Source organism: Artemia sp. Qi Xiang Cuo, chromosome 1 (assembly GCF_049724085.1).
Source record: "Artemia sp. Qi Xiang Cuo chromosome 1, ASM4972408v1, whole genome shotgun sequence".
NCBI lineage: Eukaryota > Metazoa > Arthropoda > Branchiopoda > Anostraca > Artemiidae > Artemia > Artemia sp. Qi Xiang Cuo.
Window position 1 is genome coordinate 47,830,966 of NC_142794.1, and position 144,179 is coordinate 47,975,144.

The following is a 144,179-nucleotide window of genomic DNA, read 5'->3' on the forward strand; positions in this document are numbered from 1 at the left end:
CGTGATAACGAACTGTAAGTAAGGAGCGACTCGGCTCAGTAGTAACCGAAACTCTGAGAAACAGAACTTTGATATCGATAGATACAGATACATCGAAAGAATTGGATTTTTATGCTGATTCCAAATATATTAAATAAAAAAAAAATTGTTCTGATTAAACAAACATAGTTTTTCAAGAGTCGTTCTTAAAGAATTGGGACAAAATTCAAACTTTAGCGTAAAGAGCGAGGTGTTGACGAGGACTACGTAATAATTTATGTTCGTTTTAAGTTTTAATGTTGCTCTTTACTTTCAATTGGAAAAAACTAGTTTATTTATTTCTGATCGTTTTTCTAAATAACGCCAGTAAATCTGGCTCCACCTCCATACAATCTGACCCCACCGTCTTTGAAAAATGTATGCAAATCCTTTAACAAATCTGTGGTTCTAAATGCTAGGTTCAAATGATTATGGTAAAGATATGTAGGAAAAGGGTGAACAACCCGCTTTCCATGAATATTGAAATAAGTAGTTCAAATTGGGGAATGAAATTCCAAGGATTTTAGAAATCTTGATTCACCTAAGTTGCATTCACGTGACTAATAATTTCTTTATAATATTAAAGAAAATTTGTTTAAAAAGCGATATTCAACTATTTGTTTTAAAGCGATATGATAAATGACCCATCAAAGTGTTAGGGGACATGTATAATCAAAAACTAAAATAAGGAGTAAACATTTTATTCAGTGCCACTAACTGAACATAGAAAATACAACAAGATATACAATAACATTACCAAGCATATTAAGAACACTTTTTGGCACTGTACAACCCTTCACGTATTTGCCCTTAAAATAACCAATGGGTAATACAGGACGTATATCACAGCTAATTTTTGCCTTTTTACATATAGCAATTCGAATAAATAGACAAAAACAAATGAAAAATAAAAAACAGATTTCTTAAAATAAAAGAAACTTTATCACGCAATAATGTACATACCTATTCCTAACTTATACAGAAATACATGACGAAGGATATATAGTAAATTGTTGTAAAAAAAAGTCGGTACACTGTGATGACTCGAAACATTGCCTCAAGACTGTACCTAAGAGGGAGCAAGTGTTCAAATGGGCTTGTGATGCACATTCTTTGAAATAAATATTTTATCTAAATGCCTCCCTCACCAGGCTATGGAAAACCTTACCTTAATCACAATACTGCCTCGTTTTTTTCTGCATGGAGAGCAGCCAAGGAGGTATTTTAAAGCTCGTCTCTAAAACTTTCTTCCACACACTCTTTCCCGAATTATCCCATCCCACAAAGATATCCAATGCAGCCCCATGTTGAAAAGTTATTAGCTTCATAAAGCTATTTGGTCATTAAGTTATTGGCTAATTTAGCCTATTAAGCTATTAGCTTATTAGGTAGTAAAGTTGCTGTGACCTGAGACTCTAAAATAATCAGTTCAATAGACAGCGCAACACGCTAAAATAGTACAAATAAAACTTGCTTTAAAATTTGCTTTTTACAGAATTAGATACTCTTATTCATGTAAAAACGACACTACAGCTTAGGATGTTAAACCCATCCAGGAAATTCTGAAAGATCCAAGTTTTATAAATATTTTAATAAATACTTTTTAAATCAAGACCTGGTTATAGTTCAAAAAGCTATATGTTTACGAGTGCAGCCACGAGAGGTCTCACAACATCATCACACGTAAAATTATGTAATCAGGTCTTTGGAGTTAGAAAAGACACTGGATTATTTTGTACTCAATTATGGCTGATCTTCCTTCTTTAATGGATTGACTGAAGAGCCAATAGGACAAAACCAACTAGAAGACTCATTGGAGCACATTAACTTCTAGTAGAAACAACGTCTCGCACCCTTTGCCTAAGAGAACTACGGTATCGAAACGTATTTTTTCCGTTTAACTTTTTTATATTTAATGACATTAATGCATTTAAGATAGCAATAGAGGTTCGAATTGAATAAAAACGAGACAAATGTGAAGCGTAACGGATTAGCAGTAAGTACACTAGCAAAAAAGATTAAACAAAAAAAAATCGAATGCAAGAAACACAAATGTAGAACAAAACAAATATACCGTGTCTTACATACAAAAAAGTAATATCATTCAACGTACTATGAACAAGTTAGGAACAAGAGGAGGAGCAAATAAAGATCCAGTTATCAACTTACCACATATCTCTGTTCAATATTTAAAATACCAAATGTACCAGATATGATGCAAAATATTATAAAAATCCAGAATATTATAACTATCTTAGGGTTCATCATAAGCGCATGAATGAACTGGTCGGTGAATAAAATTTCATAGAATTACATTTAAAAGAAACTAAAGGGGTATCACAATTAAACTAGTAAATATACAATAACAGCAAAGTTCTGTCATGTATGAGTTGTAGTTGTCGTCTGTAATATTGTCTTAATTTATTTTTTACCAAACGGCAATTGATTGTTAAATAAACAGAATTAAGCCATTGAATGTGTATATTTCTCGAAGGGCCTAATTGATAACTTATCGTCTTTTCTTCTTTTTTTAAGTTTAAAGTCACGGTACTTAAATTTTCATTCAGTAGAAAGCTTTGCATGGATACTGTATAGAATTTGTTCGAAATTCCCATTTATTAATCAACCAGACCCTTTCGCTATTCTGTGGATATTGTGCTTTTTTTGTCAAGCCATCGGGCACGTACAAAGGGTTTTGTCTCGGGAGAAGGAGGCATAAGTTTGTAGGCACACAAGAAAAAACTATCCAACAGACAATCTAGACCATAAATATTAGTATATAGAAATAATCCAGACACACCGTTATGGGAGGAGGGGCAGGGATACTGCTAAAATTTCTTACTGATTTTTTTTTCAGATTTAAAGGGACACGTGACTGAAAAAACTGTGATCCTTCCTCCCCCCCCCCTCCCAAGTAAAAAAGAAACAAAGGTTGTTAACCAATTACTAGAGGAAACAATTTTTTGCCGTTTTTTTCACTTTTCATAACTAGTACAAGATTTTTTTTTAATTTAATATTTTTCATCCCATATCCATAGTTCATGATGACAGAGATAGGTGCCCAGTTGATAATCATATTTTAAATATAGTCCTCTACCACCTTTTCCATAAAATCACTGTCACATCATTGGCTTAATGATCAACAACAATAAATAAAAAAAACACCTGATTCTACTTTCTTTTGAGTCAGAGGGATTAGAAGTGACTAACTAAAACCGTCAATTAAAAGAGACATCTATAGGTAATTTCCAACTGCCTTAAAAACTAGTTGAATGCTAGCATTTCAAAGCTCTATCTAGAGATAGAAGGAGCTGTTTTCATTTATTTACTTTTTTATTTTATTTTTTTATATTTTATTGCCAGGATACACCATACGGTCTCCACCAATTTGCTTCAGAAATACAGATCAGTACGAACCTGACCAAATTCTATTGTTGAATTCAAACGATTCTATCATTTGTAAAGATTTAGCTAATTCTTTACAAAAACGACATTTGTAGGGTTAAGTTAGTCTAAGCCCAAAACTATGTTAAATTGTCCTAAAATTGAAACAAACAGATACTTGTGTATTCAATACACACTCGAGAAGTTTGCTGAATGGTTCGGTTAAGTATTTGGACAGTGTGAAATTAGAAAACAGTTGTTACTTCATACTATGCAGAATAATTGTAGCTGACATATTTTGCAAGCAGACCCACTATAGCTCCAGTATAACTGTTCTTTTTTAATTTTGGAACTTCATATTTTCACTTAATACCTAACAAGAGGCCGATTTTAAGACAATTGAAAATATACAGAAATTCGGATAGTTGAGAAACATATTTATGGGCAAAATCTGTCAACCTAAGAAAATCAATCCAGTTATTATGTTAGTACTGAATAATATGGTCAACAATTGGGCCGTTTTTTTTAACTAATCAATGTGCTAAGATCTTACATCTTTTGTCAGAAAAAGCTTAAAAGTGAAATCTTTGAACTAAGATCTTACATCTTTTGTGGTTTTTATGCAAATGCCTTTCATCATTCTGCTCTGATCAGCGGTCTGAGAACAATGATGATTATATCATCAAAGTTCTCTCATCATTGTTCTATATGGCAGAAAGATGGCGTCTTTCACACTTTTTGCTAACATCAGTGAGCTGTAATATTTTAGAACAAAGAAGAGTTGAAAAAACGATAATCTTAGCATAAAGATGAAAGATCTTAGATGTAATATCTTAGTGCTAAAAACGGCCCTAATATTTGCGATATCAGTTTAAAATTAAAGGTTTTCTCACGTACAAATTCATGGACAATTACTTTTTGTATAGGATGCAATAACGTACTACACTTTAGGACAAACATTTTGCTTTATTCTTGATACAAACCAACTGGCTGTTATGTCAAAAGGGCGTTTTGATAAGTCGTCAGCCCAAGGATCGTAGGTACACTGAAATACAGACAATAAAACAAGAATTCAGAAGCATCGGCCTACAGTATTGGCAATAATAGTTCTAGCTTGAAATACCATTTTAAACCTGACTTTAAAAAGAAAAAGAGCTACTATGAATATATTAGGATCACTATACGGTTAAAGTTTGTTTGGGTAGACTCTTAATATTGGAAGAGAGGAGGTTTCGTTTGACAATTTGGGTTAAGGAAAATATTAGTTTCAATATTTTTGGAAGACTTTCCTCAATATAAGCAGGCTAAAAACTTCACACTTTTGTATGTGGATAAATTTCAAGAAATCTCAAATCCCATCACATCAAGCTGCTGCATGAGTTTGAATTCAGCTGACTTATTAATCACAACTAAATCTTTGCACTCAACCATTTTAATTTCATGAAGTAAATTGTGGTGCTACCGAAGTGTCCTATAGTATCTATAAACGATATAGCCCAAGACACATTGAAACACATATAGCCCATAATCACAATTTAAATCTTTGCACTCAATCACTTTAATTTCATGAAGTGAACTGTGGTGCTACCGAGGTGTCCTATAGTATCTTAAAACGATATAGCCCAAGACCCGAAATATGAGCAAGAACAAAACTAAAATGGCAGTGTTTACTTCCAACGGCCAAATGGGATTACCTGAAGCTTCTATGATAAGATGAGATGGGATGGTTCCATTTTCTTTTTGATTACAAGATGAAAATCTGGAGTTTTCAGAAGCACATCTAGACAAGACATCAATATAGTTAATATATGATATACTAATACAATAAAAATTCACAATGAAAGAAAGCAAAAAATGGAAAAGATTTTGAAAATACGCTTTTTTTCTTTATTATTTCCTAACGCAATTCACAAAAATCATTCACATGCTAATGTAAATTAATAGAAAAAAAGAGGCTTCTGACATTACCAATATTCTATATATTACCCTTAGTGCTACCGCTTTTCTGATTTTCTTCTATGTTTTATCATGCAATCTGGATGTCACTAATGTGATGCAACTCTGTTGATTTAGGTTTTAATATATATATATATATATATATATATATATATATATATATATATATATATATATATATATATATATATATATATATATATATATATATATATATATATATATATATATATATATATATATATATATATATATATATATATATATATATATATATATATATATATATATATATATATATATATATATATATTTTTTTTTTTTTTTTTTTTTTTTATATATATATATATATATATAACAGAACGTATTATTTCTTTTTCTTGTTTATAAACAGTACAAGTCACTATAAACAACCAAAATGAATAACCGAACATATTAATGCAAACCAACATAACTCGGTATAAGACAAACATCTACTTCGTTTAAATGTTTTTTCAATAATCCAGAATTCTGACCAAATATTTTACGCTTTTCTTATCCTAAAAAAATTCAAATTTTGTCTTTATGGCTTGTAGCTCCAATTAAAACCACTTCTGGCAGCATAGCTGTATGTTTGCTTCATTACTCAGCTTTAACCATAGGTTTTGAGCTTGATAAGAACAAGTGAGAGAGAAAAAAAAATCTAAATCAGGAGAAACACGAACAAAGTTAGTGAACAAAGTAATGATGAGAGAAATATGTAAGGATTATTCTTAGAAAGATCAACATTTCACTAAATCGCAATCCAGTTGCCCTACCTTGATGAAATTTTAAGGAATAGACCTATGAGAAATTTGTACTAGAAGAAAAATTCAAGCTCCAATCTCCACTTTTCCCCATTCCAAAGTAGTGGCCTTGTGATCTCACAAAATTTCCGATATATGAATGAAAATTTTAAGAATAGTTCTACAGGCAATGAAACAAGTCTCAGTAAGTCCATGCTTGTAAGATACGACAGATTCCGTGAAAATAAGCCTATGATTGGTTTAACTTTAACATTCTTTTAAAGCCAGGACTGATAATATAGACCTAAGTTTGGCTTAGAATCTAGCCCAAGCCCTGGTGGCTACTATACCAAGACCTACGGTTCAAGAGAAGTAGACTCCGTGGACTTTTCTTCTTTTTATTTTTTATTGGCAAAGTTAAGAGAGGGATCGTTAACCTGTGTCAAAATTCTTGAAAGCTTTTGTTAAGAGGGCAAACTGCCACTAGATATAATCTTATTGTGAAGTGACTTTTAATCAGATCATTGGCCAAGACATTCAAATTCTTAAAGACATAAAACAGTTTCATTAAGATTAGAAGCAAATGTGTACTTTTCAGGTTGTTTTTTCGACTCAATAATGATTAAAGAAGGACATAGGAAAAGGAACATCGAGAATAAGAATAAAAAACCTTTTTTTTTTTTTTTGCAAACACAACTGCAGAGCAGATAAATACCCAGAAAAACTTTCATATGACCGAGTATAGTGCTTTAGAAATCCAAAAGACTTTCGGAAGCGATTCAGATTGTTTTTAATTTTGAAGGTATCATCATTAACTTGAATTGGATCATTCGGTACAGACAACACCATTTTTATAAAATTTAACGTAAACAAAGAGCAAAAACATTTTACAGATCCTGATACTTAAGAAAATTGAGAAGGCAACCGACACTTTCAAACCATTCATATTTTGGGCAAAGAATGAACTGGGGGTGGGGGGGGGGGCAGCTGCCCACTTCAGTTTTCCTGACAACTAACACTAAATTCTTTTTATTTTATATTTTTACACCCCTACGGTATACCTTGTCCCTCCAGATTTTGAGGCCTAAAACTGCTACTGCTCTTTACTTTCATTTGATTTTTTATCTAATGCTAGTATAAAAATTACATTTATGAAAAGAAATTTAACTACAGAGTCAAAATAGGACTTTACAACCCTAATTCAGCATTTACAATCGTTAAAAAACTGACCTTATTGGTGGGCCACCACTAAATTCAACCATCTGCATGGATTGGAAAGCATAATGAATCATAGACAATGACCGTACCCATTGAAGCCAGGGTGGAACTTTAGTTGCAAGAAAACCACCAAATAGTTGCATAGCAAGGGTATATAAAGCACTGACGGTGGTTGATGCTTGGAAGTCCATACATAATGCACCAATAAATAAACCAGCACTCTAAAAAAAAACAAAAAAAAAACTGATTCGTTTACAGTTGACACAGTAAGAAACGAGTGGAGGATGTCACTGCTGCAGCTAAGCACCGAGATGTCGGGTGAGAATTCGTAGACACCCTATGCGCCATTCCTGGCTCTGGAGGATGTAATGTCAATGCTGAGGTCTCCCGCAGTAATATTTAGGAAATCTTACTGTACCTTACGGCACTGTACGTAGTATGCAGTAGTTAAATAATATTTACGTTTAAGATTAGAAAAGAAGCAATATTTTACACATAAATATATTTATCTGTAACAAAAGAAGCAGGATAAAATCCATTAATTGAAATTGTCATTGGAACAAAACCAGATGGCCCCAGTAGATAATATCCACCAAGAGTCCTAATTTTGAAAATTTGATGCGTGGAGGGAATGGTTCTAGGTAAATAAGAGGATTGAAATCGCCAACTTTGTATAAAATAGCCTTTAATAAATGCTTTCTTGACCCTTTCCCATTAGGTGACCCCTGCGTAGTCACGAATGGATTGCTATTAAAGAATCTCCAGACTATTTAAACGATCTTCAATAAATTTAAGGGTATATGGAGTTGCTGTTATCATGAAGTAGCATCCATCATGCAATAGCCTTTTGAATAACTAAAGACAAAAATAGAATTTTTTTCAAACTAAGGTAAAGAACGGCATTAAAAATTAAAACGACAGAAATTATTCCCCGAATGCCCCCTCCCTAACCCTCCACTCTTTACACTGGAGTTCTTAAGTGCTATGCTTAAAGCATCTATAAGTGCAATAAATACGCAAACGATTGCCTTTAAAACACCTAAACTGAAATTGGTATTTTTTGAAGCAAATGAATGAAATTTTGTGAAAACTACTTTGTGTGACACCTCCGTCGTTTTGCTCTGGAGCAGTGGAGCTTGAAGCGTTAGGGATAAAATTAAAACTTCAGTCGTAAAGATAGGGGGGTTGAGGAGATGCAGTCACGGAATAATTTCTGTTTGTTCTACGTTGTAATGTTGATCTTTACTTTCATCTGAAAAGAAATCTTTTTTTTTATTATTTCTGTTCATTTTTAAAGTCATACCCAGGTTTACCCTAAATATGACGAGAACAACTGCCCCCTCAAACCCGACTCTTTAAACTAATTAAGTTCTGTATGCTAATCAGTAATCAGAGTTTTCTCGATGACATTTTGGTGCACTTCAGATCACGATTGAAATGTGGGAGTTTCCTTTGGCGTGAACTATTTTATAACTTGAAAACACTATATCTTCAATTGTTCATTTGAATGAACCTTTCAATAATCTAGTACTACTGACTAAGGAGGGTCGCTAGTATCCCTTTTTGGGGGAGTCCATGCCTATTTTGAAAATTAGGCGAATTTTCATGTTCAGACAGCTTTTGACAAACAACTTTAAAACCAATACATTTTATATGTTTAGAATCTGCATAATAATTTAATTTATTATTGCATATCTTAATCAAATGTCATTTTTTTAGATCTTCAGTTGCTATTGACCAGGGAGACTCAAGTTCGCTTACAGTTTAATACTACGAGCTGTTTTAAGTTTCTTATATCGAATGGAGTCTACTAGTCCCTCCTTCAATCCCCATTTCTTACATTCAAGTTCAATATTTTTGATAATAGTGCTTTAAGAATGATAATCAATCCTAAAAAAGTGGACTCTTCCAAATATTTGTTTGGGGGGGGGGTGGGTGTATAAAAGGTCAAACGGATTATAAGGCCATAATTTCCACGGTTGTCAAGGTGAGCTCCTCAAGTAGATCTTTTTTTATTGGGAAGGTCTCCTCTGGACACTCAAAGGAAAGCAGAGGGGTCAATGCCCCCTGCAAAACAAGAAGGCGTTACAATGTATTTAAACAGAAAACGCGAAACATTTCTATTTAAATTTCGATAAAAACAAAGCTCCTTGTAGTACTTGAAAACTTTATTGTCGCACTCATGACCTCCCTCCCCCCTGTATCCCCATTTCGAACCGGTAATAACACGAATGTAACCTTTTGTTACACACGTAAAAATATTTCTTCAGTAAAAAGGGAGCTATCACCCCGCAGGACCCTTATTAGAGGATTAGTCCAAAATATTCCTTGGAATGAAGGGGGACTTTAGAATAATTACTACCACATCCTCTCCCACTCCAAAAATCCATCTATATTTATCGGAAGACTTAGTTAGACAGTTTATGCATAAGACACTTTTTGAGGCTTCAGGCACATTACCCTTCCCCCAACTACACAAAGATCGACCGAGCATCCTCCATGCAAGCATACATCATTGTACATAATTTTATCGAGTCTCAAATAAACCACCTTAGCTAAATGAAGCTCCTAAATCAACGTCTATATTAACTGTTTATTTTGTTTGAACTACGTTCCACTTTAGGAAAAAATGCTCCACCCTGTGGCATAACTGCCTCTTTTGGGGAGCTCAATATAGAATTTTCAGTAACCTAAAATCGATTGCGCAACTTAGAATTTTTGGTTGGATGAATTTTTTTTTCCCTTCTTTGGGTAAAATTGTTATTCAGTACCGCGAAACGGCAGAAAACGCCACTTTGCTCTGCACAATCATTTTTATTATTAAATTAAAAAAACAAAAGTTTCTTCAAATGAAAGTAAGGAGCAACAATAAAACTTAAAACGAACAGAAATTATTCCGTATATGAAAATGGCTGCCCCTCCTTAATACCCCGCTCTTTACGCTAAAGTTTGACTTTTTGTCACAACTCTTTAAGAATGACTCCTGAAACATATGGGCCATTGAATTAGAATAAGAAGCTTTTCAAAGTAGTAACAAACTTTATTAATAAACAATTACAAAATTCCGTATATTTTTTTAATATATAAAAAAAAGTATTAATATTTATATAAATATTTTTCGAATAGGTTTTTCGAGAAAAAAAACTTTCATAGGAATGTCATATGTCGTCTCTCTCCTTCTTGTGTAGGTAAGCATATGAATGCTCCCTTATACGTTATACTTAACATATTTCGGTAATAGAATAGGCGCTATCACCCAGCGGTATCCATATTACACACTTAGCCCATCATACTCTTCACAATGAAGAGAGATTAGGAGTTAAATCCCACCTTTATTTAGGAATTTTCATTGAAAAATACCGTTTATTTTGGTATGTTCATTGAAAAAAAGATCACGTTTTCACAAGTGAATTAACGATCCTGGGTATTCAAGTAATTGGAATATGTACTTGAGAAATATATTGTTTATATTGAGGAATATTTATTCTAACTAAAATAGGACCTTTAAATTTTCTTTTGACTATTCTCTTTATTTCATTTTTTTCTCATTTTTACTTTCTCTTTAGTTAGTGGTTTTCGCTTCCTCACTTGTATTGAAACTTCTCTCTTGTGTTTCAGAATCTTCTAAGAACTGGAAATAAGATTTGTTTTCCATAAATAAAGTTCCTTCGGTGGCTTTTTGATTATAGAATAACTTACCGGTACGCCCGATACCGGCACCGTAATTGCGTAATTTACATTCCTTTCCCAGGGACTATGTTTTTTAGAGTTTCGATTACTATTGACCAGCGACGCTCCTAACTACAGTTCGTTACCATGCACTGTTTGACTTAAAAAGGGAACTAGAACTCTCAATTTCAGTTCGGAGGTGTCTCCTCCCGACTTACTAGGACCATTGGCTCGATAAGATCACCACGGGGAAAAAATTACAAAAAAAGACAACGGACGAATAAACTCGCATCCGTGATCGTTCTTCTCGGAAAAATACAAAATCCTGCCTTTTGTATACAGGGGTTTAAATCGTTTCCGGTGGACAAGGCCATATCCAGGGGCTGGGGAGTTTGAGCCCCCCCCCCCCAAAATATTTTTCCAGCTCGTAAAAAGGTAACAAAAATGAATATAAAAAATTATTGATGAATATTTTAAAGTTTTTACCCCCCGACCCCAAAAAAAATGAATTTGAGGCTGTAATTTTCATCAGGATTAATCGTTCTTTTGTGGATGTTTTCCCCTTTTGAGGAGCTTTAAATTTAATGAATGCTACACATTTAGAATCAAACAGTTCGTGGTAACGAACTGTAAGTAAGGAGCGAGCCGGCTCAACAGTAACCGAAACTCTAAAAAACGGAATTGTGATATCAACAGATACATCAAAAGAATCAGATTTTTATGCTAATTTCAAATATATAAGTTTCGTGAAGTTTAGTTTTACCCATCAAAAGTTAAGCGCCTGGGAAAATTTGCCTTATTTTCAAAAAAGGGGGAAACACCCTCTAAAAGTCATAGAACTTTGATTAAAATCAAGCCATCAGATTAAGCGTATCAGAGAACCCTCCTATAGAAGTTTCAAGCTCCTATCTTAAAAAATGTGGAATTTTGTTTTTTTTGCCAGAAGAAAGATCACGGATGCGTGTTTTTTTTTTTTTTTTTTTTTTTTTTTTTTTTTTTCAGGGGTGATTGTATCAACCCAATGGTCCTAGAATATCGCGGGAGGGCTCATTCTAACGGAAATTAAAAGTTCTAGTGCCCTTTTCAAGTGACCAAAAAAATGGAGGGCAAGCAGACCCCTCCCACGCTCATTTTTTTCCTAAAGTCACCCGATCAAAATTTTGAGATAGCTATTTTGTTCAGCATGGTCGAAAAATACAAAAACTATGTCTTTGAGGATGACTTAATCCCCCACAATCCCCGGGGGAAGGTCTGCAAGTTATGAATTTTGCCCAATGTTTACATATAGTATTTGTTATTGGGAAGTATACAAAAGTTTTCAGGGGGAGCTTTTTTTGGTAGTTTGGGGGGGGGGGAAGGTGGGGGGTTGCGTGGGAGGATATTTCCATGGAGGAAGTTTTCATGGGGGAAGAGACATTCCTATGAATGGGGCCTCGAATTTCCCAGCATTATCTAAAAAAAATGATCAGAAAGTAAATAAAAAAAAAAACTTTTTCAACTGAAAGTAAGGAGCAACATCAAAACTTAAAATGAACAGAAATTATTACATATTTGATTGGGTTCACCCCTAGTGATTAACTCGCTCTTTACTCTAAAGTTCTTTTTTGTACTTTCATCAGAGGTGTTTATTCTAATTAGTGGCCTTTGTTATTAAGAGGTCATTGGTAAAGAATAGGAGCAAAATTTGAATTTTAGCGTAAAGAGCGAGGTATTGACTAGGGGGCAAACTCCCTAATATACGTAATAAAAATATACGAATACAGAAGTTCGATACGTAAGTTACGTCAGAACAAAATTTCGAGAAAGCCATTTAGCCAAAACAAAAGTAAAATTAATATGCCAATTTCTTTTTAATTACTTATCCACGGTGAGCCAAAATCAAAGCTGCATTAATACAAAAACGTTCAGAAATTAAATAAAAAAAACAAGTTTTTTTTAACTGAAAGTAAAGAGCGACATTAAAACTTAAAACGAACGGAAATTATTCCGTATATGAAAGGGGCTTTCCCCTCCTCAACGCTTCGCTCTTTACGCTAAAGTTTTTTTTTATTTTAAAAAATAAAGTTGTGAGACAGAGCCTAACTTTAGCATAAAGAGCTAGGCGTTGAGGAGGGGACAGCCCCTTTCATATACGGAATAATTTCTGTTCGTTTTAAGTTTTAATGTCGCTCCTTACTTTCAGTTAAAAAAAACTTTTTTTTATTTAATCATAACAAAAGGACAATCCTTTCGATGTATTTATTGTTATAATCAAAACGCCTATTTTAGAGTTTTGATTGCCATTAGTACGAGTCGCTCCTTACTTACGATTCGTTACCACGAACTATTTGACTAGTATTATCGATTAATCAAAATCAGGATCAATAATGAAATTGAGTTAATTAAGTGGAATCAAGATCGAAATTGGAAGACGATTTTGAAGCCCCATCACAAAGATTATAAACAAAATTATTAAAGAACGAAACAAAACGTACCTGTGCAACAATGGAATTGAGTAACAAATAGCATAATAGATGCAAAAAAGTTGACACATTATAGAAGCCCATCATAGGATACGAAATAAAATAATATAGAGCTGGCATGGTCATCACAAGTGGCAGTTCTCCGACCATTTTCGCAGAATAATATGCTGAAAGTCGATAAGCTCCAGATATCCGCTCCTTATTTACCACCTCTTGCTCTCCAGGAACTAGAAATAAATCAGGCACTTATAAAAAATTCTGCGAAAATTCAAAGCTTCAAAGGGTAGTATACTAATTAATGAGAAGGGTATTCATTAGATAAAGTTAATTAGTGGACTGAAATAGCAGAAGGTGATTTGAGTGAGCTCGGCAAACATTAAACAATCTAAAAAAAATCGAGGAGGGATGGCGTGTAAGAAATAAGTGCATTTTTAGGCAACCATCATGACTTGAGAAAAAACTGATCCGTTAGAATAGTCTTGGAGTTTTTTCTGGTGTAAATTGAATAACACATGGCATGTCATAGAAGCACATTGTTTTGTTTTGTTTTTTCACCCATCTACTACTTATAAACTATGAATACGCCAGAATACCCAAAAATAACATAATATCACGAAAAACCCCAATTCAACAAATATTTATCAAATCAGATTGCATAATTTTTTGTTACCCAATTTCGTAACATCAAGAACTTGTTATAGTGCAAGAGAGTTTTACAAAAAATAACCTTGAAATAAACGTACAATCCAGTGTGTGTAAACGCTTTTCACTCGCACTGAAAAGTAGGCTCAACAAATCAAGGTAGAATTATAAAAAACTTCGTAACATAATTTTGGGACAGCGAGAATGTGCACACACTATAAAAAAAAAAACTGTAAACGTAAAAAGAAAAAAACCAACTATGACTCACATGAAGCAAGGGCTCCAAATAAAGCAAAAAGCATCCAATAAGTAGTGGAAAAGAACATCCACCCTTGTACATCAGATATGGTTTCTTCTTTTCGTTCTAACTGGAGCCACAGAAAACCTGCCATTAAGCCCAGTCCAATCGTCTGAATCCAGTTAAGCTTGCTTAGCATTCTGGGTTTTGCCTCTAAAAAATTTCGACGTGTCAGCACCTACAAGAAGGACGTTGAATCTAACTGTATGCTTCACCAATAATTGTTTGCACATAAATTATACAGAACTTGCTTTATTTGTGTTTGAATGTAAGAGTGAAAATTTTAAAGAATCTATCGCCCCATCTATACAAAAAAGGACATGTGACGAAAAGTAGAAAATCCTGTACATAGTTTTTCAATTAATTACATCTAATGGCGGTAAGTTCAACATTTCTTATATTAAGTTCGCAGAGAAAAAAAAAGTATGATTCACAAAACTATAACTCGATAGAAAGTATTAGTAAACTGCATTAATGAACAATTTTAGTTCTGGACACTGGCTTAGTCCTATTTATTTTATATCCAATAAAAAGAAAGCCTTTGAAAATAAAAAAGCCTGTCAAAACTCACAAAAATTCAGATCGAGTCCAAATAAACGAAGACATTTAACTGAAAACCAGATCTTTGTAAATCAAGATTTAAAGCTGTTCTGTATTTTTCTAGTACAGTATGTAGCACTGCTCTAGCACCAGAAGTTTTAATAAACTTAAAACCCAAGTTAAAGTACCAAAGATCACTTCCTGGTGAGTTTCTTGTACCTTTTGATTTAGTTCATAGCACAACTATGATCACAAAATATTCATACTCATTTTGTCATTACTTTTTTTTAAATATACTGGAACCTCATTTTCCAAAGACAGTATGATTGGACCTAAAATTAGGCTAAACACAGAAGGGGCTGCAACACACCTTAAATTGAGTCCAAAATGAAGTTGGCCATTTATTATCATAGGAAGTAAGTAGACTAGATTGACTGTGGCAGTGGCTTGAATTGTCACCATGGCTTTGGCTGTCGGACCACGAGGATCGACCAGAGTCACCTTCTTCTGAGCACTCTGTTCATAAGAAAAAATTAAATTAAATAAATATATCGAAAAAAGGACAAAGTCAAAAAGAGACTAAAAGCACAAATCATATTATTCACCAAAGTTAACAATAAAAATTTGAAAGAGAAAATTAAAACTTCGGAATACGTGTAGAGGCTCGTAACTTTGAACTTTATTCTACTACATAAACATTAAGTCATTCTTGCCATACCCGATACATCGTTGTGACAAAGACTAAAGGGCATGACACCTTTTTTTTCTCCTTTTTTCTTTCAAAAAGAAGCGGTATGTTCATATAGTCTCCGCTAACTAGTTACATATGTTAGGGGCATATGAAAGGTAGAAAAAACCAGAATTGATTAAGAAAAAGTTCCAAAGACATAAAGATATAATTTAATAAGCCAAAATGTGCCTAAATTATCAAACGTTTCAAAGTACTTTTAAAATTCACTTGTATCCATCCAATTTGGGCATGGAATTATTACAACAATACTTTCCCATGTATTTTGCCTAAGTAAGTATTAATTCTTTTTGTGGCTAGGTACAGTCAATAATGTATACGTTAAAAAAGGAACAAATAAATAAAATGAGAATGTGTTAAAAAATACACTTGGCCATACATAGTCTTTGCCAGAATAGAATATAATTTCTATTACAGAAATAACGGTGATCAATTTGACTGGTGAAATGCTTAAATAATTGATGCTAAATCAGGTTTGTAATACTCACACTCCATGAGCGAGTATTAATCTTTGCATTATCGATTTATCATGACGAAACTATTCAACTTCAGAGTTTAGCCAATACAGTCAGAGTTCATGGAGTGAAAATCTGCCTTTTCGAGAAACATGTTATTGCAGGCATGAAACTAAGTTTTTAGGTTGTGTCAGCATGAAGAAATTCTTGAATTTTTTGGAGAAGAAGTTGTAGATAAAAACATTCTGAATAATAGTAATAACAAAAAGAAATAGCCGCTCATAGAAGAATTTTAAATGATTTTAATACACAGGGTGGTACACGGCAGGACAAAGCACTGCACATCTGACAAGCGTGACTGAGCCCAAAATATATTATATATACAATTATGCTTATCGTTATCACATCAATAATGCAAATTTACTCTGAAACATCGACGACCCTTTAGCATATAACCTGCTGCATAGAATTCGCTTCGTTGCACAATGCCAGTAATATAAAATTCTTTATGCAGTGTATATTAATTATACAAGTTGTTTCGATAGTATTTATTGTTTGATTATTACGTAATGTGTTTTAAGTGTCTTGCCCAGTAGCTAAACACAGCGGCAAAGTTTCCAATCGCAAAATTTAGCGCTATTTTTGCCAATAGCATTTAAAAGACTTGAAATGGTAGGGAAATGGTTTGTATTTGATTTGCTTAACAAATGAGGGTTGAAATATAATAAACAAGTATTTTTGAAATGTTATTAGGCCTACTCTTGAACAATTTATTTATTAACTGGTGAAATGTTTTTAATCCCTTTTTAAAAAATTATCCAGTGTCGATAACATAGTTGTATGGTTACAATTTAGGGCATGTATCTGCACATTAAGAGGGTGGGGTGGCTAAATCAGAATGTCCAATAGAGGCGATTATTAAATTCGCAAAGAGCATTAAAAAAAAGTATCAAGTGGTATGTTCACTTTATTCCTAAGTCAATAATATGAACTGCCAAAAAATTACCGATAATACCTTAATGACTCAGTTCATTTTAATTCTAAAAAATATTATACAGAACATAGATATTTCCCGAAATTACTAGCGAAAAAGACATATCTTGAGTGTGCACGGTAGATAGTTCTGAAATGTACAGATAGTAGAAATGTACATTAGCAAATGCAAAGGTTTCTTGAAATACATGTCAGGCTTAGGAGTACAATCCAGCAGTCAATCTTTGATTCCTTAAAAAGCCATACTTCACACTGGATGGCTTTATTGAAATGCCGACAAGTCAGACAACAGACTATTTTGGCGTGTCTTTTACGTTATTCAGAGCAGCTTAGGAAAAAAAATTGCTCAATTCTTGCTACCATTTCAGAGAGCAAATTTAAACTGTTATTTCACTAGTTTAAGCAGATTTAAATTAATTTAATTAGACGTGTTATTCATGTAGTTGACCTTCTTTATAATTGTAAGTCAATTTCCTGTCTAATACAATTTTTGAGCCCCTGTGAAATTTAGAATTTGTACTATAGAACCGTTAGCTACGGCACCATCGATGTAAATTCCTACGAATTTAAATCAGCATTAAACATTCTTATGTACAGTAGCGCAGCCACTCAGCTGACAAATTCTGACACAGAGACTTGGCTACCTAAATTAACTTCTTTGGGTCATCCTTACTGCTTTGAGAGACGGATCCAGCATTTGGATTTTTTCAAAGAAAGAATCAAGATTAATTAAAGCAAAAATCAGACTATGAAATTAACGATTTAATACAAGAAAATACTTCATTTTCTCAATTTGTCTTATGCCGAAAGCTTTTTTTCGGGACTGGATAGATTTAGACAAAACCTTCTGCAAAAAAAAATCTTTGCTTTTTCTCAATTTTTCAATGCAATTGTTCCGATTTTCATTCAGTTTTCAATCCAATATTTCAGCCGACCGATTTAGGACCGATAGATATAGCATCTTCGATGTGAATTCCTGCGACTTTAGACCTTCCTATGTTCAATTTATTCGCTCTTTCCGTTCAGGTTCATTGTTTATTATTCCAACGCTATAGATTCGAATAATATATTGAGTTTATATAATGAGGCGTACCACCACTACTAATCTCGAAGGGGGAATCCCCCTTCTCTACTTATTCAGGTATAATTCTTTTAAACGAATAAAGGCAATACAATCATAATAAGAAGACAATTTTCTGTTCAGAGTCCTTGTCCTAAACGAATGTTGCGCAATAGGCAACCTACTTTAGCGTTGGAAGGAAATCCTATAAAATACAATTTACTTTACAAAGCTAAAAAGATGGTGCGCATTTTATATATATTTATATTCTTTTGCTTAAGCGCCTACTAAGTTTTACAATTGTATGTATTTGATATTTTCCATTGGCGTTATTTATAATATTAGCATGTTTTATTACAACGTTTTTATGGTTTCTTGTAAGTTCATATTGCTTTGATCATCTTGGAAATCTGGCCCTGTTTGATATTTATTTGAATCATTTACAAGATTCAATCAAATGAATGCATGTCATTCAAAGCAACATTTCAGATTAAACAGAGAGTACAATAAATTTTCGAAGATCAATTCAGAGGCATAGTTTTGGAATATTCCATGTAAGTCAGTATATTAGTAACATCCTTTAGGGGATGATTTGTCTCACTGATTATAAGTACCGTTATCTCAATGTCTGTTTCCAACATAGCAGGATTGAATCAGTTCCAATTTGTATAATAAGCCGTACTCTTGGAGAACAGTTGAGGGTCAATGAAACTTGGTGATAATGAGTTTTAAAACTTCAGCTATTATGCTTATCTAGAAACAATAACATAAAAAACTATACAAATTACAAGTAAGTCAATTTCAACTCTCCTTAATCATGATGTCTTCAGCTATACATAACCTTGATGTTTTCCAATACATTCGAACAGCAAAAAAAAAAAATTCTTTAATTTTAATCATGTCCCAGACCACCATTAAAATACCAGGTGCACTGGTGCACCTGGTGCACTACAAGACTGTACCAGTTTCAGCAATTTCAAAAAGGTTCAATGGAAAAGTCAAAATCAGAAGGAAGCTAGAGCAGTGGCTGACTTGAATTTTATTCAATTTCAAATACTTAACCAAGTTTAATTAATCTTTTTTGCAAAGCGTTATTAAATAAACCAAATTTAAATAAAAATCATCAAAATCACTATATATAAGGTACTTAGATCTTGTGTTTTTTTTTGCTAATTTCTGCATAACGTCATTCAATTGCTCCATCCTGATTTTCAGAGCTTACCCTAAGAATTGCGTCACAAACTAACTTTCACCCTGTATAAAGTATCGTTCTGTAAAATCCAAGTTTCAAATGTGTTTCCTTAGCTACTCTATAGTCTGCTTATTATACAGCCGTCGAATACCAATTTCACGAATAAAAATCGTTTTTTTTCTTTTAGGAAAACAAAAAAAATCAAACAAAGAATCGGTGCGTGAGAGCGAAGTCAACAATTAAAACCTTTTCTAAGGAAATTTGCGAAATTGGTTTATCAGAGCACCATCTACTAAAGAACTTAGTCATTAATTCTATCTGTGGATTGAATCATATCAACAATGGCTGCTTTTCAAACCAGAATTACCAGATGGGGTAAATTTGCACAATTACGCCTTTGGTGTATTTTCGGTCAGAAAAAGATGTTTTTGGTCTATTCCTTTTATGGCCGGGCGGCATATGGGTTGCTATATTCTACTTCAATAAGTCTCTCATTCCGACCAACTCTCGTCAATGGAAGAGTAGACCAGAGTTAACTCGCTTTAAACATGAAACACAGCCCGTGTTTTTGCAGCTGAATTATTTATGAATGTTTGTTAGATACCTTACAAAGCCAGCAAATGTTATCCAAAATCAGGCATATTTTTTTATAATCCGGATTCTGTGTCGTTTTTACAAATTTATGCATCCATCTCAATGCCCTGAATGAAATTTTTTTTTCTAAACATTTTTTTTAAGTAAAAAATATAGGCTCTAACCTACTATGTATTGGAGTTTAGATGTTTGAAAAAACTGGTTATCTTTGGAAAAAAAATCAGCTCCTCGTTTTTTTTGCAGTTCTAGGTTCCAAATTAAAAAATGAATATAAACTTAATTACATTCTTTAGGTTGTGTAGAAACGTTTTGGGAGCGACTCTGAAATTATGTATTTTCTTTTCCAAGGGGGAGATCCTTTTTACTATTAAAAAACTTTTTTTAATGAAACTTTGAAACATTAGCCCTGATAATCAAGCCTTCCCTAAAACAGGAGAGTTCAAACATTCATGTTTTATTGTTTCCAAAACAAACGGGAAATCACCTAGGCATCATAATTTTTCAATAAAGCCTACTTTTTTATTCTGAGGCGCAAACGTGCGAAAATCATTTTTAATTTCTAAAATCAAACAAAGTCATTAATATAGAACTGAAACTAGATTTTGCTTTAAAATACTGAGATACTTAAGGAGTAATAGGAAACGTCAAGGTAGGGCACCAGCTAAGGACCAAAGTGGAATCCAGATGCCTAACAAACGCGATATTAAAAATATTATCAAGGAGCTCGCAGTCAACACTATATTTGATGTCGATTAAAGACTCTGAAGAGGTGAGGAGTTGATGGTCAATAATTTAAATGCATCAGAGCCCTTTTAGGACAAGAGAATTTGATAGTATTATCAATTGTACAAAATAAAATAAAAACACTAGGGCAGACACGGTAATAAATGAAAATATTAAATTCGCTGGAAGATACTTTAAATCCATGCTAGAAGAGGAAATAAGTAAAATTCTTGACATCAGTAAAAGTAATTACAGAAGATTTTCAGGAAATATTGATAATACTTTTGCATAAGAAAGGCAACAGTGGCCTCATTTCAAAATTCTAAGAGTAAGTTTAGTCTTCAACAGTAGCAAACTACTCGGCAAGTTAATTTTTCCTCCAGAAATAGCGAAACAGAGTGGATGATGTGGCATTCTTGCATGATGTGGGATAGATAATTATTTAGATTCACACATACCCTTTGTGTTTTGATACAGCGGAAAATAACTAACTGGTAGATACGACTTTAACAGGATAAAGATCCTCCAGAGTCGTTACTGGCGCACAGGGCGCCAAATCAACGTTTCAGTTGCTGGGTCTGTTTTATAGGAACAAGAAACAAGCTTACCACCCAAACTTGTTGTGGTGGTATCAGACCCTGAGCCTGTATTGGCAAGCAGACCATCAGTTCACTGTGGTACAACAGGGCTGATATGAGTTTAGCAGATTGCTTCAAGTGGAGTCCATCCCATATTTTCATAACAATAATTGTGCCCTTTTGCGATTTCGTTGAGTCGGGCTGAAAGATTTACTTTTCCTTCTTGTTGCGTAAGAACGTAAAGAAGACTAGTGAACCATGATTACGATGACAAGGTGAGATAATATTCAGATTTTATTATGCAGTCAATCTTATATTCCTTAGGAATAGCGTAAAAGACTGTAATATTATTTATGATAGTTTTAATAAAGAAGGTGTAAACCTAGGTTTTAAAATATACATATAACAAAAAAAAAATCATTTTGGAGCAGTGTATATTACCCAAGGTTATGAAACCGTTGAAGAAAGTAGATGATTTTTTGCCTTTTTTATTATTTTCTTATTATTTTTCTGGTAGAAAGTATAATAGCAAAATTATACGGATACGGTGTTTCCACTCAACTTAAGAGCGTATAGGAGAACCAAAATGACCTTGTAAGAGCTAAGCTTGGGGTGTTTGAGGAATGAGTGTAGCTCAGTCAAAACAAAAACATGAAAATTAGAAGGAAAAGGGAAAATTGGAAGGAGTTTCTAACCGAAATTTTGAGGAAGAATTGAATTATACATATAACCGAGCACAAATATTGCTGAAGAGGTATGCAACGCAACAACACCTGCTCTGTATCCTCTGGTTACAGTTGCCGATCCCAAGCCTAGATAAATTGAGGAGGGTTGGGCGACAGGCTTGCATCCTGTCCCCTGGACTTGCTTCGGCAAGGAAAGTTGTTTGGCAACAAATAGCATCAATCAAGCCTCAGATACATCTTGCCAATTACGATGCCGACCCCAGCAGGCCCCCGGATATCCTGACGACGGTGGCCGAACCAGCCGAAGATTGAACATCCTTGAAAAGAGTGGTATGAAAATTGCCACCAGGAATATTCTGACTCTGTATTTTGCAGGTGCTAAACTACTTCTAGCAAATGAGCTCGAGCAGTATTCTGTTGTTATTTCTGGCGTTGCAGAAACACATTTGCCAGGCAAAGGTGATAATTTCATCAGCTGCCACTATAGTCTTACTTGGTCGGGTACTGGCAACACAAGGAGAGCTGGTGTTGGGCTGGTTCTCCAGGGGAGAGCTAGAAAGGCGCTTATATCTCATAACACCATATCAGGGTGATTCTTTTCAGCCCGCCTGCAACACCGTTATTGAAGACTCTGAAGTTGTGTGCTATTCACCGACAAATGAGACTGAAACCGATGCTAATGACCAGTTATACACAGACCTCGGGCAACTTATATCTTCTGCCTCTCTCCACGATATACTACTTCTTCTTTGAGAATTTGACGCTACTGTTAGTGATCCCACGGGCATATGGAAAGTAGTAATAGGACGTATTGTCACAGACGTAACTAACGACAATTAAAACTATTTGCTCCAGCTTTACACCGCTCGCCAGCTTGTTATCTTCAATATTATTTTCGAAAGACCTCGAATTCACCAGTATACCTCGTATAGTACAAACGGCTTCATGAAGAATGATTGATTATTTCATAATCTCTCGGCAGTAAAGATCTGTTTCTAATTACCTCTTCAATCTTGGTGCTGACCTGAGTGACACTGACCATTGACTTGTAGTTGCGAGAATTCTTCTGAATTTGGAGTTCCACAAGGCTGAATACCGGGTTGCGATGCTAAGTCTCTGCAGTCTTGATATTCCTGCGATTACAGAGCTATGCGCAGTCAAGATAATGAACTGTTTTGAAAACCTGTCCCAGCTTTGGATATTAAAGTCCTGCGGCAATCGGTTTAAACTGAAGTTACCGATTCAGCTACGATAACGCTTGGCTTGCAAGTTTAGGTTTAAAAGCTGCGGCTATCACAGGAGGCTGTGGACGTCATCACATTCTGAAGGCAGGCTAGACTGTGGGTGGACATGAAGACCTATCGACAACTCAACGGTTTCATAAAACAAACTGATACATAGAGATGTCAAGTCAATCGTTGATGCCAAAGCAGATGAACTACAAGAAGCAGCCATGAGAAAGGGCGTTGGAACAGTTATTTGCTCAACCAATAGAAAACTTATTATCTGCAGACGGGGTACTCCTGGAAGACATTGTATCCAACCTTTCAAGGTGGAGGAAATATTTTTCGTCTTAGTTGGACGCGGACACTCTCTCTCCATCTGCAACGAACCCTGTCATTCCTCAATCTGTGAATCATAATGACCTAGTTAATGCAGAAATTCGAAATGCAGCGAAGAAAATAAAAAACCGCAAAGCTCCTGGCATCTGTTGGATCACCGCGTAGCTGCTCAAGAGTGGCGGAGCACTATGCTGCTATGGCTCCAGATGCTATTCACTGCAATAAAGGACTCGGAAATTTTCCCGAAAAAATAGCGTACAGGATTGATCCTACCAATATGGAAGGGAAAAGGTTCCAAGAAGGAGTGCTCCAACTTTAGAGGAATATCATTCCTAAAAGATCTAAAGCCGAACTGGCCAACCATGATAAAATAAAGAAATAAATCTGGAAATGACAAAGAGGTCTTTGGCCAGTATGAAGGAAAAGTGAACAACAATCAAAGGAATATTTCACCCATATACAACAAGACGTCTTCAGCGTAGAGAAAACAACAACCAAAATTTAAAACTAAAATACTATGAACAAATACATCTCGTTTGATTGTTGTTCTCTTCTTTTCCTTCATACTGGCCATAGATCCGTTTGTCGTTTCCAGATTTATTTCTATGTTTGAGAACACTTCCTTCAGCACCAGGCAAGCTCTTTTCCATGGTGCTGTTGCAGCGATGTTTTGCACACCTCTGAAGAAAACGGAGAAAAGAGCAGGCTGGTTTTATGCCAAGCCGATCGATCGGTGAAGCCGATATTCACCGTAAGGCAAATCATTGAAAAGGCAAATGAATTCCTCTGTTGATCGAGATTCCCTATGTAATATCCATTTAAATACTGTCCTCCCGTCAAAATGTATCCACTTACTCAGGGCCATGCCTCTAGAGACTAAGGACTGTGTGCAAGTAAAAGGTAGACGTAGCACGCTCTTTCTAATAAGAACAGGAGCCAGGCAACGTTACTCAGTTGCTCCCGAGTCATTCAATTGTATTATAGACCATGTTATGACATCCAAGATCCGGAAGCTTATCTTTGGACTAAAGTGCGGGGATAGGGTTGTCACCTATTGTGACTTTGCAGATGACATGGCGCTGGTCGCCATCTCCAAGTCACAGCTTCTCATGGCTCTGGACACGCTTCAGGAAGAAGTTGCCAGGACAGGACTATCCGTTAGCTGAAGAAGAAAAAAGTCACGGCAGTGCAGGTGAAGGCCTGCGACTTGCAGCTGTCCAGCCCCGTCTCAATACTCTTCAGTCTAAGTGGCTACGGAGAATTGAGAAAACCCGATAGACAGACCTTTATCAGCAATGACTGCCTGCGAGGCATGACTTACAAGTCACTCTTTTCAAACAGGCTGCCCAGCAGACACTTCGCTGGTTTGGACATCTTCTGCCGTTGCCTGCCGACACTCCGGCTCAGATGCTTTTATGAGTCTGACCCAATCAGTAGCGGTTGAAAACGTCCAAGAGGAAGGTCCAAATTCCGGTGGAATGCCAGTCTCGGGAAATTCCTTGCACAGTGTGGGATTCCGCTGTCACATACAGAGGCCCTGGCTGCTGACCGCCCCGCGCGGAGAAGGTCCCCGCGCCCTGTACGACGCTCTCACAGCCACCCCAGCAAGGGAGCAGTTTTTGTGGGTTTGGTATGTCCTCCTGATTAATGAAGACCGCATTTCTATTGCTATACTAAATAACCTGCAAAATATGAGTGAAAGGCAGGATACATAGAACCTGTCAGGGATAGTGTCATTAAAATGTATTAAAATATGTGGGGACTTTCTCGGCAGGAGACCAAAACAGAAGCCTTGATGATGGTGCTACGGATGCGGACCGATAATTTGTGTGACAGCTAAGTACTGCGATAATTTTGTAGTGGTAACAGTAAAAGTAGTGCATTGCTTCTTAGAATTTAGTCGTCAAATCAGAATTGAATCATCAGGTCTATCTCTTGTGTTTTAATCGATAAAAAGGTTAAAACCTCTTTAAATAGAAATTTAGACCATCAGCTGAGGTTATTGACACATACTTTCCTATTCGGTTAGAAACTTTTTGGCAAAAGACCTAGAAGAACTTAATTAAGGTCAGGTCAGTAACGATTCTTTTAAATAAGTCTAAAGGGTTGCCAATTTCAAATGTGACTCATGTGACTCATAAGAACATGAAAGCAAAAATTATTTTAAAAACATACTATCTTCTTTGGAATACTTTAGCTGTTTCAAACTTTTCATTTTAAGCCTTATAACACAAATGTCTAATTAAATTCTAGGCTAGCAGAACTCAATGATAAAATCTAAGAAACATTTTTTTTACGAGATATTTCAGAATAAATTTTTTAGCTTTAGCTAAGCAAGTGAATTTACTTTCTCTCTCAAATATTGAGACACACGGGGACCCTCTTTCATTAGCCACTAGGTATACAATTTGCGAAGGTGGCACGCAACATAAACATTTTCGGAACAATAAAACATGTGCCTGATATGGATGCATAGTCATATTCAAGATGTTAGAAATAAAGTCTGATCAACAGTATGATTTCGAAATTCAGCACACCTTATTGCGTCTTTAAAAATACAAAAAAGCGCGACCTCGACAAAAAATATGGGTTCTAGGAAGGTAATATATTCATTTATTTCGAAGCCCTTTATTCAAAAATATATTTTATACCAAATTCGTTTGTCTAGGGTTGCTTTCTCGTTCAGAAAAGCGAGAGCCTCAATTCTTTATATTTAAGGACATTATTTCATTAAGGAGGAGTGACATTATTCATTTGTTTTGCTTCTATTTTTGACACATTGGCGTACTCCACAATATCCAAGAAAAGAACGATAAAGCGTTTTTATTTAGACGTTAACGAGTGCTTTTTCGGGTATAACTTTCCCAATTTTTCTTTTAAATCCGAGTAGACAACTTAGTTTCTAATCATGATAATCTTGTCGATGTAGTTGGACGGGCCACTGAGAAAAAAAGTTCTATGATGCAAAAATCCAGCGACATTAAACAATCTATATTTAGAGCATAAATAAAAATTCTGACCAATAAAGGTCATAACGAGCATAATAATTGCAAAATAGAAAATATCTTTATACAAAATACAATTCAGTTTAAAAAAAAAATATGGAGTGGTAATGAAATTAATGAATTTCCTAGCTTGCAACTTATTCCGTAATAGTAATAATAAAAGGCTTACTGATAGGAAGAGTTTCCGATTCAACTAAAACGTTAATTTCAGTTTGTTGTATGTTATCACAGAAACATGTTGAATTGCCCGAGCACCAAAGGCTAGGCTTTTCAGGTGTTTGTAAAGGTGTGACGAAACTCCACGTTTCGCTCGTCTGTGTCGACAAAAGAGGGATACGTGCTGAAAAAAAAAAAGTTTTATAATCTTGTATAAAATGTGCCAGGGACAGATCAGCTTATTCAACACAAAGCAGACTCTTACGAGGGATCGGAATTGTTTTTCTTCGGGGGAGGGCTGACAAAAGTGTTTCATACCCTAATATCCAAATAATCATATGTTAAACATAATTCTTCTGACGGGGATACCTCCGAAAAATCTTCATTGCTGGGAAGTGCCTTTCCTTGTCCCTCCAGTTAGGGAATGATGTATACTCACTGAACGCTCTGTTAGCTTCCCGTGACAAGGAAGACACTTAAGCACTACAGGGAAATCGCTAAAAGCTCTCCCAATTCTTAGCCATGTTCCCAAGATTTACCGACCTTCAGCCTCTCAACCTGCATTATTCTATGATCCAAATGCCGAATAAAAGCACTAGACCCATAATATTTTTTGAAGCTTTGTATTTTGGCTACGTTAAATATGTTCCTTTATATTTGTGCTAATTATTATTTAGTTATTGCAAATATTTCCTTTTCTCTTGCAAAAAAAAACAACAAAAAACTGCGCCAATTATTCACTCAAAGTAAAAAACGATCTTGCCAGAGTGAATAAAGCTGTTTTGCTATAAGAGACACTTCTGTCCTATTTGGCAAAAGTAACAATATATAAATGCCAAGAAAAGGTTTAGGAGCGTTGCATGATTTAATGCCATTTCATCAAGTTAGTGTTCTTTTTTTTATAATTTCTCCAAGAGCTTGAAATAAATTTGGCTGGTGACTCGGTACTTTTAAGACTTAAACTTTGAGTATTGTGTCTATACTTTGACGTAAGCAAAGAAATAGAAATGTGTAAGGTAATTGGACATACGCAGCTAGACTCGATATAAACTACTACGCCACATATTACAAAACAATAGTTACAATCTGAAGATACCGGAAGTCATTGGCAGATCCAGGGCGTGGGGGAGGGGGCCCTAACGTAGTCTAAAGTAGTGTAATTTACTTAATTAACGCAATTTTGCATTAATTAAACTTGCTCCTAACGCAAGTTTATCAGATCAACCTATTTTGCGCCCCCCTCCCCCTAAAAAAAAGTCCTGGATCCGCCCTTGCCGGTAGTAATACATAACTGGGAAGGGTTTTGGGAGGCAAATTAAGTGGATTCGACACCTTAAAATCGTTTTACAAGTCTCGGCGTCAGCTGACCGTCTCAGAGACAAAGGACGGTCTCAGAGACAAGGAATTGCAAATGTCCTTGAGAATTTGTGGTTTAACTATAAAATTTGATTGAAAGGCAATGAAATTTTACGTCACCTATGTCGGCAAGGTTATCCATCAAAGTGGTAGCACTACAGGGAACTCTCAAAGCTGTCAAATTGCTTAAATTATATTTCCTTTGAGCTGATTTTTAGCGTTTTCCTAGCTGGTATACTAGAAATTTTTTGGTACTACCCTTTAATGAACTTTAGAAAGAACATTCTGCTCCGTTTAATAAAAAAATTAAAAAATTTCAAACTTTCTAATGATGTAATTCCCATTAAAACTGAATATATCTATCTCTGGCGCAAAAAAAGAATGTGTTAGATAGTCTTTCTAGGATTTGCGGGAAAGTAGGTGTCGAATTTTCGGTTTCTGTCATTTATTCGGACCTCTTAACCAAGGTCTACAAGTTATGTCATGATCGCCCAATCAATTCTAAACAGTTTGGCCATACAAACTAAAAAAAGTTTACAATGGACGAGACGGGGTGATCCTTTAAGGTATCGAATCCCCTTAAAAGATGCACAAACATTTACTTTTTAGGCGGATAATAATTGTATCATCCTTAGTTTCTTTATAGGACCCTTTCCTAATTATTTTGATTGATTGAAAAATTCTACGAAAAATTCTGATTTACTTAAGTTAACGGTAGCCATATGTCGGTGTTGGTAAAATCTCATTGCAGATACGGTATAAATGAACTGGAATCCTTCAAAATTGTGTTTATGTTAATTTTGGAGTTTTTTGTGTTTATGTTAATTGTGTTTATTGGAGGTAAAACTAAGATCTTTAAACCGACTATTTTAATGTCAATTTTTGTTGAATTTTTCATTATATATTTTTGTTTTGTTATTTTTGCACAAGAGCATTGATACACTAGAATAGAGAATTGGAGCCCCACCAGTACTTTTAAAGGATGAGATGGACACTACAACCTGACGCCAAGAACAATAATAAGGTTTCCTAGCCCACTTACAGAATTACCACACAGTTCCAGAATGTTCATAGGTAGTGGCTCAACTTGGTTCTTTGGCTTGAAAGAAAAAAAAACAAAGTAGAACATAAATCGCAAATAAATATTTATTATTCGTTGATAAAGATTAGCAAGCCATGTCCAATCAAAGCACGAGGATTGGCAAAAATAAAACTATTTGAATTCCATTATATCGTATTGAATTCCTAATAGTGTAAACATTTTTTATTCAAGAACGTGTTCATTCATTAGGAAGACTAAATCTTAAAATTATTTGAAACTCAGCAATTCATTTGGTACTTTGATAATTTAGTGAAATTCCTGCAAAAGTGTATTTTAAGCTTATTTAGCAGCTACTAGTAAGAGCTTAAGAAAACGAACACTACAAAACAATATTTTGCTATTTTCTGTTAAATACTGTTATGGAAATTTGCCGTTGCAAATTCAGAGCTTTTTTGTACCGCAAGCTCAATTTCTTGACAAGAAAAATAAAATAACAAACAACAAATGTTCAACCTTGAAAATTGATTAAAAAGATTAAAAAAACATGTAGAAAGAATATGACCCCCTGCTTTGAGCCTAAAATAGTCCACATTTCTTCCACATAGTGGTTAAAAAAACCTCAAAAACGGAAGGGTTGAGAAGTATAGGCTTGAACCAAAAAAAATTCCCTACCTAATGTGGTTACTAGGTCCACTTCTGAAAACTTTATTTACCAAGCACAATGACTTTCAAAGCTAGAAAAAGGTCCGGAATCTCTATTTGCCCCTATTTACGATGTTGCTGTTACTGATGCTTAATTTACGTTTAACTTCTAGCTTCATGGATGGCTATTACTATTGGATCAATATTGCCATGACACGGAGTTGACAAGGTATGTGACAAGGCCATGGGAGGGGGGATTGTTCAAACCCCGTACCCCCTCCCACCCCCATGGATACGGTCTTGATTCAGATACGGTCTTGGTTTCCCCAAACACATCCAATCAAAATTTTGAGATAGCCATTTTGTTCAGCGTAGTTGATTTCCAGATAGAAATTATATTTTTGAGGAGGACACTCCCCCACAACCCTCAGGACAAGGGTTTTAAGTTATGCCCTGGGGGCATATAAAGTTTTTATAGAAGGCCTTGTCATAGAAATTTCAAAAAAGGCTCTTTCGATTGGAAATCTAAGGGTTAGTTCCCTTTTTAATAGTCAAAAGTGATTAGAGTGCAACAAACCCCCCGCCCAACCCCATAATTTCCCCAAACACATCAAATCAACATTTTGAGAAAGTTGAAAGTTTGAGTAGTTGATTTCCAGATAGAAAATATGTTTTTGAGGAGGACACTCCCCCACAACCTTCAGGGCAAGGGTTTTAAGATATGACCTGGGGGAATATAAGGTTTTTATAGAAGGCGTTGTCGTAGAAACTTCAAAAAAGGCTCATTCGATTGGAAATTCAAAGGGATAGTGCCCTTTTTAATAGTCGAAAGTGATTGGAGGGCAACTAGCCCCCCCCCACGCCCATCATTCCCCCAAAGGCATACAATCAAAATTTTGAGATAGCTATTTCGTTCAGCATAGTTGATTTCCAGATAGAAAATATATTTTTGAGGAGGACAATCCCCCACAACCCTCAGGGCAAGGGTTTTAAGTTAGGCCCTGGGGGGATATAAAGTTTTTATAGAAGGCGGTGTCGTAAAAACTTCAAAAAAGGCTCATTCGATTGGAAATTCTAAGGGCTAGTGCCCTTTTTAATAGTCAAAAGTGATTTGAGGGCAACTAACCCCCCTCTCACGCCCACCTTTCCCCAAACACATTCAATCAAATTTTGAGACAGCTATTTTATTAAACGTAGTTTTAAGTGTTGGAAATTAGGTCTTTGAGGATGACAACTCCCCCACAGCCCTCAGGGCCGGGGCTGTAATTTAAGGATTCTCTGAATCCGTCCCATTATTTCTTATGGAAGGGATGCTTGTAATGACTTCGGAGAGGTCTCATTTGACTAAAAATGGAAAGCTTTCATTCACTTTTTACGATTCAAACGACAGTGGAGGGTGAAAAGCCCCCCCCCCTCCACCAGGCCCGACGGACCTCATAGAAAAACTTTGATATAGCTCTTTTGTTAAAATTGTTCAAAGTTCTGATAACAAAAAACTTCGGTGTCGAAACAGCCCACCCGGGCCCAGCGGTAGGCGTTGTAAGTTATGCCCTGGGGTATAACTTATCAAGGGGGTTTTATTACTTATGGGACGGGGTTTCGTATGGGAAGAATACATAGGAAATCTATTATAATTATTCAATTATAAGGTTAAAATTCATACACTGAGATAGATGTAAAACTGCTTTGGAACACAAAATCCTATTAAGGTCAGTTCCAAACAGTCGTGATCCCTTTGTGTCAGCAAGTGAAATGGTCTAAACCCCCTTATTGGAGCTATTTTTTCAATCCATTCATTGTTGTCAATCGCTGTCCACAAGTTTATGCAAGCTGTCTATTGTTCATATATAAGGTTTTTATCAAAGAGGTAATCGTATAGACTTTTAAAAAAGCCTAATTCGATTTAAATTGAAATTTCTAGATCCGTTTTTTAAATTCAAGAATAATCGGACAGTAAGCACCCCCCCCTCCCATTACATAAAAACTTGAAATTTTTTGCAATAAACAATGAACAAAAATTAATTAAAAAAAACTTTCCTAAAAATAAGTTCTTAACAGAAAAGAAAAGGAAATTTTTAACTTAAGATCTTGAGATACAAATAGCTGTGAAAATTCAAAATCAACACGAACAGAAATTACTATTAAAGAATACATGAAACCAAAAACGAACAGAAATTAAATAAACTATAATAGCAAAAAACACTCAAAAAGTAATAATATAAATGAATAATAGATGTTAAAGCGAGTAGTACCTAGATTGAATATGAAAATCAAGCTTAAAACGAAAACAAATATTTTGCTATTAAAGTATAAATGAAACTTAAAACGAACAGAAATTGAATAACAATCAATGCGAACAAACATACAATATATATTAATGTAAATGAATAAATAAATCTTAAAACGAGTGAAACTTAAATTGAATATGCAAATCAAGTTTGAATCGAATAAAAATAACTACAAACAAGAGTTTGGGTATCGCCTCACTGCAGAAACCTAAAACCTACTGCGTCATTGGCGTCATTGGATCTATTTATTCATTTATATTATTACTTTTTGTATGTTTTTTGCTATGATTGTTTATTTAATTTCTGTTCGTTTTGAGTTTCATTTATTCTTTGATAGTAATTTCTGTTCGTTCTAAGCTTAAATTTTAACAGGTATTTATATCTCCTGAGCTTAAGCTTAATTTGGCCTTCACTTTTCTTTGAAAAACTTATTTTTCGGAATGTTTTTTTTAATTAATTCTTAAAAAAGTCAACTGAATACTCAAAATGGTACACTCGAAAATATGATGAAAGAAAACGTCTTAATTTTGTGTTTCAAAATCTTAACCTCAAACAAGTTTACTGTTACTCCGATAGATGTAAAGGATCAAAGGATGAACAAAGAAAGAAAGAAACAAAAGATGTGACAATACATCTGGAGGTAGATTTTCCATCTGAAATCCTGTAATTGCCAGAAATTTCGTAAGTCATCCAAGAAAACATATCTTCAAAGAATAAAATTATACTATAATGAGCTCTATATTCCACATTAGCCTCTTTCTAATCTTCCACCTTTTCCGAACCTCGTGTTAGAAGGCAATTGTTAAACTTTCAAAAAACTAAGTTAGAAACATTTATTTTATAAAAAAAATCAATATAGCAAAATTATATAGTGAATGAGTTTTTGTATGTAACGTTTATAATTATATTTCAAGGGCTTAAAATACTTGGAATTTCTTCTATTGGGAGAACTTTCAATGCAGATGTACTGTTCTTTTGCCCATTAGCAGCGATTTCTAGTATTCCGGTTTTGTTACGAGCTCGACTTAAAAAAAAACAAAAACGAAAAAAAACTTTTACAGGATAAGTTAGAGAAATAACCTGGATCGGTGGAGTCAAATTTAAACTCCTTTTCCTTGGATTCTCCAACACATCTTGATGATTTCCAATATCTTAGTAACCGTTCAGATGCTTCAGAAGATCCTTTGAGGTAATCCACTAGAAAATAAAACATAATCCAATTTTAAATAGGAAAACTAGCCATACGAAACAAAATATAGCATCTTGGATAAGGTTCTGCGGTTTTTCAAGCTTTTGGTATACAATTAACCGCTAAATCTATATTTCGTCACAGCAGCAACACTGAAGGGCCGCGGTAATTCAAAAGACATTACACTAAGTTTTTCAACACACGTTTACGCTCCTTTCACCAGAAGTAAACATTCTGGATGCAGTGTTTCCACTTCTACTAATTTTTCGGGAAAACTAGCGAAATCCCAATCCCTCTCCCGACAAATTAGAAGATACCTAAAATCTGCGATGTTTTATAGATTGTTTTAAATGAAAGTGTTAACACTGGCTGGATGATAGGCTCCTTCTGCTTTCCTAGTAGCCCATTCAATTCTCATCGTTTCGTTTGTTATTCTCACGTCGCAGGGGACAACATGATTTTACGAACTTCATTATTAGTGTTTCGGTATTATTCGAATTTTCGGATGGTAATTTCCCTTATTTGAACCTTATCGTGAAATAATAATAAATAATTACCCAATTAAGATCTGTTTATTCTCTATCCCCTCTATCCTCTTAGAGTCATTTTCTGTTATAACAAAAAAAAAAACTTTTATCAATTTCTTTAACTTTCCTGACGACTGTAAATGCAACACATTGGATTTCCTACAAAAGCCAGAGGAAAATGGCCCTCCTTAAATTACATTATGCGGGCATAGAAGAATTGTTCCTGGTGGAACGCCCTCCAGTGTCGAATCATTTATGTTGACAATAGATGTTTGAAAATTCTCACTGATAAAACTAATATTTTGCCAGTGTCCTCGAAATTTAGGTCTGGATAACTATCAACTTTCACAATATCCACACCAAATTAAATAGTTCTGATAATTCCTTTTTTTAAGGTTGATTGCAAATAGACCCCGGCGCCGCGCCGGCAGATCGACCGAACGCCTTCGACAAGAGGCTCGGTCGAACGCCGCCGAAGTGTCGCCACGCCGCCACCGGCAGAGGCGGCGGCGTTCGGTCGACTTTAAATTAATTTTGCGGCAATTCTTTATTGTGTCAACCGCAAAGTCAGAGCTTTTCCTTCTCGTGTGGCTTAGTATTTCGATTTTCCTGAATAGAAATCAAGCACGGCTTGCACTATCCCCGAATTTTCGAGTAATTCCCGGAAATCTATCCTTTCACCAAAAGACGTTAAATGTGCCTCAGTTTTCAAAATAAGTTATCTGCAATATATCAGAAATGGCTTGGATGTTCGAGTTAAAATTTATAAGAGGGATAATATCAGTCGTAGCCACCATTTGATCCTATTTGCCCTGCCTCTCCATCCCCTGAGTTTTAAATATTTTTGAAACTTTGAGAAAATTTTGTGTATTTTAATAAAAATCACCTGTATTTAACCTTTCTTTTAAATTTTCTCACTCTCTTCCTCAGTGCGCTCCTCTTCCTTTCTAAAGTTGTTTCTAACTATAATATATTGTAAATTTCGGTTTAAGCATAAATGACAATATTTATAAGAAATTAGTTTCTTTGACAGTATTTGTATTTGATGCTATGGGCGGTGGTTCCCTCTTTATTAGGTTACTAATGCTGTTGCAACTAGACCCCGGCGCCGCGCCGGCGGATCGACTGAACGCCGTCGACGAGAGGCCCGGTCGAACAGCGCCGAAGTGTCGTGACGCCGCCGGCGCACCGCAGGCACGCTGCCACCGACAGAGGCGACGGCGTTCGGTCAATTTTAAATTCTTTTTGCGGCTATTCTTTATTGCGTCAACCGCAAGGTCGGAGCATTTCTTTCTTGTGTGGTTTAGTATTTCAATTTTCCTGATTAGAAATCAAGCAGGGCTTGCACTATCCCCGAGTTTTCGGGTATTTTCTCGAAAATCTATGCGTCACCCCGAAAAAAAATTTGGTTCCCCGAATCCCCGAAAATCACGCAATCACGGTGCCACCCCTAGCGATTTATCACCAGTGACTTTCCCTGCCAAATATTACTTTGCATACCATAATTCCTCACTACTCTCTGGTTCGTTAATTTTCGTCTCTTGTTACTTTGCATAAAAACAGGCAGGTGCAATATGCAATTGCATTGCAATTATTGCAATATACACAGTTCTTCATATGTTGTCCAGAAAAAGTATCGTCTTTATGAAATGAGTTTAAATCATTTCGAATCCAGTTTCCCACTTGCAATTCCTTACATCATTCATAGTCATGAATTTTATTTTCAAGTTAAATAGAATTATAGAACACAACATTTACTACAGTTGGATTTTGAAATTGATAGCAGAAAGATCGTTTCTACAGCTGAATTGTAAGTTTGCGGATTTTTCTTTTGCTGTTTTTAGATAAGATTTTCTTAATGTTTAATGCTCAATTGTTGAATGCTTGATAGATTAAATAAAATACAATCTTCTTTCTGAAAATATTTTACCCCCCCCCCACAAAAAAAACCTTCTATTGAGACAAAATTTAGCTATATACTAAGCTATGTACAAGGTTGGGGAATTAAAGATTGAAACGGAAGTTACCCCAAAAATATATTCATAAAAAAATTGTAAATTATTGCCTATAGGGGGGGATAGGGGGCTATCATTTTTAAATGATAATACCTCATTTTTATATTGAAAGCAGGGATGCCAAAAGGATATTTATTTTTTCATTTAAAGCGGAGATGGAAAAAAATGCTATCAAATTCCCTGGGAAACCACTGAAATATTTTGATAGATCCAGGGCCCCCAATTGGGACTTGTTCATTGTCTTGGGTATTTTGCGATTTCTCATAGACTACTGGCCTAATTTGGCTTATGTGTGTGCTCACTTTTAATTAGATTCTTTGGATCTTATTGAATGCCACGGCGAATCTATATGACTCAGTTTTCCAATAGTTTGAGGTATATCTGAATAATTTGGCCATTTTTGTTGTTGTCTTTGTAACCCTTTACTCATACCCTCAATGTTTTTATTTTTTTTCAAGGAACACTAATCTGTTTAACGTAATCTCGCGTGTTTGTTTGAACCATATAGTGACCTAGTTAATAATTAAATAAATTATTTTTTTAATTTAAAGCTGAGACGGTATCCTAGCAAGGTGGTATCCAGAGGGGGGGGGTAGGGAGGTATTACATTTAAATGATAATATCTCGAATTTTTTTTTAATGAAAGCAGGGATGCAAAAAAAGTTAATTAAAAAAAAAAAAAATTCAAAACAGCATCCTATCAAGGTGGTATACAGAGGGGGGGGGGGTAGGGAGCAATAATATTTAATTGATAAAACCTCGATTTTTTTTGAAAGTAGGGTTGCCAATAAGTTAATTTTTTTTATTTATCGCAGAGACGGCATCTTACCAAGAAGGTATCCAGAGGGGGGGGGCATAGGGAGCTATTATAATTAAGTGATAGTACCTTGATTTTTTTTTCATTGAAAGCAGGGATGCCAAAAAGTTATTTTTTTTAAAATTAAAGTGGAGACGGTATTCTATCAAGGTGGTATCCAGAGGGGGGGGGGGTTGGGAAATATTACATTTAAATGATAGTATGTCAAATTTATTTATTTTTTAAAGCAGGGATGCCAAAAAGTTAATTATTTCTTTAATTTAAAGCAGAGACGGTATCCTATCAAGGTGGTGTCCAGAGGGGGGGGGTAGGGAATTATTATATTCAAATAATAATATCTTGAATTTTCTTATTAAAAGTAGCCTCAGTCCACACAAAGTGGATAAGTTGATTTTTATTCATGACAATTATAGCCACATCCCGCAGTTAGAATAGACTTCCAAGTTTGACTGAAGGAATTTTTTTCCACCAGTTGACCCCTATATTTTTGTCCCTCCACACTATTTTGAAATATACCTTTTTTTTACACATACTAATATTTGGACTTTCATTAGTATACCAGCTTACCCGTCACGCGTTGCCACGATCTTAAAAGAAAGGAAATTCAATGAGAATATCCCTAAGGAAAATTTCTAAATGTTCACTGTCTTAGTTAAAAGTTTTTAACGTCATAAGGTTTTCATTTTAGTTTAATTATAATTGAGAAACGTATTCGAATCATACAAGATTACGTTGAATTGCTATGCATGCTTTTCGAAAAGCTGTTCAATTTTCTGATATCGTCCATTACATAAATTCATTTAAGTTCGACCAAGCTAATTGGTTGAGACTGGCACATTGATTGGAAATTAACTTCCATTTTCCTTCCAGTACTGAGGTGGGTCATTCACATTCGCCATTGGGAACTGATGCTTGATTGTTTTTTAAGGTGAAATTTTAAGTTATCCTATTCAAAATGATTATAAATGATTGTGGAAAAAATTCGTAAGTCAGGTTGATGTGTTTTACATATATTTCTGCTTGCAATTGTATGTTCTTTTGTGTATTGTAAATATTGTTTCATGTTTTATATACGGTATATTTCGACAGTTGGATAATGTTTTGAAATATGAATCAACACATGTAAATTAAAGAAGGAAGAAGCCAAGCAAAATTACTTCGTACAACATATTTGTCCAGTCCCTATGATAATTTAAAAATTAACAAGATTTTCGTGAGTTATACTTGATGTATTTTTTTAAAATTGTTATTAAAACCCGTTTTTAATACAAGGAAGGCTTTTTAGGAATTTAAAAGAGCAAAAAAAAACAATCAATATCAAAGTCGCCCATTTCAACTGTTTTAAAGGTGACAAATTAGATATTGGCAAAGGGCATTATGAAAAAATTAAGCCTCTAAGTTCAAACTTACGAGTTCAAACTCTAAGTTCAAACTCGTATATTCAAAGTTTTTACCCAGATAACTGAAGAATTTTGTGATACGGTATTTGAAGTTTTGTATGCAGTATGCACAATGCTTGATGAAAAAAACTACTAACTTTGATAATTATTTATGTTAAGAATATATAGTTAATAGATACTTCAACTATTATGCAAGGGTTCTGAAACGCCACAGCCATTTCGTTTCTACTAGAGTTCTACTTCTCTTGATGAATAACAAAGAAGACCAGTTTCCAGCCAGCAACTTGTGAAGTTTTGAACTCATGAATAGGCTCGAATCTGTTGTAAATTTTAGCTGTGATTTGAGAAAGACTGATGAAAACATCAATGTTTGCGGTCAACATTGATCGCGCCGGCGGCGCGCCGCCGACATCTTACAGGCGGCGCGGCGCGCTGTTTTTGGCCCCACCGCCGCCGGTCTTCCCTCATCGGCGAGGCGCCGGGGTCTAATTGCAAAGGCGAACACTAGCCATGTAGCAATGATTGCCAGAAAAGCAATAAGCACTAAAAGGGTGCTAGAAAGATCTGCCCCCTTCCAAGTGTTTCTGACGACTCCATTCCTACAATACGTTTGGAAAAGCACATGTTAAAGCGCTCAAACATCTAGATACTTGAACATAAATCAGGACATTAAGTACTATACTTATATTTTAACGTATTTGTTATACCTTATTCCGACAACGAAGCTTACCATCCAATATCTATTTTATCAAAATGCAACTATTTGATTCTAATAACAAAATGATACTTAAATTTAGGTTGGGCGAGCACAACCATAGTTCAACATACAACATTTTGTGTTTCTGCTCTGCCACCTATCCTTACAAATGCTGACAGGCTGGTTTCAGACCTGCAAATGATAAATTCTGATTTATGTGCTACATGATGGCATTTTGTTGTCTGTAACTTCATTATTTTGTGACTTCAATCTTGATATGTTGTTTAATAACGAATTTCCTTAAAAAAGATGTTTGATTCTGATTTGTGTGCTACATGATTCTGATTTTTTTGCTAAATAAATCCAATCCTGCTTTATCTGCTACATGGTGGCATTCTGTTGTATAAAACTTCAACATTTTGTAACTTCAATCTTGATATGTCGTTTAACAACGAATTTCCTTAAAAAAGATGTTTGATGTCTTATTAGAAACTTCCATTTACTCATAATTCAGGCTAATAAGAATTACAAAAACTAGCCATGTGGGATGCGTTACAATGAATAGGTGATTTTAATTTGTTCCGGGAATAATACTGAACAAGTTCCGGGAATAAACCAGGAATAATTCTGAAGAATTCACCATTCCCTAAACTTGCACTTTTATTGAGCATGTGGAACCCACAGATTATTTTTGATCTCTTAAATCCATCAGACCATCGCTAGGACACAGCTACAATGTAATAAAAAAAAAGAGATGAAAAAAACAATTGACACAGAAACATGGTCCAAGATTTCAATAAGGTCAATCACCTTTTCACTCTCAGACACAGAGTAAAAATTATGAGAAAGCTCTTTTATTCTCTCACGTTTTCTAATATAAAGAAGTCTCCGGAAATGTGGCGTAGGGACCCAAATACAACATCGACAGTTCAATGAACCATGAATTTGAAATTCCGAAGGGAATAACGATTAGAATTTTATTACGTTTTTCTTTTCATAATATGAACTGTCAAAGATATATGGACGTAAGCACTATTCGAAAGAATTATTTGGCAACAGAGAGAATTGCTAGGCTTTGCCTTAATGAAATATGACATTTGATAAATTTTATTTAAGAGTTTATTTTACCCCTTGCCGCAGAAGCACGCAGGAGTTGCCCCGGGTTTTGAGAGGGGAGTCGTTAAAACAGCAAAACAGTGAAATTTGTATTAAAAGTGTAATATTAAGAAGGAAATTGTTAAAACATGAGATTGTCCTAGGCTAAGGATTTCCCAGCTAGTTAGTTTCCCTACACTTAAATGACCCATTCTTCTCAAAGCAATGTTATAGACGAGTTAAGCTTCAGTAAAAGGAGGGGGCAAAGGGCGCATTAATCCCCTTTACAATTAGATTAGTCCTGAATACGATATTAAAAACGAATAGTACCCAGATAAAGTATTTTTTAATTAAAGTAAAAAGCGGTGTTAAAACTTAAATCAAACAAAAATTATCATGCATATTACGGAGGATGACATTGACAATTCCTCAAATCTCCACTCTTTGTGCTAAAGTTTTACTTATTTCCCTTATGCTTGAAGAATGAAGACTAACACAAGAGCATGTAAAAAAAAATAGATATTCTGTTTTGTTATCACAGTGCCACGAAAATGGAATGGCTTATTAAATCGTATTTGCCTTAAACAATAAACGTTTTGAAATCCAATCGGTAGATAAAACATTTTCAACTATGAAACAGACAATTGTGTTGCATTTTATAATACTTTCTATGAAGCAATAGTCAAACCTTATCGCAAAGAAAGGGGAGTAAACAAAGAAAGAGAGAGAGGTAGCCCTCCTCATATACATGTAAATTTATAAAAAAAAAAATTAAGCTTAAACGACATAATTTACTTTCACTCGAAAATATCTTGTTTTGATGCTTTAATTGTCATTTTAGAATGATAACATAGAGTATCTTAAACAAATATCTAAGACAACTCTTACTTCATATTTAATATTCCTGAATAACGTACAACGTGATATAATTAGGAGAATACTTTGAATGTTAAGCACTAATTATCCGCACGATCGCTAGATGGCAGTACACTTACTATACTTCCACACATGGGAGTGTAGATTTCTCCCTTTTGAACAAGGCTGTATCCAGAAGGGAAGGTTACCGGGTTTGAACCGCTCCCCCAAAATTTTGTCCAACTTGTAAAACGTAACAAAAATGCATATAAACAAATGTTTATGCGTTTTTTAAGTTATTTTTGTACCCCCCCCCCCCCCAAATAAAAATCTTGGATACACCCTTGCTTTAGAAAGACCGATATTTGTTAACTGGGATTTAATGTTAGCTCTGGGGTAAACTTACTTATGACGTCAGCTGGATTGTAGTGCACTTGAATTGGCAAACCAACTAAAGAGAAGTGTTCCACGATTTCTTTTGCTGGTCCAAAGTAAACAGACTAAAAGAAAATTCGTATGAAAAAAAGCCATGTAATTAGTTACCATAAGGATCAAAAACCCTATTCATGATCTAAGTTTTGGAACAGGTATGGAAGCGAAATTTTCCATTAAAAAAAAAAATCAAAGCAAAGTGTTGTCATGCTTGTATATAGCATTATAGCAAACAGGTAACCGGTAGTTGTGGTATGCACATTTTGACCTTGTAGAGTTCGCCCGATGAATAAAAAATATTGCAGATTTTACTTTCAATATAGAACAGAGATTTCAATACATTCAAGCGAAATCTCTGGAACCAAACTTTACATTTATTGCTTTTCCACGATTTTTGTAAAAGAAATAGTAATATTGCAATTTATAAATAATAATGATCATAAGAAGTTGCAACAAACTCGTCAATATTGTAAATTTTTGCGTACAAGGCAGCAATACCGAAACAAACTTAAGCTAAGTTCCTCCAATAATAATTATTTTTTACTTTATAAAGTTTCAAACATCGATGCCAAAAAGGGCCAGAAGAGGTTTCAAGGAGTAGTTTGTTAATATTAGCTGGAAACTGTAAACATACAATTAAAAAGCATAAATTGCATAAAATCAAAATGGTTAAACCAAATAGAAAGAGTGATAAATACCCTATACTTCTGTGTTAAAAAGTATGCTTCACTTTTACCCTTTGTTGTATTTATTTGTTGTTGCAATTTTGGATTTTGAGCCAGTGTGAAACCCAATTGTTTTTTTTTTTACATACAATTTTAATTAATCAAAAAGAATAAAAAGTTTTGTATGCCATCCCTTTTAAAATAATTCTGCTTTTTTTTGGGGGGGGGGGGGCTTTAACAAAAATTCTTATGACTGACAAAATTTCTCTTTTCGCTTTACAACATTACCCACAACCAAACCCCACCTGCTTTTTACCCATCGATTAGGACCGGTACCGCTTTTGTTATGGTACTAATCCATGCAAGGAGGATATTTAAACTTCTCCTTTTACACCCTATACCTTACCCTTTCCCTAAGGACGTCCCTGGGTATGTGTGAATGCTCAGCACCAAGCTTATTTTTAATACAATTGAAAAAACTTTCATAATTGTTTATATAAAAGATAGAACGTTGTATACTTCACCTGACCTCCGTGAAGAAGAAGAAGTGTGTCAAAAAGATGAAATATTTGAGAAGAAGGTTGATGTATTGACAATATCACTGTTTTTTGCTCATGTTTAGCATATTCCTTAAGGCAGCGGATAAGACCCAGAGCAGCATTTGAATCCAGACCCGACGTGGGCTCCTAAAAGAAATGTACTTCTAACGTTTGAAATGTCTTTAGCTAAAGTCTGTTATACTTTTCTTAGTCAATATGCAAACTGATGTATCGGTAGGCTAATTATCGATTGTTGATTTTCCGTCAGGTTCAAAATTGTTTAGTGAGTTAGCGAAGAATACAGAAAAAGATTGGCTTTATTTTAGAGTTGGAAATATACAAAGCAACCATTCTTAGCTGCAAAAATTTCCTTCGAGGTTTAGAGTTACCTTGTCTCTCAACCGTTGGTTTATTTCTAGACTGTATAACCATGGATAAAACAACAACAAAGTCCTATTCATGATGTTAATTTATTAATATTACTTTATTTGCCCGAATAATAATTATTTTTAAGGTACTTACGTGTTATCCCGACCACACTCAAGAAGTGAAGTTAGGTTAATCATAATGAAATATACACGAATACGATGAAAAAATAATAGTTTAGCAACAAAATCATGGAAGTCAGGCCGCCCAGAACGCATCACATTAAATTCCTAACCTAACCTGACATAATTTAACCATCTCTAGAATTAAATATTAACTAAAATATACCTGCACAGTAGGCCTAGTTTATCTCACTCATTATTTGCCCCTCCTCCCGCGCATGAAATTATCATTTGTGATTGAAATTCAAGCTTTTCAATAATTTTACAAAAATGTTAGCAAACTTGTAAAAATACAAAAAAGCAAAACATATATGATATATAAAACGCCCCCATACTTGTGAAAACAAAACGAAAAGCTGATTGTCAAAACTTTATTTTAGTAGAATTCGCTTGTAGTTATTGAGAAATGAACTCTATCTTCAAGAAATACATTTAAAACAATTAAATGATATTCCGTCAGCCCTACCCTTCCCCTCTCATATTTAGGATAACCCTGACTAGTATATTAAAAGCGAACTGAAATCTAACAAAAAGAAAATACTATCTACATATGAAAACAAAGAGCGCCGTCCACACATCTTACTATGCAAAGAGGTAAAGAGAGCCCCAACCCCGAATAGAAACAAAAAACTGGTCCCTCATTTAAAGTTTAACCTTTTTTAGCTTAGCTCCAAGAGTGAAAGCTCTAACACCAGACCATTGTGATCAAAAACTGAACCCTTTGCCGCAAAACGTCGAAATTAATAGGGCCTATTTAGCTTTTTTGTTTTAAATTTTAAAAAAAAATCAAGTTTAGGTGTTTCAAAACGCGATCAATCAAGGAAACACATGCACAGCACCAACTGGCTATATTTATCACATTCTAAATGCAGAAGCGATATCACGCGTCAACTTTAGCGTAAAGAGGGAATAGTCTTACTTGTGCATAGGATATTTTCGGCCAATTTAATTCTAGTATCGTTCTTATGTTTTATTTGAAAAAAAACTGGGTACTTGTCTGTTAAACGAAACACACCTAAGAAGTGAAGGTAGGTTAATCCTAATGAAATTTACCAAAACATAACGATAATATAGCACAAAAAAACTATTTTACAAAAAAACTTTATTTTACAAAAAATTTAAAAAAGCATCAAAAATTGGTTTATATTCATTTTTTACGTTTTTACGAGTCGGAAAAACATTTCGGGGGGGGGGGAGGGGGTGAAACTCCCTAACCCACCCCCCGGATACGGTTTTGTATGTAGGATAACCTTGTATGTAGAACAAGAGATCCCAGTCCCCTAACCTTGCTCATTTCGCCGAAGGCTCGTTTTTGAAAACAATCTGCTTATGCAATAAGTTTTTACCATTATAGATATCATTTCCCCGAATGAGCTTGAAACGACAATTCTTCCTCGCTCGACAGCTTTTTTTAATGCGTTTTTAAAATTTCCAGTTACAACAGGCTAGATTCTATCCTTTGCTAGGTTGCATCTGATGCTGTAACCATGATGCGGCGAGAACGGATGGGCTCACTTATACGTATTTGCTTCACAAAATGAAAAAGGGTCTCCTTAAATATTTAAATCGGGAGGAAGAATGTTTAAAACGCACGAAAATATCACTTGATGAGCCTTCGGGTACCCCTCAAACCGCTCAGTACTAAGAACCAGGGTCGCCAACTGCTGACGCCAAAAAAGAGTGCAAATCAGAGCCAAAAAAGAGTGCAAAAAAAGAGTTGTTAAAAAAGATTGAAAGTAAAAAAAAATGGCGCGCGCGCGGCTGCCACCGCGCGCGAAGCCCCTTTTACTGTTCTGACCACTCTTATGCCATTTACAAATAATTATCAGTCATCATTCGATCAATAAACATATTACCTTTAAATTTTTCAAATGTATTTAAAAAAAAAGTTAGGAGGACTCCTTACTTAAATCAACCTCTAAATAATGGGTTAGATAATGATTACCATTCTTTTTTAACTTAAAAGGTAATCCTCTGCTGTAAATTTGCAGGTGTTTATTTTGATTGCTTGGATCTTTATCTGAACTATAGTTGACTGCATCAAATGTTTAGTTTTTATTTTACAAGTAACTAGTTGTGAACTATAGCTGCCTTCACTGTAGTGAAGTCAAGCACCGTTTTTTTTTCGCTTAATACTTTTTCTATCATCAATTCATTAAAGAGTGTAAAGAGCAAATAATGGGCAAAAAGAGTGAAATCCAGTCCGTGGTGTGAAAGAGTGCAATGAAAAAAAAGAGTGCATTTCACACGAAGCGTGTGCAAGTTGGCAACCCTGCTATGAAAGGTTTAAAACTGGCAAAGTGTCAGTAGCTTCAAAGTTCTAGGAATTACCACAACTGCTTGTATGACGTAATTAAGCCATACGTGGTTGAAGTATAGACTGGTTGGTAGGTTTATCTTATCCTTTTAACTATGCACGAAGCTAATTGATACTTGTACTACCATGAAGGTCAACCATAACCTTAAGGTTTGCTAAATGTTTGCCAACTGTTAGGAAGCCATATATGTGTACTATTACTTACCAAGCTAGTCAGGAAAAACTGAGATCACTGAACTACTATTTATCTTCTTTGGAATGAAAAGGCGGGATGAAATGTATTAGAGGCGTGGTCACAGGGGAAGAGGGGGTTCATACAAAAGGCCATACACCCATGGGCATAGAGAGGGGGGCAGCGGCCCCCCCCCTAGACCTTCAAATTTACATTATATATGGCTGAAAAAACAGATGGTTGGAAAAGCAGTTGATAAAAGGCCCTCCATCACACTATCAACTGCCCCCCCCCTAGACAATATGCTGCCTACGCCCATGCATACACCTTCGATATTCTTCCCGCATCCTGCGTCTCGAAGATAAATACGATGCAAGAAACATTTTCTTTGCGAGAAAAACGTAAAGGATTTGTAAAAGAACAGATTTAGGACGGGGTGTGAAAATCAAAGTGACATTTTAATTATAATTTTTGGAAAAGAACCCAGTTTCTATTGTACAAAGTTTCTTGATGTGTGTTACAGTTGTCAATATACATTATGATCAATGAACTTTTTATTCCCTTCCTTCTGAAATGGCAGATAACAACGAATTTACCCCCTAGTATGCTAAGTAAAAGGGGTTAAACGTTAAGTCATATCAGCACCTATGATTGATCGATTGATTTTCCCTGTATTTGGCGGTTGGGAATGCAAATATTAATACGTAATTAACTATCATTAATAATGATTGGGCCCTGGAAGACACCTGACCTGATAACTCATAAATAAAATAATTTGCTAACATAGATTTCTCGATCAAAATCCATATTTGTTTTCCAAATTGGTCGGCAGCTAAACAGAATGTATAGCATAATACATTTAAATTATGAATTTTTTTTTGAAAAATCTAATACGTCCCTTGTAATAGTTTTTGCAACGACCATCTCCTAACCTTTATTTTTGTATCAAGACCAATGCTTACAATTATGAGAAGATTTTTTTTTTCTCTTCTTTTTAATGCGTGTAGTAATCAAAAATAAGCCCATTATGTATATAATAGGAAGGATCAATGGGAAGGGGCGCCAGAGTACATTTCATCTCTGGATTTCTACAGGGGGGCGAGGGGGCACGCGCCCCCTATCGTAATCTGAAGTAGTGTAATTTACTTAATTAACGCAATTTTGCGTTAATTAAACTTGCTCCTAACGAAATTTTATCGGATCAACCTATTTTGCCCCCCCCCCTCTAAACAAATCCTGGATCCGCCCCTGATGCAGGACCAGATAGAGTAATCGATTGAAAATACTGGCCCGGAGGTTGTGAACACGGCTATTTACACTAAAGTTTGATTTTTTATCTCATTTCAATTGCCCTTGTGCTTAAACAGTCGTCCTTAAACCATTAAGGACAAAAAGTCGATCTTTAGCGCAAAGAGCGTCGGTTGAGGGGGGAGGGAGCAGCAATGGTGTCAACTAACGAAATGAAAAGAGGGGGTAAAAGATACTTTAGAAAATTTAGGAGGGAGCAATTTGGGTATTTGTTGATTTTTGTTTTTCAATGAAAAACCAAAATAGGTCTTATCAAAATCTAGGGAGAGGAACAAAACAGTCTAGGGGGTAAGTGTACCCATGCCCCCCTCACAAAACGGAATAATTTCTTTATTACACAAAGGGGGTCTGCCCCCTTTGTGAGGGGGCAGACCCCCTCACAAAACAGAATAATTTCTATTCAGTTAAGCACTCACCGTAAAGAGTAGGCACTCACGCTTTTTCCTTTCGTTAGAAAAAGAAAATTTTTAAGGTTTTTTTTTTTGTTAATTCCTGATTATTTTCAGATCATGCCAAAGCCTATCCAAGACATGACCCACGGCTACTTGCATTGAAATTTTCTAGTAATTGAAAAGAAAATTGTAAAGTGAAGTCATTTTTAGCAAAGTAAATTTTCTTGTGTAACTGTAGTAAGATCTGTCATACCTATTTTATCATGGTTGCAGCGGCAGCTGCAACCTAGTAAAGAGCGAACAACAGCCCATAGCAAACAAATCTTAAAAACCGCGTTTTGAAACAAACTGCCTTGTGAAAAAAATTGGAATGTGACACTGATTCAGGAATAGTAACTGTTATTTTGTTTTTTTGGTATTTTGTCTTAAAAGTAAAAGTTTATTGCGAAAAGAAATTTATGATGATTTCGAAAAAAGCCTGAAACCCCTCGAAAGTTACGTGAGATCAAAATGAAAAGTGTACCAATGGAATCAGCATGGTCGAAAACCTTCTATAGGGAAATTACAGTCCCCTCCTTGAAAAACAAGGAAAATTACTTTTTTGCATCGTCTCCCTATCTTTTTCTTATCTTTTTTTTTCCCAGGCCTAGCGGGTTACCAGAACATCATAGAGCGATGGCTAATGGCTCATTCAGAAGCTATTTCTAATATCTACGTGTTTTTTATGAATTTCGCCATCTACAAGTGCCATATGGCACGAAAATGGCACTTTTTGTGCCATTTCTCAAGGGATGGCACTAGCAGGCTACCAGAACATCGTAGACAGATTGTTTATAGCTCATATAAAAGATATTGCTCATACCTACGTTCTTCTTATAAATTCCGACATCTGCAAGTTCCAAATGGCACTTTTGGTGCAGTGTCTCAAGTGGAAAAGCTGGGGCTATTCAGCTAGCAGAAAGTATAAGATTTATGTCTAATGGCTTATTTGAAGCTATTGCTCATATCTACGTGCTTTTCTTATCAATTCTACCATTCGTAATTGTGACAGCACTGAAAACAACACTTTTGGTGCCACTTCTTAAGTGGAAAAGCTCTGAAGTACAAAACAGGTACTATTGTAATAGTTATGTTCCAGAGCCCTTAACTGGAGGCTTACAAGAACCCCTACCGTACACTCTCCCTCCCAGCTCTCTTAGTAAATTTCATAAATCTTCTGCTCATCAGTATGCTACTGAAACATTAGCAGGCTACCACACCATCGTATAAATATGTTTAATGGCTCAATTAAAAGCTATTGCTTATATTTACTAGGTTTTTTTTTTTTACAGATTCTACCATCTATAAGATTTCACAGATTTCAATATTAACTAGTTTCTGAGGAGAGTTTGCAATAAACTCTTTGTCATAGTTGTAGCATTAGCTGCAACCTAGTAAAGAGCGAACCACAGCCCATAGTAACTTAAAGTTAAAAACATTAAAACGGTCTTCTTTAATCTTTTTTCCAGGCCTAGCGGGTTACTAGAACATCATAGAGAGATCCTTAAGGGCTCATTCAAAAGCTATTTCTCATACATATGTGGTTTATATAAATTCCGCCATCTGCTAGTGCCATATGGCACGAAAAAGGGAACTTTTTATGCCGTTCCTCAAGGGGTGGGGCTAGTGGCACTTTTGGTCCCATGTCTCAAGTGGAAAAGCTGGGGCTACTGGGCTACCAGAACTTTTTAGAGTGATGTTTAATGGCTCATTTGAAAACTTTTGCTCATATCTACGTGCTTTTTATCAGTTCTACCATTCTTAAGGGGAAAATCTTGGAAGCATAAAATGGTATCATTGTAATAATTATGGTTCAAAACCCTTAACTGGAGGTTTGCAAGAACACCTTCCGCATGTTCCTCCTCCAGGCCCTATTAATACTAATATATTAAATTACATTATCAGAGGCGTGGATCTTTTAGTACAGAGCTGGATTTCAAATTAGATTATCATGCGTTCGATTCCAGCTTGTTTTTTTTTTCAATCATGGTTTGTCCCTTCTTTTGATTACTTTTTAGATAATCCACTATTTTTGCAAATGGTATGCACTCATTTTTAAAGCATATCCCGGGAAGGTTGATTTTATACCTATTACTCATATCTACGTGCTTGTTATCAATTTTATCATCCATAAGTGCCATATAGCACTAAAAATGACACTTTTGGTGCCACTTCTTAAGTGGAAGAGTTTGGAAGCATAAAACGGTACCAATGCAATAATTTTGGTCTTAAGCCCTGAACTGGAGGTTTATAAGAACCTTCACATATACTCCCCCTACAGACCCTCTTAGTAAGTTTCATAAATTGCCTACTTATCTTAAAAGTAAAAGATTAAATCGAAAACAAATTAACTAAAACTAAAAACTTTTCACCTAGAATTTAGCTTGAATGATCAACAGTTTCGAATTAAACCTTCAGACTTCACTCTGCGATGAAGCCTGTGTGCTAGTTTTAAAGGCAGTAATTGAGCGAAAAGGACGCCCTTGCCCCCTTAGTTTTTACTCCTGCCTAAGTTTTGAAAAACACCTTTTTTTGGTCATTTCATTGGAAAAGGCACGTTTTTCATTTGAAAAAAATGGGGGAAAACCGAAAGTGTACTTTGTACGAATGTGCCATCAAGTCAAATTTATAAAAAACCATTAGGTATAAATATAAGCTTTTAAATGAGCCCTTAAACAGCTTTTTGTTACAGTAGCCTTCTAGTTTCTGCTAGTCAGTAGGCAATTTATAAAGCCATGTCTTCATTAGGGCTTTTTCAGGCAAAGTCGGCCAAGTAAAAGCAGCTTTTTGTTTATCGAAAAACAAACGTTCCTGAAAAACATGTATTGTTTGATGAAGTATGGAAAATGAAATTTATGTTATAGACTGAAAGTTTTCCGTAGCTGTCAAGGTTGTCTACAGTATTTTCTAGAGGTGTCTTATCTTCCCTAGATCGGTAAATTAGAAATTATACTAAATATGTTTTCAACTGGAACTAAGGAGTGACATTAAAACTTAAAACGAACATACATTACTCGTTATAAATAAAAAAGATCATGGCAGCGTTGTTTCTAATTAAATTATAATCAAAAACGAACAATTAATTGTAAAAAACAAAGTTTTTCCGAGGGAAGTAAAGAGCGAAGTTGAAACTTAAAACAGACAAAAATTATTACTTCACAGCCTATCTAATATACATCAATAAAACTAATACAGATAAAAAACTAATTATGTTTCTCTATGTTTCTAGGATAATAGAAAACTAGCGCTTTTCTGAAAACACAAAATGATATAGGAACTTTGGTACAATAAAAGCAAACCAATTAAAGACACTTTTTACAGAATAAAAATATTATCAATCCCTTTTAAGATAAAGCAACAATCAATTTAGGATTGTTGTTTTATTTTAATTTTTTTGTTTAATATGGTGGCTCAGTTCATTGACTGGCTCTGGTTTTGGTTCTGAAAAGAACAAGCCATGATTAGTTTGTAGACAAGTTCGAAGTAAAAACATCTTGATAGTATTAGGACTACAGACTAGCTTTAGAATTTGTATCATGTATTGAAATTCACTGTTGTATAGAGAGAAATAATTGAATTTCCAAAGTTCATATTATGTCTTATTTGATCCTCGTTTCAAGTAATACTAAAACATATTTAGTACAATTTAAGATTGTATATTACTCACTGTTGGTATTATAGCTGATAATACCATCTTGATAGTATTATGACTATAGACTAGCTTTAGAATTTGCATCATAGCTTGAAATTCACTGTTCTATAGAGAGAAATAAATAGATTTCCAGAGTTCATATTATGTCTTATTTGATCCTCATTTCAAGTAATACTAAAGCATATTTAGTACAATTTAAGATTGTATATTGCTCACTGTCGGTATTATAGCTGGCCAGACCAAAGTACAACCTGATAAATCAATCCGATATTTCTGTATGCTGTTCAGTTACTTTGCGGTTATTAAAAAAATATTTAATTTTACACTGAGGTTTTTAAGATGATTTTAATTGTATACTGAAAGTTATTGATGTCATAACTGGTGTAAGACTATGGAAAGCTTTACAGATTAGTTTATTGTTGTCAGGCTACATACTCACTTTTGACTCCAAAACCAATATTCCTGTTTCTTATACTTGACTTTTGTGTTTTCAGTAAAGCAATAATTTTCTATAATCCCAGAAACATAGGGAACATAATTAGTTTGTTTCCTCCAGGCCCCCTTAATAAGCTACGCAATTAAACTCCTACAAACACTAATATATTAAATTACATTATTTGAGGCGTGGATCTGTTAGTACAGCGCTGGACTTCAAATTAGATTATCATGCGTTCGATTTCAGCTTGGATTTTTTTTTTCAAATCCCTTCTTTTGATTACTTTTTAGATAAGCCACTATTTTTGCAAATGGTATGCACTCATTTTTAAAGCATATCCCGGGAAGGTTTATCTTATACCTATTACTCATATCTACGTGCTTTTTATAAATTTTATTATCTATAAGTGCCATACAGCACTAAAATATCGCTTTTGGTGCCACTTCTTAAGTGGAAGAGTTTGGAAGCATAAAACAGTACCATTGCAATAATTTTGCTCTTAAGCCCTGAACTGGAGGTTTATAAGAACCTTCACATATACTCCCCCTCCAGACCCCCTTAGTAAGTTTCAAAAATCGCCTACTCATCTTAAAAGTAAAAGATTAAAGCGAAAACAAATTAACTAAAACTAAAAACTTTTCAACTAGAATTTAGCTTGAATGATCAACAGTTTCGAATTAAACCTTCAGACTTCACTCTGCGATGAAGCCTGTGTGCTAGTTTTAAAGGAGGTAATTGAGCGAAAAGGACGCCCTTGCCCCCTTAGTTTTTACTCCTGCCTAAGTTTTGAAAAACACCTTTTTTTGGTCATTTCATTGGAAAAGGCACGTTTTTCATTTGAAAAAAATGGGGGAAAACGACCGAAAGTGCACTTTGTACGAATCTGCCATCAAGTCAAATTTATAAAAAGCGATTAGGTATAAATATAAGCTTTGAAATGAGCCCTTAAACAGCTTTTTGTTACAGTAGCCTTTTCGTTTCTGCTAGTCAGTAGGCAATTTATAAAGCCCTGTCTTCATTAGGGCTTTTTCAGGCAAAGTCGGCCGAGTAAAAGCAGCTTTTTCTTTAGGGTATCGAAAAACAAACGTTCCTGAAAAACATGTATTGTTTGATGAAGTATGGAAAATGAAATTTATGTTATAGACTGAAAGTTTTCCGTAGCTGTCAAGGTTGTTGACAGTATTTTCTAGAGTTGTCTCATCTTCCCTAGATCGGTATATTAGAAATTACATTAAAATTAAGTTTTCAACTGAAACTAAGGAGTGACATTAAAACTTAAAACGAACATACATTACTCCGTATAAATAAAAAAGATCATGGCAGCGTTGTTTCTACATTAAATTATCCGAGGGAAGTATACATTTTCCGAGGGAAGTAAAGAGCGAAGTTGAAACTTAAAACAGACAAAAATTATTACTTCACAGCCTATCTAATATACATCAATAAAACTAATACAGATAAAAAAAACTAATTATGTTTTTCTATGTTTCTAGGATTATAGAAAACTAGAGCTTTACTGAAAACAAAAATAATATAGGAATTTTGGTAAAATAAGCGCAAACCAATTAAAGACACTTTTTACAGAATAAAAATATTATCAATCCCTTTTAAGATAAAGCAACAATCAATTTTAGGATTGTTGTTTTATTTTAATTTTTTTGTTTAATATGGTATCACTTCTACAGAATGGCTCAGTTCAATGACTGGCTCTGGTTTTGGTTCTGAAAAGAACAAGCCATGATTAGTTTGTACACAAGTTTGAAGTAAAGCCATTTTAATAGTATTATGGCTACATATTACCTTTAAATGTGCATCATGGCTTGAAATTCACTGTTGTATAGAGAGATATAACCAGATTTCCAAAATTCATATAATTTCTTTTTTGATCCTCTTTTCAAGTAATACTTAAGCATAGTTCTTGCAATTTAAGACTGTATATTACTTACTGTTCGTATTATAGCTGTCGCGACCAAAATTCAACCTGATAAATCAATCCAACATTTCTGTATGCTGTTCACCTACTTTTCAGTTATTAAAAAAATATTTAATTTTACAATGAGGTTTTTAAGACGATTTTAATTGTATACTGACAGTTACTGATTTCATAATTGGTCTGAGATTATATAAAGACTATGTAAGACTTAATGGATTACTTTGTTTGTGACAGTCTAAATAATCACTTTTGATTCCAAAACCAATATTTCTGTTTCTTATACTTGACTTTTGTGTTTTCACTAAAGCACAAATTTTCTATAATCCCACAAAACATAGGGAACATAATTAGTTTGTTTATATGTATTTGTTTTATTGTAATATATTAGATAGGCTTTGAAGTAATGGTTTTTGTCCATTTTAAGTTTGACTTAGATAAAAATAATACCCTTTTTTCAGATAAAAGCCAAGAGCAGCAGAGCGAACAGAAACTATCCTGTATATGTGGAGCCGCCACCACCCCCTCAAACTTCTACTCTTTACGTTAAAGCTTGAATAGTGATTTACTGAAAGAATTTTAGAGTGCAAAATTATAGCCATTTGGTGAGTGGTGCTTTTATCGATTGCCTTTTAAAACATTTGTACAGAATGAACATGCCACTAAGTTTGTTTTGAAACAGAAAAGACATTTTTATCAAATAAAAGCAAAAAACGACATTAGAAATCAAAACAAACACAAGCCTCAGTATGAATGAAGCTGCTGTCCTTTTAATCCCCGACTCTTTCCTGGCGATTCCTATTATATTTTCTTGTTTTTGTTTTTTATTTGTGTTTTTTGACTCTAAAGTGCGAATACAGTCCATCTAGACTTGTTATAGCCATTTTGCAGAAATAAATCTTAGCTTACGCTAAAGTTTAACTAGTGATTAACTGAAAACATTTAGATTGCGAAAGTAAAGCCAGTCGGTGAGTTTTCTTTTTTGGTGAATAAAAAAAAAGAAAGTAACAATATTTCCCCTTTTTGTAAAAGGCTTGCTTGAGTTTTTTAAAGAATTTTGTAGACTAAAAGTTACAGAAACAAAGACCGGGGAAAGAGGTATTGAGATCTTACAAATTGTCTTTTTTATTTTCTGGAGAATATTCAAGGGGTATATCCATTTATACAGGGATATAAGTAAGGGAGGGGGTCAGCCGCCTCCTCCCAATTCCAAATTTTTATTGAATTTCTGGACACTTCTTATTCAAATTATCGATTTTTATCCCCTGGAAATGTATTTTTACTATTCCCTCCTCCTCCAGAAGAAAAACCTGATTACGAGCCAGTATATAAGTATATACATATGTAAATATATATATATATATATATATATATATATATATATATATATATATATATATATATATATATATATATATATATATATATATATATATATATATATATATATATATATATATATATATATATATATATATATATATATATAATTGATTTCAAATCCGCACTTTGTTGTAGTGTTGACTCCATGGGCGGCTAAACGAACAGTTAATAGACGCTCGTGAGGGCCTTAATTATTCGTTATGTGGAATCCTCACTCCCACTTCACCGACTAGATTATTCAAGATAAATTCTCGAAAAACTCAGACCATTCTTTCCCAAGATTGACCTGGTGCATTATCAATAGCCCATCCGCAAATCTTCTGCTGTGCGTCTCCAAGGTTCCAACTGCAGCAATTGCCAGGATTTTAAATTGGTCACTTATTTTCTGAAGTACAGTGGCCCCCTCCTTCTTGTCCTTAGTTTTGAAAAGGATGATTAACAACCGTCCTTGATGAGTCTTATGCCCGTGCCACATTATAGTCACACTTGTCGATAAAAACAAAATTACGCACGACTACAGCGCCAATTATGTTCGCCGTTCGTAATTTCTCGAGTTGAATATTGTTCAACTTTCAAACATAAATTTCTTGACTGACCCATCAGAGTCAAGGTTTAAGGGATACTTTTTAAAACTAGAAAAGATGGAAACTTAGTACAGCGGTTTTTCTATCTGTGAGAGGAATCTGACAAAAGTTAAGAAGACTTAGTATTAGTAGAGAACAGTTGGACACAAATTACTGTTGGTGCCAACTCTTTAAACTAATTTCTTACAATTTTAATTTTTTGCATTTTAAATACAAGTGTGACGCTAAAATAAAGAAAATTGCCTTGCCATTCATGATATTTGGCTTTCTTTATCGGTAGATGTGACTATGATGTGGCATGGGCATTATTCTAGTTGTGTCTACCAGCTTTTCGGTGGATAAACGTACGTCATTGTTTTTCAATCCCACGAGAGATAATACCTATTTGTATTGACCTTTTTTAAGTGTTTCACTAAATTTTTCATTTACATCTTCTGTTGAGTATTGTTATTAGGACACAAAAACTTAACAAAAAAACAATATAAGAGTGAATGGAGCACTTACATCTAACAGCATAACAGGAGGATCCGTCAGCAGTTCGCAAGCAATACTTGCTCTTTTCCTTTCACCTCCTGATAGTCCTCGTTTCATGCCTCCACCCATCACTAATCAAATAAAGTGAAAATATTAAAGTTAATCAACAAAACTGAAAACCAAGTTTCAAGTTTAGGGAACTGTTGTGAAGCTGTAAATTTATCATAAGCCATTGTGAAAATCTGGATCCATCGGTTAAACCGTATAGCAAATCAGTATCTCGAACAATAGTAGCACAGCATAAATATTAAACAGTAGCGAAAATTTGGTTCAGAAATGGGACCCATCACAGCACGAGCTTTGGTAAGTTACAAAAGTGTCATAGCAATAGCTTCAGTTGCTACTTGAAATTCAATCAGATAGTAGTGTATGCGTCACAGTATAAGTATATTACCTTTACTGTGGTAGGTGTGTAGTTAAAAATTTGTGATTGCGCGTGCGCGAAGGTGGAGTCATGAAGAAAGGTGTGCGATTGATATGCCCCAAAAATCTTCATATGAAGAGTATAGGAATTCTACTGTATAATATTTATGCTGTGAATAGTGGTTTCACATTGCCACTGACGCTAAGCAGCTTACGTACAGAGCATTAAAATGGTGTATGACCAGTCAGCCCGATATATTCCACCAGTCTTAAAAAAAAGTTTTGTAGACTTTAAGTAGACTAGCCTAATTAAGCAATGTGAAACCACTACAGGCTCATATTGTAAGCATATTTCGGAAATACAGCTCTATCTGTAGCACAGCTAAAGAACTTGAAAGTTTGTCCTAAGCAAGAAATAACTATAAATACAGATAAAATACCGTTGTACCAAAGACGGTAATAGTAGTATGCTAAATATGGATTTGCTGGGACGTATAGGAAATACTTTGCTGGGACGTATAGGAATTACCATGCTATTTGCCTATATTATATTCCTTCCCATGCTATTTGCCTAGATTACGTTCCTTCCCATGTTATTTGCCTCGATTACGTTCCTTCCCATGCTATTTTCTTGATGCTCTACACCTTTTCAAAGAGTCAGTACTCCCTCACATGGTATACACTACAGTTTCACGTGCACATTGTAAAAAGCGACCGAACCTATAAAGTGGTCAAACACGGTTTGAAACTTGTGCTATCAGACTGGTTTTTCTGATTTTTTGGACAATTGCCTTAACTCGAGAGTAGTTTGTTATTAATGCGTCGTTGCTAATTAAAAATTGGATGGTACAATCGGAATTTTTTGATTGACCTTTGCAAATGGGGCTAAGGACTTAGCGACTTGGACTTTATGAACGTTATTAATTAATATCAGAATGAAAGGAGCGTGAATGATTGTAATTAGTGATTGGATCGTATGAAGATGAAGAAAAAGGATTAAACTGATTAGCAGTTAAGGTAACCCTGAAGAGCTTGTTAATTCATACCTTATTTATTATAAATTTGGAACAATATCAATCTATGGAAATGGTTAACGATGATAAAATGGTGTTATGACTTGACCTAGCTTTACTTCTTTGATATGTTCTGTATAATACACAAGTTGCGTTTGAACAGTGTTGTCAGTTTAAAATAGAGTTTAACTTTATAACAAACTAAAAAGTTGATACTCAGAGAGATCTAGATAGCAAGAAAAGCATTTTAATAATGAAATTCAGAACAAACCTTAGAAATCCTTGCAAATCAAGTAGTAAGGTGTATGTGAGTACGAACCATCAAGGATCATAAGCACCAACGACCCTAACAAGCAGAGACATCAGCCACGCAAAGGTCCCCTATCCCCAAACTCGAAGGGCCCCCCCCTCTCCTCCAACTTTTTGGCCCCCTCCCCCATTTTTTTTTAATTTGTTTTTTTGAATTTTTTTAACTTTTTTTATTATTTTTTTTAACATGTAATATTTTTTTCAACCTTTTTTTTTACATGTCTTCGAATGAGATGAAACATACTTAAAACAAAAAAAAATCATATTTAAAATTTTCAAAACTCAAAATGAGAAAGGAATATACATGATAGTCATGACCTTTACTATTAGAAAAATAATGTTTGTAGTAGGACTTTTTTTTATTTGACTAAAAAAAATTTTGGACTTCGAAATAATTCAACTTTTTTTTACGTATCTTAAAAGTACATAAAATATTCTTACGGCTCTAAAAAGTGTACTCTATTCTTGCTCATAGACACGATGCGGCTTTCCCACTGATACTTTATGGCTGGTTATCGACACTATCTAGTTTATTGCATGTATTAAATCATTATTTTTCTACGCGATGGAACGGTAAACACATGGAGCATATGTAAGAAGATAGTAAGGCTGAAACATTTTAATAGTATGTTCAAAAGCAAGTTCTATTCTAGCAGTGAATATCGAAAAGGAGACGTATCAGAACTATAGAATCTTTGTAAGGTACAATTCTCTTGGTTATGTGCACAAGTATTGCTATGGGATCAAAAAATTAAATTTCTTTGAAGCACCAACACAATCAAACCTTTATGTCAGTGGCGCCAATTCACGAAAATGTAGGGGGGGGGCAAGGATTTTTTTTCAATTTTTTTTAATTAAGATGCAAAAAAAAGAACAACATTTTGCAAACATACCTAAAACAGGGGGCAGCGGCGAGGTCGCTGCTTGGCAAAATCGTCGACTAATCTATCCAAATCCAGTTTCTTTACCTCCTCTTTTTCAACGGCCATTATCATGAGATCACTGAGTCTGTCGTTTCCCATCGTCGATCGCGGATAGTCTTTCACACGCCGTAATTCCGAGAAGAATCGTTCATTACTGGCAGTGGTCACAGGCAAAGTAGCAACTAGCTTCATCAGTTTTAGCACTGCAGAATAGGCAACTGGGAAGTCGGATAAGATTTCGATAGCTTGAAGAAGATCCATTTTTGAAACATAACTTTTTGACCGATGCAGCTTTGCAAGAGTAAGCTGGGATTTTATGACATGGTCATCGACACCGAGAATCTCTGGATAATGACACGTAACTCTTTCCACTTTTGAAAATTTGAGAAAATTAGAATTTGAGGGGTCGAAGGCAGATAAAGCGTCGAGCAGAGGCATATTCTGCATGAAACGTTGGTCCATCTCACTCGTGAAACGATCTATTACCTCAAAGTACAGAAGTTTACCGCAGTCTGATTCAACTGGCTGACTGATATTGCGTTTACCGGTTGTTGAGTTTGAAAGAAAGTCTTTGAGACGAATGGAAATGGCTTGACTTCTCTTGCTTCGAGCACTGGTTTTAGATTGTGGATATTTCGATTCCTGGATATCGTTTAAAGCCAAGAATTTAGATATGTTTTTGCTTAAGTTGTTCCATTCGTTATCATTTCTCAGCTTTTTGAGTGTCTCATGTGTCCCAGAAATCAGTGCAAGTGCCTTATAAATCAACAAACTTCCGGATTGAAGTTGCTCTGATAAATAATTTACAATGACTAATACTTTTTCCATTATGTGTAAAGTTTAAACAAAAGAGGCAGAGTTGATTTTTTCCAGTAGTCCTTTTGCTTCACACGCTGCCTCTCCGTTGGAACTATCAGAGACTGCGGCAAGCACAGCAACAATACAATCAAATCTGGCCTTCACCTTCGAAATAGAGCGGACTGCGTAAAACCAGCGAGTCTGGACGGTCCTCTCTAGCTCCAAGACTTTTTGCCCGCTAATACGCTGGGATTCCACAAATAGCTCGTGACGAGTATTGCTGCATGATATAAATGCGTAGTCTTTGCACCACAGAGAAAAATTCAGATAGTTCGCTGATATTTTTTAGGCAGTCAGTCAAAACAAAGTTTAATCTGTGGGCATGGCAGTGTACATAAACTGCATGAGGCACCTTCTCCCTAAACTTTGCTTGAATTCCGTTAAAATCCCCACTCATAACGGATGCGCCTTCATAAAATTGGGCAATACACAGCATCAAATCTACACCAAGCTTTTCTATAGTTTCACAAATCGAGGTGGATAAGCTCTCAGCGTCTAATTTGTGCATGTGATAGCAGCCGATTGGTCGCTCCATTACTTTTCCATTTGATATGTACCTGAGTAGGATCGCTAAATGTTCTTTTCTAGAAACGTCTTTTGTCTCGTCGACAAGAATAGCAAAGTAATTAGCTGATTTTACTTCTGAAATAATATCTTGGTGCAAGGCATTTCCTATCAGTGTAACTGCGTCATTTTGGTACTGATGACTGCAATAGTGACCATATTGGCGCTGTAACTTGGCCTTCAGCTTTTCGTCGCCTTTAGACATTTCCTCCATCAATTAAATCAAATTACCCCGGTTTGCAGATGTTTCTGATTCGTCATGACCCCTCAAAGCAAGACCCTGGCGGCCAAGAAAGTAAATAGCGCGAAAAATGTACTTCACATGATCTCTATTTTCCTGAACCTCTTGAGATCTGGATTGAATTAAGGCATTCGCTATAGATTTCGAATTATCAGTACTCATTATCTTAAATTCCGTCCATGCTGACATACAATGTCTGTGTCTTTCAGAAACATCATGTTGCTTTAATAGAGCAGAACTGTCTTTCCACTTGCAAAATCCTGACTCAATGAAAACCCTTTTTCCAGCAGTTTCTCCAGCCCTTAGTCCCCATAGAAAAATGGCGGCAAGCAAAACAAAACACGGAATTCAATTTTTTTAGGTATTCAATCCATTCATAAGTCTTATAGTAATGTGCACTGAATTTCCTTTCGTTAGAAGAGGAAGCCGGCTATCTCTCAAGAATAGGTTGAGCTGGTTTGTCGTGACGCGTCCTAGAGATATCTGAGAGTTTATTGACTGCTACTGGAACCCGCAAGGGGTTCAGCGATGCAGACCGAACTTTCATGTTGATCTGAGCCATTTATTGTTCCGCTTGTTTTCAAAATTTTGTCACAGACTGGGGAATTTATCTCAACTAACCCGAGACTTTGAGCGCTGACACTATTGCCAGTTTCTTGCACTAAAGTTTCTTCATTTTTCTTCCGCATTTTCACCGAAAAAAAATCCAAATTTTGTTGTCGCTTTTTACTCATAGTTTGATAGCGATGTATACCCTCCTTTCTTCTAATAAAACGTATACTTTGATAGGTACAGCTAAATCGTTTCCGAGTTATAGATTCTCACGAAGAAGGCAGAAAAGTCGCTTTTACTATAAACTATATGTTTTATTATAGCAAGTTTATATACAGTAGTTTAAGACAGATAAAGTTAAACGAGTAGTAGACAAGGACTTCACTCAGACACGGCAAGAGAAGAACTGAAGAAACATGTAGAAACTCCCTTAGAAAATCACTCCCATACTCCACGGTGAAACTACCCCGCTTAGAAACCCCATAAACCAATCATTTACATTTCCTGTTCACGACAGTTCCATACACTCCACTGGAACTAGTTATCCCATAAACAATTCAGCGACGTCAAGAATCTTCTGACCAAAACCCCCTTGAAACCCTAGAACACATTTCCTTTCCTAGCTACTAAAAAAGGGAATATACAAAATTCATAGTTTACAACGAATTCTTAACAAGAACAATAACGAAACGGGTACTGACCACATGAAGCTTAGTTTTGAATGAACCCTACTCAGAAATAAAATAGTTTGGACGCGCTCGCTCTTAGACATTTCAAAACAAGATTATATAATTAGGGCACCAGTTTGTTTGTCGTATTTATTGGACCAGTTGCTGGTTTAATACAGCACATAGCTAAAATAGATAATAGCTGTGAAATATAAATAAGAAGGTAATTTTCAAAGTCTAGGGGGGGGCTATGCCCCCCCCCTAATTGGCACTCCTGTCTTATGTTTTTGGATATGCAAGATTGAGATCTCTATAGAGATGATTGCACTCAAAGAGAATGTCAACATAAAAATAATCGTTGATGATAGATGACAACTCCTTGCTACTGTTGCAGGTAACACATTACCTGCTGATACATCCTATCGTCAGCTTTCGGGTATTAGCATTCAACGGAAGATCAAAAAAAGAAAGGCCTACTCTTCTACTAATATCATAAACCATGTCTTGTCTACGTGCCGAAACTGTTATATGTGTAAAAATAATATGATAATAGACAGTGAAATTGCCAGAAAAATAAAAAGGGCATTAGTAGAAAATATCACTATGGAATATAAAGATGAATCGATGAAAAACAAAGCACCAGCAAACGTTACTGCCATTGATCAAACAGTCAGTGAACCAAATAATACCAAAGACGAAAAGTATATTGAGCCTGTCGATGTCACACCAGTAAAAATTGTGTATGACTCAAAATGGAATAATGATTATTCTACCGATTACGAACTAAGAGAAGACAATAACTACAATATCAAGAGAGAACATGGTAAACTATTTTATGGAACGGATTCAAAATATGCATCCGTAGTTGGATATGCTGGATAAAATTGACAAAACCTAACTATCAGCGTGAATATATGCTATATCTACACCTTTTGTCAGATATGTTTGGCAAAATATATAAAACCTAAGTATCTAACTGATGAAATGTTTTGTCAGCAACATTTGCCAGATATCTCAGATAAACTCTGTGCGTCAGATGGGTTAAATTCTATATCAACATCCCTTTCTAAAGTATATGGGATTAAATCGATAAAATCTACGTATCAGAGTAAATAAATGCTTTATCAACATACTCTAAATGCATTATCAACATCATTTGTCGGGTATATCGGATAAAATTGACAAAATCTAAGCATCAGTTTGATTAAATTCTAAGTCAATAACCCTTTCTCGAATACATGGGATAAAATTGACAAAATCTAAGTATCGGAATGATTGAATTCTATATCAACAACCTTTTCTCGAATACATAGGATAAAATTTAAAAAATCTAAGCGTCAGAGTGAATAAATTTTTTATATCAACATCTATAGTCAGATACATCGGATAAAATTGACAAAATCTAAGTATCAGACTGAATAAATGCTTTATCAACATCATTGTCGGATATGTTGGAAATTTTTTTTTATCAAGGAAATATCTAAATGCGTTTAAGGTATAGTACGAATGGCTTGCATCCGTTGTTGGATATGTCATTATGAAAAAATTGTAAGTAGGTAACAAATGTGGCGTTAAAGAAAAGGCATGGTTGTTATCTGTGGCGTTAGGGAAATGGACCACTCTTAATTGGGAGATATAAAAATAGGTTAACTACTGAATTTGATTTTCCTTGTGAAATGACCAACTCGATCCGAGAGAGTTTAATCCGAAGTTACAACCGTGCTAAATATTACCTTTTGATTCTGCCAAATGTGACATTTAAACTACACCGTATGATATGGGGGGAGTTTAAACTAGGGAGCTAGTCAAATAGGTGCCTTAAACATTCTTAGTAGGTCATCAGATCCCTGGGAGCGTTCCAATGGGCAGTATACGAACTAGAGGGTTACTCTTGAAATCTAGATACAGATATATAAAATAAGATAATGAAAATAGAAAAGTAATGGATTTATTAAACTTACATAATCAAACATACGACTTCAAAATTCAGTAGGCAAAAGTAAATACAGCAATGACAATGATACTGTGATTATATCAGAATGCCCCAAAAACACTTCTTCACAACTATATAACATGAATTTTGCTTCTGAGCAATAAACACTATTTTCTAATTGGTTCATCTCCACACGGAGGGCCCGTCTCTTTACTCTTATGCTGACAAAATCAAACATTATGCAGCCAAAACTACCCAATAGTTTTTTCCGCGATATTCTGATCATTAAACATACACATTCCTGAGAGTACTTCTAAATTTCTAAACTAAGTTTTAAACAATGTCCCACTATGTATTTCAAAGCACTCCTGCGAAATTCAAATCCATCTCATTAGTATTGTACTTGCAAAAAACCCGTATTTTTCTGCTTTTCAGATCTGTCAAAAGCGCTTGGAAATGTTCGCGATTCCTTTGTTTTGTAGAACAAAGAATGCGGATCTATACAGAGTATTCTTGAAGTTCTTGGTATTTGAAATTAATCACCTTTTGCTTTGAACTTTTTAAAGGGATATTTGGCTGATGAATAAATGGGAATTTTAAGGCAGATTTCCAAGCTTAATCAAAGGGGTTTGATTTGCATCGGAAGCGTATTAAAATGAGGTAAACTTTTCATATTTTAAAGTAAAACATTGTACATGGTACACAAACTCTTTCTTGAATTCACCTCTTGGATACAAATACAGAAATTTAATTAAGGAAATTATGAAAAAAAAATTTAACAAATTCATTATTAACATCCATTATCGATTGAAGTCGCTTCCTAGACAGACAATACAGCAATTTCACAAAATCTAAGTATAAGAGTGAATAAATTTTTTTTTATCAACATCCTTTGTCAGATACATCAAATAAAATTGACAAAATCTAAATTTCAGAATGAATAAATTCATTATCAACATCTTTTGTCAGATATGATGGATAAAATTGACAAAATTTAAGTGTCAGAGTGAATAAATTTTTTTATCAACATCCTTTGTCAGATACATCAAATAAAACTGACAAAATCTAAATTTCAGAATGTATAAATGCTTTAACAACATGCATTATCGGATATGTCGGATAAAATTGACAAAATCTAAGTATCAGAGTGACTAAATTCTATATCAACATCCTTTTCTCGGATACATAGGATAAAATTGACGAATTCTAAGTGTTAGAGTGAATACATTTTTTATCAACATCCTTTGCCAGGTACATCGGATAAAATTGACAAAATCTAAGTATCAGAGTGAATAATTTTTTTATCAACATCCTTGGCCAGATACATCGAATAAAAATTGACAAAATCTAAATATCAGAATGAATAAATGCTTTAACAACGTCCTTTATCGGGTATGTCGGATAAAATTGACAAAATCTTAGTATCAGTGTGATTAAATTCTACATCAGCATCCTTTTCTCGGATACATAGATTAAAATTGACAAAATCTAAGTGATAGAGTGAATATTTTTTTATCAACATCCTTTGCCAGTTACATCGGATAAAATTGACAAAATCTAAGTGTCAGAGTGAATAAATTCATTATCAACATCCGTTGTCGGATATGTCGGATAAAATTGATAAAATCTAAGTATCAGAGTGATTAAATTCCATATCAACATCATTTTCTCGGATACATGGGATAAAATTGACAAAATTTAAGTATCAGAGTGAATAAATTCTTTATCAACATCCTTTAAAAGCATTATCAACATCATTTGTCGGCTATATCGGATAAAATTGACAAAATCTAAGTATCCGTTTGATTAAATTCTATATCAACATCCCTTTCTCGGGTACATATGATAAAATTGACAAAATCTAAGTATCAGATTGATAAAATTCTATATCAACATCCCTTTCCCGGGTACATGGGATAAAATTGACAAAATCTAAGTATCAGAGTGAATAATTTATTTTTTATCAACATCTTTTATCAGTTAGAACAATTATAATTAACAAAATCTAAATATCAGAGTGAATAAATGCTTTTTCAGCATCCTTTGTCGGATATGTTGAATAAAATGGAAAAAAATCTAAATTCATTATCAACATCCTTTGTCGGATATGTCGGATCAAACTGACAGAATCTAAGTATCAGAGTGATTAAATTCCATATCAACATCCCTTTCTCGTCTCGGGTACATAGGATAAAATTGTCAAAATCTAAGTATCAGATTGATTAAATTCTATATCAACATTCCTTTCTCGGGTACATGGGATAAAATTGACAAAAGCTAAGTATCAGAGTGAATAATTAATTTTTTATCAACATCTTTTATCAGTTACAACAATTTAAATTAACAAAATCTAAATATCAGAGTGAATAAATGCTTTTTCAGCATCCTTTGTCAGATATGTTGAATAAAATTGACAAAATCAAAATTTAATATCAACATCCTTTGTCGGATATGTTGGATAAATTCGAGAGAATATAAGTATCAGAATGATTAAATTCTACATCAACATCTCTTTATTAGATAAAAGGGATAAAATCGATAAAATCAAAATATCAGAGTGAATAAATTGTTTATCAACATCCTTTACATGTATTATCAACATGATTTGTCGGCCATATTGGATAAAATTGACAAAATCTAAGTATCATATTGACTAAATTTTCTATCAACATCCCTTTCTCGAATACTTGGGATAAACTTGACAAAATCTATGTATCGGAGGTATTAAATTCCATATCAACATCCCTTTCTCAGATACATGGGATAAAATTGACAAAATCTAAGTATCGGAGTGAATAATTACTTTATCAACATCCCTTAAATGTATTATCAACATCACATGTCAGATACATCATATAAAATTGACAAAATCTAAGCACCAGAAAGAATAAATTCATTTTCAAAGTTTTTATCGGATACATCAGATAACAGTCATAAAATCCAAGTTCTATTCATTTTGACTTCATGCGTCCTTACGTTGAATTTAGGTTAGACCGGTTATAGTCTCGGAAATATCAAAACCATAGGTTAGGTTATGTTAGCTTACGTGCGCGCACGTAAGCTAAGCTAACCTAACCTATGATTTTGAATAATTTAGAAGTCCAAAAAAAAATTTTTGTCCAATAAAAAAAAGTGCTACTACAAACATTATTTTTCTAGTAATAAAGGTCATGACTATCATGTCTATATCGTTCATATTTCGAGTTTGGAAAATATTAAATGGGATTTTTTTTTGTGTTTCATCTCATTCGAAGACATGTAAAAAAACAAAGTTGAAAAAAATATAATGTTAAAAAAAATAATAAAAAAAGAAAAAAAAATACAAAAAAAAATGGGGGGAGGGGGCCAAAAAGTTGGTGGGGAGAGGGCGCCCTTCGAGTTTGGGGATAGTGGACCTTTGGGGGGTTGATGTCTGCTGGTTAGGGTCGATGGTGCTTATGATCCTTGATGGTTCGTACTCACATACACCTTACTACTTGATTTGCCAGGATTTCTAAGGTTTGTTCTGAATTTCATTATTAAAATTCTTTTCTTGCCATCTACATCTCTTAGTATCAACTCTTTAGTATACTATAACGTTAGACTCTATTTTAAACTGACAACACTGTTCAAACGCCACTTGTGTATTATACAGAACACATCGAAGAAGTAAAGCTGAGTCAAGTCATAAGACCATTTTATCATCGTTAACCATTTCTATAGATTAATGTTATTCCAAATATATAATAAATGCGCTATAAATTAACAAGCTCTTCAGGGTTACCTTAACTGATAATCACTTTATCCCTTTGACTCCATCTTCATACGATCCAATCACTAATAACAATAATTCGCGCTTATTTGATTCAAACATTAATTAATATCGTTCATAGAGTCCAAGTCGCTAATCCCTTATCCCTATTTGCAAATGTCAATCAAACAATTCTGATTGTAGCATCCAATTTTTTAATTAGCAACGACGCATTAATAACAAACTACTCTCGAGTTAAGGCAATTGTCCAAAAAATCAGAAAAACCAGTGTGATAGCACAAGTTTCAAAACGTGTTTGACCACTTTATAGATAAAGGTTTGGTCGCTTTTTACAATGTGCACGTGAAACTGTAGTGTATACCATGTGAGGGAGTACTGACTCTCTTTGAAAAGGTGTAGAGCTTCAAGAAAATAGCATGGTAAGGAACATAATCTAGGCAAATAGCATGGGAAGGAACATAATCTAGGCAAATAGCATGGGAAGGAACATAATCTAGGCAAATAGCATGGTAATTCCTATACGTCCCAGCAAAGTATTTCCTATACGTCCCAGCAAATCCATATTTAGCATACTTCTGGTAATATGATCAATTAATAACTAAAGGCAAATTCGGCTACTGTCTAGGTCAGCGAACACTAAAGGATGTTATAACGGCTGGATTATCCGGAAAATATAGGTGCTAACCTTGGAGGTTATGACGACACCTGCGGGATGTTTCCCACCATAGATCCTCCCACCAAAATACTGACAATCCAAAATATTCCAGAGAAAATTAAAAAAAATATATCTTGAATCATTTAGCGTACATATTAATATCACCAACAGAGATTTTACCCCAAAAATCACAACCCTTTTTGGTGGCCTTTGACGTTTTTTCCTAATATTATATACATTTTTTAAGCTAATAAATCTTTATGTGTAAACGTAAATTCAAATTTTTCACTTACAATTCACTGCAAAGAAGTGTTAGATCTTAGGTGGTAAATGTTAGGGAGTCTGCCAACTACCCTTCACCCAACTTTTTTCGGGTACTCCTGTACTAAACGGACTCTTTTATATACTGCAATGGAATCCAGTCACGAAAAACCCGTTTTTGACGGGTTAATTCAAGACACCGCTATAGAGCAATGCAATGTATAGCGTGGTTTTCATTGCGTATACGATATTTAAACTGTTGTTTTTTGGGGTTTACGGGGGGGAGTACCTAGGTTAAGTTAGGTTCTGTAATAATATATACTATGCTTTACCCCACCCCTTAATTTGCAAATTTAAATACCAAATTTTTTTATAAAATATTATAAATTAATCCTATTTTATTTTATTTCATTAACCTTAACCAAACTAGCACTATATAAAAAAGTTCTTTTAGTAAAGGAGTACCCTCTTTTCGTTTTAAAGAAATGTTTGTGTGACAATGCTCCAAGAACGACAATCATTCCTAAATAGCCCACTCCTTAAAATATTTCTCAGAGGAGTGGTGAAACTTCAAACAGGAATTTTTTGGTCATACTTTCCGTATTTTTCAAGTGGGTTTTTCGGGCAACTCTAGTTCTAGGGACTAATCCCCGAAGTCAGGTCTTTCTTAATGCAGGTCTTGACAGGGTGTGGCCTGACCCCCCCCCCCTGCTTTGGATGCGTCATGTTTGGTTACCCGTATCGACGTCACATTGCCAACCTCCCGGGGAAATTCTAATGAAGAGAGAGCCTCAAGTCTAGTTCAGGTCCAAGGACTTGAGTCAAAACAATAGCTTATAAAATTCGAAACGAATATGTTGCCACTTAATAGGAGCAAATAACATGCGCCTATCTTATCTGCAGTGAATAAGGAAAACATGAGGTAAAGTTTCCATGATATCATTACGAAGGATATTTATATAAGCTTCATTATTTACTTGGAAATAAACTTGAAGATGCTGATAAAGAATTATCTGATTCTTTAATATTAAATAATTCCCTGGACCTGATCACGCTAATGTTCATTTATTTTTTGTTTTTTCTTGTGAAAGGTGCATAATTTTTTATTTAATTTACAATTTTAAGCTAAAGGTTTCCGACAAAGATATTTTTAAAATACCTTTCCTTCTTCATTTATCGTCAAAAAAAATTTTAAACCAAAAATTTATGCTGTTTTTATACTTCAGAACAAAATAATTTACAATTTCCGGTTTATAAACCAAGATTTTTTTTAAATTAACGGACATATTCTTCCATTTTTATCTTAGCCGCGTTTTCAAGCTCAGCGGGTTGTTCTCGTCTAGTTTCAAGTTTCTATTTTTCGTCTAGATATCAGCTGGCTCGAAGTTTCAACCCGTGTTTTCCTCGAGAACCCGCTTTGTGAAAACCCTTGATGCACTAGACGAGAAAAACCCGTGTTAGAACCCGCTGAGCCGTGAACAACCCGTCTTCGACCATGGGTTGTTCTCGTCTAGTGCATCAAGCATTTTCACAAAGCGGGTTCTTGAGGAAAACACAGGGTTGAAACTTCAAACCCGCTGAAACTAGACGCAAAACTAGAAACTTGAAACTAGACGAGAACAACCCGTGTTCGAACCCGCTGAGCTTGAAAACGCGGCTCTTAATAAGTGTCAAAATCATAACTGACCTGTGTCCAAGCATTTCTCAAGCTCTAAAACTTGAACAATTCTGTCTACATTAAGCTTCCTCTCTTCATTAGTAAAAAAGTCTGGTAAGCGCAACTCTGATGTGTACTGCAAAACGAAAAAAAAATTAAGACCAATTTCTAGCATACAAAAATGTTCAAAATATAATCCTATTACAGAAAAAACTGTAAATCCTATTTACAGTCTTCACATAATGGGGAAACTAACTTTGCAAAATGGGGAAACTAAATTGTTCATGAGGCGATAAACACTGTCTTGTGAGTGTGTGTGCATTTCAATAATCTTTTTTTGCTTAGACATGACAGTATTAAAGACGGAATTTCTTTCGCTATGACAAAACGGTCGAGTGAAAAACTCTATTAAATAAATGTAAAAAGTCGTTTTCGGTAAGGATAAATTACATGAGGTGGCAAAAAATCAACAGAGAGAAAAAACTCAATGAAAAAAAAACCAGCAAATGAGACTGCGGCCAGTGGAGAGAAAAGACAAAAAATGTAAAACAACGCAGATATTTCGCCTGTATCAAAACAATGCGTCTTCAGCACAAGAGAAACACAAGCAGAAAGAGATAAAAACCAAACTAAAACTAATAACAAATAAAACCACCACCAATAAAATACAATTGGCGCAACTAATCCACGTAGGGAAAAGAAGCTATTAAAGCTACTTCGATGAGAACACCAAAGCAACTTAATATCCGCATTGTTTTAAATTTTTCGCCTTTTCTCTCCACTGGCCGCAGTCTCGTTTGTTCTTTTTTCTTCATTGAGTTTTTTCTGTGTTGGGTTTTTGTCAAGGCTGGCCAGTTCGGCTTAAGATCTTTCACACGAGGTGGCAACCCTGAAGTGATTATACAAAACGGATAAATGTGTTTCAATGTTCAAAACAGATTAATTTGGAGCACAAAAAGGAAAAACACTTCAGACTATGAGCTATACTGACCAAACAAGCTAATTTGAACCATCATTAAGGTATATGTACCTTCTAAAACAAGCTTCCTCTCTTACAAGCTTGCAGCTATAACTTGCATTAAAAGGACAGGATGTTTATAGCATTGGATTCATTTGTCTCAAATCTATTCATTCACCAAATCAGAATTACGATATTACTTTTAGACTTTTTCTTGGATAAGCATCTAAACTTCCTTAAAAATAAGAAAATTGTCCTTTTTTCAAATAATCTCAGCCGATTTTTTTCAATCTGAAAAACCATGCACAACCAATTTCATAAATGTAATTCGGCACATGGATAGAGTGATATATGAAAACTTGGAGAGCAGAATAATAACGCACTAAAACCCGCTCTGGGAATATAACCCTGCAATTAGAGTTGCCACCACGGTCAGTTCCTAAGGTGCTACGATTGCCCAAATTTGCATGCTACACAACAATTTTCGGTGCTAGAGTCAAACAATTGAGTGTACCGTGGTGGTCAAAATAGCAGTTTCGTGCTACAGGTGGCAACCCTGCCAGCAATAACAGTTAAATATGTAAATACAAAGCAGCGGTGCCATTAGTGGGTGTGCAGGGGTAATTTGCCTCATCCTCCTTGATTTTGAAAAATAGCTTTTTTTACACTTTAATTCAAAATACATTTTTGGGGGTAATTTTCATTGAAAAAAGATCGAAAAAACCAACAAAATTACATTCACCGTAGAATTACAAAAAAAAATCGACCCCTCCCCCCACATTTTGTGAAACGGTGTTGCTGGTGGAAGGTACCCTTTGTAGTACTTTTTGATCAGAATGAGGTGTCTTTTCTTAGTGTGGCAGTCTTTTTTGGCAAACAAAATGACATTTTAAGTCACAAATTGACGTGATAATAAAGTATCTAGTATCCTAGAGTATCCTAAAGGATACTAAAGTACCCTACTGATAAATACTAGCAGTAGGAGCTTTTTGTCCTGAAAATGACTAAAATCGGCAAAGCCAGTAGCGGATCCAGGGGGAGAAGGCCCCCCTGACGTAGTCTAAAGTAGTGTCATTTGCTTAATTAGCGCAAGTTTGCGTTAATTAAACTTGCTCCTAATGTAAGTTTATCGAATCAACCTATTTTGCCCCCCCTCCCCCTTCTAAAAAAAAATCCTGGATCCGCCCTTGGGCAAAGCAAGCCATGGAATTTGTTTTTTGAGCGTAAACAGCCTTTAAACTAAAGTAAAACGATCATCTGAATGTCATTGTTAATCTGCCGACGAGACCGGTAAATACTGAATGTGAAGCATTTGAAATTTGTCTGGTGAGATATGTTCTTATTGTTCTCACGGAATCATATAGCTAAGAGAATAAAGTGGACTAACCCGGAGAAGGATTGCAAATCAATACACTATCTTTTTTAGCTTAATTGATCATGTCAAACAAAATATAAAAAACAACAACAAAAATCAATAACAAAAAAAGAACAAATAAGAATACAAAATAACACAGCAAGCTTGTTATTGTCAACCTCATGTACGGTGAGGAGTTACTCAAACAGAGAGTCAAGAGAGGCTAGCTATTGTTGATTAAATTAAATATAAAAAAACAAGTTTTTTTTAACAGAAAGTAAGGAGCGACATTAAAACTTAAAACGAACAGAAATTATTCCGTATATGAAAGGGGTTGTCCCCTCCTCAATACCTCGCTCTTTACGCTACTAAAGTTCTGTGACAAATTCAAACTTTAGCGTAAAGAGCGAGGTATTAAGGAGGGGACAGCCCTTTTCAAATATGGAATAATTTCTGTTCGTTTTAAGTTTTAATAGTGCTCTTTAGTGTCAGTTAAAAAAAACTTGTTTTTTTTTATTTAATTCCCTAGCATCTTAGATTTAATGCAACGTTGATGTTGGCCCATCCTATCAGAATAGTTGAAACAAAATTTGCATACTAGTTTTACTTTTTTGGCTAACTGGCTTCCTCAAAACTTTTTTGTGATGTAACATACGATCTAACTTACGTAACGAACTCCTGTATTCGTATGTTTTATAACGTATATTAGGGAGTTTGCCCCCTAGTCAATCCCTCGCACTTTACATTAAAGTTCGAATTTTGTTCGAATCACAAACCCCTGAATCACAAAGGCCGGTTAATTAGAATAGATAGCTCTTTTGAAAGTACTAAAAAAAACTTTAGCGAAAAGAGCGAGGTATTGACTAAGGGGCGAAACCCCTCATATAAGTGATAATTTTTGTTCGTTTTAAGTTTTAATGCTGCTCCTTACTTCCAGTTAAAAAAACTAGTTTTTTTATTTAATTTCTGATCGTTTTTAAATAATGCTCGGAAATCCAGCGCCCCCCTCATAGAAATGTTCCTTCGCCAAAGGAAACATCCTCCATGGAAGGATCCTCCCCCTCCTCCGACACCCCCTCCCCCATCAGAAAAAAATCTCTCCTGAAACCTCTTTATACTTCCCATTAACCAATACTATATGTAAACAATAGGCAAAGTTCATAACTTCCAGCCCTACCCCCGAGAAATGTGGGGGATTAAGTCATCCTCAAAGACATATTTGTAAGATTTTTGACTATGCTGAACAAAATGGATATCTCAAAATTTTGATTGGGTGACTTTGGGAAAAAATTAGCGTGGGAGGGGGCAATTTGCCCTCCAATTTTTTTGGTCACTTTAAAAGGGCACTAGAACTTTTAGATTCCGTTCAAATGAGCCCTCTTACTATATTCTAGGACTACTGGATCGATAAGATCACCCCTGGGAAGAAAAAAAAAACAAACAAACAAATAAACACGCATCCGTGATCTTTCTTCTAACAAAAAATACAAAATTCCACATTTTCGCAGATAGGAGCTTGAAACTTCCGCAGTAGGGTTTTCTGATACGCTGAATCCGATGGTGTGATTTTAATTAAAGTTCTGTGACTTTTTGGGGGTGTTTCCCCCTTTTTTGAAAATAAGGCAAATTTTCTCAGTTTCTCGCGTAACTTTTGATGGGTAAAACTAAACCTAATGAAACTTATATATTTGAAATCAGCATAAAAATTTAATACTACTGCTTTATCTATGGATATCAAAATTCCGGTTTTTAGAGTTTCGGTTACTATTGAGCCGGGTAAATCCTTACTTACAGTTCGTTACCACGAACTGTTTGATATTGGAAAATAAAAATCTGCGCCGTACTGAGTTACCATTCAGGGGAGACAGTATATGCAAAAACGTAAAGAATCATTATACGCAACTTTAAGATGCGTAAACTGTGGATCATAAGACAGCAAACTACAGACAACCTAAAAATATTGATTTAATGTACACTAAAGAAAAAATTATAGACACGATGTGTAACCACGAATAGTTACGTTTTTTTCGGTTGCAGATCGTGAGGGAAATCAAAACCTAGGCTATTTTGAGCCACGAAGTTTCAAATCTAATCTTGAAAATCGCAGACCAAAAATCCGAGACGCTTTGTGGGTGTAGCCATCACAAAGGCTGTGCCCGCTAGTTTGTACTTTTCTATGAGAGATTTGCTCCACTTTCCCAGATTAGAAAAAAAACACGAGTTGACACATAGTCACTGACACGATTAACTAAGAGCAATGACCCCGCTCAAGGCATTTATGGGTGGAGTCGTAGTATCAATATTAGGTGCCAAAATATTTACTACGTCATTTTCTGTCATGTTATTGATGGTAACAATGATAATAAATACTAACATTATTACTGGAAAAAGAAACAAAACAAGCGTAGAATCAGGAGGAACTCTATTCGCAGCTACAAGTTTGCCCTAGAGAAGTACCACTAGAAATGTGCAAATTGGAGGAAGTAGCTTGAGGGAAGTTTGGGATTCCTCTCCAAAAATGTAGTGCTCTTGCCTCCCTATTCAAGTGAATTATACGATAATAATTTAAGTTTGTGCTTCCTCTCCAAAAATGTAGTGCTCTTACCTCCCTATTCAAGTGAAATATACGATAATAATTTAGCGAAACTCATAAGTAATAAAGTAAACTACAGAAATAAACGGACAAAAATAAAAATGTTGTCTGTATTCAAATCAACAAGATCTGAAGTCTTGATAATAATTCATAGTTATTTCGTGCTTTTTTTCTTAATGAGGCAAGATACCCTAATTTCGTTGGCAGATTGGATAATACCAGCCCTTTCCACAGTGGCATCAATTGGAGGGGTCCAAGATTTTTTTATCCCCCTCGCCCCTGATTTGAAAAATATATATTTGGGGATAATTTCATTTGGCTTATTATGGGTACTTTCATTGAAAAAAACAAAAATTAAGTAGGCCTACCCCCTAGATTTCAAAAATACGTCTTTGCCCCTCCCACTAACTTTCGTGAACTGATGCCACGGCTTTTTCATCGTTGGTCACATTATTATTAATTATCTCAAGTTACCATGTAAAATGCTTTAGCATTTTAAACAATTAAATAAAAAAAAACAAGTTTTTTAACTGAAAGTAAGGAGCGACATTAAAACTTAAAACGAACAGAAATTATTAAGTATATGAAAGGGGCTGTCCCCTCTTCAACGCCTCGCTCTTTACGCTGAAGTTTTATATTGATTTGAAAAATAGAGTTGTGAGAAAGAGTCAAACTTTAACGGAAAGAGCGAGAAGTTTTAAGTCGCTCCTTACTTTCAGTTAAAAAAAACTTTTTTTTTATTTAATTTCTGAAGGTTTTTTAATTAATGCAGGTTTTGATTTTGGCTCACCGTACATGAATAATTAAAACGAAATGTGCATATTAATTTTACCTTTTTTTGGTTAAATGGCTTTCTCGAAAATTGTTTAATTTTATTTACGAACGTTTTTATTAGTAATAAATACAGGTAATTTACGAACTAACTTCCGTAGCGAACTTCTATATTCATATATTTTTAATACGTATATTAGGGGTTCGCCCCCTATTCAATACCTCGCTCTTTACGCTAAAGTTCGAATTTTGTTCCTATTCTTTAAATGACCCCTTAATCACAAAAGCCGTTGATTAGAATAAATAGCTCTTATGAAAGTACTAAAAAAAACTTTAGCGTAAATAGTGAGGTATTGACTAGGAAGCGTACCCAATCATATACGTAATTATTTCTGTTTGTTTTAAGTTTTGATGTTGCTCCTTACTTTCAGTTAATTTTTTTTTTTTATTTAATTTCTGATCGTTTTTTTTAAATGATGCTGGGATATCCAGCGCCCCCTTCATAGCAATGTCCCTTCTCCCATGAAAACTTTCTCCTTGGAAAGATCAACCCACGTAACCCCCGCCCCCCCCCACTAACAGAAAAAATCCCCGCTGAAAACATCTGTATACTTCCCAATAACCAATTCTATCTGTAAACATTGGGCAAAGTTCATAACTTGCAGTCCTTCCCCCGGGGACTGTGGGGATTAAGTCATCCTCAAAGACATAGTTATTATTTTTCAACCATGCTGAAAAAAATGGCTGTCTCAAAATTTTGATCGGGTTTCTTTGGGAAAAAAATTAGCGTGGGAGGGGGCCTAATTGCCCTCCATTTTTCGGTCACTTAAAAAGGCACTAGAACTTGTAATTTCAGTTCGAATGAGCCCTCCCGCGATATTCTAGGACCACTGGGTTGATAAGATCACCCCTGGGGAAAAGAAAAAACATTAAAAAACAAATAAACACGCATCCGTGATCTTTCTTCTGGCAAAAAAATACAAAATTCTACATTTTTGCAGATAGGAGCTTGAAACCTCTACAGTAGAGTTCTCTGATACTCTGAATCTGATAGTGTGATGTTCATTAAGGTTCTATAACTTTTAGGGGCTGTTTCCCCCTTTTTTCGAAAATCAGGCATTTCTTAGGCGCGTAGCTTTTGATGGGTATGACTAAACTTGATGAAACTTATATATTTGAAATCAGCATAAAAGTTTAAATCTTTTGATGTATCTACTGGTATCAAAATTCCGTTTTTTAGAGTTTCGGTTACTATTGAGCCAGGTCGCTCCTTACTTACAGTTCGTTACCACGAACTGTTTAATACAACTTCAAAGGAAGACAGGCATATTGATATACAACTTCAAAGGAAAAATAGAATATTGATATGATTGCCATAAAGCGTAAGCATATACATATATATATATATATATATATATATATATATATATATATATATATATTATATATATATATATATATATATATATATATATATATATATATATATATTTTTTTTTTTTTATATATATATATATATATATATATATATATATATATATGGGACGATTCCTCGAGTTAGAAACCAGATACCTTTAAGGTTTGCCTCAGCGTCAAGTCGGCAAAGAAAACATCATGCTGGGTAACATAGCCTATCCGTCTTCGCTGACGTTTATCTAGTGGCAGTCCCGCAATTTGAAGGCTACCCTGATTTTCCAAGGGGATTCTGCCCGATAAAGCGTTAAGCAGCGTCGTCTTTCCTGAGCCTGTGAAACATTAAATTCAAATTAAAATGAAGCAAGTACGGTCCTATGTACGGCGTCATTCGTTATTGTGAAAAAAAAAACTACAACAAAATAATTTTTATGCTTAAAATAAAAGGAGCAAGTAGCCTACCCTACGGCAATTTCGCCTCTGTATAATTAGATATTTGTGACAGCTTTAAAAGCAGTCACAAAGTAGCCCAAAACTAGACGTAGGTTGGCTGAGAAGTCCTACAGTTCGAAAATGAACGAGCTCATGACCACAAACCCAGCCGGTTACTGTGGAATACCCCAAGGTACCAAAACGGGCCCTGTTCAATTTTTAACACTGTATAACAAAATTGCGACTTGACATGAAAACAGAGCGAGGTTTGAAGATGATTTATCATTGCTGATACTTCAGAAGTTAGGATCCATGATTAATATGGATGACATAATTCGCCGTTTGGAGGCTGACTGTGAAAAAAAAATATGACAATTCTAGGTGTGACTTTTAACTCAAACATGTCATGGATGGATCATGTAAATAATTGTACCAAGAAGGCGAATATAGCGTTGCGTAATCTAGTTACAATTCGGCGATTCGGATTTAGTCGTTTTTCACTGTTGAATTTTCATAAACTTTACATTCGGAGTATTTTGCAGTATGCTTGTCCTGTGTGGCATTTGGGATGCAACTTCAATTGGCAATCGAATCAACTAAGGATGTTCATGCAGAGGTAAGAAATATCACAAATTCCAATCAGAATAATCCAAGGACTGATGAATCATCTTTCTTCCCAAATCATCTTTCTTCTAGCCTCGCGTGCATAACCATTCCAGCTCTTTCGAATCACGAATCATTTGGAATGTTAATATTCGAGTTACTTAACATCCACCAATTCGTTAAATTTAATCAATGCAAGTTATCAATGATTTAATCAATGATAAAATAGAGCTGAGACAGATGAGGAGCTTACGAGACGGTTAGACGCATGTCAGTGGCAACCGTGGGGGGAGAACAGGGGCCCTGTCCCCGAATATTTTGAAAAATAACTTGTAACAAGACCATTCTGTTTGTTTCTCTGTATCTTCATCTAAAAAAAAGTCCTCGTCCCCTCACATTTTCATATTGACGGCACTGGTGCATGTGGTGATGAGTGAGTTGATCCTTTTATGGCCCATTCACAACGAGAAAATTTTACTAACACCGAGAATATCCAAGCGCTAATTTGAGCCGATCAAAATTTTTCATATAATTTTTCAGCTAAACAGAAAATAGGCCTACTATGAAAAATCTAATTGGCTGAAATTAGCGCCAACTATATCTCGTTATTAGCAAGATTTCATTATGAATGGGCTTTCAAGTAGAGCTAAAAATAGAATTTAGAGTGACAATAAAGTGAATTGGACGTGGTGGGTGTAAAGGAAGGGGTGAGTGATAAAACTCTTCGTCGTAATCAACAGTCAGTGAAAAGTGAACCCTGGCAGAAGATTACCTTACCTTAGACCTTAGATCCGCCTGTGCCTCCAGAGGCACCCATGCCATCAAGAAGGAGCCGCCAATCTTCTCGCAGGTTTGCTGCTGCCAGTATGTCCTCCCACTGAGGTTGTATTGATGCGTGCAGATTACGGAGATCTGTCTGGTACGTTCGACGCAGGGTGTTTCTGGGTCTGCCACTGTGACGTGGACCCGATGGCTGCCAATGGAGCGCTGCATTTGGTAGTCGGAGATTGTCCATACGTAGTACGTGGCCAAGGTATCTCCATCGGCGGACTCTTATGATATGGGTCACAAGAGGCCGGCCCGTCTTGTCATGGATGGATTGGTTTGTTATTTGCTGCTGTCAACGGATGTAGAGATTTACTCTAAGATATAGCTTTTGGAAAGCAAGTATTCTTCTCTCTTGTTCCTGGTTCAAGTGCCAGGTTTCGGCTGCGTAGAGCAGCACTGGCATAACATTGCTATTAAAGAGTCGTAGCTTTATCCGTATGGAGAAGCTTTGGGACCACAAAACTTTCCGTAATCTATTGAAGACCCCATTGGCTTGGCCGATTCTTGTGAGCACTTCTTTTGTGGTCGATTTGGTGCTTTCTATTATGCTTCCCAAGTATTTGAAATGGACGACTTGCTCTATGTGTTGATCTCCGAAAGTGATACTCAGGGGTGAATCTGTGGTAGCCATGCATTTTGTTTTCTCATTATTTATTTTCAGGCCTACCTGGCCACCTCTCTCCCTCACTTTTTCAAGGAGTTCTTGAAGTCTTAGCTTACACGATTCCAGGACGGCGATGTCGTAAGCGAAGTCTACTGAAACGTATTTCTGGATTCAGCTGGATTCCGTCTGTGCTTGTACTTCACAGTATCTAATCAATCACGATTACGAAAAGTGGCGGTAACAAGTCGCAACCTTACTTAACTCCTGACAGAATGCGCAAGAAACGAGTTTGGCCATCCGGTGTCTTTACACAGCACTCGCTATGTTCATAGAGCACAATGATCAGTGAAACTATCTTTTCAAAGACTCCGTAATGCAGTAGGATCTTCCACAGACTTTTGTGGCCTACTGAGTCAAATGGCTTCTCAAAATCGATGAATATCTTATAGATTTTGGAGCGCCACTCTTTGCTTCCTTCCGTCAGTAGCCGTAGAGTAAATATCAGGTCCGCACATGAACGATTCGGTCTGAATCCATGTTGCTCGTCGCGAAGGTGTTTGTCGAGCTGCGAGCTGATTCTCTGCAGTAAAATGTGTGTCAGCAATTTGCTAGGTATGGAAATCATGCAGATTCCTCGCCATTTGCCTGGGAGGGACGCATCGCCTTTCTTAAAGATCCTCACAAGGGTGCTGCGTTTCCAATCCAAAGGTATTTTGGTGGTCGTCCAGATTACTGCGAACAGCGCTGTCCAGAACTTTAGACAGGTCAGAACAGTCGCTTTGATCATTTCCGCGAATATCCTGTCTTCACCAGCCGACTTCCCATTTTTCAGCTTCTTTGCTGCTATAATTTCAATGGATGATGGCGGATCCGTGCTGAAATCTAAGGAAAACAGCGTTGATGCTGGGATCGTCTGGTGGAGGTCAATTCAACAGCTTATCGAAGTGGCTGACCCAAACTTCGTTTACGTAAATAAAAAAGGTTTTTTCTACTGAAAGTAAGAAGCAACATTATAACTTAAAACGAACTGAAACTATTCTTTATATGAGGGGGATGCCCCCTCCTCAACACCCCTCTCTTCACGTTAAAGTTTGTTAATACTTTTAAAAATGGTTATTATTCGAATTAAACGACCCTTGTATTTCAGGAATCGTTCTTAAACAATTGAGACAAAAGATCGAACTCTAGCGTAAAGAGCGGAGTATTGAGGAGGGGGCAGCCCCCTTCATATATGGAATAATCTCTGCTCGTTTTAAGTTTTAATTTTGTTCCTTACTTCCAGTAGAAAAAACTTGTTTTTATTTAATTTCTTTTTTTCACCTAAAAAGGGCATTAGAAATTCTAATTCCTATTCAAATGAGCCCTCTCCCGGTCTTGTAGAACCATGGGTTCGACACGGTCACCCCTGGGAAGAAAAAAGTAAGAAAAATAAATAAACACACATCCGTGATATTTCTTCTGGCAAAAACAAAAATACATTTTTAAAGATGGGAGCTTGAAACTTCGGTACAATCCCTTTGTATGGGCCTCTCTAAAAAGTCAAGTTTGGTTAATGCTAATGAAATAAAATAAAATAGGATGACTATATAATAGTTTAGAAACAAATGTGGGCTATATATTTGCACATTAGGGGGCGGGGGCAAAGCATTGCATATATTAAATACGTAACCTAACCTAACCTAGGTACCCTTTCCCTATCTAAACTCCAAAAAACTACACTTTAAATATCTTAAACCACGCTATACAATGTATTTCTCTACAGCAGTGTCTTGAATCATCTTGTAAAAACGGGTTTTTCAACGCATCTCTCCCATTTGACTGTAGCATCTATTGTTGGATTTCTTTAGAGAGGCCCATATAAAGGGATTTTACCGAAACTTCAACAGTAAGGTTCTTTTGATATGCTGAATTTGATGGTGGAGTTTTTAATGTGATTCCTCGACTTTTGGGGGTTGTTTCCCTCCTTTTTCAAAACCAGGCACATGTTCTCAGGCTCGTAGCTTTTAGTGGGTAACATTAAACTTAATGAATCTTATATATTTGAAAACAGCATAAAAAAAACAAAGTTTCTATGTATCTATTGCTGTCAATATTCTGTTTTTAGAATTTCCTTTGCTATTGGGCCGAGTCTCTCCTTACTTACAGTTCGTTACCACGAACTGTTTGACTGAATACTTTATCGTAAGAGTAATGTGATAAACATTTTAGCCTGTTTTATATCATATCTTCGCGGGGAGGGAATTTTCCGCGGGAGAATTTTCGGAGAGGATAATTTTCAGGGGGGACACAATTTTCCTGGTGAAGAGAATTTTACAGGAGGGATTTTCCTAAGGGGGGGGGGATTTTTTTCCGAGGAGAAAAACCTAGAACCTCCTATTTGTAGATATCCTGGCACAACATAATTTTGAAAACTATCGATTAGCAACAGATAGCCAGTATTTGTTATTCTTCTTCATCGATGCATTCTGGGGAGAGTTTTTAGCGGGGGGAATTTTCTGGCGGAGATTTTTCCCGGTTGGAATTTTATCCGGGGGTAGAAGGGAATTTTCTGAGTGGGAATACACATAGAACCCCCTTATCATAGATACAATGGCATAACACAATTTAGAAAGCTACTGATTAGTTACAGATAACCAGTTTTTGTTATTCATGCTTCTTCGATGATATTGCCGAAGCCTTTGCAAGGGGTACAGCCTTTTAGATCTTTTACAGTAAAGGCGCCAAGAATTCAAACAGGTGAACTGTTGCTTTTCTTTTTCTAAAATCGAATCATTAGCTAGTTTTTAATCTTCTTGAAAAACAAATCGATGTTTTTACAAAATTGCCTACATGATTGAAGTTTTTGTCCCGCAATGAAGATCGGCTTTCCACAAAAAAGACACGACAATTTTTTCAAAACCCACAAATAACAAAAAAATGGGTTTTGTCGTTTTTTCAAATAATAAAAAAGACACAGATAAACCAAACACTCTTAAACAAAAAGCATTAAGGAGCATTTGAAATTACATATATACTAGATTCGTATTGACGATAATACTACAAGAAGAAAAAGCAGTTTTTAAATAAATTCATCTTTACTACTTATATAGTTCATTCATGGATCGAAATTCAACGGCCGAGGAAAGGAGGCACTGCCAAGCTTCGCATTCACTGTCATTTCATTGAAATGCCTCACAATCGATCAAACAGCGATATCCTAAACAGTAATCACATTTATGAAGAAACTCAAAAGAACAAACCAGATGGTCCCATGATTGCGAGAAGTTGTCCAGGTTTGGCAATTCCATTAACTGAGCTTAGAAGTTTCTTGCCAGCTATGCTTACACTCAGATTGGAGAACGTGACAATGTATTTAGAGCCCGACGGACAAGTCGTGCAGCGTCTTTTCTCCATTCTGAAAAAAATATCTTTATAGAAAAAGCAGGGCCGGCCGTATCCAGGATTTTTTGCAGGGGGGGGGGGAATTACAAAAGGATTTTTTTAGAAATGGGGGGGGGGTTACACAAAACCGAAAAACGCATACAAAATTTGGGTAGCCTACTGCTGGTGCATTAGATGGTCACTTCTAAAAAGTCAAGTTTGGTTAATGCTAATGAAATAAAATATGATGAATATATAATAGTTTAGAAACAAATTTGGGCTACATATTTGTACATTAGGGGGGGGGGGGGTAAAGTATAGCATATATTAAACACGTGACCTAACTTAGGTACCTCCTTCCCCCCTTAAACCCCAAAAAAATCAGTTTAAATATCTTAAACGCAATGAAAACTACTCTGCATTCCATTTCTTAATAGCGGTCTCTTTGAAAATTAAATTTTAAAAAAACAAGTTTTTTTTGTTAACTGAAAGTAAGGAACGACGTTAAAACTTAAAACGAACAGAAATTATTCCGCTTATGAAGGGGGCTGTTCCCTCCTCAATGCCTCGCTCTTTACGCCAAAGTTTTTTATTGTTTTAAAAAATAAAGTTGTGTGACAGAGTCAAACTTTTGCGTAAAGAGCGAGACTTTGAGGAGGGGGCAACCCCTCATAAACGGAATAATTTCTGTTCGTTTTAAGTTTTAGTGTCGCTCCTTACTTTCAGCTAAAAAAAACTTGTTTTTTTATTTAATTTCTGAACGGTTTTGAATTAATGCAGCTTAGATTTTGGCTCACCGTACATGAATAATTAGAATGAAATTTGCATATAAATTTTACTTGTTTTGGCTAAATGGCTTTCTCGAAATTTTGTTCTAACGTAACTTACGAATTAACTTACGTAACGAACTTCTATATTTGTATGTTTTTATTACGTACATTAGGGAGTTTACCCCTACTCAATACCTCGCTCTTTACGCTAAAGTTCGAATTTTTGTTTGAATCACAAACCCCTGAATCACAAAGGCCGGTTAATTAGAATAGATAGCTCTTTTGAAAGTACTAAAAAAAAACTTTAGCCTAAAGGGAGAGGGGCCCCCTATTATATATAGGGGGAGAGCCCCCTATTGACTAGGGGGCGAACCCCCTCATATACGTAATAATTTCAATTTGTTTCAAGTTTTAATGTTGCTCCTTACTTTCAGTTGAAAAAACTTGTTTTGTTTTTTTTATTTAGTTCCTGATCGTTTTTTAAATAATGCTGGGAAATCCGGCACCCCCTTCATAGAAATGTCTCTACCCCCAAGGAAACATCCTCCATGAAAATATCCTCACCCGTAACCCCCTCCTCCGACCACCCCCCCCCCTCCAACCAGAAAAAAAATCCCTCCTGAAACGTGTGTATACTTCCTACTAACCAATACTATATGTAAACAATGGGCAAAGTTCATAACTTGCAGCCCTTCCCCTGGGAACTTTGGGGATTAAGTCATCCTCGAAGACATATTTGTTAGACTTTCAACTATGCTGAACAAAATGGCTATCTCAAAATTTTGATTGGGTGACTTCGGGAAAAAAATGAGCATGGGAGGGGGCCAAGTTGCCCTCCAATTTTTCGGTCATTTAAAAAGGGCACTAGAACTTTAATATACGTTCAGATGAACCCTCTTACGATATTCTTGGACTACTGGATCGATACGATCACCCCGAGGGAAATAAAAAAAAAATAAAATAAACACGCATCCGTGATCTTTCTTCTGGCAAAAAATACAAAATTCCACATTTTTGCAGATAGGAGCTTGAAACCTCTATGGTAGGGTTCTCTGATACGCTGAATCTGATGGTGTGATTTTCATTAAAGTTCTATGACTTTTAGGGATTGTCTCCCCCTTTTTTCGAAAATAAAGCAAATTTTCTCAGGTAACTTTTGATGAGTATAGACTAAACTTGATGAAACTTATATATTTGAAATCAGCATAAAAATCTGATTCTTCTGATATATCTATTGGTATCAAAATTTCGTTTTTTAGAGTTTCGGTTACTATTGAGCCGGGGCGCTCCTTACTTACAGTTCGTTACCACGAACTGTTTGATAACCGATCTCTGGCGGGTTTCGTCTGTCATTGCATGACTGGTTTTCTTGCATAGTATATAAAAGTGACCATCTAATACACTAGTACCAAAATTTGTTTATATTCATTTTTGTTACGTTCTTACGAGTCGCGGAAACATTTCGGGGGAGGGTAAAACCCCCTAACCCCCCCCCCCCGGATACGGCCTTGATAAAGAGTACTAGATTTTGCAACGCTCACTATATTCGCGGTCTCATCCTGTTTTACTCTTAGGCGCCTTTTTTACCAACATTTTCAATCCCCAAGCCCTTTTAAATAATTTTAAATGTTTTAAATAGAACAGAATCTGTAAAACTAATCTATCTAATGACTAATTCTTCGATGTTTCCGTGACAGCCATTTTTTCCACTGTAAGAGCTCCTTTGAATCAGAGAGCTGATAAGATTCGTATTTTAGGTTTCTGTTCAGTAAAAATTAATAACACAAAGGACAATATTGAAGGAGAAAATTGCTATACGTAGTGAAAATAACTCTAGAAGGGTGCCATATTTGGTCGATTTTCATATCCAATCGGTAAGAATTGGTAAGTGACTGGGTCGGACAATATCAATAAACTTAATAGTAGACAATAGTTATTAAATAAGTAATAAATAAACTCAGAATTTGGATCCGAAACACAATCGTTTAACTGTATGTAGAGTTAAACCGTTGTTTTGAACCAAAACATCTGTCCAAATTTCGTGAAACCGCTCTTTAAGTAGCTGCTTTGGTAGGGCGTAAAAATGAAGAAAATTGTGTAGTAGCATCTCGGTTAACAAAATCGAAGCAAAATAATTGTCGCATAATTTCCGAGACCACACTGGCTAGACAGAAGTAAATGAAAACCAAAAATAAAAACCAAGGTGGAGATTAAGGTAGCTGGTAGCTGCGTCAAAGGCAATGATAAGATTAGTTTTAAATTCGACGTTAGAGTATATGTTTTTTCCTTTGTTTTAATTCAGTCACCTTTTTTATTTTGGTCGATATTGGTTTTAGGTTTTTGATTTTTATTATTGTATTTTCATTTCTCTATTATGAAGGTTTTTTTTTGCTTTCTTTAAATAATTGTTCGCTTAGAGAAGGTCTTTGCCAGAATACCTGCTTTTTGTCTCACTGACTCACAAATTTTCTCGTTTTTATTTGGCCATCTTTTTATTTTCGTGGATAGTGATAACAAAAGGTTTTAGACAGCAGGCGGAACTTCAGTCCATCAAACTCCACCCACCCCCCAAACAAAAATCGTTTAATTTTGTTTTCAACAGCTTCCTATATTTTTAATATAACAGTTCACCCATTTGTTCCCCGTCTGCATCCCCACCACAAATAATTTCGTGTGTACGCGTCTGACTAACATCGAAGTCATGTCATCGAAGTCATAGAACATCGAAATTAAAACATGAAAACGTTTTGTCGGACAAGAGAAAAAGAGACAGAGAAGTCGAAAAAGAGAGAAAAAGGGAGAAAGAGAGTATATAATGAGACACAAAAATAGTCCTTCGGGCAATATGCAATTTCCAGACAAGAAACGCTCGAAGAAACGAAAACGTTAGGAATAATATCTTGATGTCTCAGGGAATGACGTAGGCATGATCAGGTGCAAATACAGATGAGGACATTCAGACGCGCCCCTCTTCCTCACCAGAAATATTAAAATTAAGATATTAAGATTCTCAAGTTCCCCAGAATAGTGTCCAATGTTCTTACCCATACAATTCACCTTTGTTTATTGTTTTTCGAATAGACTTTCCGCAAATTCAGATTTGCAGTTAAAATTGACAGGAACTTTCAAGAAGAAGCAAAAATAATGAAATTATATTTAAAATAACATTACAAGATGGAAGGGATAAATGTATGTATAAAAGGAATTCAAAGAGGGCTTAACGGAAAAGAAATAATCCACTTTATTTTTATTCAGTTTCGCTGGAACACTTGCATTCTAACACTATTGTCATCTTCATAATTTCATCTGCATTTCAATAACGCTACTTAAATTTATGATTTGTGGAATACACAATCCCCCCCCCCAGAAATATTACCTTCCCAAAAAATATTCCCGTGGGCCTGTCTGACTGGAGTTGATTCCAGAGAGTTTAGCTTTTTGTGAATTTAGTGTATTGCATTTTACTAGATACAAGCTGAAAAAAATACATAAAATAAAAATAGTTGGACTACAAAAGTTTATATTCAAGGTATTTGAAATGCACCTTACAGTATCGGGCTTCCATAAAATAGACGTAGAACTATGGGGTGTTACGGAGACATAAAGAAATTACGCAGTTAAAACATAGTAGGCTACGTTGTAAAATATCTAACCAAACCTGTATTGTTATAATTCAAAGTCTAAGCTTTTCGCCAACAAAACAATAACAGGGACACAGGGTTAATATACTCTTTAATATTTCAACCTAAACAGTTAGGCTGTCAAAAGTAGCTAAATTGCGCCATCTAATTTCTGAACTCCTCCCTTTCTCTTAGTGTCTCTGCCTTTCTAAAATTAATCCTTTTTTTAAGCCATAAAACACATGTTCTTACATTTACAGAAACATTCCAAGATTAATCAATAGAATATTTCTAAATGCTTTCTAGAACTCTGGTAAATACGGGAATTTTGATATCAAACATTTTTAGCGAAATTTTTAACTTTTGAATTTTCTAGCCAAAGAACTACTATTTTTCACGCCAGTCACATAAAAATGTGAGTTCTTAGCAAGGTTGGAGAGGAGTACAGCAGTGGGTAACATTAAAAAATATACGACACAAACAGGCAAGGATGGGCTGGCTCAGGAGGACTGGGACAAATACCCCAGGGTTTTCCTCTTAAAAGTTTTTTTTTAACGGAAAGTATTACTTCCAACCGTTTCATTTCATTATGTGTCCCTCTTACTAATACATATCATAATATATATATATATATATATATATATATATATATATATATATATATATATATATATATATATATATATATATATATATATATATATATATATATATATATATATATATATATATATATATATTATATATATATATATATATATATATATATATATATATATATATATATATATATATATATATATATATATATATATATATATATATATATATATATAGGTAGGAGGTAAAGGATACGGTGCTAGATATCTTAAATCCAAACCGGCGGTGCTAATCTCCGTCTCAAGGCCCTTCAGCCAGGAAGTGCAATGGGGGGATGGGGGCCAGCCATCCTGTGCTTTCGCACACCCTTCCTTTTGTTTGAAAATAGAATAAGGGTATAAAGTATAGGTGCTCAGGGGGTTTTCCTCAGTATTTCAAGAACAAACACTATAAAACAAGGGCAATGGGAGCGAGACAAGAAACATTTTTTACAATACCTGCAAAACGGAAGAACTCACTGAGACACATTTGCTTTAATCCAGTTCAATTTTCAGATTAAACGTTTCGTAGCCTGTCGGCATAAAACACTTGCAAACTGCAACAGATAATATTTTTTGCACTTATGTGCTATTAATCTTTAGCATATAGAACTGGAGGTTGGGGGTCGTATTATTTATATAAAATATTATTTATAAAACATACTTATAAAAAATATGTTCCTGTTAATTTTCTATATCTTTCTTCCTTTTCATTTGAAAAACGAACAATTTTATTTATTTGATTCTTAATAAACAGTATTGCTGCTGCTCAGAAGGAATTCTGGTCCTTTACCTTAATAACTACCCCACATCTTAAATCAAAAAATTTTCCTTCATGTAAAGCTCATGAACTTTACGTTCACCCTTCAAAAGTTATTACCATATGAATATTTCGACTTTGAGATTTCTTTTTCTTCCTTGAGACATTTGGGCGATTTCAATAGAGTAAAGAAGTTCTATTAGAAGGTCTATTAGCACCCCAATATCAGTGTGGCCGTTGAAAATTAAACGCATTATGCAAACACAGGCAGAAGGAGTCGGCGATTAAAGTCACTATTAAATAGCTTATATGGAAAAGAATAGAAATACGTGTATCAAGATTATAATCGAAACATTAAAAACGAGGTTTACAGGGGTTTCCAAGACATGACCAATCGATTTAACGAAGTGGATGATAATACGGTACTAACGTGTTATCCCGACCACACTCAAGAAGTTTCATCTGTTTAAAACCGGTTTATCAGTGAGCACTCTCAGATAATCAGCTTAGCCTGAGTGAGATAAACTACTATGCAGGTATATTTTAAATAAATATTTAATGTACAGAGTTGGTTCGGTATTTATGTACTTGTTAAGTATCCGGTAAACACGCGATAAGTGAAGTTTCATTAATGCTAATGAAATAAAACAAAACAGAATGAAAATATAATAGTTTATGAACATAATTGGGCTATATATTTGCACATTAGGGGGAAGAGAGGGGGTAAAGCATAAAATATGAAATACGTAACCTAATCTAACCTAGGTACCTTTTTTTGCCCCTTCAACCCCAAAAAACTAAAGTTTAAATCTTTGTCAAGGAGTGAGAAATACCTCACTATGCAGCGTAAACCTGTTTTTCATATAGCATCTTTGACATTTCGATGCGTTCTTTCCCGCGTGTTTACTGGATTCTTAACAAGTACCGGTATTTAATATAATACGTTCTGGCCGGCCTGCTTTCCATGATTATCTGTTGTAGTTTCCATAATTTGCTACTAAGGTTTCATATTTTTTAATGGTTTTAATAAATATCATTATGATATTTTCATCATATTTAGGTATATTTCATTATGACTAACCTAACCCAACATCTTGAGTGTGGTCAGGATAGCACGTAAGTACCGTATACATGAAGCATATATTCCAAAATCATGAAATGCCCTCATTTTAGATGGCTTTGATAGTCAAGGAGGCACACTTGTGCCTCTTTAAAGAGGCGACCCAGTTTCTGTAAAACGAACAGAAATTATTCCGTATATGAAAGGGGATGTGCCCTCCTCAACGCCTCGCTCTTTACGCTAAAGTTTTTATTGTTTAAAAAAAGAGTTGTGAGAAAGTCAAACTTGAGCGTACAGAGCGCGGCGTTGCGGAGGGCACAGCCCCTTTCATATACGGAATAATTTCAGTTCGTTTTAAGTTTTAATGTTGCTCCTTACTTTCAGTTTAAAAAACTTGTTTTTTTTTTATTTAAAGGCTGCAAAAGCGGGGGGTTTGGGGGGCGGCAGACCCCCAACTGTACCTCCTAATCCCAGTACGTTTTAAGGTTCGAACTTGTGACTCAGCCTCTTTAACTCTTTAGAAAACGTAGTTTTTTTTTAAATAATATCAGAAAAACTCTGAACCCCTTACCTGTTATTTCAATCACAATAAAAAAAAAGTCTTGGATTCTCAGTTACGGGAGTAGCATGCAGTCTTCGACAACATTTTAAAATGGCAAATATCTATAAGGGTATCATTGATCTTAGATCATTGTCAACTAAAACCAATTACACAACAGTTGAAACATTATATCACAATATAAGACTTTCGGCAAAAATAGCATTGTTGATTTGTCAGGAAGCCAGAGAGAAATCTTCATTTGACAGCAGCGGACATGAAAAGTAAAAACTCGTAAAAATCTGAGCTTTCTCTTGTTGTCAGATTCGGCCAAAGAACTCGAACAGAAAATATCTTTACAGTAAGAATATTGAACTTTGTACTTTCTTCTGTACTGTCCAAAGTTTCGAAAAATTTTCGATTACGAACAAGACAATTAGACAATACAATGTAGCCTACAACAAAGGTTGTTTTTATTTATTTTTTATTACAACAGTATTCACGTGTGCGTCAGAGTCAACATGGAAGGATTGACAGTTAACTGAGTCTGCAGATCAAACAGTTCGTGGTAACGAACTGTAAGTAAGGAGCGACACGACTCAATTGTAACCGAAAGACTTTTGATATCAACAGATACATCAAAAGAATCGGATTATTATACTGATTCTAAATATATAAGATTCATTAAGTTTCATGTTACCCAACAAACAATACAAGCTTGAGTAAACTTGCCTGATTTTCAAAAAAGAGGGAACACCCCCTAAAAGTCAAGGGATCTTAAGAAAATTACATCATCAGATTCAGCGTATTAAAGAACCCTAGTGTAGCTGTTTCAAGCTTCCATTTGCAGAAACGTAGAATTTCGAATTTTCTGCCAGAAGAAAGATAACGGATGTGTGTTTATTATTTTTTTTTTCAGGGATGATCTTATCGAACCAATGGTCCTAGAAAATCGACTTATTCGAATGGATATTAGAAGTTTCCAGCCTCCTCTCTCCCAGGCCTCCTCCCCCAAGGTCGTCCGGTCGAAATTTGGAAAAAATACGATACCAATTTTGTTCAACATAGTTAAATGGTCCAATAAATATGATTTTGGTGAATATACGACCCTCCATAGTCCCTGGGAAAAGAGCAGTAAGCGGTATCGGGCGTTTCTTTTTTCAAATATCGTTTTGTGCCTTCTATAAGATTATTTGGAGAGCCTGTCTTTGTTAAGGTCAATTACAGTAATTCTTAACTAATGCTGTTTTTCCTACTATGCCACGAAGCCACGATTAACCAGCAAAATTTGAGCGATTTTGAGGTGGATTTTTATATGATTTTTAGGGTGGGATTTTTCAGGGTGGGGCGATTTTCCACTGGAAATTTTCCATAGGAAAGAAATTTTGTGGGAGAGCTTTCCAGGAGAAATATTACATCAGGAGTAGGGGATATCCTGGCATTATTTGAAAACCGTCACAAATTAAATTTTAAAAAAATCAACTGGAACTAAGAAGTAACACTAAAACTTAAACAAACAGGAAATTACTCCGTGTATAATAGGAGCTCACTCCCCCCCCCAGGAAGAAATCAAATAAAAATCATGGCACTGTCGCCACCATTTGTTGTATCATGGATTTCCCGGCATTATTTGAAAAAAGATTAGAAATTAAATCTTTAAAAACAAGTTGTTTCACCTGAAAGTAAGGAGCAATATTAAAACTTAAAACCAACATAAATTATTCTGTATATGAAAGGGGCCATCCCTTCCTCATTACCTCACTCTTTACGCTAAAGTTTTTTATTACTTTAAAAAGCAGAGTTGTGACAAAGAGTCAAACTTTAGCGGAAAGAGCGAGGGGTTGAGAAGGGGACAGCCCCTTTTCTAATATGGAATAATTTCTGCTCGTTTTAAATTTTAATGTTGCTCCTTACTCTCAGTTAAACAACTTATTTTTTTTATAGTTTTTTTTTTAATTCACTGTATTTTACTTGTTTTTAATTCACACAGACTTGACCTTTAAGGTGGATCAGCAGAACTTTTTGCAGGAAGAGATGCATTAAAAGAGTACTTTGGAGTCCAAAAATATCTAATTCCTCAGATTATCCTTCCTGCCATGGGTATTTTATCCCTACCGACTTAGATATTTGGCTTGAGCGGACACGAGCAAAGAGCTAGAGAGAGTAAAACTACAGGGAACACTGCTTATCAACTATTGAATAGAATGAAGAATTTCTTTTGGCATGCATATTGAATTTATCTGCCATACACAGAAAGGCCTTAAGCCCCACTGACTGCTCTCCGAAAGGCGCCCCAGTAGAAAGATGACATACTAACCATAGTTCTTTCAAATCACTTTGATCCCGAAGTCTTTGATTCCCGTCAACTATATGGACTGGAAAGACCAGTGCTTTTTATTCAGCCGCTCAAAAAACTGACTATAACTATGGAAAGCGCAGTAAAATTTAGCATTTTTCAAAAATGGTCCCCGTGCAACTGAACCCTCGCACAACTCAACCTCCGTTTAACTCAACGCCCATTCAGCCCAATCCCACTCACTTCAACACCATACAACTCGACCCCACGCTACTGAGCCCTTGTTTAATTGAACCCCTTGCAACTGAATTCTCGCACAACTCAACCGTTGTTTAACTGAGTCACGTGCAATTCAACGCCCGTTCAACTGAATCACCGTGCAACTGAATCCCCGTTTGCCTCAGCCCTGTTAAATTGACCCCCTTGCAAATTAGCTCTCATTTAACTCAATCTTAATGCAACCCAAACCCCGTTTAACCCAACCCTGTTTGACTCAAACCCCCTCAAATAAACCCCATTCAGCTTAGCTCTCTTCAAATCAAGAACAAAACTAGAAACCGTAATTCAACCCGTTTTGACGGAAGTGATAAAAGTTGACTCGAATGAAATGGTCTTTATTAACTGGTTAATTCTTATGCAAGTGATTTTTTATTTCTACTTTATTAACCCGACCCTGTTTGACTCAAACTCCCCTCAAATAAACCCCATTCAGCTCAGCCCTCCTCAAATCAAGAACATAACTAGAAACTGTAATTTAACCCGTTTTGATGGAAGTGATATAAGTTGACTCGAATGAAATGGTATTTTTTCATTGATTAATTAAAAGAAACTTTCCGAAAAATTAAACTCAAAATTAAACTCATTTTAAACTTAAACTCAACAGATACAAATATCTGTTAAAATTCAAACTCAAAACGACCAGAAATTACTATTAAAGAATAAATGAAACCCAAAACGAACAGAAATTAAATAAACAATCATAGGAAAAAATATACAACAAGTAATAATATAAATGAATAAACAGACCTTAAAGCGAGTAATGCTTAGATTGAATATGAAAATCAAGTTTAAAACGAAAAATAGATGTTTTGCTATTGAAGTATAGATGAAACTAAAAACGATCAGAAATTAAGTAAACAATCAATGCAAACAAACATACAATAGATATTAATGTAAATGAATAGATAGATCCTAAAACGAGTGAAACTTAAATTGAATATGAAAATCAAGCTTGAAACGAACAAAAATCACTACAAACAAGAGTTTGAGTATCGCCTCCTTCTCTCACTGTAAAATTCTAAAACCTACTCCATACGATACGATCCCCCCTGGGAAAAAAAAACAAATAAACACGCATCCGTGATCTTTCTTCTGGCAAGAAATGCAAAATTCCACATTTTTGCAGATAGGAGCTTGAAACCTCTACAGTAGGTTTCTCTGATACGCTGAATATGATGTTTTGATTTTCATTAAGATTTTATCATTTTTAGGGTGAGTTTCACGTTTTTTCGAAAATAAGGCAAATTTTTTCAGGCTCGTAACTTTTGATAAGTAAGATTAAACTTGATGAAACTTAAATTTTTGAAATCAGTATAAAAATTCGATTCTTTTGATGTTCCTACAGGTATCAAAATTCCGTTTTTTAGAGTTTTGTTTACTATTGAGCCGGGTCGCTCCTTACTTACAGTTCGCTACCACGAACTGTTTGATTAATTCTCATGCAAGTGATTTTTTATTTTTATTTTATGCTTCTTGAATGCCAAACTAATCCTCCTCCTTCCTCTTCTATAAACAAAAAATTATCCTTATGGCTTATATATTTGAAATTTGCAAAACTCTTCATACCCACAGTCGGAACACACTCAAATCTCATGGTTGCAGAACATTTTTTTTCAGCAGAAATTTGTATGCCTGTGCAACTTTGGTTTCTTCCCTATACCCTTCAATTTTCCTTTTCCGTTTGTACCATAGTGTATTCCTAGATTAAAGACTACATCCTACTAAAATCCAAGCTCGACACGAGAAAATGCCAGTTTTAATTTTGGAGCTAAGGCCCAAATTCAGAGACTCTCCATCCTCCCCATTCACAAATGTTAAGAAAATCTTGTTATAATATTTGATCAGCGAACGAAGAGAGAAGCAAATTTTGAGCTTCTAATCAGCGCTAATTCAAACTTATTCCTAGGCCAGGGGCTGAGTTGAGTCAAACAGGGCTTGGTTCAAATGGAGATCGAGTTACACGAGGGTTAGGTTAACCGAGGGTTCAGTTAAATCGGGTGAGTTCAAGGGGGTTTTAATTGAATTTAGTCTTTAGTTGAACGAGGGTCAAGCGAATTGAGTTGAATCCGGGTAAAATTGAATTGGGGTTGAGTTGCACGTGGGTTCAGTTGACCGAGGGTTCAGTAAAATAGGTTCAGCTGCACGGGGTTAAGCCTGATGGGGTCTAAGTTACACACACACCTTCACAAGTGTATAACTCCCAGTTTCCACATGTGTCCTGCAAATAAGTACAACTTGATGGAATATCCATATGAATTGTCCTCAACAATTTAGGAAAGCAGGGCTATTAGAAAGCAGGGCATAAATGACACCAGTGGCGCAGCTGGAAATTTATCAAAACTGACTTATTTACCTCCAACAAATTTAAAACTACGTACTGTTTTACTGAAAAGAACACGATTTCGGTATTTTCGTTAAGAACAAGAAAATACTTCTATTTCTGGTAATTGGTCTTATATTGGCATTTATTGTATTGAAGTCAGTTCTCAGTAAAGCGAAAGCAACCACTTGAACGGTACGAGTGAGGGACTGGTTTAACCACAGTCCTTTCTCGTTATACTACTGTCCCTTCATTTAATAACGTAATAACGTCGTTGACAACTAGCATTTGAAAAAAAATTACTTAATTTCTTTTTTTAGGTTTTCATGTTTTGTCTCTCCTATTCAGCTTGATATATATTCCTCACAGACAGTTAATACAAAATAAACAACTTGCTAAAAAAGACCATTTTATCAATTGTAGAAAGTCGTTTAGATACCGCAGTACCGCTTGCTTTGCACAAAAAAAACAATTGGCACAAGAGTAGGTTTTTTATCAGAGGACGGACAATGCCCCCGATCATAGCGCCAAGTGGGTCGACACGATTTGTGACCACCGAGTATCTTTTTGAGACAAAAGTTACTGATAAATTTAGTAGCTTTTATCACAGACTTGACTAGGGAGAGAAAATTGCAGCTACTTGAAATTTATATTTTTTGCGGGAAGAAGTACCGATAGGAACAGTACCGATAGTAACCGAAACGCTAAAAGACGGGTCTTTGATAATAAGGAACCTAGTTTATAGGAGCCTTTCAAAAGCTATTAATATTAGTAAATTAACATAGCATCAAGGAATGCAAGGACTTCTCCACAGTGATAAAACCTTAATGAAAATTGCATCGTTAAATTCTGGAGGCGCAAGATTTACTTACCAGAGTTTTGAAGTCATGACTACGAAAATCCAAGATTTTGCATTTTTTGAGCCCCGGGAGTGTTTATCTGTCCATTTTAATTTTTTTACCAGGAGTGATTGTGTCAAATCAGCACCGTAGAATTTTAGGAGGGTTTCATTCGAACAGAATTTGCATCTTATAACGCCCTCTTTAAGAGACGAAAGTGATCGGGGGCAAATAGGCAATAGCCAAAAAGGTTGAAATGTAAAACAAACATGTCTCCTAAGGTAGCACGACCCTGCAATCCCCAGGGGATAATGGCCCGAAGTTATTAAGAGCGATTAATAAAAGAATTAAAAAAAATACATTATCGTTCCAAGCCCTTTGATGAAATTAATTTAAAAAAAAATCTTTCCGAAAAAGAAGTTTTTCAAAGTAAAGGCCATATTAAATTTAACATTAGCAGATACAAAAAACTGTTAAAATTCAAACTACAAACGACCAGAAATTACTATTAAAGAATAAATGAAACCCAAAACAAACAAAAATTAAATAAACAATCATAGCAAAAAACGAGAGTTTGGGTTTTACCTCCTTCTCTCACTGTAGAAGGCTAAAACATACTGCGTCAAACAAAATCAAACTAAAAATCAAACTTAAGCAAAGTTAAATCTTGTATGTTCGTTTTAAGTTCTAAAGTTGCTCCTTACTTTCAGTTGAAAAAAACTTGTTTTTTAATATTTAATTTCTGATCTTTTTTTAAATAATGCTGGGAAAACCGGCTCCTCCTACATGGAAAAGTCCTTCCCCCCACTAAAAAATTCTCCATGGAGCGATCCTCCTACGTACCCCCCCCCCCCTCCTCCACCAGAAAAATCCCCGCTAAAAAACGTCTGTATACTTCTTAATAACCAATACTATCTGTAACAATGGGCAAAGTTCATAGCTTGCAGCCCTTCCCCCGGGGAATGAGGGGTGTCAAGTCATCCTCAAAGACATAGTTATTAGATTTTTCGACAATGATGAAAAACATGGCTGTCTCAAAATTTTGATCTGGCGACTTTGGGGAAAAATTAGCGTGGGAGGGGGGCTAGTTGCCCTCCGATATTGTCGGTCACTTAAAGGGGGCACTAGAACTTTTTATTTCTGATCTAATGAGCCCCCTATCGATCTTCTACGATCACTGGTTCAATACGATTACCCCCGGGGAAAAGACAAAAAAATAAACTCGCATCCGTGATTTTTCTTCCGGCAAAAAAAAAAAATGCGAATTCCACATTTTTGTACATAGGAGCCTGAAACCTCTATAGTAGGGTCCTCTGGTATGCTGAATCTGATGGTGTCATTTTCATTAAGATCAATTGATGTTTGGGGGGTGTTTCCCCCTTTTTCAAAATAGGGCAGGATTTCTCAGGCTCGTAACTTTTGATGGATAACATTAAATTTGATTAATTTTCATATATTTTGAATAAGCATCAAAATTCTATTCTTTTGATGTATCTAGTGTTATCGAGACCCTGTTTCTTAGAGTTTCGGTTGCTACTGAGGCGCATCGCTCCTTACTTACAGTTCGTTACCACGAACTGTTTGATTTCTGAAAAATTGCTCTCGTATTTTTTCTTTAGTGTTACATAAATAACAGTTGTTATTCTAAAATCGAATTTAAATTATTCGTTTTGCATTAGGCAATTCTTTTTTTTCAAAATGTATTTCATTTTTCTGTTTATGATCACTGATGGAAAAACAAATTCTGAAATAACGTGCTATTCGTACCTGCCACGCACAAAAGTGATAAGGTATGGAATCAAAAATTTGTACATCCCCTAAGTGCTTCTCTGCTGACAAAAAATACGGTCTTCTTATTGTGCATACAAATTTTTGATTAAAATTTAAAATAGAAGGCTCCAATGGAAAAAAAAAAACTGGAAACTGAGGGAGCAGATAGCGTTCTTCTCTCGCAGAACATTAGGAGGCTTCGATGGTTGCCAAGGAAGATTAAAAAAAAATATATTTTTTAAAAAAGATTTCCTCCACTTCCCGTCAGTGCTATCCAATCCGACAAGACACATATCAATGTCATCATAAAATTAGTCATTTTTCTCACTCGGTCCCACCTACGGCTTCGCTCGCGAGAAGAACTCCATTAAACAAAAAATGAGCAAAAATAAAATCAGATAATCTACCAAGCTCGAAACTACCATAAATCAGCATCGATAAATAAATGAAACCTAAAACGAACATAAATTACAATAAATAACCGAGTCAAGCTCAAAACGACCAGAAACTAACATAAGTTGGGCTCAAAACCCCTATGCCTTCCCAAGGCCAGAACATAATTTGCACTTTACTGAAAAAAAAATATAAATGAATGTGCATTGTCAGTTTAATATATACATATATTTATATTTAGTAATCAAAATGTTAATATTATTTGATTTATTAAAGTTATAAAAGTAAATACATTTATATTTTTTTCAGTAAAGTGCAAATTATGTTCTGGCCTTGGGAAGGCATAGGGGGTTTGAGCCCAACTTACGTTATTCTCTGCTCGTTTTGATTTGCAACCTACACACATAAATAATAGAAGAAATTATGCTTGTGGTTCAGTCTCTATATCATTTGTGACGATGTGGTCTCAAATATATTTCCAAGGCATCGTCTGAATTTATCTTGCCAACCGGTGCGTCAATTAGGGTGGAGAGTAGAGATACATACCCCCCCCCCCGATTTTTCCCCTCCCCTAGAATTCGAAAATTCATTTATTGGGAATTTTTGTTGAAAATACTTTTTTATGTTTTCATCAAAAAATTGAAAAACGACAAATTTGCTCCTTAAATTTTGAAAAATACATCCCTTTGTGAATAGACATCATTGCTTGTCCACAACCTAAAGTTTTCTTATACTCCTTAATTGAAGTATTTATATCGTATTCCATAATGTCTTTTCAACCTATATATAACATTCTGTGGTTTTCAAATAACACATATCTGTGCCTACTTGATGTTTAACTGACAGGTCAAGGTTGGCAGCCGTTTTAGAAACATTTATAGAAATATTTATTGCAGCATCTTTATAGCATACCATCTGTAGAAATGAACATTTCCAGAAATGAATTCTGGTGACCATAGCCTTGCATAACAATAAGAAAATTTGTAATGTGTCAGGCCGTGTCTAGACAACAAGAAAGAAATGTTTAATCCAGAAAGCTAGCAAATGGTTTCCGACGACCTAATGGAAGAAAGACAACTTTAAAAAAAATCTGTCTCATAAAAACTGGACTTTTCATTTAAATCAAAATGAAAAGACGCGAATACGGAAAGGCAAATTGCATAATCAAAACCTCTTGAGATGTCGGTCGTTTCATATCAGCATGCAAGAGAGATAAGAAGAGTTCCTCCTTCCTATAATCTGTTTGATCTTTTCGGTAAATTTATGGTGTGAAAACACCAGAATAATGAACAAATCCGGGCAGTTGAAACTAAAAAGTGAACTACATTCAGTCACCCAGCCTTTCTCTATTTTCAAAATCACCTTATCAGTGTTGCCGACGCTTTAAAATAAACTGTACCGGTTTTTCAACTAAAATTGTACCACAAGAGATTAATTGGTAACATCTGAAGAGTAGTTTAAACTTTTGTCGCAACAAGAAGAAAATGTTCGATAAACTAAAACTTCAACATATATTAGAAAGGATCAAATAAATCCAAAATGTAATGGAAAATGTGTTTAAGAAGAAAATGTTCGATAAACTAAAACTTCAACATATATTAGAAAGGATCAAATAAATCCAAAATGTAATGGAAAATTTGATTGTGCCAAAAAGTTTCCAAATGTATCATACTGTATCAGGACCTCCAAATTGTACCAAAAAACGGTACAATTGTACCGCGTTGGCACAACTGCACCTCATCCCCCTCTAAGTTATCGCTGTGTGGGCCTATCGATTGATTTATTCTTAACTTCAAAGTTAAACCAGAAAACCCGGTTCGTTCAAATTGACGAAGCACGTGAAAAAATACAACAAATTAGCTTTGGTGTTTCTTCTTCTTTTTTACTATCACACAAATCGACTGTATTACAAGTTACAAGTCAGTCGACTTAAACATATAATCCAGGCTATTTGTGCATTAGAACTTAAATGTTAAGACAGGAATTTTCGGTTTATAGTAACATAAACTGACAGGATTCCTCGGACCGACAGGAAGATTAAGGATTGACAGGAGAAAAGACAGGGTTTTCAGTTTCAGTGCCTTAAATTGACTGAAAACAAAATACTTTCCTGTAGAATGTGTAGAATGTAGGAGGATATCCCTTACCAAGGAAACAAGAACACATTAAAAAGTAAACCATTTCGGAAAAATGTTCACTCCCCCTTGGATATATCTTGGCAGCACTCCTGGCCTGAAAGCAATATTCGATTATAACTAACCATAACGATGGAACATTTTCCAACAACAACCTATGGATGAACTCCTATTAGTCCCACTTGTTTACATTTGATTTTTATTACCTGTATTGTGAATTCAAGCAGTCAAAGAGAAATTTTATAGAAATACAACTTAAGGTTCCATTAATATCCAATTCATTGATGGCAGCTTAGCATTAGGTGACAGGGTGGCTCAAAAGGGGAGAGAATGTCAAGCGTGACATTTTTAAAGCCAAATTTGTCCAACAATCACAACGCACCAGTGAAAAAAAAACTAACTAAATTCTTATTATTATTGAAAAAAGGAATTGGGTTCGGTTTAAAGAATATAATTAGGCACCATGTGTGCTTACTGTATTTGCTTTTTCTTGAAAAACAGCTATTAGCATGAAAACAAACGCACTGGAGTCTTAAATTACGAGTAAAATTATTCTTCCTGTTGGCATAATTTTACTTACTTTTAATGCAGTTTGTGTTAAAATTAAAAGTCCAAATTTAGGTTACATGTCACACCTCAGTGCCCAGGGGACAAGTATTGGCCCGCGGGACGACACAAGATGGCGGGTCAGTTTTATCCCCTCTCTTCCTTCTTCGACTTTTCTGATGCAAAATTGATGTGTGTACACAGTGGGCAGGCCTTCAGCTCGCGTCCTTCGCACTGACCCTCGGAATTTTTACGCTTTTCCATAATTCTCTCATTATAAATCAAGTATTCACATTCACTGTGTTTTTTCACGCACACACCCCTAAGTATGAGAGCCTAATTGTAGTTTCCAAATCTATCAGAACTCTTTCTATGGTTCCAATAAGTTGTGTCAGGACGTCATTCATTTTGAAGTCCGGGTTTTCTGCTCTGGACAAATCACGCAAACGACCAAAATCAATTACAGTTAGACAAATCCATTCTATGACTTTGCATGATTAAATTTGCAGAGTAAAAAATTCTCTTGGCCCTGTTACGCCTTTATAAACAAGGACTAACGGTTAAAATTTACCGTAGATAGTGCTGAACGTCTCTAATAATCATGTCCGCACAGCAACATTCTCGGGAATCGGTGCCAATTTTGAAAAGAATCCCTACAGGCAGTCTTAAAAGAAAAAAGCTTATCCAAATAGTAAACCAATTTGCCGTAGAACAATTAGGCTATAACAAAATTCAAAAATTAGCTGCGGTCGAGATAAAAATAACATTTAATGGGTTTAGAAAATAAAAATGATCAGTTTAGGAATAAAAAGAAAGAAAATAAAAAGAGGATTAGGGAATTTCAGAACAAAACCCATCAACTAAAACTTGTTAAAATTTGTCGTCAATTTAGGATCTAAATTGTGAAATCAGCCGTAGGGAACTTTTATCTTCCTTAGTGAGTTCATTGAAGTACTGGCACCTCCCCCTTTTAAGCCAAATATATGCAAGGTAAAAATTATAGGGTGATTTCGCGTAAAGTTCTGGTATCCAGCATGCGCATCACTTGCCCCATGTTCAATATTGTTTATGGTATTCATTTCCGTTACTTTTTGCGTTAAAGGGGACCTGAAGTTCGAGCTCAGCTGCAGCAACCTGCTAAACGGTTCACAATTTGATTTTCATGATGAAATTATGTGAAAACGTCTTCATTACGATCCAAACAAGAAGAATTATAATGATGAGGTAAAAATCGTTTTTATTTGTTTTGAAGGCTATATATGGTTGCTTTTTTTTACAAGAAACTGATTCTTCTGTCCAAGCTGCCTTCAGCCCAGTAATTACACTGTCTCGTTTAAAACCTCTAGTTTACAGGCTCTTGAGAAATCTTCAAAGATTTTAGGTTTTTTTTATAATCTGCTCCCGCACCCCAGATCAGGGAATGTCGGGCCTTTGATTTCTCTTTTCCAAGTTATAATGGAATACTAGTCTGGGAAGATAGTATTGCTGCATCCTGAGATAATGGCGTCAATTCAGGAGAATGTAAGGGGCAAAAGGTATTTTCAAAACCTTGGGGAGGGTAATTTTGTTATGTTTTTCCTTCAATTCTTTTGAAGAAAGTGCAAAAACAGCACTTTTTTCATGAACTTTTAGAGAAAATGTATTTTTAAAAATCTTGGGGAAGGGCCTTTACCCCCCCCCCCCCCAATTTTTGCCACTGTCCTAAGAGCCATTCCATGTTCCTTAAGCCGTTCTTTCATGACGGGCACACAGAGTGTTGTCGAACCATTCCGTCCATGATCGTTGTAATAGGTGCTGCCTAGTAAAGAATGAACCAAAGACCATTTTAACCAAAAGTTTGAAAATGTGTTCTGAAAGAAAATTTCGACTGGAAAAAAAAAATGTAACAGGTCGAGGTAACGACCTGTGAGTTAGGAGTGACACGGGCCAGTAGCAACCGAAACTCTAGAAAAAGGAATTTTGATAACAGTCATTAACAGTTATGCTGATTCCTACCCATCAAAAGCCAAGAGCATAAGAAAATGTATCTGATATTCGAAAAAGGAAGGAAACACCCCAAAAATTCAAGCGATCTTAATAAAAATCAGCTTTAGCATATCAGAGAACACTACTGTAGAGGTGTCAAGCTCCTGGTAGTAGTAGTAGTATAGGATTAACGACACTTCTTGACTGCTAGGGTCCTTACGCTGGCCCTGCAGTGTGTTGCTACAGCGGGATTCAAACTCTAGGTCCTGTATTACCAAGCTTGGATAAAACCCACTGCGCCACTACAGGACAGTTGAAACTCCTATCTACAAAAATGTGTTTTTATTGTTTTGTTTTTTTTTTACTAGAAGAAACATCACGGATGCGCGTTCCAGTGCCCTTTTTAATTGACAAAAAGATTATAGGGAAACTAGCCCCCTCCGATGCCCCGTATATACCCAAAGACATCCGAGATAGCCATCAAAATTTCGAGATAGCCATCTGATTCAGCATAGTTGAAAGGTCCAGTATATATGCTTCTAGAGATGACATCACCCCCCCACAGCCCTTGAGGAAAAGGGCTGAAGTAATGCAATTTGCCCATTGTTTATACACAGTTTTTTTTTATTAAGAAACAAAAAGTATTTTTGAGGGGGGGGGGTATTTCGACAGAAAGAATTTTCCATGTGGAGGAAAGCTTCCGGAGGCACTTTCCAGGGAAAAATTTACACGGGGGAGGGGGCTTTCCTGGCATTATTTGAAAAGCGGTCAGAAATTAAATAAAAACAAGTTTTTTTTTTCAACTGAAAGTAAGGAGCAACTTTAAAACTTAAAACGAACAGAGGCTATTCCATATATAAGGGGAGTCTCCACTTCCTCGTCCCTTGCTCTTTACATTGAAGTTTGACTGGAGATTTAAAATATTATATACTCCCCCTCACAGTCCCCTTAATAAGTGAAAACTAAAAAAATGTTTTGAAAAAAAAAATCCGAACGAAAAAAATCATTTATTCATTTTCATATTCATGAAGATAGTTGAACTTCCTTATCTGCAACTTATCAAAGATACCGGTGATTATGTACCTACTGGATCTATGCGACAAAGTTGCACAAACCTCTTGGGAAAGGGCGGAAAAAAGTCAAGCCTGTATTTACTGTCCATTGTCGACAAAAACTACGGAGAGACATCTTTATTTCAATTGCCTTAGTCACGCAAAATTTTTCGAAAGTTTTATTGTGTATATCTAAAAAAAACTGAAAGTTTAAAAAATAAATTAGAAAAAAAGTACTTACAGAAGGTAAAGAGCAAAGTCAAAACGAACGAAAATTATTCCTTCTCAGATTATGCAACATCTATCTATAAAACTAACTCAAATAAACAAAATGTATTTGTAGAATTCTAAAAACTATCACTTTACTGAAAACTTATATATTTCTATAAGCTAGTCAAGGACTAGTTTTATAGCCTACAGGTAAATTGCCTAATTTTTCATTTAAAGGTGATGCAGGAATAAGAACTATTATATAGGTTTTACTTAATAGTATAATTTTATTGCAAAAAAATCGGATATTTTGAAAAAGCACTTGAAACTTCTCAAAAATAAAAGCCAATCGAGACTACCATCAGAGTCCCTGTTTTTTTATTGTCCATACTTTATGTACTCAGCTTCAGTTAATGACTGTCGTCCAAAATACCCCAAGTTTCAACCCTATTTGTACTTTTCATGATGGGTGCTGAACAAAATAAGGGTAAATATGATGGCGCGTTCGCACATCTTACTAAATTTAAATTCAAAATATGCTAGACTGTTCTACTTTAGAATTGAATTCACCTACGTTAAATTAGTAAAAAACGCAGAAACTCTAGATGACAAAATGATTTTTTTTTTCTTACCAAATTACCGTAAAATCGTCCGAGTCAGGAATCTCAGTGGTTTCAGTGACTCATTGCCTAAGCCGTCTGCCGAATGAAACTGTAGTATTCCAAAGGCATGAACCGACCGATATAAAAACTGAAATTCTAGCTTGGGACAAAATATTTCTTGAAACTTAACGAAACTATTTTTCAAACGAGTGGGGTCAACTTTATATCTTAGGAAGTGGAGGCAACGTGAAAAAAGCTGTAAATGTACCTTCACAGAAGTACAAAAAATATTTGACTGACTAAATCATCAGAAACAAGTCAGTAACACTCTTAAATTTCGGCTGATTTCATCTTGCGCAAATACGCAATCTAGTTTCTATCCTTTGACTTTTAATCTATAATTTTTAATAGATGGCTTCTAACTTTTAATGTCAAGGTTAAAGTCGTAAAAAGTTGAGAAGCCTACCTTGAAAACATTTTCAAATAGTTGATAGGTACATTTTGCTAATGCTAATGCTCTTGTAGCAATTAAATGGCACAGATGTGAAGAAAGAAAAACACGCTTGAAGCAAGGCGACTGAATAGTGCACTCGGACGGGTTTTTTTCTTCTCATTTTTTTTCTTCTTTTTTTAAAGTTGATGAAAACATTCCCAAGGTCACAGATTGATATGAACGTAAGACTTTAAATGCACAAGACCGGTAATTTCTGTAGCTTAAAAAAAAATATTACCACTAAGGAAATTTGATTCCAAAAGAATTTTTGAAAGCAAATCAAATTATTTATAGACAGCTACAGTTAAGGAAGAAATAATTAGAAGACTAAATAAATATGTCTCCTGTCGTGAAAATAGTAAACTTCTTAAAGCAAAAAAGTTTGCTAAACGGCAGGATCAAAGCCGAAATCCCACTAGTAGGCCAACTACTTTTTTGTGAACTATACTGGATGGCATGTATTTTGTCAATTTAGACCAGTGAAACCGAACGGGGGGGGGGGGGGTGTGCGAAGATGCAGTTTTAGGGGGGCACTTGCCCCGTGTGCAGAATTTTAGGGGCACAGAATTTCAAATAAATAATGTTACAGTTACAATTATTTTGTGATTTTTGAAATTTTGGGTACTTTCGCATTAGATGGGCCTCTAAAGAAGTCATATAAGAGATGCTAAATGCTACAGTCAAACGGGCGTTGAAAAACCCGTTTTGATACAAGATGATTCAAGACACCGCTGAGAGAAATACTTTGTCTAGCGTAGTTTTAATTGTGTATACGATATTAAACTGTGGTTTTTTGGAGTTTAGATGGGGAAAAATGTACCTAGGTTAGGTCACGTATATAGTATATGCAATGCTCTGCACCCCCCCCCCACCCTTTTGTGCAAATATATAGCCCAAATTTGTTTCTAAACTATTATATAGTCATCTTATTTTATTTTATTTCATTAGCATTAACCAAACTTGACTTTTTAGAGAGGCCCATCTAATGCAAAAGTACCAAATTTTGTTTTTGTTAAAATAAAATAGAACGCGGAGTTTGCAATAAGTATAAGCAAATCGAATCCAAAATTTTAGTTTTCCCATATCGTTTCCTACATAAAGTAAAAAAAGTCAAATTTAAATAAATAATAATTTTTTAATAATTGAAAATTTTTTTGATAAATGAAAATTCTGTTAAGCACTTGTTAAGAATCCAGTAGTCACGCGAGAATTGTACTGAAGATCAAGTAGCCAATACCAGGAAATTCATATGAGACGCTGTATAAACAAAAGGTTTTTCACTCCGGGAACTATGTTTAAACTTTATTTTTTGGGGGTTTAGGGGGACTAAAAGGTACCTAGGTTGGGTTAGGTTACGTATTTAATATATGCTATGCTTTACCCCCCCCTTAATGTGCAAATAAATAGCCCAAGTTTGTTTCTGAACCATTATATTTTTGGTACTTTCGCATTATCAGGACCTCTCTAAAAAGTCAAGTTTGGTTAATCTAATGAAATAAAATAAAAAAGGATAACTATATAATAGTTTAGAAACAAATTTGGGCCATATATTTGCACATTAGGGGGAGTGGGGGCAAAGCATAGCATATATTAAATACGTAACCTAACCTAACCTAAAAGATGACGATGTTTTTGATATGATGGTTCATTCTATCCCAAAAAATAAATATCTACTCCCCACCCAAGTTTTAAATAAAGGCGCCAATTTTAGAATGGCATTTTTGAACTGTCGCGGGTTACTAAATATTTTTTATCGAATATCCCTGTTTATTTCGCATCATAATATAGATGTCTTCGCCTCTTGTGAAACATTTTTAAATGATTCGACAAAGACTTTTATTAATAAACAGGATTATACTTTTTTTCATAAGAATCGGATTAATAAAAAACAGGGGTAATGAGAGGGGTAGGTTTTTTCATTAAATCAACAATTCAGTCAGATCTGGTGAGTGAATTTGATCACCTATATCTTGAAATGGCGTTTAAATTTTTGGCAGTTAAAATAGATGTAAATGGTATGAAAATTTTATGTTGTATTTTTTATCGGCCTCCAAGTTCTCCTGCTTCAAAATTCGTGGAACTTCTTGATGATTTCTGCTTATTGCTTCGAAAAAGTATCCAAAAATAGTTATCATGGGTGACTTTAATATTGATTTATATAATTCTAATAATTAAGTGGTAATTTCCACGGAATCTCTTCTGACGGGGCTGACTTGTTATCAGTTTGCCTGTCCGGTGGTCTCTTACCAGCTTATGGAGTCCCAACAAGAATAACGAAAGATTCTGCTTCCCTTATTGATAATTTGTTTACGAATCTGGAACTAAAGTCTAGTGATGTACAGTTGGAGCACAATCGCTCCATTTTTCTTACTCCTGTAACCCCAGATGAACTTTTACTTACAAAAAACCTTTTAAAGAATGGATCTTCGGAAGGGATTGATGGGTCATCTACTAATCTGATTTAGTGCATAGCACCAAATATTGTAATCCCACTTTCCTATGTGTTCAACCTCCGTTTTAAAACCGGAAGATTTCCTTCTTTTTTCAAGTCTGCAAGAATTATCTCTTTGTATAAAAGAGGAGACACGAAGAACTCAGCAAACTCCTCGACTAGTCTAATCAGAACTCCATTTGGCAAGTTGCTCGAAAAGTTTCAACATAACTCTATAGTCAGCTTTCTAATGTAATTTAAATTTTTTAGTCTGATGTAACTTGGGTTCCGGACGTCTCACTCTACTGAGTATTCTATTATGGTGATGATTTAGTTTGTTCATGACGCCCTTGACAAAGGGGATATTCCTGTTACGATTTTTATTGATATTAAAAAAACATTTGATACGATTTCCCATAAGATATTGCATACTAAACTTGATAACTGCGGCATAAGAGGCCCAGTTAATGAATTAGTAATGTCATACCTAAAAAAACGAAATCAGTATGTAGACGGAGGCGATACTTCTTCCTCATCAGTATCTCAATCTCAGTCAGTTGGAGTCCCACAAGGCTCTATTTTGGGTCCACTCCTATTTCTTATCTATGTTAATGATATCAGTAATAGCATCAAAGATATTGGCCTTAACACATTGTTCACCGATGACACGGCATGCAATATCAGCAGCCCTGACTCTAGATATTTGAAGCTTGGGTTAGAATCAGCATTGAAGAGGGTTATCTTATGGTTTTCGAGAAATAAATTGACTATTAATTGTACTAAGACAAAATTCATCATCTTCTCTCGTACTGGGAAAACAGCACCAGAAATTATGATGATTAATATTCAAGGCCTACCCATTGAAATTGAAAGAGTTGATGATGTTAAATATCTCGGGATAATACTGGATTCAAGTTTATCATTTAAAAGCCATGCAATTTATCTTCGATTGAAACTGGCAAGAAATATTGGAATGATGATCATCTGAAATTTGTTCTGCCGTTTTTTGCCCTGAAATTTCTTTATCGTTCTCTAGTACATTCATATATAAATTACTGTTCCATTATTTTTTTGAATATTTTTAAAACTCATATTCTTCCTCTTCAGAGGCAACAAAATAAAGCTCTGCGTCTATTGAAAAATTGCCTGCCTAGCTCGTTTTCTTACCCTGGTAAATCGTCAACAAAAAGTATGTATCAAATTTTAAATATCCTTCCACTGGATCTTTTTCTTTCTTTCCATTCTGTTCCTTATATAATTAAACATGTTCAAGATCTTTTGCCTGAATATTTTTTTTTGCATAATAATTTTTTGCAGGATGATAATCAGGTTTTTCATGCATATTAGACCTGTGGCAGTTCTGTAGTCCGTCAGGGTTTTATAAAATCTGAAAGGACCCGTTTTTCACCAAGGCATAGTATTATATATAATTGGAATAAATTTCATAGTTTTGTACATTTGAACAAATCGTTGGTTAATAATAAAATTAGATTAATAAATCACTTAATCAGTAATTATTAATTTGATTTATTTTCTGGGGTGGATGTCCCTCATTTCACTTTATTTATTTGGTTATTTTGATTTTATTCGGATTTTGTTTGTTGTTACCATACGGAGAATTGAAGAGCAATCTTTTTATTCCAGTATCTGGCGATAGTATTATTTATTTATTGTTGAGTGTATATAAACCCACGCACGAGTTATTCTCACTGTGGGTCATTATTTTGATAGTTTTGTCAAAACATTTTTTATTGATTAATAAATAACTTTAACTTGAACCTAGGTACCTTCCCCCCCCCCCAAAAAAAAAAAGATACCAAAGAACAACACTTTAAATATCTTAAAACCACGCTATACAATGTATTTTTCTACTGCGGTGTGTTGAATCATCTTGTAAAAACGTCTTTTTCATTGCGTCTTTCCCGTTTGACTATAGCATCTCTTGTTGGACTTCTTTAGAGGGGCCCTGATAATGTGAAGGTACCATATTTTTATCATTTTGTTTTATTTCATTAGCATTAACGAAACTTCAGTTATGGCGTGACTACTGGATTCTTAACAAGTACCTTCTGTTAATTCTGGCCTAAAAATTTTTGGGAGACAGGGAGGAGGGCCCTAATCAAGATTTTACCCCGGATGCAACAGAGGCCAGAACCACCACTGGGGATGCAAGAGAGAATTATAGTGATTTCCTTAACGACTTGGAACATATTTTGGTACTTACGTATTATCCCGACCACATTCAAGAAGTAAAGTTAGGTTAATCATAATGAAATATAATAAGCTATGATGAAAATATAACACTTTAGTAACAAAATTATGGAAACTACAACAGAGTATTATGGAAAGCCGGCCGCCCAGAACGCATTATATTAAATAGGCTACATAACCTAACCATCTCTATATTTAATTAAAATATACCTGCATAGTAGTTTATTTAACTCAGGCTAAGCTGATTACCTTTGAGTGGACACAGATAAACTAGTTATAAACAGATTAAGAACAACAGTGGGGTCGGGATAAAACGTAAGTACCCATATTTTTATACAATTACTAGCATGGGCGCCCAAAAGGAGGGGCAGGGTGGCACCCGCCCCCCATGGCTGAATGATGCTGCCTTAGTTTTATATTTTTGTTCGTTGTTTTATTTCATATAGTAAAAAGTGCCCATTAGCCCAGTTTTGCCCCCCCCCCCTGGAATTCAGCTTATGGGCGCCCATGATTACTAGTTATGAAGTTTCAATTTTCAGGACCCTCTAGAGGGAGAAGGAGTAGAGGTAGGTACTTCAAAATACCTTCCCAGGACATATTTTACCCTGTAGACCCATCCCTGAAAGTTTCATTTTCCTAACCTACCCCCTTTCCAATACAGCTAAAAGTAGCCAAAGTAAACTACCTTCCCAAGACATACTTTAGCCTGTAGACCCATCCCTGAAAATTTGATTTTCCTAACCTAACCCCTTTCCAAGATAGCCAAAAGTAGCTATAGTAGAATTTTACCGTAAACTATAGCTGCAGTCAAAATGTTTCAGCTACAATTATTCTGCATATTATGAAGTAGGAATTGTTCTCGGTACTTATTTAGTAACCGATAAACACGCGACAATTGTATTGAAGATCAGATAGACTTTTTACCGGGTAATGCCCAATCGCTTTAAAACAAAGGATTTCTCACTCCGGGAATTATATTTAAACTTTAGTTTTTAGGATTATAGGGGCAAAGAAAGGGAACCTATGTTAGGTTAGGTTACGTATTTAATAAATAGGCTTATATAGCCCCAATTTGTTTCTATACTATTATATTTTCATCCTATTTTGTTTTATTTCATTAGCATTAACGAAACTCCACTTCTCACGTGTTTATCGGTTACTAAATAAGTACCCTGTTTTCTTAATATGTTACCTTCTCAATAGTCCCTACTAATCTAGACCGGTACACCTATATTTGCACATTACAAGTGGGGACTGGGGATAAAGTATAGTGGAGGCACCTTCAAAATGTGTTAACTACAATTTTTCTGCATATTATGAGGTAAGAACAGGGTAAATTTTTCGCAGTTCATATTACTGACTTAATAATTGTTATATTTGGAAAGAACATAAAAAAAGGCATCGAGTGGTATGCTTACTTTATTCGTAAGTCAATAACATGAACTGCAAAAAGTTTACCAATTTTCCTTTTCCGACCAATCAACCAAAACTAGCCTACAAAGCAAAAACTAACCTGGGATTGGGAACTCTTCGTTCCTTGGGATACAACACAGGCTCTCTACCATGCACGAGTAAAAAATCAGTTGAAAATATCATTTCCAAGCTTCAAAAATTAAATATTCCATGTACAAAAAGCGTCTTTTACGTTTCAAAGAGAGGAAAAGACAATATATACAATTTATCCAATTAGCGATGTTTCCACAACCAGATTACTTTTAAAACTGGTCAAATTTGCCTGACGGAATTATAAAGAGAAAATAAAACGTGCCATGTGCCTCAAAGGATGAAAAACACATGAATGAAATGTGTATGCTTCGGATCATACAAAAAGTGAATTAACTTGGACAAAATAAAAGGGGAAACTATCGAAGGTGACAAAAAAGCTTTATTTTCAAAGTCTAGAGGGGAATTTGTTTTAAAATAGCGTTGCGAAATGTTCGGCTAAGAAAATACAAGCCCAAAGATAATATTTCAGTTCTGTCTTTCTTCTTTAGAGGTTCAGGAGGAGGGAGTTTGGCAAATATTGAGCACTCTAACTGGCAAAGACTACAAAAAAATACTTTTTTATTTTTAAGTAAGATAAGATATTTTTAAGTAAGTATGATGTACCCACTACCTAATATTCTACTAATCTGTTTCTCTGACGCTCCAACCTAATGAAATATACCAAAGTAAGATAAAAATATAATGCTTTAGAAACAAATTTGGGCTGTATATTTGCAAATTAGGGGGGGGGAGGAGTAAAGCATAGTGGGTGTGCGTGCCTAGTGTGTTAGGTACAATTATGCTGCACATGATGTAGTAAGAATTGTTTTCTAACTTCACACTGTCCAAATACTTTACTCCCACCCCCACACCCTAATGTGGAAATATATAGCCCAAATTATATAATTTATATATTATTTCTATTCAGTCACTTCTATTTGTCGTGTCTCACACTAAGCTGAAAGAAACTAAGATAATTTCTTAAACCACATTGGCCTGACATCACATAAAGAAAGAAAAACGAGCAAAAATGGGGTTTTTATAGGCCAAATGACGATACTGAAATACTAGCGGTTGCTCGCTAGTATCCCTCGATGGCAGTTCATGTTTTTTTGGATTTTGTGCAAATCGCGGATATTGGCGAATAACTCGCTTTTATGGTTGTTAGGTAGTTGGTTTTAACTCTTTTAATTTTTGGCTTTTATTGATACATCGTTTCGTTTCGCGCTGAAGAAGAGAGGCGTTTGTCCTCTCGAAATATTCGCTTTGTTTTTTCAGTATCGTCATTTGGCCTATAAAAACCCCATTTTTGCTCGTTTTTCTTTCTTTATGTGAAAGAAACTAACGAAAAAACCGGCTCTATAATGCGTCAATGAATGAACAACTTGAGCGGTAGTGGGTTTATCATACAAGTACTGCAGCTAGATATGGGTGTCAGAGACAAGGCTCCCGAAAACATGAAGTTTTTTATTATTGCTTACCCGATAGATTTATGTACTCTAAATATCAGTATAATGACATTTTGTTTTTCATTTCCACCTCCCCCAATTGTCTCCTTTCCTCCCCCAAAGCAATTCCTTTTTACTTTTCCAAAAAACTATGATCTGGTGTCGATCCATTTTTAATAAAATATAAACCTGAAAGGGGCCAAATAGACCATATTCTCGCTGGAAGTGGAATTCCAGTACAAATCTTGTGAACTACTGCTACTAACAACTCACTGCAGCACCAAGCCGTCTGAAGCCAACACAGCTACGCACACTCCTCTTCCATCCCAATCTAATCAAAGTCTCCCTCTTTACACCCTCTCAGGAAGTTCTAATTAACCCTTAAATCTTTCCTTAAAACATCCTTTCATCTCAACCAGGGACGAGAGGTTCCATTCTTCCTTCAAAAAAAACGAGAGGAGAAAGTTAATACGTTTGTGACGAGCTTATAACGGCAAAGGCAGTTCCTTTCAGAATTCAAAGGAGAAACAAGTCGCTAGTGACAGAGTATCATGAAGCAAGGGCTCCAGGGTAGAGAGTTACGTACGTAGGTAGGCCATTGGTCCCATCCCCCATGGTTGAAATCTCGGATTTTCCGTTTCCATTGCATTATCTACGACGTTTTCTTGTATAGTTCACCTGTTTTGGTTTTATTTAAAAGTGACCGCCCCCCAGGAAGTCCCCTTCCCCAAACTAGACAGTTTTGTTACGGTCCTAGCCTCTGGGTGTAAGTTTTGAGGATGTCCACGTTTTAAAGTAACAATCTAAAGCTAGCTAATCTTTCATTATTATTGATTCATTCTAAACTGAAATATGCTGAAATCCTTCAAAACAGTACATCGCTTTCAGCATAGTATATTTAACTTAGTAACGACCATATCCCAAAAACTCAACTGCCACTCAATCAGCATCTTAGGCTTTATTATTTTTCAATTGTTTTAATGCCATCTTTAACTCTGCCTTACTAAGTAGGCTTTTTCACTTCCAAATTTTGGAAACGGTTCTCGACACTTTCTGTATCACGTCCTACAACTGAATCATCGTTTATCACATTTCCAACATGGACGAGAAGGGTCAAATTCAAGCCACAAATATCATCAAATTCAAAAACGAGCAAAAATTTAATAGAAATACATTTTCTAAAAATTATTTTGTAGAAAGAAAGTAGAAAACATAATAAACTTAAACGATTTATAGTAACCTAAATGGAATAATACAACCTGAGACCTGAATGGATGAATGAAATTTGAAACGAAAAGAAATTCAAATGGATAAACAGATTCAAGGCCGTATCCAGGGGGGTTACCTGGTTTGAACCCCCCCGAAATTTTCGACCGAGTCGAAAATAAGTCGGATATTAGTAAAACCTAGGTAAAAATCAGTAAAATTAGTCGAAAACTGAGTCAAGAATTAGTAACCCCCCCCCCCGAAAAAAAAATCCTGGATCCGCCCTTGAACAGATTAAAAACAAAGTAAAAGATATTGCTATGGGTAGATAGATGAATTCTAAACAATCAGAACTTAAAATGAATAACCAAGTCAACCTTAAAAGGATCAGTAATTACTACAAATAAGGGTAGGCCCTGTTCAAATATTTTTCATATAGTACTATTTTATAAATAGTGATTTTTATTCTTGTTCAACTGAACACCAGTTCGCAAGTACAGCAAGAAATAATTGAGGTTTTCAGGTTTTAACGGCAATTTGAAGTTATAAATAAATCATTAAAATATTTATTGTAAAAAATTCTTTATCGGAGGTTTACAGTTCAACAGGTTTTTAACAACAAGGGAAACATATTTTGCAAAAGGTAGCACTCATGTTTCTCGTCTTTCTCCTTTTATTTCCCTGCGCTTTTCAGCTGAAAAGGTATAAACACATCAATTATTTTTTGCTATTGATCAGTTTGAAACATGCAGGGCAGGAAACAAACAGATCAGAACGAAAAGAGATGTCAGAGCTAGAACATTTCTGAACACAGACCCAAATTATTTACTAGACTTGATATATTTTCGATCTGCCCAGACAGAAATGGGTTACTGGATCTTAAAAATACTTCCCCTTATTACATAAAATAAATTCTAATTGGCTTTATCTCAGCTCGTCTTTGGTTTAATGTAGCTTTTTTCTTTTCTTTGTCAAACTTCTGTAGAAAAAGCTGTTTAAAATTAATTAAGTAATAGAAATGATTATTTGAATCAGAAGTAAGAGGGATTTAATATGTGTAAAGACATAAAACATTTTTTTTAATTCCTACCTTAGTTTGTAGCAAGATTTATGGGTTACATTCTTGCATAGTTTTGCTCATTCAATCACTGTTTTTTTTTTGTTTTTTTTCTTTTTTCTTACCCAATTTTCTTTCAATTAATGGCAGCATTTGTCTTTTGCCACAGCCAGATCCGGAGTTAGGTTTTTTCTCAGGGGGGAGGGCAGATGTAGACTTTGTTGCACCCAGCCGCACCATCAAAACTGTAAATATTACAATTTTTGCCCAAAAGTATTACAATTTAAGCTTGTTTTGCCTCCGGGGTGCTTGTCCCCTCTAGCCCCTCTTGATCTGGCCCTGGTCAGAGTGATCAGGAAAATTACACTCTCCGCAATGATAATTTCTTTTGCTTATTTTCTGCTGATTTTTTGCACACGTTCCTTCATTTTCAAATCTTTTTTATAAAAAATTGAGCTTTCAGGTTTCCCCAATTTTTCAAGACGTATATTGCTGTGTATATTTTCACCTAACGAATTTAAAGAATCAGATTTCGTTTTACTGTCCCTGACATTTTAATAATTCAAGTTGAAAAACAATTAAAGTTTTAAATTGATATTAATAAAATTTATCCTGCTCATATATTTGACAAAATAACAGTCACGCATACAAGAATTCACTTCTGGTCTGTGACATCTAAAATCTTTAAGATTTTAAGATAAGGCGAAGTATGTGAATATTACGAAAATATTATAATTATGTTCAAAATCATACTATTTAGGGGATGGGTGTGGAAATCACTTTTATTATTTTTATCTCTGTCTCTTTTAAACCTAAAAACTAAATTTATCTATACAACTGTCTCCCTCTGTTTGAAAGATTTCACTTAGAAGTAAATAGCTTCCAGCAAAATCTGCCTTAAAATCACGGTGATGACGAAAGGTATTACTATTCTAAACATAACACCTAAAGACTAGGAACAATTAGGATGTTAAATTAATAATAATATAAAAATAAGCTTATTTGTAAATATTTGACTTAATAAAAGCCGTACGTCGATTAATTCACTGGCGTTGCATTTCAGTTTGTCAAATTTGGAAATAAATGAGAAAATAATCAATGAAACATTTGAAGATACTACGTGGAAAATAGGTATTTTTGGGATGGGTATGAACAGCAGTCTTAACCATTCAAACTAAATGATTTCTGTTATTCATAAGTCCTAAGCTAAATTTTAAAGTAAGCGTCTGCATATTTTTGGTTGGTCTTCAATTTATTTGCTGTTCAATTATCGCAATTCTAACAGAAAGGATAAAAAAGCTTGTTCATCAGTTTTTGCTTATTCAAATAATCAGGATATTTTCTTGTTGTAATTATAAAAATTAATTTAGATATTATCCAACAACACCAATTGAAAACCAACGCAGCCTGCCGAGCTCCAATTTGCTTTAAAACCACTAGCGCCACCTATAATTAGTGTTACCCATTCAGCAACAACCTGCTTATCGTTTAGCTCCCAAAAAGCAAGATCTTTGAAAATCTACCACCCACCGTTCATAAAATATGGCCTGTTCATCTTAACCTCTCTTTAATTTTTAGCTAGAAAGTAAGATCAAATCGAAGCTTATGCAGTCAGCCAAACGAGAATCTAAAACCATTCTAAAGTCTGCCCTGCGAAAAAAAATAACAAATCGCCCTCGACTTTTCCAAGTGCCCAAGATTCGGAACGATGCTTGGCTTCTCTTATTACCATGACTTCCAACCTTCCTATTCTTTCAAAATGTTCAACTATAAGAGAACACCATTAAATCAACACTGCATACTATTTCAACTAGTAATCCTACTCAGCCAAGTGAAGCTATCCGCTTAATTGATTTTCATTTACCTAACATCCCCTCTTCAGCCTTATTCATTCCCATTCTATTAGATTTACAATTCTCAATACTAAATTAATAACGATAAAAACAATTTAGTCTTAACAGTTAAAGTAGAAGAGCAGTAATTTAGAATCTGATTTACTAGCGTTTTTCTTGTAGTTCATTTTAGTTTTTTCATAGCCTTTTTCCTATTAAAATAGTTGTTTGTTACAGTAAAGTTATTGCAGCCATTTTTATAAAGTTTAAAATAATATTTGGTGACTTGGCGAATTTTTGTCTATTCTTGCTTTATTCTTATCATAGGCAGCGCATTAGCGCTGCCTAAGTAAAGAGCGGTATGGAAACAATGTATTATTTATTTGCTTAATTATTATTTCTTTTTTTTAGACCAGGGCACTTCGTATAGAAGGAGATATCGTAGAAACTTCGAAATGGGCTCATTCGATTGGAAACTGAAAGGGCCATTAGCCTTTTTAATAGTCAAAAATGATTAGAGGGCAACCAGCCTCCCCCCCACGCCCATAATTTTCCCAAACATATCAAATCAAAATGTCGAGATAACCATTTTGTTCAGCGTAGTTGAAAGGTCCGGAAATTATATCTTTGAGGATGACAATCCCGCACATCTCTCAGGGCAAGGGTTGCAAATTATGCCCTGGGGGTAAATAAGGTTTTTTATAGAAATGGCGGTCGTATACACTTCTGAGGGTGCTCATTAGATTGGTAATAAGAAGTTCTAGTGCCCTTTTTAAGAATCAGAGTGATCGGAGGGTAGCTATCCCTCCACCAGGCCGTATTTTTCCGAAATGTATATCTAAAAGAAATTTTTAGATAGCCGTTTGTTCAAAAACAAGTCCAAAGACCATAGGCAGCGCAATAGCACTGGCTAAGTAAAGAGCGATGTGGACACAGTGTATTTTTTGGGGGGAAGGGGGGGGGTAGACAAGGGAATTTCGTATCGAAGAATTTATCATAGAAACTTCGAAAGGGGCTCGTTTGATTGAAAATTGCAAGTTCTATTGCCCTTTCTAATAGTCAAAAGTCATTAGAGAGTAACCAGCCGATCAAAATTTTGAGATTAACATTTTATTCAGCGTAGTTGAAAGGTCCAGTAATTATGTCTTTGAAGACTACACCCTCCCCCCAGAGCCCTCAGAGCCTCCCAGGGGTATATAAGTCTTTTTATGGAAAATGTAGTCGCACAAACTTCGGAGGAGGATCACTGAATTGGAAATTGAAAATTGTAGTGCCATTTTTATAGTAGAAAGTGATTGGAGGGTAACCAGCCCCTCCCCCCTCTCACGGGGGGAGGGGATCCCCCTCCCACATCCAATCAAAATTTTGAGACCTCTATTTTCTTTAGCATAGTTGAAAGTTCCGGTAATTATGCCTTTGGGGCGACAACCCCATCACAGCACCCAGAACAAGGGCTATTCGCTCACTGTCTACATATAGTATATTATTGAGAAACGTATGTATGTTTGGCCGTTACTTTCCAAAAAGACAAAGGGCATTCAGGTGAGCCTTTCAGAGAAGGTTGAGGGGAATGTTGAACTAAATCAAAACACGTTATGTGTATATGGGCTGTCAAAAGAGCGTAACTCAGGAATGACTGAGTATATTAATTTGGAACTTTCAGGAAGTGATAAAGGAAATGATCAATTGACAAAAAAGTTAGTATTTGTGCGCTAATACTACTATAACTACCAACACTTCTACTGCTTCCATCACTACTACTACAACCACAGTACTACATTTACAATTTTAGGGGGAAACTTGAATTAAATCAAAAGACACTATGTGCATGCACATTGTCAAAAAGAGTATCTCAAGAATTTATTTGAGTGTTAAGTTGGAACTTTCAGAACATGCTTAAAGGGGAAGATCAATTGACCAAAAGGAAATATGTTTTGCTATTGATACTACCACTACAGTTATTGTAACTAATGACCCTACGGGTGTTAAGGTGAAACTTTTAGGGAACGCTTAGGGGGAGTTTCAATTAAACGAAAAACTACATGCATGAATTCTTTCAACAGGGCATATAAGCAATATCATAGGCAACAGCGCTTTATAATAGCTACAAATATTTTTGAAACTTTTAAAGGAGCTAATTCGATTCAAGATAAAAAGTTCTAGTTCCCTTATTAAGAGTAAAAAGAGAATGGAGGACAAGCAGCCTTCCTACCAAGCCGATCCATTTTTGAAACACATCCAATCAAAATTTAGAGACAGCCGTTTTGTTCAGCATAGTGGAACAGTCCAGCAGATATGCCTCTAGAGATACTGGGTATGTCACCCCCCCCCCACAATTATGCAATTGACCCATTATGCTTTAAGACTAAATGTTGCCTTAGAACTAAATCAAAAGGTACTGTGTGTGGTTGCCAATAAGAAACCTCAGCAAATCAAAAGGCACTGTGTGTATGGTTGCCAATAAGAAACCTCAGCAATATATCGTGGACGATTAGGGGTATTAATTGGAAACTTTCGGGGCTACTACTATTACTACTTCTGCTCTTACAGCTTAAAGAAATCAAAAGAGTGTAAGTGTATCCAGGTTGTCAAAGAGCATAGATAGATTTTATTGGGAATGATATTAAGTTTTATTTTCAGGTTAACTTGAGGAGGTATAAACTTAATTAAACAACACTATTTGTGTCGGATTAAAAATTGTTGAAAAAGTTTCTCCAAGATACAAATAGCAAGCCAAACTATGTGTTCTTATAGAAATTAAATAAAAAAAACAAGTTTTTTAAACTGAAAGTAAGGAGCGACATTAAAACTTAAAACGAACAGAAATTATTCCGTATATGAAAGGGGCTGTCCCCTCCTCAACGCCTCGCTCTTTACGCTAAAGTTTTTTATTGTTTTAAAAAATAAAGTTGTGAGACAGAGTCAAACTTTAGCGTAAAGAGCGAGGCGTTGAGGAGGGGACAGCCCCTTTCATATACGGAATAATTTCTGTTCGTTTTAAGTTTTAATGTCGCTCCTTACTTTCAGTTTAAAAAACTTGTTTTTTTTATTTAATTTCTGATCGTTTTTTAGTTAATGCAGCTTTTATCTGCATAAAAATTGTACTTTTCTTTTGCTAAATGGATGTCTTTACAAATTAACTTACGTAACTAACTTCTATATTCGTATATTTTTCTTCTGGCAAAAAATACAGAGTTGCAGATTTTTGCAGATATGAGCTTGAAACCTATGTAATAGGGTTTTCTGATACGTTGAATCTGACAGTGTGATTTTCATTAAAATTCTTTCACTTTTAGGGGATGTTTCCCCCCTCTTTATGAAATCGAGTAAATTTTCTCAGGTTCGTCGCCTTTGATGAGTAATACTAAACTTAATAAAATTTATATATTTAGGATCAGCATTATAAACACATTCTTTTGATACATTTATTGACATCAAAATTCTGTTTTTAAAAGTTTCTATTACTATTGAGCCGTATCGCTTGTTTTTTTTATTGTTTTTTTTATTACGTATATGTTATTACGTATATGAAGGGGTTCTCCCTATAGTCAATACCACGCTCTTTACGTTAAAAGTTAAAAAAATTCTGATTCACAAACCCCTGAATCACAAAGGCCGTTTAATTAGAATAGATAGCTCCTTTGAAAGCACTAAAAAAAAGCTGTAGCGTAAAGAGCGAGGTATTGACTTGGGGGAGAACCCCCTCACATACGTTATAATTTCTGTTCGTTTTAAGTTATAATATTCCTTCTTCCATTTCAGTTGAAAAAACTTGTTTTTTTTTTTATTTAATTTCTGATCGTTTTTTTAAATAATGCTTGGAAATCCGGCGCCCTCTTCATAGAAATGTCCCTTACCCCAAAGAAACATCCTCAACGGAAATGTTCTTCAGAGTAACCCCCTCCTCTAGCCCCCCCCCCCCTCCAGAAAAAATCCTTCCTGAAAATGGTTGTATACTTCCCAATAACCAATAAATAATGCTGGCAAGTCTGGCACCCCCTTCATGGCAATTTCCCTTCCCCCATGAAAACTTCCTTCATGAACAGATCCTCCAACATAACCACCGACCCACCCATCCCACCCACGACCAGAAAAAAAACCTCCTGAAAACTTCTGTATACTTCCCAATAACCAATACTATATGTTAACATTGGGTAAAGTTCATAACTTTTAGCCCTCCCTCTGGGAACTTCGGGGGATTAAGTCATCCTAAAAGACATATTTATCATATTTTCGACCATGCTGAACAAAATGGCTATCTCAAAATTTTGATCGGGTGACTTTGGGAAAAAAATAAGCGTGGGAGGGGGCCTAGTTGCCCTCCATTTTTTTTGGTCACTTAAAAATGGGCACTAGAACTTTTAATTTCCGTTCCAATGAGCCCTCCCACGATATTCTAGGACCACTGTGTCGATACAATCACCCCTGGGAAAAAAAAACAAAAAAAACAACAAAAGACAAACAAACAAATAAACACGCATCCGTGATCTTTCGTCTGGCAAAAAATGGAAAAGTCCACAGTTTTGTAGATAGGAACTTGAAACCTCTACAGTAGGGTTCTCTAATACGCTGAATATGATGGTGTGATTTTCATTAGAGTTTTATAACTTTTAGGGGGTCTTTCCCCCTTTTTTTGAAAATCAGCCAAATTTTCTCAGGCGCGTAACTTTTGATGGGTAGCACTAAACTTGATGAAAGTTATATATTTGAAATCAGCATTGAAATCATATTCTTTTGATATATCTATTGGTATCAAAAACCCGTTTTCTAGAGTTTCGGTTACCATTGAGCCAGGTCGCTCCTTACTTACAGTTCGTTACCACGAACTGTTTGAAAAAACCCGAAAAGACATAAAATATTATCTTTTTCCATGAAAAAGACTATGTCAAACAAAAAACGAACAGAAACTAATTTAAGAAACTTTTTCCGCGAAAAGTTCTTCAAAGAAAAGTAAAGAGCTCCACTAAGCCAAAAATGAGCAGACATAAAGTCAAATAACCTCACAAGCGTAAAACTACCACAAATCACCATCAATAAATTAATGAGTTTGATATTGGAGGATATTTGACTTTATTTCTGCTCATTTTCGGCTTATTGGAGCTCTTTACTTTTCTTTGAAAAACTCATATTGTAGGGACAGTTTTTTAAATTAACAAAATCAATAACTTACTTCAGTTAATCATTTTTTGTAAGCTTCTTTTTTTCGCAAATCTGTTAGAAAAAATTTCTTAACTCGTAATTTTCCCCCAGTCATTGTGTTTACATATGAGCATTAAAAGAAACATATGATGACAAAATAAAAACTTTTTGGGAAATTGTATTGAATATTTTATTCTTAGTTTGTTATATATCTTACAAATAAGGATCAAGAAGAACATAATTCATATAATACATTAAATTGTCTCCATGCTGGGATTCCTTATTTGATAATAGATATGAAATTTCAAAAAAAAGGAAAAATGTATTAACTAACCTGATTTTTGTGAATTTGTTTACAATTTTGGGTGTTAATTTCCCTGAAAGAAAGCTGGCGCTCAACATTTAACTTGTATATTTTAGTTTAACAAACATGCAAGTTTATGAGAAATATGTTAAATGCAATGTATTAAATATCTTAAATTAGCAAACTAGGATCCCATTCAATTTTAAAATTTAGCTTTCATATGTTCAACTAGATTAGGAAGAGTGAGGTTACACTAACATAAGTTAAGTTCTGACTATGAACGTGTGAACGTGTTTAACTCACGAATTTTGTATATTCAATTTAACTAGGCTAGTTTACATTAGCTTAATGTAGGTTAGATTACGACTGAATGGTTTTAAATTAAGTAGGTTTTTTACCCCCAATCTATTCAAAGCTCTTTACAAAGCCCCCTACCCAAGAAGTTCCCATTTCCCTTAAATCTTTCCTTGTGACCTCCTCCAACTCCATTCAGGGACGACTTGCGTTTTGTTTGGCCCTAGACGGTTGGCAGACAAGGACAATCTTTAGCAACCCTTCATTCACAGATCGTGTACAGTCAGTCGGGTACCCAACACAGTCCGTAGGTAATTTCTCAGGAAAACATCTATCAAATCTTCTTCCTTTCTTCGGAGCGCACACGCTTCAGAACCATTCTTGACACTGTCATCACTGTATCTTCCCAGATTCTAATCTATGTTCGCACAACTATCTTCCTATTCTTCCAAACACTTTTCAACTGTGAGAAGAAACCCTGGGCCTTGGCTATTCTACTTTTAGCATTTTCACTGCAACTGCAACCACCGTATTCACTAAGTGAAGGTGTCCACTTGGTCGATCTTCTCGTTACCCAACATCACCTCTTCACCTTCACTTATTGCTAGTTTTAGTGACTTAGTCTTCTTACATTAATTTTCAAACCTAGCCTTGCGCCCTGAAGTTGCAAAACCACTAAGTTCATTCATTTTGCTAACATTTCATACAGTTCTTGGTAATGAACTATAAGTAAGGGGCGACCCGGCTTAATAGTAATCGAAACTCTAAAAAACGAAATTTTGGTACCAATAGATATATTAAAAGAATCGGTTTTTATGCTGATTTCAAACGTATAAGTTTCATCAAGTTTATTCATACCCATCAAAAGTTATGAGCCTGAGAATATTTACCTTATTTTTAAAAAAAGGGGAAGAATAGCCAAGGCTCAGGGTGTCTAATAGTCATAGAATCTTAATGAAAATCACACTATCAGATTCAGCGTATCAGAGAGCCTACTGCAGAAGTTTCAAGCTCCTATCTGAAAAATGTCGAATTTTATTGCCAGAAAAAAGATCACGAATGCGTGTTTTTTTTCCCAGGGGTGATCGTATCAACCCATTGGCCCTAGAATATTGCAAGAGCGCTCATTCGAAAGGGAATTAAAAGTTCTAGTGCCATTTTTAAGTGACCGAAAAATTGGAGGGAAACTAGGCCCCCTCCCACGCTCATTGTTTCCCAAAGTCATTCGATCAAAATTTTGAGATAGTCATTTTGTTCATCATAGTCAAAAAATCGAATAAATATGTCTTTGAGGATGACTCATTCCATCACAGTCCCCGGTGGAAGGGCGGCATGTTGTGAACTTTGCCCATTGCTTATATATAGTATTGGTTAATAAACAATAATAATAATAATTTATTTATGCCCTCTATACATACATGGATGTAAACAGAGGAGTATAGGAAATAAATGAAAAGAAAACTGAAAAATACAAAATTACACTTCTAACGAAAAGGACGATAGAAAGTAGCTCGTAATACTCAATAACTCATGAATATATAACAAATAGCTTATGATAGCTCATTAGTGCATAACACTAAAACACTCATACAGTGGCGGATCCAGGATTTTCTTAGGGGGGGGCAAAATAAGTTAATCCGATAAACTTGCGTTAGGAGCAAGTTTAATTAACGCAAAATTGCATTAGTTAAAAAGAATACACTACTTTAGACTATGTTAGGGGTGCCCCCTCGCCCCCTGGATCCACCACTGCACTCATAAAACATAACGCATAAACACTCACAATACATAACGCATAAATAGCTGTTTTATTGAAGCAATGGCGACAAAACTATTTTTCCATTAAACGAGACAATTAAAGGAAAATTTTATTCTAATTTCTCTAGATCGTCTAAGAAATCGGTCGTATTGTTGATCCAAATTAACAGTAATATTAAATATTCCAAATTTTCATATAATATACCTATTTTTGAACCATGGTGGAATTCCAAGAAAATATTTATCCTATCTCCCGTAGATGCGAATATTATTTGGGAAGTATAGAGAGTTTTTCAGGGGGGATTTTTTGTTGTTGAGGATCGGGGGGGGGGGGGAGAAGGTTACGTGGGAGGATCTTTCCATGGACTTTTTTTCATGAGGAAGGGAATTTTCCATGAAGGGGGCATCGGATTTCCCACCATTGTTTAAAAAAGATCAGAAATTGGATAAAAAAACAAGTTTTTTCAACTGAAAGTAAGGAGCCACATTAAAACATAAAAATAATAGGAAATATTACGTATATGAGGGGGGTTGCCTTTCCTCAATAGCTCGGTCTTAGGCTAAAGTTTTTTCTAACTTTTAAAAGAGTTCATTATTCTAATTAAACATCCTTTATGATTCAGGAGTCGTTCTTAAATTGCTGGAACAAAAATCTAACTCAGGTTATTATTATTTAAAAAAATTAAAATTAACATGTAAATTTCGTTTTAATTATTCGTGTACGATGAGCAATCTTCAAAACCTGTGTTAATTCAAAAACGTTCAGAAATTATAAATCATTTCTGAGACCATACGGGCTAATCATGATAAAACATAAAAACGCGAAGAAAGAAAGAAAACCAGGACAATTAACAGCCAGTGAAAAAGTTGAAAAATTATGCAAATATTTCAGTCAAGACCTCTGCTTGACCGTCCTCAGTGCAGAATAAAACTGATAAAGATATAAAAAACAAACCTTAAAAAAAAAACACATTAAATTAATTGTCCTCGTTTTCTTTCTTTCTTCGCGTTTTTATGTTTTTCTTTGTTCAGAAATTAAATAAAAAGGACAAGTTTTTTTTAACTGAAAGTAAGGAGCGACATTAAAACCTAAAAAAAATTATTACACAGAAATTACTCCGTATATGAAGGGGGCTGTCCCCTCCTCAACGCCCCGCTCTTTACGCTAAACTTTGTTATTGTTTTAAAAAGTAGAGTTGTGAGAAAGAGTCAAACTTTAGCGTAAAGAGCGGGGCGTTGGGGAGGGGACTCTGTTCGTTTTAAGTTTTAATGTCGCTCCTTACTTTCAGTTAAAAAAACTTGGTTTTTTATTTTAATTTTCATCTAGGATGATTAAATCATCAGTACAATCTAAGTCTATGAGAGTTTTACTTCTCCAATTGATTCCATGTTTTCCCATTGTCTTTCCTGTGGTCCATAGGACAAAGTCCATCAAAGTTATCCATATAAATGGAGATAGAAAACAACCCTGCTTAACTTCAAGCCCAAAATCAAACCTAATAATTAATCATTTATTAAGCCCTCGATAGCTATCAATCTCTTCCCTACCAATCACGAACATGTCAGATCCCGGATGATAATTCAAAACATTTTCCCCAAATTTATCTTTGATCAGGTTAATTAAGAAGGTAACTGTCGAATCTTTTTTGCAAAATTATCGTAAACATGTCAACATGGATATTTTTTTTTTTTTTTTTTTTTTTTTTTTTTTTAAAAAAAAATGTATTACGTCTGGATTCCAGGTATCTGGAACCAACTGAAGAGCCACTAGCCCTGAAATGTACTGCCTTAACCTAAATCTCTATATTTACTTACACGGGGCCTAGAATAGTCGTTTAATAAGGCAACTCTAGAGCACAGCCACTAACTAACCATTTAAGAAATTGAAGAAAAATTTGAGTAGTGTGATTTTTCATCACCTCTTCAGCTCATGTATCTACTAGGAAGCAAGTAGCCCGCCCCCTCCATCCAATGGCACCGGCAGAAAATTTTCCAGGGGGGAGACGCCAAAATAGCAGTGGTGGTTGGGTGACAGGGAGTATATTTTTGGATTTTTTTTTGTAGGAATAAGTTTGTTTTAAATGCCTTTAGGAAAACACTCTCAAATAAAAAGAGCAATTAAATTCTATACAAAATGAAACAAAATACAGTAAATTTTAAACGACACGGATTTCTGGCATAGGGATCAATTTATTTAATCAAGAATATATTTAGTTATTATTATATTTAATCTTTAAAGAAAATCAAACTCAAATCAAAATTATAGAAAGATATATTGCTTCCGTAGATTATAACAGATGTTGACTTGTGTTTATGCAATTTCTTACGCCCTAGAATAGTTTACAGAAGGAGTAGAGATACTAAAAAATCATCCTGCCTGCATAGATGCCACGTTTTGATTTTATAAAGGCCGTGTTAAATGTATCTCTTTCATAACAGGACAATTCCCCCTCGAACTTAAATCTCTTTTGTATTCAGACACTAAAATAAAAATAGAATAGCGAAAGAAAAACATAATTTAAACTTACTATCGTGCTGTCAAATTGACCATATTTGATCCTATTCAACTAAATAAAATGAACAGGTTAAAAAAAATTGTCACAAGAGAATCTTACAAAACAGTTTGTGATAAAAAAAAACTGGAAGTAAAAGTGACCTGGGGCAATATTCACCAAAACTGAAAATATAATTTTTCACGACAATTGCTACACCGGCAGTATTGGCTTTTTATACTGAACCTAAATATATAAAATTCTTTTAGTTTATTGTTACCCACCCGAAACCAAAAATCTGAGAAAATTTGCCTGATTTTTGAAAAAAGGGAAACACCCCCCAAAAAGCAAGTGATCTTACTGAAAATCCCTTTATTAGATACATCATATCATAGAACTCCGCCGTAGAGGTTTCAAGCTCCAATCTTCAAAATATGGAATTTCACTTTTTTTAGAAGAAACATTGTCGATGCATGTTTATTTGTTTTTTTTTCTAGGGGTGATTGTATCAAACCGAAGGTCCAAAATCACTGGGAGGGAACTCATTCAAATGTAAATCTAAATCTCTTTTTTAAGCTACCATACAGATTGGTGAAGGGAAAGTCCTGTTTTCTGCCATTTTAGGGCACCAAACTATGACTTTATCCCAAAGAGGACGAATTTGGAATGAATTTAAAATTCTGAGACGCTAATTGATTTAAAAGTATCAATACTATAATAATAATAATCTGTATTTAAAAGCCAATTAAAGCCATATACAAAAAAGACAAATGCTAAAGAAAAATTACACTTCATTTGACATCCTTCCCATCAATACAAAATTTCCTACTGCTACAATATAACGGGGAGTCCTAGTCCTCATTAACTCATAAAGCAGCCTATCTTCCCCATCCTGGATAATTGATCTTATATATTAGGCTTCCCAGTTGCAAGAAAAGTAGTGCCACACGGTGGCAGTACTGGATTCAACCAAGTTGATTCGCTTTATTTTGTAATGAAGTTAGGCTACGTTTGGTGATCTGTAATTGCGTATCTGCTATAATGAGAGGGGGTGAGTCATTGTTTAGGTGGGGGTAGGGTAAATTCCTAAAAAAATACATTTTAATGTACAAGCTGCTTACTCTTCTTGAGGCTTCAGATAAAGGTTGAAAGAGGTAGCGAGGAGTAGAAATTAATTAAAGTGTTTCTCTATACAGCTAAAATGTTACATTCCCATATTTACCAGCAAAGAGGTGGAAAAGGCAAGGCAGGGCATCATCAGCCCCACCAGGAAATTTCTTTGGGGTAGCAAATACCGCTAGGAGCTTAGTTTTCAGCAATTTTAAATGGTAATATTTTTCTTTTTCTTGTTACGTGAAGTACTTCAATGTATTTAAACAAATGTATGAAATGTATTTATCGATAAGAAAATCCTATTGTAGAGGTTGTAATGACTTCAGTTATGTAGAAGATCAAAAGTCTTACAGAATTTCCATCCCTACAAACAATAATACTCCTTTTCATCCAACCGAAATTCTTCTGTAGTAACATTAACAAGGACTTTTTACAAAACTTACTATTAATTGCCAGTTTTTTAAGTATATTCAAATTTTATCCAAAATTGAAATTGCAAATTTAAACGTAGGACGTTACTAATCCACGTACAATTATGGATTTACACACTTTAAAAGAAATTAATCATGGATTTAAGGGACCGATACCACAAATTATATCTCTGTCAGGCCGGGGTATGATTGGGAAAACAATAAGAAATTAAATAATAAAAAAAGTGTTTTTCAACTGAAAGCAAGGAATAGATTTGAAACTTATTTGAACAGATTATTTTTCAACTGAAAGTAAGAAGCAACATTAAACTTAAAATTAGCAGAAATTATTACATATATGACGGGGGTTACCCTCTCCTCAATACCTCGATCTTTACACTGAAGTATAAATTTTGTCCCGATTCTTTAAAAACGACTCCTGAAACACAAGGGTCGTTTAATTAGAACAATAAGAAACTTTTTTAAACTGCCGAAAAACTGTAGCGCGAAGAGTGAGGTGTTGAGGAGGGGGCAATCCCTCTCATATCCGCAACAATTTCTGTTCATTTTAAGTTTTAATGTTGCTCCTTACTTTCAGTTGAATTTTTTTTTTATTTAATGAAGCTTAGAGACAAACATTTTTTTAAAGGCAATAGAAAAAGTGCGTCAATTAAAGTAAAAGTATATAAAAATGAAAAAGTAAGTAATTACAAAAAATACACAAAACAATAGCCTACTTACAAAAACTAAGATATAAACTCCCAGCATTCTGTTCTGTTGAGCAATACTGAAGTATTGGACTAACAATATCGACAGCTTTGAGCTTGGTTATCAAACACCAAAATATTTAATGCTTTTAGACTCAATGCATTATCAAATCAGTTTGTTCAAAATAAAACATTAAAACTAAGATTAGAAAAATCAAATAAACATTTGTTATTCAATATTAAAAAAAGAAAATCAATATATTTGACACCTTTATACTTCATAACTGTGAAACTCCTGAAAAAAAAAAAAAAATAAATTATGATAAAACAGGAAAAAACGTATCCGTTCAGGGGGAAAATACAGATATTCTCAGCATTCCGTTCAGTGGAAAAATTTCTGATTATAGTTTTGGAAATTAGGTCTATAAGCATAACAACCCCTCCCCCCAAAAAACCCTCAGGGCAAGGGTTGTAAGTTATGCCCTGGGGCATATAAGGTTTTTATAGAAAGCGGTGTTGTGGAAACTTCAAAACGGCTCATTCAATTGGAAATTGAAAGGGCTAGTGCCCTTTTTAATAGTCGAAAGTGATTGAAGGGCAACTAACCCCCCTCTCACGCCCACCATTTTCCCAAACACATCCAATCAATATTTTGAAATATCCATTTTGTTCAACGTAGTTGAAAGTTCTGGAAATTAGGCTTTTTAGGATAATAACCCCCTCAGAGCCCTCAGTGCAAGGGTGATACGTTATGGCCTGGGGGCATTTAAGGTTTATATAGATAGTTGTTGAGGAAATTTCAAAAAGGGCTCATTTGATTGGAAATTGAAATTGGCCTTTTTAATAGTCGAAAGTGAGTGGAGAGTAATTAACCCCCCTCTGACGCCCACCATTTCCCCAAAGACATTTAATCAAAGTTTATCGAGAGCCGTTTTGTTCAACGTAGTTGAAAGTTCTGGAAATTATGTATTTAAGGATGACAAACCCCTCAGAACCCTCAGGGCAAATGATGTAAGTTATACCCTGGGGGCATATAAGGTTTTTATAGACAGAGTTGTCGTAAAAACTTCAAAAGGCGATCATTCAATTGGATATTGAGAGGGCAAGTGCCCTTTTTAATAGTCGAAAGTGATTGGAGGGTAACTAACCCCCCTCTCACGTCCACCATTCCACCAAACACAGCCAATAAAAATTTTCATTTTGTATAGCCATTTTGTTCAACGTAGTAGAAAGTTTTGGAAACTAGGTCTTTGAGGATGACAACCAGCTCCCCTCCCCTAGCCCTCAGAGCAAGGGTCGTAAGTTATGCCCTGGGAGCATAGAAGGTTTTTATTGAAAGTGTTGTCGTGGAAACATCAAAAGGGTTCATTTGATTGGAAATTGAAAGGGCTAGTGCCTTTTTTAATCGTTGAAAGTGATTAGAGAGCGACTAACGCCCCTCTGACGCCCACCATTTCCCCAAACACATCCAATCAAAATTTTGAGATATCCATTTTGTTTAACGTAGTTGAAAGTACTGGAAATTAGGTCTCAGATGATGACAACCACCCTAACAGCCCTTTGGGTAAGGGTTGTAATTTATGCCCTGGGTCATATGAGGTGTTTTTAGAACGCGTTGTCGTAGAAACTCAAAAAGGGCTCATTCGATTGGAAATCAAAAGGCCTAGTGCCCTTTTCAATGGTCGAAAGTGATTGAAAGGCTTCACATTTTTACAGTAAAGATCGATGTGAGTATAATGTATTATATTTTGTTGTTGTTGTTGTTTAGACCAGGGCACTTTGTATCGAAGGAGTTGTCGTAGGAACTTCGAAAAGCGCTCATTTGATTGAAAATAGAAAGCTCTGATGCACTTTTTAATAGTCGAAAGTGATTGGAGAGCAACGCATCCAATCAAAATTTTTAGATAGAAATTTTCTTCAACGTAGTTGAAAGTTCTGTAAATTAGGTTTTTGAGGATGACAACCCCCCCCCCAAGCCGTCAGGGCAAGGGTTGGAAGTTATACCCTGAGGCATATAAGGTTTTCATTGAAAGTGTTGCCGTAGCAACTTCAAAAGGGCGCATTCGATTGGAAATTGAAAGGGCTAGTGCCTTTTTTAATAGTTGAAAGATATTGGAGAGCAACAAACGCCCACCTCACGCCCATCATTTCCCCAAACACATCCAATCAAAATTTTTAGATAGCTATTTTCTTCAACGTAGTTGAAAGTTCTGTAAATTAGGTCTTTGGGGATGACAGCAACGCCCACCCCAGCCCTCAGGGCACGGGTTGCAAGTAATGCCCTGGGGGCATATAAGGTTTTTATAGAAGGCTTCGTTGTAGAAACTTCAAAAAGGGCTCATTCGATTGGAAATTAAAAGGGCTAGTGCCCTTTTTAATAGTCGGAAGTGATTGGAGAGCAACTAACCCCCCTCTCACGTCCACCATTTCCCCAAACACATACAATCAAAATTTTGAAATAGCCATTTTATTCAACGTAGTTGAAAGGTCCGGAAATTATGTCTTTGAGGATGAAAACCTCCTCACAGCCCTCAGGTCAAGGGTTGTAAGTTATGCCCTGGGACATGGAGGGTTTTTATAGAAAGTATTGTCGTAGAAACTTCAAAAAGGACTCATCCAATTGGAAATTAAAAGGGCTAGTGCCCTTTTTAATAGTCGGAAGTGATTGGAGGGCAACTAACCCCCCTCTCACGCCCACCACTCCCCCCCACACATCCAATCAAAATTTTGAGATAGCAATTTTCTTCAACGTAGTTGAAATTTCTTGAAATTAGGTCTATGAGGATGACACCCCTCCTCCCCCACAAGCCCTCAGGGCAAGGATTGTAAGTTATGTGCTGGGGCATATAAGGGTTTTATAGAAAGTGTAGTCGTAGAAACTTCAAAAATGGCTCAGTCGATTGGAAATTGAAAGGTCTAGTGCCCTTTTTAATAGTCGAAAGTGATTGGAGGGCAACTAACCCCCTCTCACACCCATCATTTTCCCAAACACATCCAATCAAAATTTTGAGATAGCAATTTTCTTCAACGTCGTTGAAAGTTCTGGAAAATAGGTCTTTGAGGATGACAACCCCCCCAGCCCTCAGGGCATGGGTTGTAAGTTATGCCCTGGGGCATATAAGGTTTTTATTAAAAAGCATTGTCGTAGAAACTTCAAAAGGGCTCATTCGATTGGAAATTGAAATAGCTTGTGCCTTTTTTAATAGTTGAAAGTTGTTGGAGAGCAGCTAACACCCTCTTACGCCCACCACTCCCCCACACACATCCAATCAAAATTTTGAGATAGCAATTTTCTTCAACGTAGTTGAAATTTCTAGAAATTAGGTCTATGAGGATGACACCCCCCACCAGCCCTCAGGGCAAAGATTGTAAGCTATGCCGTGCTGGGGCATATAAGGGTTTTTATGGATAGCGTTAATGTAAAAACGTCAAAAATGGCTCATTCGGTTGGAAATTGAAAGGGGCAGTGCTTTTTGTATTAAGAGGAAATACTTGATGGGCAGATAACCCCCCTCAAGCTCACTATTTCCCGAAACACATCCAAACAAAATTTTGAGATAGCAATTTTCTTCACCGTAATTGAGAGTTCTAGATATTATGTCATTGAGGATGACAACCCCCCCCCAGCCCTCCTGGCACGGGGTTTAAGTTATGTCCTGGGGCATATAAGGTTTTTATTGAAAGCATTGTCGTAGAAACTTCAAAAGGGCTCATTCGATTGGAAATTGAAATAGCTTGTGCCTTTTTTAATAGTTGAAAGTTGTTGGAGAGCAGCTAACACCCTCTTACGCCCATCATTTCCCCAAACACATCCAATCAAAATTTTTAGATAGCTATTTTCTTCAACGTAGTTGAAAGTTCTGTAAATTAGGTCTTTGAGGATGACTACATCCCCTCCACCCCCAGCCCTAAGGGCAAGAGTTGTACGTTATGCCTTGGGGGTATATAAGCTTTTTATTGATACTCATGTTGTAAAAACTTCAAAAAGGGCTCATTCGATTGGAAATTAGAAGGGTTTGTGCTCTTTTTAATGGTCAAAAGTGATTGAAGGATAACTAACACCACTCTCACACCCATTATTTCCCCAAACACATTCAATCAAAATTTTTAGATAGCTATTTTCTTCAACGTAGTTGAAAGTTCTGTAAATTAGGTCTTTGAGGATGACAACATCCCCTCCACCCCCAGCCCTAAGGGCAAGAGTTGTACGTTATGCCTTGGGGGTATATAAGCTTTTTATTGATACTCATGTTGTAAAAACTTCAAAAAGGGCTCATTCGATTGGAAATTAGAAGGGTTTGTGCTCTTTTTAATGGTCAAAAGTGATTGGAGGATAACTAACACCACTCTCACACCCATTATTTCCCCAAACACATCCAATCAAAATTTTGAGATATATATTTTGTTCGAAGTTGTTAAAAAGTCCGGAAATTATGTTTTTGAGGACTTCACTTCCCCCATAGCCCTCAGGGCAAGGGTTGTAAGTTATACCCTGGGGGCATATAAGTTTTTTTTAAGAAATTTTATTAAAGAAACTTCAAAAAGAGCTCATTTGATTGGAAATTGAAAGTGCTAGTGCCCTTTTTAATAGTCGAAAGTGGTTGGAGGGCAACTAACCCCCCTCATCATTTCACGAAACACATCCAATCAAAATTTTTAAATAGCCATTTTTTTCAAGGTAGTTGAAAGTTCTGGAAATTATTTCTTTGAGGATGACAATCCCCAACAGCCCTCAGGAGAAGGGTTTTAAGTTATACCCTGGGGGCATATAAGGTTTTTATAGAAAGTGTTGTCGCAGAAACTTCAAAAAGGGCTCATTCAATTCGAAATTTAAAGGGCTAGTACCCTTTTTAATAGTCGAAAGTGAATTGGAGGGCAACTAACCCCCTCTCACGCCCAACATTTCCCCAAAAACATCCAATCAAAATTTTGGGATAGCAATTTTGTTCAACGTAGTTAAAAGTTCTGGAAATTCGGTATTTGAAGATGAAAACCTCCCACAACCCTCAGGACAAGGGTTGTAAGTTATATCCTGGGGTATAACTTTATAGAATGATCTTTATAGAAAGTGTTGTCGTAAAAACTTAAAAAGGGATCATTCAATTGAGAATGAGAGGGCTAGTGCCCTTATTAATATCCAAAAGCGATCGGAGGGCAAATTGCCCCCCACTCCCGTCATTTCCCCAAGCACTTCCGATCAACATTTTGATATATCCATTTTGTTCAACGTAGTTGAAAGGTCCGGAAATTAGGTATTTGAATATGACAATTCCCCCCCTACAGCCGTCAGTGCTAAGGTTGTAAGTTATGCCTTGGGGGCACATAAGGTTTTCATAGAAAGCGTTGTCTTACAAACTTCAGAAAGGGCTCATTCGATTGGAATTTTAGAGGGCTATTGTCCTTTTTAATAGTCGAAAGTAATCGGAGGGATTATCAGCCCCCCTCCATGCCCATCATTTCCCCAAACATTTTGTTACGGCTATTTTGTTCAACGTAGTTGAAAGGTCTGGAAATTATGTCTTTGAGGATTACAACCCCCTCCTCCTCCCCAGTTAGCCCTCAGGACAAGGGTTGTAAGTTATACCCTTGGGGTGTATAAGGTTTTTATAGAAATTTTTATCGTAGAAACTTCAAAAAGGGCTTATTCAATCGGAAATAGAGAGGACTAGTGCCTTTTTTATTAGTCGAAAGTGATCAGAGAGCAAATGGCCCCTTGCCCACGCCGATCATTTCCCCAAACACTTCCAATCAAAATTTTGAGATAGCTATTTTATTCAACGTATTTGAAAGGTCCGGAAATTATGTCCTTGAGGATAACAAATACCCCCAGCCCTCAGGGCAAGGGTTGTAAGTTATTCCCTGGGGGCATACAAGGTTTTTATAGAAAGCGTGGTCATAAAAACCTCGGAGGGTGCTCATTGAGTTGGTAATCAGATACTCTAGTACTCTTTTTAAGAGTCAAAGTCATCGGTGGCCAGCTACTCCCCCCTGCACACACACGTCGTATTGTCCCAAAACGCATCTAATATAAATTTTAAGACAGTCATTCTATTCAAAATAGTCTGAATATCATTTAACAAAGCTTTTGGGGTTCCAACAAACCCCAGAGATTAGGGGCAAGGGCTGTAGGTGATATCCAAGGGGTATTGAAGGTTATTTAACTTTAGAAGAGGCTCATGGTTAAAATTGGTTAAAAATTGGAAGTTCTAGTTCCTTAGCGTCAAAAGTGAAGGACGGCATTTTGCTCCCCCCCCCCTCTTCTACAACCTTTCCTTTTACCAAACGCAACTGATTGAAATTATGAGAGAGCGATTTTTTTTCAAAATAGTCCAAAGAACATATAGTAATGTCTCTAGGGATGACGCAACCCCCCATCACCCTGGGGATAGGGTTGTAAATTATTTTGTGAGGACATATAAGGTTTTTATTGAATGGACGGTCGTATAAACATCAAATGGGCCTAATTTGATTTGAAATTGGAAGCTATAGTCTCCTTTTTAAGAGTCAAAGTGATTTGAGAGCAAACAGCCCCCCCATGGGCGTCCATAAGGGAGGGAGCAGGGGGGCTGCCCCCTCACAGGGAGCAAAAATTAAAATTACGGGGGCAGACGAGCCCTATGCCTTCTCAAAACCAGAACATAAGTTAGGTTTTACTGAAAAAAAATTAATGACAGTGGATTCTCAGTTTATTTTACCTATACTGATATTTATTTCTTAAAATAAAAATGGGTCGAAAAAGTGAGAAAAAAAGTTTTTTACTTATTTAAGTAAAAAAAAGTGAAAACATTTATACATATTTTGTTTTCAGTAAAGCGCATATTATGTTCTGGTCTTGAGAAGGCATGGGGGTTATCAGCCCTGCTAATGTTAATTTTTGCTCGTTTCCAGTTTGACTCGGCAATTTATTCTAATTTCTGTTCATTTTGAGTTTCATTTATTTATTGATAGTGATTTATGGTAGTTTTACGCTTGGATGATTACTTGACTTCATTTCTGCCCATTTTTGGCTTAATGGAGCTCTTTACCTTTCTTTGAAAAGCTTGTTTGGTGGAAAAAGATTTTTTTAGATGAATTTCTGTTTATTGTTTATTGAAAAAGCCATTTTCATGAAAAAAGCAATATTTTATATCTTTTCGGTTTTTTTCTATACGAATCCATAGTTTGGCATAATTGTGGGGGTTTACATGCCCAATATTATATAGGAGAGAGGGGGGGAATATTTTCGCTCTATCACGCTTGACTCTTAAAAAGAAACTAGAAGTATGCATTTCCAATCAAATGAGCCTCCTCTAAATTTCAGAAGACCACCTCTTTTGTAAAAACCTTACATCCTATGGGCATAACCTAAAACCCTTATCCCCATACTTTGGGGCGTTGTGTCAATCCTAAACGCCCTTTTATGAGATCTTTGGACTATTTTTGAACAAATGGCTATCTTAGAATTTCTATAGGATGAATTGAGGGAAAATATAACGTGGGGGTGGGGTATAGCTGCCTTCCGATAAATTTGACTCTTCAACTTCCGATTTCCAATCCAGTGAGCCCCCTCCGAAGTGTATACCCCGTTTCCATAAAAACATTAAATGCCCCCCGGGGCATACCTTACAACCCTTGCCCTGAGGACCATGAGGGGGTTAAAAAATTATGATTGAATGTGCTTGGGGAAATGATTGGTGTACGGGGAGGGGGCTGGATGACCTCCAATCACTTTCGACTGTTAAGAAGGCCAGTAGAACTTCTGATTACCAATCAAACGAGTCCCCTTCCTATAAAAAACCTTATATCCCCACAGGGCACAACTTGCAACCCTTGCTCTGTGGTTTTTGAGGGGGGGGGTCATTCTCAAAGTCATAATTTCCGAACCTTAAAACTACAATGAACAAAATGGCTATCTCCAAAATTTTGATTGGATTTGTTTGGGGAAGTGATTGACGTGGGGGAAGGGGAGATGTCTGCCCTCCATGAGCTCTTTTGGAGTTCCTATGACATTTCTTTCTATAAGAAGTACCCTGGTCTAATAAAAACAATACATTGCACCCACATCACTCTTTACTTAGGCAGCACTATCGCGCTGCCTAAGATATTTTGTCTTTAGATTTCAATTATAAAGCAATGGACGTGCTAATTAGACCAGGTAAGCCCCCCCTAAAATTCAGTCTATGGGTGACCATGCCCCCCTCCATACTCAGTATTTGCCTCAACACCTCCAATGAAAATTTGGAGATTACAATTTTATTCATCGTAGTTGAAGGTTTCGGAAATAATGTCTGTGAGGTAGACATCCACCCCCCCCCCCCTACAGCTCTCAGGGAAAGGGTTGTAAGTATATAAGGAAAGGGTGAGGCATATAAGGTTTTTATAAAAAACGTGGTCGTATATGCTTTGGAGCATACTCATCAGACTGGTAATCAGAATTTCTATTTCCCTTTTTAAGATTAAATGTGATCGCTGCGCAGCTACCCCCCCCCCCACACACACACACACACACGAACACGTCGTGTTTTCCTGAGATGTATCCAATAGATATTTTGAGACAGTCCTTTTATTCAAAATAGTCCAAATATCATACAAAAAGTCTTTTGAGGTTGATACAAATAACCAGAGCCTGAGGACGAGGGTTGTAAGTTATGTCCCTTGGTAATTTAAGGGTCTTATGGAATGGATGGTTGTATAAGCTTTAGAGGTGGCTCATTTGGTTGAAATTGGAAGTTATAGTTCCCTTTTAAGAGTCAATAGTGATGGAGGTCAAGTAGCACTCCCCCCCCCAACTACCCCTCTTTTCACCAAATGCATCTGATTGAACTTGTGTGATTGCCATTTTGTTCAAAATAGTCCAAAGAACATATAACAATGCTTCCAGGGTTGGCACAACCCCCAAAAGCCCTGGGGCAAGGACTTTATTTTATCCCCTGGGGGAATATAAGGTTTTTATGGAATGAGTGGTTATATAAACTTCAGATGGGTCTCCTTTGATTTTAAATTGGAAGTTATAGCACCCTTCTTAAGAGTCAAAGTGATTTGAGAGAAACCTCCCACCCCCACGCCCGTCATTTTCCATAACAAATATCTAAGCAAAGTTTTGAGACATCAATTTTTTCAGCATTGTTGAAAGGTTCAGTAACTATACGTAGTAATATTTGTAGTAGCAGTAGTAGCATTAGTAGCAGTATGCAAACAGCACCTTTTTTTCAACATACCCTTCAACACACGATGAAATTTTTAACTTAGTACCATCAACCTTTTCTGAAGTATTGCCGATACGTCCTCTTGACAACCTATATAGGCATAATGTGTTTCGATTTATTTCATTACAGTTACAATATTGCCTGTTTTGAGACATCAATTTTTTCAGCATTATTGAAAGGTTCAGTAACTATACGTAAAATTACACTTCATTTGACATCCTTCCCATCAATACAAAATTTCCTACTGCCACAATATAACGGGGAGTCCTAGACCTCATTAACTCACAAAGCAGCCTATCTTCCCCATCCTGGATAATTGATCTTATATATTAGGCTTCCCAGTTGCAAGAAAAGTAGTGCCACACGGTGGCAGTACTGGATTCAACCAAGTTGATTCGCTTTATTTTGTAATGAAGTTAGGCTACGTTTGGTGATCTGTAATTGCGTATCTGCTATAATGAGAGGGTCTGCTATAATGTGAGTCATTGTTTAGGTGGGGGTAGGGTAAATTCCTAAAAAAAAATACATTTTAATGGACAAGCTGCTTACTCTTCGTGAGGCTTCAGATAAAGGTTGAAAGAGGTAGCGAGGAGTAGAAATTAATTAAAGTGTTTCTCTATACAGCTAAAATATTACATTCCCATATTTACCAGTAAAGAGGTGGAAAAGGTAAGGCAGGGCATCATCAGCCCCGCCAGGAAATTTGTTTGGGGTAGCAAATACCACTAGGAGCTTAGTTTTTAGCAATTTTAAATGGTAATATTTTTCTTTTTTTTATTTATGTGAAGTACTTCACTGTATTTCAACAAATGTATGAAATGTATTTATCGATAAGAAAATCCTATTGTAGAGGTTGTAATGGCTTCAGTTATGTAGAAGATCAAAAGCCTCACAGAATTTCCATCCCTACAAACAATAATACTCCTTTTCATCCAACCGAAATTCTTCAGTAGTTACTAATCCACGTACAATTATTGATTTACACACTTTAAAAGCAATTAACCATGGATTTAAGGGACCGGTACCTCAAATTATATCTTGGTCAGGCCGGGGTATGATTGGGAAAACAATGAGTAATTAAATAATAAAATAAGTGTTTTTCAACTGAAAGCAAGGAATAGATTTGAAACTTATTTGAACAGATTATTCCTTATGGCTGTAGGCGTTTACCCCCCCCCCTGGGAAAAATACCCCCCCCCCGTGGATAATACCCCCCGCGAAAAATATCCCCCGGAAAATACCCCCCCCCCCCGTGGAAATAAAGGTGTTCCAAATTTGAGAATTTTATTTGAGTTTTTTTTTATTTCCGTAGGGGGAACAAATTTTGGTACTAAAATTCGATAACACACCAGTTTTTTTTATTAGTTTTTTCGCTACTTTAGAAATAAATTTGGGCTTTAGCTTTTTAAGGGGGGGGGGTAAAAATATAGCGGGTCTGCATGCAAAATGCGTTTGGTACAATTATTCTGTATATTAGATAGATAGATAAAGAAGTGTATTTTAAAGCCAAATATACGGCCATGAACATAGTAAAATATTATAGGCCTAAACGAAAGACACAAATAACATAAACTTTGATCAGTGATAAAAACTTAAATGAAACATTATATTTACTTTATACTTTTTTAAAAAAATTTCTAGAAGGAATTGTTTTCTGAATTCAAACTGTCCAAATATTTTACTCCCCCCTCCCTATGTGTAAATATACATCCCAAATTATATATTTCCCATCTATTCTTTCACTTGTCTTTGTCTTGTCTCATGCTAAGATAAAAGAAACTAACGAAGAAATCGGTTTGTTCTCGAGTTGTACACAGCGTTAACTTGAGTGAGTGGCGCATAATATACAAGTACCAAAATTCCTTCCACCTACGGAAAAAAAAAAACTCTCAAATTTGGAAAGCCTTATTTTTTTACCAGGGGGTATTTTTCGCGGGGAGGTATTTTTCGCGGGGGAGGTATTTTCCACGGGGGATATTTTTCGGGGGGGGGGGGTATTTTCCGGGGGGGGGGGTAAACGCCGGCCACCATTCTTTATATGAAAGGCACTGTCTCCCCTTTTTAAGTTATAAAATGTGCCCATTGTTTACGTATAATATTTGTTATTGGGAAATATGCATACATTATTCGGGTGGGGAGATGAGGCCGAATTTTTTGCTGGGAGGATTTTGTACGGGGAGAATTTCCACTGAGAGGTAAATTTTTGCCAGGATTGGAGGTGGGTCTCCTGTCTGGGACTGTCTCCTTATTTTAAGTTATAAAATGTGCCCATTGTTCACGTATAATATTTGTTATTGGGAAATATGCATACATTTTTCGGGTGGGGAGGTGAGGACGAATTTTTTTGCTGGGAGGATTTTGTACGGGGAGAATTTCCACTGAAAGGTAAATTTTTACCAGGATTGAATTTCCCAGAGGATATTTCTGTGGGAAAGGGATTTTTCCGTGGAGGTGGGCCCAGATATCCTGGCCTCATTTAAAAAGCGATCAGAAATTAAATATAAAAAGGATATTTTTTCAACTGAAAGTAAGAAGAAACATTAAACTTAAAATTAGCAGAAATTATTACGTAGGCTATATGAAGGGGGTTACCCTCTCCTCAATACCTCGATCTTTACACTGAAGTATAAATTTTGTCCCGATTCTTTAAAAACGACTCCTGAAACACAAGGGTCGTTTAATTAGAACAATAAGAAACTTTTTTAAACTGCCGAAAAACTGTAGCGCGAAGAGTGAGATGTTGAGGAGGGGGCAACCCCTCTCATATCCGCAACAATTTCTGTTCGTTTTAAGTTTTAATGTTGCTCTTTACTTTCTGTTGAAAAAACTTTTTTTTTATTTAATGAAACTTAGAGACAAACATTTTTCTAAAGGCAATAGAAAAAGTGCGTCAACTAAAGTAAAAGTATATAAAATGAAAAAGTAAGTAATTACAATAAATAAACAAAACAATAGCCTACTTACAAAAACCAAGATATAAACACCCAGAATTCAGTTCTACTGAGCAATACTGAAGTATTGAACTAGCAATATCGACAGCTTTGAGCTTGGTTATCAAACACCAAAATATTTAATGCTTTTAGACTCAATGCATTATCAAATCAGTTCATTCAAAATAAAACACTAAAACTAAGATTAGAAAAATCAAATAAACATTTGTTATTCAATATTAGAAAAAGAAAATCAATATATTTGACACCTTTATACTTCATAACGATTAAACCAAAGCGAACCTCCCTACCCCTGATAGAATCCCAGATACAGATTTCCGGATACAGACTGATGACAAACTTATTGACGGATGGTGGCAGAGGAATAGCCATATATGTACGAGAAACGATTCAGGTTGGCACTGTTGATATCAAGTCGGAATATGAGCCATGTGTAGAACAAATTTTGATATCTATTAACCTACCTGGGGGTCCCATTATACTTGGTTGTTTTTACAGAAGTCCCACCTCGACGAGTCTGGAGAACTCACTCTCGGCTATATGCCGGTCTATTGATAGTGCTGCTCGAAAGTGTAAGAATCTAGTCATAGTTGGTGACTTTAACTTACCTATGATTGAGTGGACTGAGGGGTACGTCCACACAAGTAATGCGGTTACGCAGTCTTTTCTTGACTGCTTAGAAGCACACTCGCTGTTCCAGGCAGTGACATTCCCGACCAGATATTAAGATGGACAGAATCCTTCACTTCTTGATCTCGTTTTGGTAAATGATCCTCAGTCACTCATTGATATAGAATTGCAACCCCCATTTGGAAATAGTGATCACATAGCTATAAAAAGCAGATTTCAATTTTACCCACAGACATCGAATCTAACCAGACATGTGTATACAAACTACAATCAAATCAGGCGTGAACTCTGTCAGTGCGATTGGTCATTTGTCGAAACAATGGAGGCAGAGGACACGTGGGAGAAAATGAAAAATATGTTGTTAGACACCGTCAGTAGAAATACAACTACCACGTGGAGACGAAAACCGAAAACTCTTCTCTTTATGACCAGAGAAATGAAAAGTGCAAGGAACAAGAAGAAGAAACTGTCAAAGCTCACAAATCAGGACCCCCACAGAATGGACTACCTGGTAAAGTTCAAAGCCGCAAGGAACAAAGTTCGAGCCCTGTCCAGAGAACTGATAGATAAATACGAGGAGGCCATCGCAGCAACCTCAAAAACCAATCCCAAGAAGTTCTGGAATTATGCCTCAGCACATAAGCCTGGTAGACACACGTTTTCGGAGCTGGTTTGTAATGGAGCCCAGTCAAACGAACCCCAAGAAATTGCTGATGCCTTGAACCACCAGTTTACATCAGTCTTCACACCCGCAGACAAAGCCCCCTGCCAACCCCACCATGCTACGAAATCACCACTCAAATGTCACCAATAAGAGTGGATCAGGCTGAGCTCGAATCTCGGCTTAAAAAGCTTAATCCAAATAAGTCTGTTGGGCCTGATGGCATACATCCACGACTCTTAAAGGAAGCTCATTCCCAACTAGCAATACCCCTCTCAAGACTCTTCCAGAAATCTATTGACACTAAAGTCATACCAATGGACTGGAAAGTAGCCAATATCTCGCCAATACATAAAGGAGGAGACAAGAGCAAAGCTTGCAGTTATCGGCCAATCAGTATTACATCTGCTGTTGGGAAAATCCTAGAAGGTATTGTCAACACTGCCGTTCTTAGACATTTGATCACAAATAACCTTCTATCGAAACAACTACATGGTTTCCGACCAGGCAGATCAGTCAAAACCAATCTGATTGACTCGTATAATTAAATAACTGAGCTCCTCGATCAAAGTCTCCCAGTGGATATGGTCTTCCTAGACTTTGCTAAAGCCTTTGATAAAGTCTGCCATCGAAGGCTTCATTTGAAACTGAAGGCAATTGGAATTCAAGAGGGAGTGGTGGACTGGATCACGTCTTTCCTAAAGGGAAGAAAGCAGCAGGTCAGAGTTTTTGGTGAAGGTGGCAGAGCCTACTACTCCGAAATAGCTGAGGTCTTAAGCGGGGTTCCTCAAGGAACAGTTTTGGGACCTACACTCTTCAATGTATATATTAATGACGCTCCAAGAACCGTTATAAGCAGGCTTAGCCTGTACGCCGACAACTTAAAGCTCATTGGTCCTGTTGGAACTCAGCAAGGTGTTACCTCAATACAGTCAGATCTTGACAGCTTTAGTGAATGGGCCAAGATATGGAGGCTCGAGTTTAATGTCGAAAAGTGCAAGGTTCTCCATTTTGGAAGAAATAACCCACGATGGCAATACTCGATGTCAGTAAATGCTGGTGTGAGACAGCCACTCTCTGAGAGTCCCTCTGAAAGAGATCTGGGGGTCGTTGTAGACGAAGACCTTAATTTCAACTGCCACACCCGAGCTGCAGTAGCAAAGGCGAACCAAACTCTCGGTCTCATCAAAAGTACAATGACAAGTAGATCCCCTGTAATAATCACAAAACTTTACAAGAGCCTGGTGAGACCGAGATTAGAATTTGGAATGTGTGTCGCCACGCCAATTAATAAAACAGACCAGATGGCTCTCGAGTCTGTCCAAAGACGGGTGTCAAAATGCGTAAAGGGGCTCAGAGACAAAGAGTGTGAATGCCGACTGCAGAGCCTCAAGCTACCAACTCTGACATACTGTCGGCGAAGAGGTGATATGATAATGACCTACAAACTGCTCAAGTCTGACGACAAGGACCTCTTTCAGCCTGCCCAGTTGTCAAGAACCCGGGGTCATTCAGTGAAGCTTTTTTGGAAGCGTGCTAATACAAAGACGAGGAACCATTTTTTCTCCAACCGCATCATAAGCCTCTGGAACAATCTGAGCAAAACGACAGTGAGTTCACCATCCGTTGACAGTTTCAAAGCCAATCTCGATAAGGAATGGGAAACCAAACTATGGCTCACGCAATGGGATGAAGCTGATGTCCCGCGGCCCTATCATCACTAACTGGCGTACACTGGACTCGTCCATATCGCTAGCAAGTGCGATTTAAGGTAATAACTGTGAAACTCCTGGAAAAAAATAAACAAATGATGATAAAACAGAAAAAAACGTATCCGTTCAGGAGGAAAATACAGAAATTTTCAGCATCCCGTTCAGGGAAAACATTTCTAATTATAGTTTTGGAAATAAGGTCTATAAGGATAACAACTCATCCCCCCCCCCCCAACCCTCAGGGCAAGGGTTGTAAGTTATGCCCTGGGGCATATAAGGTTTTTATAGAAAGCGGTGTTGTGGAAACTTCAAAAAGAGCTCATTCAATTGGAAATTGAAAGGGCTAGTTCCTTTTTTAATAGTCGAAAGTGATTGACGGGCAGCTAACCCCCCTCTCCCGCCCACCATTTTCCCAAACACATCCAATCAATATTTTGAAATATCAATTTTGTTCAACGTAGTTGAAAGTTCTGAAAATTAGGCTTTTTAGGATAATAACCCCCTCAGAGCCCTCAGTGCAAGGGTCATAAGTTATGCCCTGGGGGCATTTAAGGTTTATGTAGATAGTTGTTGAGGAAATTTCAAAAAGGGCTCATTTGATTGGAAATTGAAATTGGCCTTTTTAATAGTCGAAACTGAGTGTAGA

General features: G+C 35.5%; 1 protein-coding gene across 1 annotated transcript; it reads right to left on the bottom strand.

Annotated features, from left to right (window-relative positions):
- Positions 1 to 709: 709 nt before the first annotated feature.
- On the bottom strand, positions 710 to 110,844 carry E23 (ABC transporter G family member E23). The gene is made up of 14 exons (XM_089107997.1): positions 110,663 to 110,844; positions 82,101 to 82,255; positions 76,554 to 76,726; positions 69,336 to 69,441; positions 55,528 to 55,628; positions 42,248 to 42,409; positions 41,033 to 41,126; positions 33,112 to 33,228; positions 26,717 to 26,887; positions 15,322 to 15,467; positions 14,382 to 14,589; positions 13,484 to 13,698; positions 7,353 to 7,561; positions 710 to 5,182 (listed from the first exon to the last, which is right to left on the bottom strand). The coding sequence occupies exons 1-14, from the start codon at positions 110,743 to 110,745 to the stop codon at positions 4,987 to 4,989; spliced, it is 2,136 nt and encodes a 711-aa protein (XP_088964123.1). The 5' UTR covers positions 110,746 to 110,844; the 3' UTR covers positions 710 to 4,986.
- Between the last annotated feature and the right edge of the window lie 33,335 nt (positions 110,845 to 144,179).

Excerpts from the sequence above, each read along its gene's own strand:
- E23 (XM_089107997.1), bottom strand. The coding sequence starts at position 110,745 with ATGATATTTTCAACTGATTTTTTACTCGTGCATGGTAGAGAGCCTGTG. Across the intron at positions 82,256-110,662 it reads CGAAGAGTTCCCAATCCCAG|AATGGAGAAAAGACGCTGCA; the intron begins GTTAGTTTTTGC and ends TATTTTTTTCAG. Across the intron at positions 42,410-55,527 it reads CTCCTGTTATGCTGTTAGAT|GAGCCCACGTCGGGTCTGGA; the intron begins GTAAGTGCTCCA and ends CATTTCTTTTAG.